This window comes from Erithacus rubecula (genome assembly GCF_903797595.1).
Source record: "Erithacus rubecula genome assembly, chromosome: 4".
Lineage (NCBI taxonomy): Eukaryota > Metazoa > Chordata > Aves > Passeriformes > Muscicapidae > Erithacus > Erithacus rubecula.
Window position 1 is genome coordinate 4,717,275 of NC_136686.1, and position 144,179 is coordinate 4,861,453.

Here is a 144,179-nt window from a genome sequence, read left to right on the forward strand (position 1 = left end):
AGATTTTACAGTGCACATAAGAGTTACAAATTTAATTTGTCTGGGAAATATAAAATCAGGCATTTCCTATTCTCAGAAACACAGCTTTTCAACCCTTACAGTTTTTGAATAGGCTTTCTATGGAATTCAGTAAAAATTGTTTAAATATTTTGTTTTCCCTGTTTATTTTGGCACAGTTGGCACTGAGCTCCTTCTCCCATGCTGCCTTCACCATCTGGAAGAGACTAAATGGCTTTGAGTTACCTTAAATCCCATCACCAAATCCTGTCATCTGGGTCTATAATTCCTGACCTTCTTTCTCATAAGAGAACTCAGTCCCATTTCTTGACCGAGCTTGGCTCCATTAAACTTAGATCTCTCTCAGGTATTTCCTTTTTTTTTTTTTTTTTTTTTTCTCTTCTGTGTATTTATACCACAGAGGCCTGAATCTATAAGACATCAATACATCTGCCTACATTTATTAGTATAAAATTAGACCATCAGTGATTTTATATTCTGAAGTTTTTTCACGTCAGAATAATTAGTTCAGAGAAGTGTTTAGTTCAGTGTAAAATAGGTTTTAATGAAATAGCAGCAAAATGACTAAGTATGGAAACTCAAATTGACTGTTGTCTTTCTAAAGAAATTTGAATTCCAGCATGCTGATGAAGACAGAGGTAAATGAAAAGCAGAGAATCAGATTGCATCCAGAATTGGATATCATCCAATATATTTTGGGTATATTATACATTCAGTCATCAGGAAATAAATATCCAACAGTAAAAGGGGTATTAATCAAGTTCAGTACTGATAGCTAATTTTCCCCCATGCTCAGCTTATACCATTTCTTTAGGTTTAGGTGGAGCTTGAGGGACTTTAGTCATATACACCTTTGTTACTGCTTGCTGTAAAATTCTCTCTCTTTGCTTTTAAAGACACAGTCCAAAAATATAGAGCACATGCCCAGTGAGAGGTGGTTGTACCTTTGGGATGAAGGTGTGGGTAATTTTAGAATTATATAATATACCGAGTTCATCTAAGGACAATGATTTCACCATCGAGTTCCCCTCCCTGCAAAGATTTCAACAGCGCCAGGCTGCAGTTTCTCCACACAGCTCCACCCTCCATTCCATCCCCCTTAGCAGGTGCTTACAGCTGCAGATCCTGTGCTTGGGGAATCACTGGGGAACAGATCTCTGAGCATGCAAGCTGCGTTCCATCCAGGGAGCAGCCACTGTATTTCACCCTTTAATTTCTGTACTGTTATCACCCCTGTTAGGATGTGAACAAGTCTCCTCAGTTTCTTCCAGTTCTACCCCCAGTCCGTGGGGTTCCCAGTCATCTTTCCACACCTATGGCACAATGATCTCTCTGGTCAGCACATAATAATTAATACTACTACTACTAATAATAATAGCTTTTTGATACAGGGTAGAAATAACAAGTAGTGAGGAAATGTTTTGACATGGGCATCCACAGAAAGTGGGGATGGCACTTGGTGTCCTTTGATCTTTTGTTTCTAATATGTTTTTGCTCTAATTGTTCTAGTGTTCTGTTCCTTTATATAATTTATCCTTCATCACTTCATAAGATATATTAGGGTATTTTGTTTTCCACTAAATTTAAAATATCAGGCATGTTGGTTCTTCTCATCACCCTGAATTTGTCAAATTGCCACCAATGTGATCTCTCTCTGCTTTGGATAAGGCTGGTACAGTGATGCTCTTATCTCCACCCTCCTCAGCCTCCATGGCTTGGCAGAGATGACAGATCAAATGGTCACATCCTGGAAATTTTCCTGAAACCACAGAACCAGTGATTGTCCAGACATTAAAAACTCGTCTAAGTGTGAGATTCTCAGCCTGAAAAAATACATTGACTTGTGTGCTATGTGAATTCAAATTCATTTGTATGGTATTCACTGTGTTATGTGCTCTTTTGAAAAGAAAATAACATTAAGACAGCATACAGATGAATTTGAAAGAAAAGAAACCAACCCTCCCCTGCTGACAAGCTAATTTTCAGTGCTTTAACAATTACAGAGTGAAGTAAAATTATTTTATTGCCTTCTTTCATCATTATGCCACAGTACTAATTAGGCTCCTGGTGTTCTAAAGTTTATAATGTTATTTCCTGCCACTGAGTTCTTATTTCTTTATTAAATTATTTCTTTAAGCACATGCTTTATGCTGCTAGTGAGGCCCTGGTAGCAGACTGTCATCTTACAATGACACCAGTGGGTAAGTTTTCATTCACTGCAAAGATAGAAATGATGGAACAATGGCTGTATAGAATAGAAACCGTAGAAAAATGATTAATATTTTTCAGAATGATCAGCATATGCTGCCACAGAGTGAATATGAAATCATCACATTTTAATATGGAAAACTGATGAAGTCTAGAGCATAAATAATAAAAGTTATGCAAACATATCTTTGCATGCATATGAGAGACTGGAGTATGGAAGGCACTACACATCCTAAAGGATTCTTGCTTTGCTGCAATCACTGCTTTGCACAGATTTCAGTAAGAGTGACCTTACATTTCAGACACTATTCCCAGGTGATTTCAGGAAGATCTAAAAAATTTCCATCAAGAAATGAGCACATCTCTGATAAAGATGGACCCACTGCCACAGCTCTGATAAACTCAGGGCTTAACATGGAACCAAGGGTCATTGCTGTCTGGTCTGGGAAGTGTTAGCTAAATTTGCCAGCATAGGCAAGCTTGATAATGACAACCACCTTCAAGGTCCTTCCCAACCACTGCTAGAAAGAGAGAGGCATGAAATATGACTCTGTTCTTGTTAAGAGTGTAGTAAAGTTATTGGCAGAGAGAATACACAATTGAAGGGTTAACCAAGGAGAAGCAGTCCCTCATGGGAGCCATGCCTGTGCTACCACAGGGAGTGCCTTAGGGCAATTTAGTCCAATGGCCAACTGCAATAAGACTTCAAAAACATTTTCATGTAATCCTTAGAGCAATGTTGGGCCCTTTCCCATGGCTTCTGGAGGCTTTTGGCAGCTGGGGATTTCTGCACAGAAGCCAGCCCTGTGGCACCCCTAGGACAGGAGCTGCCAAAGGTGATGGCACAGGGTTTGGCATTGCTGGCTATAATGCATCTGGGGATGTGCTGGGGACAAGTCCTTGGCCAGGGAGGAGAGGTGAGTTAGTGCAGCTCCTTTGCTCTATTTGAGCAAAGAGAGGCAAGGAACCAGGGCTGGAGGTTAACAGATGCTGAGCCCATAGCAAATTGCAGCATGAAAACTAAGGCTCTGCTACTAAAGAACATATTGATGCCTAAAGGAGGTCTCCAAAAACAGGATGCCTGTCAGCAGTGCAAAATGTACTGGTGTGGGTTCCAGCCATAATTCCAGCAATTGTCACAGGCTTGTTTGAAGACACTGTCAGACATCACTTCGGAGTCTCTATTTCCATGTTCATATTTTTCTTCTATTTACGGATTACAGGTGCAACTCCCAACAAAGCCATTGGAAATCACACAATATTTGGGAACAGAAACTTGGCCTGATCACTTGAAGCCAATGTAGCCTTTTCTCGAGGTCTTTCAGCTATAATCAGGAAGTTGTTTATGTTTTTAATAAGTTGATGGGTAAGACAATTTTATTTTTAAGGAAAAAACCTATTTTTTCCCCTTTTTTCCTCTCATTAATTACAAAATTTCTAGTATTTACTGCAGAAGTACATAAATGAGGCAGATCATAGCAATAATTTGTTTCAAGAGCTTTGTCACTGTCTTTCCTGTCCTATTACTCTACTTAAGTGTTCAAAATTTTCTGTGTGAAGACCACTGTTAGACAAACCATTGCAGTGATTCTGTCATACAGGCAAGTGTTTAAGGCAAATTTAGATCATCAATATAATTTCCCATTTTTCCTGAATTTAAAGATATTTTGTATCTTATTTTCTGTCCTGTTGCTAATTGTCTTAAAAGGAGCTTTGTAGGACAAAGGGATTTTTGTCACCAGTCATTTTTCTGGCACACTGCACTGCTAGTAATGTGATTGCTTAAATAAGAATTGCTGCAGCTTTAACATCATAATATATTCACTCATTTCTTTGCCTTTCATTCTAATAATGTAAGACATAATGAACTCTTGGTAGATATAGTAATATCCCATAAGTATTTCTACAGGATTTATGTTGTCATTTAATATTATTTCAAAGGACAAAACATAATTCTTGCCACTTTGCTCAACTACTCATTTGGTGATTTTTTTGTTCTCCCACTATCACTGAAAAGAAATGATCAAATTAACCATTTTAACAAGCATTTTCTAGTTTTGCCTACATACCGTTCATTTAAATGACTTGTGAAATCAATCAAATAATGGGGCCCAGTCTTCTTTCCCTGAATAATGACTTCAAGGAAGATCCACCTCCCTCTCTGGGAAAGAATGGATAGCTGGGAATGCTCAGGGGAATAAAAGGATTTAAAGCACTGCACATAAAAGGCTGAATAGAGGAGCCTTTGAAAATAAATGCAGGGCTTCAACAAAAGATGAGAAAGAAAAGGGTACAGAGGGAGGGCTGGGTGTAGATATGGACAGAGCACAGAGAGGAGATGCATAATACCCCAAAAGAATGAGCTATAGGTGCTGGGCTGGAGGCTGAGGAAAATGCATTTTGATGAGGGGCACAGGATGTGCAGGGGCTGTTGGGGCAATGAAGAGACCTCAAAAGGAAGCCAGTCTGGAAAATTAAACTAATTGTCTCCAAACAAAGTGTTGGCATTTCCACTAGTATGCAATGAGCTATTCTTCACAATCAAAAAATTATGGAGGTGAGAAAAAGAGATGAGGTCCATTTAATATTTTTTAAATTTTCTGTATCCCTTGTTTAGGATTAATTGAAATAAAAGGTGCCCAATTTTTCATCAATCCAGAGTGGTGAAAAGAATCACAGCATTGCCTCACAGTTACATAACTTCTGTCTGAATTTTTCTCATTTGTAGCAAAGTCTCTTTGGAGGATTCTCTCAGAGCAAGAATGAAGTAGGCTGTAGCATTTCTAGTGAGTGTTTACATACACTTCTCCAGAAAACAAGCAAACATGGAAATGATTAAAGAAGATGGTGAGTAATCATCTTAGATTAGCATCTTTAGAGTTCAAAAGACTTTTTTAAAAATTAAGCTATTTTCTCGGTTTTTGTTGTTTCAGTCAGTTGTTGGTGGGTTAAACATGCAATTAAAAAGGAATGTACACATAGTTAACATTTTTAATTGTGTCAGAGCTGACAACTTCGTGGAGGAATGCTAGATCATCATCACTGGCTGACAAAATTCCAATAATGTATATTCAGCCACCCCTAATTATTTAAGTAACAGTTGAGTAATGAGATTTACTCATGGATATTTGGCATTACTCTCCTCTGAGACTATTTATTGTACCAAATCAGTCATTGGTCTGAACAAGTATTGTAGTGTTTTTCTAGGAGTGTTTGAATGCTTTTGTGAAGATCATGTTTGAGCAGTTCAATAATGTTGGTCTGGAAGAGCATAAAAATGCCACTGTCCTTCCATAATTCTTTGTTGATACTCAAATGCTGTAGTGTTTTCTGAATATAGGATACAACTTTTACAATAAATGCAACAACTGGGACTATGCTAGACAGGATAACCAGAGGTGGGTACAGGACTTTTGGGTTCTGAAGAGCATCATCAAGGCCCTCTTCTTAAGTTGGTGCCATCCTTTCACCATCCTCACATGAGATTTCAGAACCCAGAGCCATGTCCAAATAAATGACTGCCATCCTTTAGGCTTGCAGCCTCTGACTATTGCTCCTTGGTCATTAATGCCTTTGAGGTGAGCAGGTACATCACAGGTCAAGTGGGTATGGATATAGTGCTGTGAGTGACATCTGAGAAGCTCTTCAAGACTTTGATCTCCAAGATTTCTGAGAGAGAAGCCTTGATAAGATTCTAATCTTATTCTTGATAAGAGTCTTATCTTATTCTTCTACTTCCAGCCTACTGCAGCTATGACTACATACAAAAGGCTTTGCTCAATATCTGAGTGCCACTGGGTTATCCTGCCCCTTGAAAAACTCTTCTTTCTATCGCAGGACATGTTTGTTGGAAGTGTAATTTTTTGGGGCTGCAGACTGCAATTACCTGAGTTTTTTGGCAGGTGTAAGGGGGGACTTCCAATGTGGTGGAGGAGACTGAGATGTAGGGAAAAGAAAACTAATACAGAAAAAGATGATAAAGATTTTTTTTTCCTTAATAGTTCTATAGAAAGGCATATGCTTAAAAAGAAATAATGTGATTACTGCTTATTTATGTTTTTGACTTTCTTTAAAATGGAGAAAGCTAAAAAGAAAATTTTGTTAACAGGACAACTTTGTAATAATACAAAGAATTGCATTCATACTTTGCTTTTCTGCTATGTTGTAAATATTTCAACCCCAAATAAGTTTGTGTAGTAGCTGACAAAGGTATTGACTTTGTAAGTATAAATCTTTGAGCAGTGTCATATGCTTCTTTTTTTTAAAGACCAAATGAGTTGAAAGATCTGCAGCCCTGAGGAAGGAAGGAAATAGTAACCATGTGTGAAACTTGATTTCTATATCTGCACCATAATGGTGAATTATTTGCATGTCCTTTTCTAAAGGTTAACTTTTGCTGATTTCCTGAAGAAACCCCAAAGAATAGTCTGAGCCCTCAACTTTGCAGTGTCTGAAGCTTGCCAGAACTGACCTTGATAGGCCATACCATCTTGAAAATAAGCCCTTTTTCAGCCTTCATGTGAGTAGTTTTCTTTCATGACTTGGGTTAGTTTAGTATGTGATGCAGCTTTCAGAAAAACCCAGAATGCAGCAGTGTCATCCTCTGTTGGTAATAATCATGAGGGCAATCTTAAACTCAGGGTTAGGCTTGCCTGTTGATGATTGCACCTGTTTGTTACTTCATTTGTGCAAAACAGAGATCTCAAAGATGAATTAACACATTTTTCTCCTCATGCAGAGCCACTATCTGTATTTGATTCTTCCCCTAGCCTATCTTATCAAAAAGCTCATAAAAATGGCACCTGCTAGGAGAGTTCACTGTTAACGAATATTCTTTGATGCAGTATTTCACTATGTCTTTGAGGGTGAATCTATAGCTGATCACACATTTTTTCCTAGTGAAGATAGGCTATAAAGTCATATCTGGCAAAAGGGATTTTCCTGTAGCTACTTCATTTTGTGGAAGACAGTTCTCTGCATATTTTTCTGAGAACCTGCAGCTGAGCAAGACTGACCACTAAACACAACCATATCAGGGATCTGGCTTGCAGAGAAACACCCTCACAATAAGAAACCCATAGAAGCTGTTGCAGCAGGATGAGATATGGTTTGCAGAAGCTCTGAGCCTCAGTTATGTTTATCCCACAAGCTGTCACCACTGCAGCCACACTGTGAAGAAGAACAATCCCTAAGATGGACTGAGAGAGAGAAGTTTACTGTAATTCCACTGCAACATCAAAACTTCAAAAAATACGTGTACAGATATTCCTGTGTCTCTGTCACTCTGCTACTTTATTGAAGTAAAGTTGTTCTGAACTAAGTTCAGCTTCTCTAAGCAGAAACATGGGATCCAAGAACAATTCTACCCAAGAAAGGGCTGGAGATGGAGGATTATTGAACTGCAGTTTGTGAGGTGGGGAGTGGCAGAAAGAAGCTCCTTTTTGGTACAGTTTGTCACTTCTCTTCCTCTGTGAGTTAATACCTTTCTCTGTTCATGCTTCACTGGTTCTCTCTCCCACTAGGCTCAAATTCTGCCACTCAAGCAGCCAAGGTGTATGAGGAATAAATCCTCAATGCACACAAGAGATGCTTAAGATGAGGAATCTCAGTCTGCAGGATGAACCAAGCAGGTGGATATCCTGGCTGAAGTGTGCCAAGGCTCAGAGGAGCACAGCAACATGCCAGATCCTCCCTGGATTTGGGCATATCAGCCTGGTGAGTGTCCACCCAAACTGCACTGCTGCTTTTGTGGTACACTAGCACTATTACAGTGCCTTTACTGTGGAACCAAAAACCAAACCAGTTTCCCAAGCTAATGCAGAACAAGGCTTTGAAGACAAATTATGATGTATTTATATAGTGCATTTCTTTTTACTAGCAAACATGAAAAAAAAAAGCACATTGATTCCAGATTACAGTGCTAGAGATGTATGAAGAACATCTGTCATTATGACAGAATCATAAATCATCATGCTGAAACCCTGACATGCCTTTTTTCAGTGGCAAAGTAATTTTTTTTTAAATGGGATATAATTAAGTTGCTTAAAGCCACACATTATCTATTTTAAACATATTATTTTTCTCATGTGAAAACTGTCAGGTGAAACACACTGGTTTGGTTTTGGTTTTAAATGAAGCTAATAAAACACCTGACCACTGTTCATCACAGCAATTCAGGGTGCTGCTAGGTCCCATGTGAAGAAATTTTAAGGGAAATAAACCTATGAGTAAGTGAAACCTTGCTGTAGGTGCAAACCATCCTGACATGGAAGATTGATAAGTAGTAAGAGGCCAGTTTATCTGCATCAGGAATTCTCCAGTGACTTGAATATCAAAAAGGAAATCCTACAAAGATTTGATCCTGAAACTTGTAGACAGGAGAAACATGCAAATACTCAAGTGTGTTTTATAAAGGTGATCCTGCTTGATGACAAAGTGGTGGCCAATTCTCAATCTCAAAGCAAATAAGTGAGATAGGTAATAAAACACTGGTATATACATCTAGGGATAAAACTAGAAAAAAATCAGTCCAAAAATGAGTTACAACTGCCCTGGAGCATAAAATGGAAGAAAGAGAGATTCTATAAATACTGAAAAGTTAAAGGAAGAGAAAGACAGAGGCACAAATAACAGATACCCAGAGATGAGGGAAATGTTTTATTAATTTTGCTTCTTCCTTCACATGGACATTAATGATAGGTATTTAACAATGCTATTTTTTTAACAGAATGACATATGCCAGAGTAGGGAAAAAAACAAGTTAAAGAATGTTTGAATGAGTCAGATGTATGCAAGTCTCCAGTGCTTGCTGAAATTCACTTAATACCTACTGTGCTTTTGACTTAGCTCTGAAAGTTCCTGAAGGAGTGAATAAGTCACCAGGGCCTACAGCAACTATGTAGCCTAAGAAGGAAATGCAGTCAGCATAATATTTGAAATTTTTGCTAATTAGCAGAATTCTGACATTAGAGTACATACATTTTGTAAATTATTTTAAGCCAAACATGCATTCGGTTTAAAGCTCTGCTTTTTCTTAATTCTTCCCATCATGGCACCTGAGTTTTAAAAAAGGAAAAGAAAAGTTTAGTAAGGTTTTTGTTTCTTAAATTTAGCAATAGCAGCAGGCTTAGATTTTGAGACTATAATAAGTTGGTGGCTGTTTGCAGAGTTATAACCATTCCTGCTTTAAAAAATGGGAAAGAAAAAACCCAGGGAATTACAGAGCACTCTGCCTAACGACAACACTGAGATAATGAGACAAATTATTGAGCAGTAAATTCATGCACAACATAAGAAGAAGGTGATAAGAAGCATCCAACATGAATTTGTCAAACTAACCTAATTTCCTTCTTGAATAAGGTAACTGGTCCAAAAGATAAGGAAAAGCAGTTCAAATGACTGTATGTAAGACCCAAGATGCATCTTGACCTGAGTGAGGCTTTTGACATCATCCTGCATCTCATAAATGAGCTGGGGAAAGCTGTTCCATTTGAAATCACTCCTAATTCAATCCACTGTCAAAAGTGCACCTCATACTTGGTGGTTGGTAGCTGCACAACTCCTAATGTATAACTCCTTTATTGAAATGTTCACTCCTCTGTTAATGTTTCAATAAAGATTTAGATGACAGAATTAGAAATAATTATGTATCTATAAGCTTGTGAGGTGATAAAAGGACAGAATTAAAATTCAAAAATATCCATGTAAAATCCAACATGAAAAATTGTAATGAAGGTGTTCACAGAGGGCTACATTTGGGAGGATGAAATCAAAAGCATAACCACAAAATGCCACTGCAGATATAGATGTAGTGATTAATGAGGGCCATGAATGAGCCAACAGTGTGATGCTGTTGAGGAAAAGTGATAAATGTAATTCTAGACTTTCTTGAATTGTCTGCTCAAGACAGTTTATGTAAGATGAAATAATTAGCATGCTTTTCTTGGCACTGGTGAGGCCTCAGCTAAAATACTGTTTTACTGAGGCACCATAATTTCAGAAAGGTGTAGATCAGCTGGATGCAATCCAAAGGTCAGCAAGGATGAAGACTGGAAAAGTGGAACCATAGAGCAAGGTTACAAGTTCTAGTTTTGTCTTAATCTTAAAAAAATTAAAAGGTTATATGGCATGCAACAGGTTTTAAGTAAATAAAAGGCTATTATAAAGAGGGTAGTTTTATGTTTTTCCATGTCCACTAATGACACAAAGAATGACAAAGAAACCTTTTCCAGCTACAATAAGTATGACAATAACACATTCTAACTAAAAGAAAATATTACTGCTGGAATATATTAGCCAAGAAGGTTGTATAATACTTGCCATTATTGATTCTAGATACAAATCAGAGGGACTGCCATCTGCACTTATCAAGACAGTTGTGGACTTTCCTTGAAGCCAGGAGATGGCCCAGGTGCATGTTTGTAGCAGGTGGGTGAGATCTCTGGAACTGTGACAGAGCATACAGATTATTTCAAGGTAATCCATAATGTATTTTCACATTATTTTAAGAAAGCATTTGAAAATTCCATGTGTGGTTCTGAGCTGTTATGGACTCAATTGCTGTTATGGATTATTGCACAGGTTGCTCTTTGGTAATTCTTTTTCCAACATCTTTCCTTTGATTTTGTTTTGTGGAATTTTTAGTTTGTTTCTATTTTACCTCAGGAAGGCTTGGTACAACTTTGATTAAAAATATTGAGGAATAACAAACTACATAACCCCTTGAGGTTCCATCCAAATCCATACTTCTATGATTCATGTGCAAGCTACCATATTTTTCTGAGCTGTTGAAGAGCTTTGCAAGCACAAGTTTAATAATTAAACTAGTTCTTTTCCTAGGGCAGTAATGACCTAATCATTTATGATAGTGCTCAAATGAGGAATTAAACAAACATCTCCAGAATAAACACAGATCAAATAATCTTTGCCAATGGAAAAGGACAAAATCTTCTTTTCATGCCAGTGGGTCTGCAAAACAACAGCACAGATATAGATGTCAGTAAAACTAGTGCAGACCTCTCAGCCTGTGAGAAATTCTGTTTTAGCAATTCTTTGCACTCAAAGATTTAGGATGGTTTTGTATTTTGGAAAATTAGAAGAATGGGAATGATAAAAAACAAGTAAATGCTGCAGTCATGATGTACCACATATCTATATATATGTGTGTGTATATATATATATATATATATATATATATATATATATATCTTAGCTAGGGGAGCACAGAACCCTCATATACACAAGAAAATGCCAACCAGAATTACTGTGCAAGTAAAATAACATTCTGCAATATGATATTTTTTGTGTTAGCTCAAAATAAATCTCTTTAAAATCGTACTCACAAAGGAAAACTGAGCAAAGCCATTTATTTTTCTATATAAAATTTTTTTTTGCTATTTAAAACTAAGGTTTTTTTCATAAAATATGCTCTTTGTTCGAAATTCAAACCCATATAAAACTTCTGACAAATTCTAGTCACTACTTAATATGGAAATAACTGGCTCAAAAATGTTTTCTAGGGAAATCTGTGCTCATCAGTGTGGACTGTAGTGTTGACCAAAATATGACTGCAAACTGGGAGCATTTTAAGTCACCATTGTTATTTTAATCTAGTAAAAGATGATCCTGCAAGGCAGGATCAAGGTTATGACTTTGCAGAAATTTATGAATATTTAGTTTTGGTGTTTATAGGCTATACATAGTGAATATCCACTGGTTCTTTTGTTCTTTTTAAACTACATATGACATTTATACACCAAAATAAGGATTTCATACTGCACAAGAACTTTCTCTCTTATAAGAAAACCACTGGAGCGTGTGAATTTTGCTGTGCAAATGGATAAATACTGACATAATACATCTGGCTTGCATCAGGTATGTCATTACACACCCCACCCTTGGATCAACAGCAGTAAAAAACTTGCAGAATTTCAAAGAAATTCTGGGACAAACATGTCAGGTGTCAAGGGCAGCCTTAATCCCAGAGCACAGGGAGGGGCAATTAGACAATGGGGGTTGGGGTAGATAACCTTTTAAAGGTCTCTTCCAAACTGAGCTCTTCTATGATTCTGTGACCCAAGAGAAGAGAACTGAGCTGAGCTTGCTCAGGGCAGCCCCAGCCAGGTGATTTCATTGCTGGCACCTGTAAACATGAAGGTGGACTCTGCTTTGCTGGCCAGGGGGTTGGTGCAGCCCCATCACACACACCAACACACTAAAGTGTCTTAAGCAGCTTAAATAGCTTTAAGCAGCTTTGAAGACTTAAATACTGTAAGCTTATAAAGCAGATTAAGCTGCTTAAACCACTCCAGGACTTCAGCAAGGGCCCCAGGATGCTGCTCCTTGCCTGGCAAGTGAAACAAAGCTGGTGCAGCTCCCTCACCGTGGGCTGGGAGGATGGAGCTGCAGGGCTGCCACAGATGCAGCCAGGAATCTGCTGATATTGCCATGCCAGTGATGTTGTATGAAATAATGCAGCATTTACTTTCTCCCCCTGGTTAACTCATTGTTACTTTCTTTTCTTTTAGCTACCTCACTTCCCCAGCCACTGCTGTGTCTTTTTTTTTTTTTTCTATTTTTGCCCATTTAACTCAGGCTCTTTCAGTATCTCTTTTCTGTCTAATTAATTCTTCCTAAAGAAATCACTGGGCTTCTCCTACTGCAGTGATAGACTTTTATGAAGAAAACACGGCTCAATTCAGCCTATTCAATCCACAGAGCCATGCTGGGGGTAACTGTTCATTTGTATCACAATGGTTTAACCTAAATCTAGACTTTTTTTTTTCTCAGAAGAAGGGCATGAGTTGATAGAAGCATTGTGGAAAAACCCAACCATCTAATCCCAGGAAGTACCAGTGGCAGTCATTAAGTTATCACCTACAGAATCAGGAAACCAGATGGGAGAGCATTGTTCAGAAGAAGGAATAAATTGCACCGAATCTGTGTCACAGTTTCTGGCATTTTGGGGGTTTCATAAAGGATATAGCAGGAGGAACTCTGGGGACAGCTGTCCAGAAAAAATGGTAAAATTATGTTCCTACACTGAATATCTTAGGGCTGAAACAGCTCTGTTTTCAGTTTTTACTCCATCTATCTGCATTTTGGGGTATGCTGTGCAAACCACAAGTCATGATGTTCTCACCAAAGGATGTAACACCCCCTCCCCCTTACACAGAAAACAGCAGCTGGGTGTAGGTTTGGTTTGGTTTAGTGGCAATTCACTTTGAGCTCCCATGCTAATAGCTAGGGCAGTGGTGATAATGTACTGGAGCACTTGAGTTGGATGTGATATCCCTGCTGCACAGGGTCCTCCCAGGCCTGCATCATCCCATTTTCCTTGTGTTTGAATTCCCTTTCCAGTTCCTTTACAAGGAACATTCTCCTCTTTTTCATATCCTTCACCTACTTCCTGGGGCTATATCCTAACTTCTCCCTCCATAGTCCTCAATTTAACTGGGCCCATATTTTTCACAGGTTTATGGAGTCCCATCACATGTGCCTTTGCATATATCACATGCTTCAATCACAGTTTAGTTAAGAAATGTAACTGTAAAGATTATCATACTAAACAATGTGTTTTTAAGACTTGAGAGTGTTAGCAGGAGGAAGGATAATGGTCAGCCCTACTTACTGATCTGTGTTTGCTGATTATCTATGTTATGCATTCTTAAATTACATCACCTATCACCATAGTGTGTATTGAATGCACACCATGTTGAATGTGACAAAACTACAAAAGCATCATTTAACACTTTCATTAAGGCTTGATTTATACCAAATGTTATTCTGTTCCAATATCCTGAAAGCATGTTTGTCTCCATTTTTATTGAAAAAATGATTTGTAGCATGATCTATCCTTTTCAAGTCATCAATGCATTTTACAATCTCTTATCCAACTATCAATAATTACTTCCTTCAAAATGTGTTCAAAACCCTAACATATGATGTCAATAGGATCACTAGCTTGGTGAGTGATTGAATTATTTTTTTCTTAAATATTGGTTTGATATGCTTCTATCAGGTGACACCACTGGTAGTTAACAGATATATCTGGAGTGGAGTGGAACTTTGGGAACGTGGTTTCCTTGGGTTCATGACTTGTGTCTACATCACCCTCCTAGTTGTCCCAGCTCCTTCTCCAGCTCCAGCCAGTTTTGTAGGAGAAAGGGCAGGTTGTCTGGACTAGCTGTGGGATTTGTGATCAGTGGATCAGTGTTAGCTCTTGGTGTCCATACAGCTCTCAGGCTGGAGATGGTGAGATGCCTTCAGCTCCAACAGTAATCTGGGTCTTGTTCTTCTCTAGAAGCTGCTCATTTGCAGCAACAATTAATGATGGGAATTGAGGAATGTAAGGTTAATTGAGAGCATGGGAGAGTCATCTTTTTAACCCTGAAAGTTATATGTAGTAATCTATTCACAATTCATGTATTTTCTCATATTCTATTATATCTGAAGAAACAAAAGTTTTATTCATATTGCAAGAGAGTTTGGGTAGTTTCACATCTGAAGGATTTTTTTGAACATTTGTAAACCAGAAAATAGAAACCAGGCATCAGGTCATGTATACAGACCATGGTTTGGCAGACATTTATACTTATGCCCAAATTTCAATTGGAACTTGATTTCCCTTGACATCCAAGAAACATCAGAGTGTGTTAGAATTAACTCTGCTGCTTTGAGGTGACTGCAGCACTGCATGCTTGTATGGCTTGATAAAAAACTGCATGTGCACCAGAAGTATTTTGTTGACTGTGTCAAGCCTGGTGAGGTCACATATCTGTGCTGATCCATTCACCAGTGGATAAGGAAAGTTTTCAGTGCTGCTGCTGGACTAAATCACCGAGTGCTGGCAGGCTGCCGGGGTCGTGTTGCTGGGCAGATCATCAGGTGCTGGCCAGTCACTCAGGGCTGCTCACACAGCAAAAATGTACAGGACAGCAGACTCACCCTTCCTTCCTTCCCCAAGGTCAGGACAACTGTCTCCTTGATGAGTCTGGAGGGTTACAGCTGACCATGCTACAAGACAGCATGGAGCTTCTATAAGCCAAATTTTTTTTAAGTCACTTTTTCTAATGGGTGACACAGAGAATTGCCTGAGTCTATTGTGTGGCTGTGAACACCAAATTCCTAGATTGCAAGATGAGCCCAATTCTTTGCTCTTCTGGAAGTCATCTTAAGAAGTAGATAGAGCTTAAGATTTTAGGAAGAAATCCTGAGTTTGCACTCTACCAATATTTATTTCATGCATTCCCACCTGCATTCTTCATTCTATAATTGGGCTGTGCTTCCATCTCCTCCCACATCCTGCCCTGACTCACATCCACGTGTGGAGGACAGGGGCAGTGACAGGTAAGCCAGCAGCTTGCAGGCTGAGTCACCCCAGGAAGGCAGACAAGTCATCTGGCAGCTAGGATGGAGAAGAAGGAAGTGTGCCAACCAAACAGGTGAGCTGAGCAATGCATGGCACCCCACGTGCCAAAACAGGGGTTGCACAATGTTGGCTATGACAGAGAAATGTGGAGAAGAGCACAAAAATGCATTTACAAAATGGCCTTCATAGAAGGAACAAAGAAATACCAAAACCCAGCCTATTTCTTTTCATGGACCATTTCAATAACAAAGATGAATATAGCAATCAAGAAATAGAGCAATGGTGTAGTATAACCCTCTCAGCATTTTTGTTCACTTTTATATGGGTTTCTTTTCCTCTGCATGGAGGCTCAAAAGCAGGATTACAAACACAATTTATGAGTGTGGAGCAATTATGCTATTTGTTGGATTGCACACACAATAAATGGGTTTGAGTAATGTGCTATTAGCCTAAGAATTAATACCCTCACCACTTCTGATGCAGGTAACCATAGGATTTCTGCTGGTCAGGCAGATGGTAATCCTATGGGGAAGTGCCAGACTTCATTGCTCCTCACAATGAGGTGATCCTCAGTTTTGCTGAGGTGCTATATTCTATTTTGATTTTTTTTTTCCCCCTCAGAGTTTTAGAGTTATTTCAGTTGTTAATTTTTCCATGAGACCTCAATTGACTGCTGCCAACTCAAAAATTTCACTTCTGTTCTTGTTTCAGCTTTTTTTTTTTTCAATATATCTTGCTTGGCTTAAGTGCTTGTATTGTCACTTACAGGTTAGCAACCTTTCTTTAGTCAAGCAGACTTGGGGTCACATGGCCTACCTAGGCCTTGTGTTAAAATAGTATGAGTGTGAAAGATCTATTAATATGGTGGGAGACAGACTTATCTGTACTTGTTGTTTGATGCATTTTTAAGCACCTTGCTGGCTTAAACACGTGGGTCTTGACAGATGGCAAAAAGTCTCAGAAATAGATACTGACACAAACACCCTGCAGGGTCAGATGTTCTATATAACTGGAGGTACCAGTGATGGTCTTTAAAATGCCAAGCAGAAAAGTCTGGGAAGGATGGGCAGAACAAATTGGGTAAGCTCAAAAAGGATGCTTCATAAAGGAAATTAAAACTCAGAAATAATAATTCTATAGTGCTGTGTGGTGATGGAAGGGACATGGACCATACTATGCAATTGAAGCCAGTTTATTACACTAATCACCAGTGTTTATAGTTCTCTAATGTCCAAAATTTTCCACCTGGACCCTTTTGCCTCTGTTCCCTTAGCAACACAATCTTTTAGGTTATCAAGTCCCTGTTCCATTCTCTTGCACCAGCACTGTCCTTGTTGCATCTTCTCTCATCAGTTAGAGTGACCAGACATGATGTCTTCATTTTTGTTCTTGCCTTGAGTTTATCTCTCCCACAGCCTCCACTGTACCAGGGCCAGCAGGTCTGCAGTGCTGCCCAGCTCAGCTTCTGCAGCTGTCTGTGCTGAGACAATGAAAAGTGTGGAATTGCAGGAGGGAACGTGAGAGCAAACAAATCAGTGAGAAATAACCTCCTTTGTAAAGATGCAAAGGAAAGATGAACAGAGATGTATCAAATACCTAGCACTTGAAATTGAAACTCATGCCCTGGTAGGAAACCACAGATCTTGTTTACCAAGTTGCAGAAATCCTGTGTGGGTAGTTTAAACAGGAAATGGGCTGATCAAAAGCAAAGATAGGGAAATATGTACAACAGAGATAATATGGATCAGCAGTGCATTTTAAAGAAGTCAGCAGCAGAAAGTTAGCCCTACTTTGACATGAGATTCTGTAACATGAGATGATGTGAATCTCTTTAAAAAGAAGTTGCCGTTGGTGCGGTGATGACATCAAAAAAGCAAATTGTAATCCAGTAGGTAGCAGCAAAAACACAATGAAAAACATTTTGGTTGCAGTAGAATTACTAAGAGACCATGATGTCACTGCATAAGTAAAATTTTAAAAGTTGTTGGATAAAACCTAGGAAAAAATTGCCAAATTTTTACAAGATGAAACATGGAGTTAAAATATTAAAATGTGAGACTGGGAAAGTTTTTCCCTGGCTTGTTTTACAGGGGAGGTTATTTGCAGTGGAATGCCATGCAAGATGACACAGAATTGGAGGAGAGCACCCTCGGGCCCAGAAAACCAGATATCCATGCAAAAGAGCACCCTGAAAGAACATGTGCACAATGACATGCTTTGCTCATCACCATCTTCATTGATTACTTTTTCAGGTTGCTTGACATGGGCCTCAGGAATGCCTTGTGGAACTTCAGCTCTTATTCCATCATCACAGCCTTGCAGAGAGGGGTGGATGGCTGCATCTGGGAGTCCATCTAAGTAAGAGACTGGTTCACTTTGAGCACTGGTGTGCAGCAAGGCTACACTTGCTTTCTATGTCATACACAGCTACTGTGCAGGCAGCAGGAGCAGCAGCATTCTGTGGGGTGGGTTGCACATATCTTGGAAGCATAAATTGTGTTAGTAGCACTGCTTTACTGAGCCATAGACCTGAAAAAACCTGTGAAGATACATAACCTAGAAAAAGAAGTAAGCCAGGCAGGATTCAAAATCAGTTATCAAAGCAAACATCCCTGAAAGCTTAATACCAAGCATCAAAGTCATGCTAGAAAACACAAATTCTGGGAAAGCAGAGCTTGCCAGTCCTGCCTATATTCCACTTGTGACTAATTAGGAAAGAACTGACAGTAAAAATAGGAGAGTCTTCCACCACTCATTTCAGCATATGGAAATTCAAGATATTCTGTTTCAGATGAAAAAAAAAATTAGAATTATTATTTACATGTAATTACAATGCTAAAATAGATCCTGGAAAACAGAGACATCAAAGGTGCTAGGAAAACTAGATGCATTGAAAATATAGAAAGTCCCTATGAAAAAGTTTGAATGTTGATCTCTGTCTCAGCATAGAGCTGAACTGCCCACCACAATCCTCTCCTTCCACCACAGTCAGCAGGGAGCATGAGATGCAATTTTTGTGAATTCTCTGAATGGCAGCCCCCAAGAATTCCTCCAGAGATGATCCAGTGTGTGTGAAGAAGACCCACCTGACAGGAGTGATGGTGATCAATCCCAGCCACGTGTGCTAGAGACAGCAAAGAATGATGGTAAGAAATGGAAGATGCTACCTTCCACAGTGGGAATAACATAAGGGCTGTAAACAAAATCCAATATATTCTCCATAATTGCTTTGTTTGCTCTGCAAAGCAAAACTTGCATTAGCTAGCTTGCCACTGGAGGTAATAGTTGTGAAACTTGCCAAAGGAGAGGAAAATAATGCTCTTGCTCCAGAGATGCAAAGAGATGCTGTCCAGTGAAAGCACTGTGCCAAGTACTTCAAAGAGCCAGGGAAAACCTCCTGCCCAGGAATCACTGTGTAATTGCTGCAGCCATGGTGGACTGGGGAGAGAGTCCATGTCAAGGAGAGTTGGCAGGTGTGGGACTCAGGTAGTCATGCCAGTGGAAATTACTTGATCCCTAATTAAAGGGGCTTTGCCTTTCCTGAATCTTCAAAGGAATCTAGAGTCTACTGGTGTCATTAGCAACGATGGTTTATTTTCATGACCTAGACTGAATGAAAGATCTTTAATCAAACTGTGTTGTATTACAGACAGTTCTGCTGTTAAACCATAAATATTTGGTGTGTAATCTGGTGTTGATCTGCAAGGTTAGTAATATCTATAAAATAAGTTGTCCTCTTTTTATTTGCACTATCTACCAAGCTGATTTTGCTTATGAAGTTTGAACTTAGATCTGAGTGTGCTTTTTGAGGTAATTCCTTGTTGAAATAATTGAATGGCTTCTGGATATATTCTTTCTGCTACAATTCTCAGTCATTTGCCTAGCCAAGTTTTAACAAAAAACCACTAAATCTGTGCTTCTTTAGAAAAGAAAATCTCTACAGTCTGTTCTCAGCTTTCTTCTACATTTCTCATAATATCAAGCCCACACACAGCCCAGATTCCTCAATGGTAGCTGGTGAAATTTTCCCACCTTCTAGCACTAAATATATCCCTATGTCCTGAGCAGCAGCCTGTGTCTGTGTTTTGAGCACAGACTGCTGTTATTTTAGATACCTGCCTCCAGAAAGGAGCATCAGTGTTTCTTACATGTCTTCATAATGAGAATTTTTTCATTACTTTCACAGAGGCTTAACCTCATTTCCAAAATTAACTTGTTCTTGTTCTCCAAGTTAAATAACTAAATACAGATGTATGTGTGTGTGAGTGTGTGTGTGCATAAAATGTTGGGAGTCTGTCCATCAAGATCCATATGTATTTATAGGTATGTAGTGGTTGAAGTAAAGAGCTTCAATCAGGAGGGACTCTTAAATATGTGCCTTCTTTTTAAGCACCTAGTAAAGAGAAGTTTCAAAGTGTTTACACACTTTTCTGAATAGGGGTGCATCGAAGAACAGGCTTATTTTCTGGAATCAAAACCTTGACTGAAATATCACTGCCTGGAACACCTGCTGCTTGCAAGGCTGACAGCAGCAAGGATAAAACCATAGCTCATCAGTAATATAAGGACACATTGCATGCAATCATACATGTTGTTTCCCAGGTGAGACCATGTGCTTTAGTAACCCAGCTTTATGCAGTGGGAGCATCAAGATGAAGGTCATGGGTCCCAGAACACAGCTGTGATGAAGCAAATCTACATTGTGACATTCAAATTTGTTATATAATTAGAGCATTCAATTATAGACTGAAAGACATACTTAGACTGTATTAGAATATTCTCTGATGTAAATGAGGTTGGGTTAATTCCCTAACAGGCCAGGCAGTGACAAGAGGTGGAGATAAGCTCCCAGCACTAACTGGGGACAAAATTAAGCAAGAGGCATTCTTGCCTGCCCTGCCCTGCCTCACCTCCTCCTGTGCCCTGGTCCTATGGCCATGAGGGCCCCAGCCACAGAGAACAATGGGCAATGCCCATCTTTTGTTGTAATCTGCTAAGAAATTATTTCTCCTTTGGGCTCCAGCTGCAGCTCTGCCCTTGTGTAGGATATTGGTTGGGTGGAGCAGCTGCAAGCACTGGCAGCAGCTAAGACCCTTCAACAGTTTCAGTAGTTTTCTTGGATTAATGCTGGATTAATTTAATGTCTGAAAACAATAAGTTTTGATAGGAGACCTTGTTTTTCTAGGCTGATCTGGCAGATTCAGCCATATCTTATGTAGGTGGGAACATTGAGGCTTGTTCAAAGAGAGAGGGAATGCAAGCCAAGACAGAAATATAGGCCCCTATTTTCCTCTGAAAAATATGATTAGGTTTCCATTTTCCTCTTAGGCAGAAATAAGCTATTCCTCTGAGTGAGCAAAGGGTCCTTTATATTTTGGAGATATTTGAGGAAATTACCATGGCATTATTGTTCCATAAGTCACTTCCAAAATATTCTAGATCTCAGGCAGGGGTGAAAAGAGTCTGTGACCAGACTGCATAGCCTAGAAACAACTGAGATTAAATGCAAGGGCAGCAGGCACAATGTCCAAAGCAGATAAATCAGAGTGACTGCATAGTTGCATTTTTGTTTTTCTACTGTACTAACAGAGAGGGTAAAAGCCTGTATAGGAAATACATGAAAAAACACACACTGGAAGAAATATTTATGTTGTATTAGCATATTCTCTGCTCTAAATTAGTCTGGGCTAATTACTTATCAGACCAAAGTGGGATAAGCAGGGGAGATAAGCTCTTAATATCACATTAGAAAAAATTAATTAAGCAGAATAAACATAATTTATTTGATTCTTCTCTTTTCTATTTCAATTGCTTTACTTATCAATCCCAGTAATGTTCTTTAACAAATTCTTTATTTATTTTTTTAAACAGAAAAAAAAAACCAAACAAGCTGGGAAGAGATGAATTTTATCCTGGTTCCTCGTTCTCCTCAGCAGATGAACAACTGCAGCATCAGCACAGATTTCTGCTCCTCGAGTTAATGGAGTGCCACTGCCAGTCACAGGATGTCATCCTCTGAGAAAAGCACTCCCAGAAGAGGATTGCTGATGGGTACTGGTGACAAACATGGACTGAGGATTTGCTTGTTGGCTGGAATGGCAAGTAATTGGATAGATGTATATTCCAGATGTAAGGTAATCCACTGTGTCTCCTGCAGCCTCATGCCATCCTTGTCCTTTTTCTTTCCCCACTTCATTCCAGACCTCATCTTCTCCTACAGGGAGTCACAGTGGATCCCAGCTCTTGATCTCCCAACCTGATGAGCTCTTTGCTCTCCAATATGACACTCTTTGCTTCCAACCTACTTGGCTGGACTGCTCTAACTCCCAGGTCCTTCTCATGATCCCATTTCTCATCTAGAATAGGTTTGGTATCCAGTATATCTGTCTGAGAAATTCTTCACTGTGCATTTGAACAACTCTGTCCTCTGTACTCTAGATTTGAACACAGGTGTTGTTGGGACCCAAGGAAGGCAGACTCTTGCTTTTCTTTTGTTGATAGACCTCTTACAGATCATGTCCATCTATAGCAAACAGGACCTTTTAGGAAAGTGTTCTGTTGAAAGCAAAGCCATCTTTATTTATCATGCACCATGATTTTTCATATACCTGTCACTGACACAAAAGCTGTCTTCTATCAGCATTTAAGTCCTTACACCAAACTTGCAAGATGTAGGTTTTGTCACAGAAGACATCAGTATTTTTACCACAGCATATTTTCCCCAAAAGCCTGTCAGACATGTCAGAGATGTCCGAGTTGTTTTACTCTGGTTCCCCTTGAGAATGTGTGTCAAGTAAAATGTCCTGAATGGTACAATATCACATTGTTTAGACGGGACAGCAATATTAATGCATTTAATCTTATAAAAAGCATTCTAATATCTTTAGTGACCACTCTACAGACTTTTATTCCTTAGAGAAGATAAGGAATGTCCTTGCAAACAAGAAAAATTAGATCCTGTTGTGCCAAGGCCTATGCTCTAAGTAGTTCAAGGTGACCAGTGTACAGCTCAGACTGTTACATAAAACAATTTGCAAAGATCAGTGAAAATTAAACATAAAATGACAGCTTCTTCAAGAAAACAAGACCCAGTGAAAAGCCTCAAGGACTGCACTGAAATAATGTCCAGTAAAGATTAAAAAAAAAGTGATACTTGACTCAGTGGTACTCTTGCAGAATAGCTGAGAGAAGATTCTGTCAGGTGCAAGAAATATGACAATGATTATGTGAGTGATTATGCTGACATTTATTGCTAATACAGTATGCAAATGTTGCCAATGCAGTGTATAATATTAGCAGGTCTGAAGGGCTATAAGATGGGCAGGTTCAGCTGGAAATGTGCAGGTTTGCAGAAAGCACAATTGCAAAGCACCCATAGAGCTGCTTTAGGATTTTGTCTCCACCTGTTACTCACCCACCTGTCCAAAGCTGAGTGTTCCATCCTTGTGCTGGTTGTTGCTGGGCTGGATCCACCTGGAAGCTGCCCTGCAGCTTCAGGTCAGTTTGCCCAGCTGGCCCAGTCTCCAGGAGCATTTTGTACCCTTCTGCAAGCCCATGTGTACCAAGATCAATCACAGCATCACCACTCCCCCACCTCTGGAATGCATTAATTATGCAAGCATCCAGACAGCTCCTCCTGCAATTCCCACTGGTGTTCTTATCTTAGGACAGATCACATTCAAGCACTGCATGGGAGAGGGGGTTGGTGTGTGTGCAGGACACACTCCAAGACCTGACTATTTTTTGTCACCATCACTGTGGCAAAATTGATATGGTAGAGTAAACCTTACTAATGAGCAAAATCATGAGTGGTGGGCTAGTCTGACTCCCTGGTGACTCAAATCTTGAGTTGCAAAGATGCTGAATTTGGCCCAAACTGCAGAAAGATAGGCAGGCAGCAGAAGCACAGCAGTCTGGTTTGTACTTTTTCTTTCCTTCCCAGTTCTTTCCTTTTCCACATATGCTTCCCTTCGAATTCTGTGAAAAATCTGCTTGAGATACTGAAGCTGTCCTTTGGAGAGCTGCTGTGATGCTGTTCATAAACATCCAAAAATCTGTGTTAGAGATAGCAGGGCATTGCTGCAATTTCCATGTTTCCCTGTGACCAACAGACAATATGCTGTCCTGAAGTTTTCTAGCAATGAATTTGCTGTTCAGTGCCAACAGCAGAGAGAAAGGCTGAGTTCCCTTCCCCTGCAGCTCTTGAGCTGGCTTTGTCCCTTTGCCATACAGCCCTGCCTCTCCAGGGAAGGACTGGGCTCTGTCAACAGCTCCAGTAGCATTTCCAGCCCATCTCAGTGAACTGAAAAACATTATTTTCTGAAACAGAAAACCTAATACTTTGTCTTTCTTACTATATCTAAACCTGTTAAACAATGGTGTCTCTCACAGACTTTAATCAGTGAATGAAAATTGGAATTTTAAAATTACAGCCCAACTTTTCTGCATTCTAAATATTTTTTTTATTCTTCTTTTCTCCTTATGTTTTTCTATCTTTAACAAAGGGTTTAAAAGGTTTTGTGTGATCCATATTGATTCAGGAATAAACAATATCAAACCCTATCCAAAACTTGTTTAGCAATACAGTTTTGTTAGTGACACAGGACCTTCAATTCATTTGACCCTCTGGGTCTGTTTGCTTTACTGAAATTTGACTCAGCAAAGTTAAATCCCTTTCTATCATTCTGCAAGACAACTCATTTTATGTTTGGATACAAACCAATTCACTGCCAAAGCTGCATAATCAACTCCTGCCCTAACATTCCAGTTAGTGCTCGTAGGGCTGAATGGAAAAATGAAATGGTGAGAGTTGTATAGAAATATAATTTCTATGGGATGCTCAGTGAATATCAGAACAATAGATGATGTATTAACTACTGTATTTGCTAGCACTCTTTTCCCTTGGTGTAGCTTATATATTTATGGAAGGGGGTAGCAGTCTACCATAATTTTATTGTGCAAAATTCTTGAGTGGAAATAATAAAGTAATTTTGGTTTTTTCCAAATTTATTTTTACTTGATACTTGGGAAACTGTTCTGTAATGACAAGCTCTGGAACAAAATTTAAAAAGTAAGGCATTTTCTGTATTTCCTAGATTTCTCCATATGACTGCAAATAAGAAAATTATGGAAATATCTATTCTCTTTTTATTTTAAATTGTTCAATCAACATGATTTTTTCTTCCCTCTTGCTATACCATCATGTGCAAGTTTTATTTTGTCTTTGGTTAATTTTTAATATTTATACCTACTTATTATCAAACAAAGCAGAGCAAACAGTTCTTAAAGGATGTGCTGAAGCAAATCATTATATGTTATATTTATTTTCATGTTCAGGCTGTGGAAAGCTAGCCAGGGATATCTTTTTCCACTTAAAATTTTTAAGTCCATTGGAAAATAATTAGAGGTTGGTCAGATAAGGATTTTCTTCTTTTTTTTTCTTCCCTCCTCCATTTTGTGTTAAACATTTGAATCCATGAAAAGCAGCCTATTACTGTAAGCCATAAAGCAGTTCTTTCCCTGTTTCAGAGAAATCTCCTTGAAATGTGTACAGCTTTTTGATCTCCAGGCTCCCAGTCTGGGCAAACAGATGGAGTGTTTCTACCTGGGCTATGATTTTCTTTTCCTCTTCTCCCCTTTCAGCTAAGCCATGTCCCTGTGCAAGCCAAGAAGGAAGGACTTTTAACCCTACACACACCATGGTGTGGCCGAGCAGGTCACAGAAAGTTCTCAGGACTCTTCAGTCCCAGTGGACAGCTCTCACGGACCCCAAAGCATGGCTGCACATCTGCCTCATTTCTCTGCACTGCCTGAATGCATTCCAGCCTCTGCCCAGCTGCTGATGGCCACAGGACCACAGCCTGAAGAGGGAAAGACTGAAATACTGCTTTCACCAAGGTGCATATGAGAGGTATTTGCTGGTTTGCTTCTGACTCACTCGATTTTCAGTGGCTTGCAGTATCACTAAAACAGTTCCTTTTTTCCACTACCTTGTTAAATGGAAGAGACCCTTCTCTTTTATTTGAAACATTGGTTTTCTTCAGTTCCTTATATTTCCCCTAAAAGTCCTTAGGCATTTTTCTTAATATAACTCTGTGCCTCAGCTACTGCACCTCACAGGTAAGTTTGTAAGAAGAGTGTGGTATATCTGATATGACTCCTGCATGACTCTGATCTGACACAGCCCTGTAATGGTACTGGGATGTGATTGCTACATAGCAATGAGCACTGAGCTAGCACAACACTGGGAGGAAATCTTAGAGGCTGCAAAGAATGCAGCAACATTGGGAAGAAGGCAGTGAAGTGTGGCAAAATGTGAGTAAAGGAATGGAGAGACTGGAATGGAATATTAACAGTAAATGCACTCAGGAAAAAAATATCAGAGGGTGAAGGCTCCTACTCTCTGTAGACAATGGAAATAGATACTGACAGTGATAATAGATAATTGTTATTTTCATCTGTAATACAAAATAATGTACATAAGAAAAATGAGGTAGGAAAATGAAAGGAACAGATTAACCAATGCACCTGAAATTGTGAAAGGTATTGGACTGGCATCATTCCAGTGGCAAGAGTGGGAATCATTAACTTGAGCTACTTAGCATTCCTATCAGGGCAAAACTGTAGAAAACTACAGAATGGAAAAAATTCTGTACTGGTTTCTTGGATAACTATAAATAATTTAAAGCAACTTCCATTTTATCCTTTAGAAATCAGTGGGCAACTGATTATGCTGTCATGTAGTTTTACTATAGCTACCACCTTTATCAGGAAATGGTGGGGGGCATTAGGATAATGTGCATTTCTTTGGCCACTCCTGTTTTGGTTGTTCATTTTTTTTTCCAGGGAGAAAGAGTTGTCATGTTCATTGCTTGATGCAGCTGCTATTCAGATCTGGTTTTACATTAATTCTTCCCAGTTTGTCACTCACCTGTGATTAATCAAGCAGAAACTAAGAAGTAAAATTATGTATTTTGTAAAGGTGAACTAAGGTTTCAGTAACTCTGAAACTGTGGGTAGGAACACTGTGACAGACTGTCAGGAATTCCAGTTTGGTCTAGTTCTAGCTACTCTGGTGAAAACCATATTTTCAGAGATTCTGAATTTTAAGCATCCTTGCTATGTTCTTCATAATGCAGTATAATCTCTGTAGGAGTAATAACTTGGGAAAATTTTGCTTTGGTCAATATCTGAAATGAAAATTATGTCATTAGCTGTGAGCTGTCTCCCAGGGCAAAAATACACCCAGTTATTTCTTGAGACCAGGAAAAAAAAATTGTAATATTCTCGTTATTTTAATCTTTTACTAGATGATGATAATGGCAAATTAGAAATTACTTCCAAGTTCCAACTTCATTTTAACATTTAGGATATCTGCCTGCTGCACATTTAAAATGATTTCCAATTACAACAGTATGTGAGATATCTCAGTGTTTGAGGTCCCTCACAACAGGCCCACGGGACAGGAAAATGCAATTTCTGTGCAAATGCAAACAGAGCTATAGACTTACTTTCCCCAGGGAAGTAAGTGATTGATACATGTGTATATATATATAAAATATAGATATGTATGTTTTATATATATGTGTGTGCATATCCATAAACTCAATCCAGTTGTGTTTAAATCCAGAATATGTCTCTGATGCATGAACCATAATCCTTGATCCCATATTCTGAAATGGCAAATGATACCCTCAAAAATATATTAAAATTCATTATACCTTAGGCATATTACTAAAATGTTCCTTTGGGGTATGACTTGTTTGAATAGAAGTACAAAAAATAAGTTAGGCAGTTATTTACTTACATATTGCCCACAGTTCTATAGATTTATGAAGAAAACAAATCTGGAGTGCTGCATTGCACAACTTCATAACACTGCAGTTAGATTTTCCCTTGTATTTACAGACTGGCTTATTTTAAAATCTATTCAAGCAATGGAAAAACATAAATATGCAGCTCCACAGATCTGGGGGTCAGGTTCCTATGACTGTAATATATCTCTTCCTTTGGCAAAGCTCTCCAATTTAGGGTAAAACTCTGCTTGCCTTTCTCACATTTGATTTAGGATGGAAATACACGAGTGAAGAAACAGGTTTTGTCAGAGTATTGTACACAGTGCTGACTGCTCCAAACAAAAATATGCACTAAGGTTGTCATAGAAGAGGGGCAGAATATGACAATGTTTGGGAGAAATATTTCTAAAAGGTCTATTGGCACATTCATGGTTCTATAGGAAATCTAACTAAAATATGCCTGATATATGGCTATTTATCCCTCCTAACCTGAAGGCTCATACTTGAAGCCACATTTTGACACTCTATTATTATTATTGTTAGCATTTTTAAATAAAATGAGTCAACAGATGTAAAAGCTGGCATCAGTCTTAACACGTTCAATATCTGATCAGGAATTAATTTCTGTACAGCTGGAAATTGCATGTGGAAAAGCAAAGGCAAAGTGAACCTTATCTCCCTCAGATATTACCCAAACCAAAAGATTTTTAAAAAGGAAATGCTCTTAGATGCCTAGATCCATAAAGGTCTTGAGGTAACCAAGAGCAAAATGTGTGGGGTTTAGATATTATCTATCCACAGTTCCTATATATATATAATCTATTCCCTTTAATTTTATTATAATACACTAAGAATTAATACCATAAATAGTTCCATTGTTATGTAATCCCCTAAGAATTAATACCAAAAATAGTGATGGCAGAATGAACAAATTGGAGAGAAGCTTGGGATATCTCATCCCTTATGTCTTGGGGCTGAAATGAGTCATACTGCCATGTCTCCTATGGCAAGGAAGACTTTCCCAGCTGAGGCCAGGTTAGCCTTGAAATTTCTGTGCAGCAGTCTTGAGACAGATGGATGCAGGGTTCAGAAGGTGTTATTCCAAGAACACAGTACTATGTCTATCCAACTGTGGCTTTTAACAGGACTGTGACTTGTTTATCCTCTATTTTGTTGTCCCACCCTCTATTCAGGGCTGTTGAGAGGAGTTGTGTAATTAAACAGATGAGTTGGTTTGGCTCCAGCTGGTCCTGGTGCCTGTTGTCCAATGTGGGTTTGGTTTAGTTGTGGGGACAACACTTGGGACACAATGAGAGAGAAACTCAAAATACTCAGAGGCTTTTGAAGAGCTGAACATTTTGTTTACTCGCTAGTTACCACTGCAAATAATAATTTTAGTGCTCAAGATAAGATTAGTTTTATCTTTCTGCTAGGAAATTTGTAGCATATTCCTTTGACTTAAACTGATAGACTCCAAATTTTCTAACAAGCTTTGCTTCTTTGAAAATCATCTAAAACCAGCAACATGTGAAAGCAAACCAGCCCTTCTTATTTTCCCCGTAGGTATAGTGAGAATTCTTATCTCCAAACAACCTTAAAGAAAGTTTCTGGTGCTACTTTTCTATTCTTGTTAGTTCAGCATAGGCAACAGTAAAGGCCTTGTTGACATTAGGCAAATGTGCAATGATGCAGCAAAATCAATTTAGTCACACTGATGCAAATCCCTCACATGGATGTAATGCCTGTGTGCAAAGTAGGGCATTTCTGAATATACACAATATTTAAAATTAACTCAGAGAGACCCTATTCCTCCCAACTGATTCCTTAGTGTGATTTATATAGGTGCCCCTGGTAGCCTTAATTGAAAGAAAGGAACTTTTTGGTCAAAAATAAGGGTTTGTTAGAGGTACTGCTGGGAAGGGATATTATGACCTTTAAATTGCAAGATGCAGTAGCTTAACAAAATTTAAAAATACCCTTTACCTTTAGACTGAGGATATTTGACCTTAAAATCACTAGAAAAAGAAATATGTGATTTCACAACCCCATTATATGGTTACTTTTTAGAGCAGAAGTGAAAATTAATGTATTTTTGGTCCTGGGCTGTTTTTAGTAATTTAATGTGATCTGCTGTCAACAAGAGGGAAAACAAACCTCTGATGCTCAATAAGACAAAGAGAACAAAATGTACCTTACTGTGGGTATTCAGTTAAACTTCTATGGGTAAGAAATGGCACAGCCTGTGAAGGTGTTATTGAAAAACAGGTGGGGTCAGCAAGGGAGGTGACAGTAGGAATACCAGTAATGAGGTAATAACCATCTTTCTGTGCAGTCTGAAGAGGTTTGGGGATTTGTTTTCTTTTTCTTTTAATACCTCAGCAAACTGTGAATTTGAAGTAAAAGTTTTAATAATTTTGTAAGTGTGTTCTAGCTGTTTTGGAGGAAAAAAATTCCAAATACTTCATGTGGCAGTATATAATTTATTTAACATAGTAATAAATAAAATAACAAAATCCAAATAAAACATAATTATGGAAAGCATAGTTTTCAGTCAAATACAGAATATATGGCAGTATTTTTTTAAGTATTTTAAATTTTGAAACTCTTTCCTAATCTGAATGGAAAGACATTTTGAAACCTGGAGTCCTTTTTGTAAGTGAATCTTTGATTCCCCTGGCAGACTCATGTTAGGGAAGTGAAAGATATGCAGGGCTTCTTTTCCATGTCCAAGTCCCTATAGCCTGACTGTTAAAGCAACATTTTCCTCCTCCACCCTTCCTCAAAAAGAAGACTAGGAAGTCTCTTTTCAGGAATGAAGTCAGGGCAGAATCTCATGCTGGTGGATTGCAGTCTCCCAGCAGAGTCAGGTGATTTGAGGAAACGCTGGTTTGTTCATATATTGCCAGGAGTTGGCACTGCTTCATTTTGTTCTAGCAGCCATGCCAGCCTGAGCAGGAAACCCTCATGAGAATAAGGAATCACAGAATATGCTGAGCTGGGAGGGACCCACAAGGATCATGGAGAGAGGGCAAGGGAAGTGCTTAGGCAGGCAAGGAGCAAAGCAATCAATTACTACTGAATTTCAAACCCACAGGCAATACAACTATACCCCCTGCTTCATAATTACTGAGATTCATCAACAGAAGCTGTGGCCCCCACTGGGCAATTCCCAAGTTCCTTGAAATGAGTCTAATACCCAATGAGGTTACTTATGCTGCTGCAGAAAGATATTTCTGGCCTTTTATGTGTCAGAAAAGAAACTGGATGTGACAGATTTGGAGCTGGCCTGTGATAATTTAGGAATATGGTCTGTTGGCCTGATTATTTGGTTGAATATCTGGGTTTAACTCATCAGAGATTAGCTTGCAGTTGCATTCTTAAATTATCAGGGCTGATCTGTGCTCATTACCCTAGGATGCCCCACTTCCATTGATGCTCACAGACAGGGAGCACAGGGACTTGAAAGGGGAAGACAATAAGTTTTGAACCACAGCATCTGTACATGGGCATCAATGTACTACTCACCCTTAGGAGAGATCTAGGGTTCCAAAGGTCCATTGGGAACTAGAGATGGGACCTGTAGGTGTCTGATAAAAAAAGTGGATAGAGCATTGTTAGGAGATACTAACTGGGAAATGTTTGTGTGTATCTCGGCTGTTTCTGTGTGTTTGTGGAATATTTGATGAAAGTGAACACTAAAAAATACCTTTGGAAGAAAAAGGGGTTATGAACACCACAGTCATTTCCATCAGTTTTTAATCTAATACTGGGTGTTCGGAACTGCCATGTTGTCTCTCACCTTAGGCTAGCTCTTTTTCCCTGAAATCTAATCCAACAGGATGAACCCAGGCTTAATTTACAAAAGCAGAGTGTCTTCTCTGACTATGAAACCAACAGCAAACTGTGCAGAGGTGATATTACTTTATAGTTTACAGTGGAACCATGTTGTGTGGAGAACTGGAAACATTAGATGGCAGCTGGCCCACTCCAGAGTGCTGGACCCAGTCTTATCTGGGGTGAGCTTCCAGCTAAAACTGATCAAGCAAATCTCTTCTCAATTGTCAAAGTGTCAGTTGCAATTTCCCAGGTGCTGGAGAAATATTTTACTTGGGTAAAGATCATGTATAATAGGACACAAAAAAGGTTTCCAATCTGGAAGAAAATTTTTATGTGTCTCTGTATATGTTAGGTATATACTTATGTGAAGTATAGAAAACGGGAAGTTGAAAACCCTAAGAAAATGAGCTGAACTGGGTTTTTCTCACTCTCTTCTTACTGAAAGAACTAGAGAGTAGTTTACTATAGCTTGATGGGTTCTTGATTGTGAGTTCCAAAAGGCAGATTTAAGCTATGTTCTAGATTAATTCCTAGTTCAGCTTTCAGAGCTTGGGAGGCACTATGCTCATTCATTGCTTGTTCCAGATGTCTTAGTATGTAAAGTTCTGGTATTTCACTGCTGCTGGAAAGGTTAATATATTACATTTCCCTAACCATGAATTCCTAATGTATTCTTCTTGCTTCCAGTGAACATATTTTATATTTTACAGATTTCAAAAACCAACCACTTATTAAGATGTCCATTTCTCAAAAGGACACAGACCAGTAAAGGCTGTATATTCTGGGACACATCCTCCCAGTGACTACTTTGTGTTGCTGTAATAGAGTCTGGCCAAAAAGCTGACAGATGTCATCTATATTTTGGATGACTACAGTGTCAAAAGCATTTTTTAATGACACAGATGGAGCACTGAGTCTCCTCCCAACTTCCTTCACTGTTGCCACATAAAGGTTAAACTGAGCTGGCACACTGCAAAGCCCCATGGCTTTATTTTGGTCTGTAAAAGAAAAAAACAACTTTGGAAAGAGACTGTTAGTGTCACATAGCTGTTTTAAGAGGAGGAAATGCACATGCTGACCTTTAGAGGTAATCTAGGAAGATTTGCATCTGTTGCATTTGCAAGGCCAAGTGACTGCTAGAAAATCTAGAAATACATGAAAGAGACAAACTGAAAGGAATAAAAGTACGAAATTAGAGCCAGCAAGTAAATTCTAAGTACAAGGAATCCCTAGTTATGAGATGTCCATTGAGGTTCTTCAGTGCAGCTGGCAGCCATTTCTTTCTTAACTTTCTGAATGATAACTTTTTGTGCAGTATATCACAGGAATGTAGATTACAAATGGCAAAGATCTAGACTGTAGCCACAAGGTGTATATCTGAACAGAAGGCAAAATGCTTCTGGATCTGCTTTAAATGAGATGTGCAGAAAAAGCAAAGGAGGTAGTAAAACAAATTATAAATAGGGGTAATGAGTAGCATAGCAGGGAAGAGAGAAGCAGCCTCAGCTTCTGGATGTTTCCTGTAAGTCATCTTGATTTCCACCTATCAGCTTGTCACTATCATCATTCTTACTATTTGACTCATTCCAGTGAAACGCTGAAGAGCCCAACAAGTCATCTTCCATCAGAAACTAGACCAAACCATCAGCGAGTTCAGCACATATTGCCCAGGGGCTGGCTTGTCTCCATGACCTTCTCCAGCAGCCCGAGCCAGCTGTGCCGTGTTCCCTGAAGATCAGGTGCGGTGGAGCTGTGGCCAAAAGCTCTGCACCCAGGTCAGTATAGATATGCCACTTCTTTCACTGATCGTTGTCACATTTTGTCTAAACAATGTGGTTACATATAAAAGCTTTTTCCCTCACTCTTTTGTCTACATGTACTGCACGGTTGGTTATGCCAGGGGTGGTTTTTTCTGTTCCTCCATGCCCTTTTTGTTCCTGTCCCAAGTACTCCTAATATGATGCTAACTACAGGCCCATTAACAGGAAGGCTCTACATTCAAATTCAAATTATGCAAGTTCAAGCTTTCATTTTAAATCAGATGCTGTTCAGATGCCATGCAACTACTCAGTTTGAGCGAGCTTCACAAACATCCCAAGCAAACAAACTTTGCAGGAAACATAATCCTATTATTTTACTAATCTTTGGGACATTGCCTCATGGGGATCATCATTTGCAACAAAGCCTCTACTCAATTCCTTCACAGGGTGATCTTTGTACCATTACACAGTATTGCTGCTTTCCTTTCTAGACATCTGTTGGAGAAATAATTCATACTAGTTACAGAAACTACCTAGTTTGATGATCTTATGATTTGCTACTACTCCTCACAAATGTATTATTTACTGAGTTTCTGATCATGTTTGCTCTCAATACTGATCAACCATTCTTCAGCTATTACCCATTCCTCAATAGACCCTATCTAATGGAGTTTTTGGTGATTTTCACTTTGCAGAACCTGTCCCATCCTCCTTAACTTGAATTCCAGATCTCATGCTCTCAGTCTGCCAGCTCCTGTCATGATGGATTGTTAGCACATCATCATAGGGCATTGGACAGCCAAATCTGTGGGGGGTGGAAAAAGGACTTCAGGGCTCTCTCCTACCACTTGGTGACTCTTATTGAAGGGACAGAGGCAGCTGGAGAGGGAGGCAGAAGCTGTACTTCAGGAGATTGCTTCTGGAGACATTTTTTCCTTATGTGTTGGCAGGACAGTGATTAAGAATGTGTGGTTTGTCCCCACTATTGATATTCTGAATCAGAGAATGACGTTTCCCTCTTAACAATTCCTCATTGTCAAGACAAATCCGTTCCTCCTCCCCAAAACAACCTGTAGTATTGTTCTCCTGCTACCATGATAAATTATGCATGTGAGACATGCTGAATCATGACAATGCTCCTATATACAGTTGTTCCTTGTGCTGAAGAAATTTGTCTTTTGTCATGTACTGCATTTTTATGGTCCTATTTATTATGGGACTGATGTTAGGGTCTTGATGAAATTGCAAGGAAGTGGGAAGTATCCTAGCTGCTCTGAGAATTTAAGCACAGACATCTGGAATATGCTGAGGAGTTTGGATCAGTTTATGGTTGATCAGCAGCCAATGTATAAGCAATGCTTTGCGTCTGCATGCACACTTCACAGAATCATAGAACAGTTTGGGTTGGAAGAAACCTTAACTGCTTCCACCCCACCCTAGCATGGTCAAGTCACCTTCTACTACATCAGGTTCCTCCAAGTCCTGTCCAGATAAATAACACAGAGAATAGAAATTTTCAGTTCCCCTGAAGATGCTAGATGGTCCTTAAAGACCAGCTAACAACACAAGATAAAAGAATGTGTAAGTGTGCACACAGGATGATAAATGTAGCTGGATCCAGTAGATAAAGGGATAATGAGGAATATATGGGCTTTTTGGGCAAAGTTATATAGAAACAAGCAACAGTGCATGCCTTAAGAGAAGTTCAAGGAAACTTGAACATTGGGGGCTCTAGGTGAGTACAACCACCAAAGGCCCCTTCAGACAACCCTCTAGGAACATTAAAGGACTTCCAGAAGGAGGCAGCTGCATGCAAATTAGTTTTGTGAAAAGTGATGTTTATGTATTAGCCAGAAGTGCACTGTAATCTTTATGTATTATTGTGATGGGATAAATACCTTATTGTACCTTCTGGACATACATCATATTAACAGAGCTGTCCTTCTGATGTGTCCAGTACTGTAATAGGGAACACCTGCTGTATGATACTCAAAACTGTGTTAGGAAGTTTGCTGTCTATTTCAGTATCAGTCCAACATTGCTTTGGACACTTCCAGGATCAGGGCATCCACAGTTCTCTGGGCACCTGTTCAATGTCTCACCAGCACCATACTTAATGGCCTTTGATTCAATAAGATGTTGTGTCTAAACAAGAGCTGTACTTTTCTGTTTTATATTTTTAATTGTACCAATTTTCTTCAGTCAGGTAACGTGGCTGCATGCGATGGTATTGCTGTGATGACAGGCCAAATCCTACAGACTACCACCTGCACATGGGGCAGAGAGAAGGGTGACCTCTTTTAGTGCCCTGTCCAAAAGACAAAGACTTTCACAGATGGAAGAGACCACAGAGAGTCATCTGGCCCGACCTCCCTTCTCAAGCGTGGTCGTTCTAGAGCACACAGCCGGTTCTTGAGCATCTCCAGCGAGGGAGATTCTACACCCTCACTGGGCAGCCTGTTCCAGTCCCCCCGACAGCAAACAAGTTTTTCGTCATATTCAAAAGGAGAAGTCCCCGCTCTGGACAGATGCGGGTACCCGCAGCCGAGAGAACGCGGTCGGCGGTGCGGGCCGGGCGGTTCCCGGGCGGTTCCCGGGGCAGCGCTGGCCGCACGTAGCGGGGCGGGGGCGCGGTCCGGCGGGGCGGGGCGCGGGGCGGTCCCCGGTCCCGGCGGGCGGGCCCGGCCGTTGGCGGCGCTGCTCGGCGGGGCGGCCGCTGCCGGGGCGGGCGCACAAACACCCGCGGGGCGGGGGCCGGGCGGCGGCGGCGGCGGCGCGGGCGGGAAGCGGCGGGGCCGCCCCGCCTCCCTTCGGCTCTCCGGCGGCGACCGGCGCAGGACAATGGAAGAGGCGGCAGCGGCGTTAGCAGCGGCGGCGGCGGGGGGGCCGTGCCCGGCGGACCGGCCGGGAGTAGCGGCGGCGGCGCTGAGCGGGGAGAACGAGGCCGAGAGCCGGCAGGGCCCGGCGGAGCGCGGCGGGGACGCGGCCCCGCTCAACCTGTTGGACACTTGCGGCGTGTGCGGGCAGCCCATCCAGAGCCGGCGGCCCAAGCTGCTGCCCTGCCTGCACTCGGTGTGCCAGCGCTGCCTGCCGCAGCCCGACCGGTACCTCATGCTGCCCCCCGTCCTGAGCTCCGCGGCCGCCGCCGCTCTCAAGGAGCCGCCGCCGGCGGCGCCTCCCTCCTCGCCCGTCTCTTCGCAAGCCTCACCGCTGCACTGCACGCCCAGTAAGTGTCCCTTGTGCCGTGCCCCCCTGCCCTGCCTGGGGGTGCTGCCCCCACCGCAGCCCCGCGGGTCGCGTTCGGGGCCCGGGGAGCTGTCGGGACCGGGCGCCTGGGCGGGGTGCGGGTGCCCGGCCGCGGAGCTGCCGGGGCACGGAGCTGTCGGGACGGGCGCTGCTCGCCAGCGCCGAGGCTGGCGGCGGCGTTGTGCTTTGGCTTGGTTTGTTTTAATGGTTATTTTTTAAATTTCCCACCTCCGAGGGAAGGCAGAACTGTTGTGGTTTCCCAGGACCTCTCTGTGCGGATGGAGCGGGGCGGTGAGAGGCGCTGCGGGCCGCGGGGCCGGGCAGCCCCTCACGGCAGAGCCGGCAGGAATTGGCCCCGGGCCGGCGGAAAGCCTGAACGCGGGCTGATAACGCGGCACAGGAACGTAGCGAGAGAGCGGCGTTTTTATTTGGAGTGATGTTGGCAGCGCGGAGTCCTGCAGGTGTCAGGGGAGCGGGGCGGGCGGTGATGGCAGCGCTTGTCCGGCCACGGGCAGCGATGGCTCTGCTCTTGCATTCGTGCGCCACTTATCCCTAATTACTGCACCCCAGGGAGAATGCCGCCAGGAAGTTTTGTTCAGTTCCTGTACTGACACAGTAGCCTGTGACAATGCATTCGAAAAGTACGATCGATGTGAAATAAACTAGTTCAGTTTAAAACTACTTTACTATTTTCCCCCCACGCCCCTAGCCTGTTTAGGCTAGGTCTAATGGCTCACTTAGTTTTGTTAAAGGCAGTTTCTTCTTATTTAAAAAAAAAAAAAAAAAAGTGCGAACAATGCGAACAAGCATCCTGAAGTGGAAGCTGGACAAGGTCTTGGGAAAACTTGTGTAGGAAAAAGGAAGTATGATGGAAATTGAGCTAGTCCATAGGTATTGTTGGAATGTGTAGCGATGGTTCAAGTGAAAAGTAGTAGCTCCAGGTTGACAATTCTTAAGTTCTTCTGAAAATTTCACCATCCTGCCGGAGTTCTGACCAAAGATTGCCACTTGAATATGTAATGTGTTTGCAGCAATTCGTAAAGGAAACATCCTATTCAGAGAAAGAAATATTTAGAACAGTTAGAGACTTGCTTCAGAATGTCTGAGAAGCTCCTAAATATGTTAACAGGATATGTATTCATCTTTGTGAATGCCTATGTTAATGTATACATTCAGTCTTTAATTTTAGCATTTAAAGTATGTCATAGTCAGACTTCTAATCAAAATTTATAGAGTGGGAAAATCTGTGAGACCCAAAGACTGTGTACATCAGTTTGATTCAGGACGTGTTATTGTTTATATGCCTATGAGTAGAAATAGGAAATTCTGCATGGTAGGAACAGAAAAACAGACACTGAAGTATACTTGGAGAAAGGAAAAAAAGATTAGATTCAAGCTCAGGAGTTTGTAAGGCAGTGTCAGAGCCAGCATCATCATTGTTTTCTGAGATTTGAGGTCATGAACAGCACAGGGCCGTTCCCAGATGTTCTATATAAATATAGCAGAAATAGGGATCTGTAGCTGAATGAGAAATGAGATGCATCGTAAGAATTAAAAGATTAGTGCTGTTCAAGCATCTGCTTGATAATGAATCACACCAACAGTAAACTTGTAGCTCTGTTCCCTCATTTGATTGTGAGTTTTTTCTCTATGAATGACTTTCACAGGACATAGTCTCCCTCATTCTAGAGATTCAGGCGTGTTGTATTTTTGGTGACAATTATTTTTACCCTGTTGGCTTTTCTCCCAAGCTACTTTCATGCTTCCATACTAGAGTTTGTTGTCCAGTGGGAAGAAGAAACTTACTCTCACTTTGAGGCATTTTTTATATCTTAACTTGTCATGTGTTTGCCCTGGTTACAATGACAGGGACTGTTTATTAGCTTGCTATGGCCAAACTTTGTGGATTGCCTACTTTCTGTTTTCCAGCTGGTACAAAAAAACTCCTGTGAATTTCAAGCTAGGATTGGGAAAAACCCACCTGTTACTGTTCAAAACTGATTATATAGAGGACATTTGTTACAGCTAGAGGAGTTGTTAAATTCTCACAAGATGGTAGGATGGACCAAAATGCTGCAAAACTGTCACCTCTTCTGGTAATACATTGTGCAAAATGCTTATGAGGAATGGCATGAAGAAATAAACTGAAGAGTATAGTCTTAGAAAGCTGGATAACAAATGACTCTCATGATGAAAATTACGAAATTACTGTGACTAAACTGAAGAATTAAGCATCAAGGAAGCTGTTTTCGCTGGAAGGAATGTCCTAAGTAAGGAACACAATAGAATTGCAAACCATGGAAATGTCCTGAGAGATAAGCAGACAGGCTGATTATGTGCCTGTGATGAGCCTCCAGTTTCACAAAAAGAAACCTGAAGAAAGACTCCATTCTACAATCTACCTTGAACAAAAGAGAGGGTGTGATTTGAAAAGTGCTCCACCAAACCAGCCCTGTGTGTTGTATGTTTTCTGAAATTAGCTGAGAAACAGGTAGCTGAAGAGGTTGAGTTTCGAGAATAATCTGAAGACACTTTTTGTGTTCATTAAACTGTTTCCAAGAAGAAACATTTGTTCACTTTACTAGAAAAAAGTGTGCCTTCAAATTCCAACGTGCAGACGAGTTTATTTGTTGGCTCTCTTTCTGTGAAGATTCTAACAACTAATTAAGGAGCTGTGAAAGACTTCAAGCTTGAAGTGAATTAAGAATTCTGGAGTTGCTCACTTGAATACAAGATTCAACATGGATAACAGCAGACAAGTGACAAGACATACAGAGGAGTTTAATGTGATAAATGTTAACTAGTATTTCCCTTGCAAAGGGAAGCTGGTGGAGAGGCCAGTTGGCATGGATATATTCTATACTGCCACATGCACTCAGTTTTGAAGTAGAATAACTTCTATAGAAAAAAAAACCTGGAGTTTCTGATTTTTCTACCATTCCTGAAGTTGGAGATGTAGAAGAAGCATCAGTGTATAATCGGACACCAGTGGTATTTGCACTGGAGAGATCACTGCTTTCTGAATGTCCAGTGGAAGCTTATTTACTATAGGTGATATTTTTGATGTTGCATTGCCAAAAAATGGGTTGTTAGCAGAAAATTATGATCTGCAGGGAGTGCTGCAAGAGCAGCTCTGTGAATGTGGCACTCACTTGTGAGCAAGTACCTACCTCTACTAACTACTTGGCTCAGTTCACGTGGGTTTTCTTGTTATTTCTCAAATGGCCATTCTTTACTGTCCAGTTGTGCGAGTTACCACTGGAGCACACACAAAAAAGGCTGTTATTAGGAGTCTGCCATTGCCCAAATTTTGTCTGGGCTGCACTTCAGTATGTGAGTAGTAGCCTGTGCTTAAAGGGTGGTATTTGCAATGTGCAGATCCTCACAGTACTCTTCTGGAATTTTCAAATGTGAAAGCTGCAAAGTTAGAGATGGGAATTCTATTCCTTCTCAAAACTTTAAAAAAGTTGCAAGTAGCCTTGCTTGTTCTTTGTCATAAATCTGTACATGAAATAGACTTGAAACTGGTGCAGGGAAATCTTTGTGAATGGAACTGCATAGCAAAGTTTTTTGCAAGTATCATCATGAAATCATGCTAGTGTCAATGCCAAAACAAAGGGAAACTTTTTTTTTTCTGTAACTTCTTTTTCTGTAGCTTTTTTTTTTTTTTTTTTTTTTTTCTGTAGGTCCTCTGTAGCAAACCTGCTAGCAAACAAATTTATATGAATCTGTTAGGAACATGTAATGTTTGGACAATCCCATGATGTGTTCTTGGGGAGTGTCTGGACTAACATTTCAGATACGTTCAGTATATGCTGTCAATTAAGGAATAAATACTTCAAAGTTGCTAAATAAGGATTCAGAGGTGTTCATGTTTCAGGTTGTTACTTCCCAGAAACATTTGCTTGGCAGTACAGTTTGAAGTTCTCTAATGAGGCAGTGAAGACCTTACCCTTGAAATCTCACATATGTGGATGGCATCTGCTTTTTTATTATGCCCCACAGTCAGTCCTTTTACAGATAGATTGAAATGCTTTCAGCTTCTCACCTGGTCTTTATATCTGGACTTTCTGATGTCATCACTTCATTTGACCTTGCAACTACAGCTTTTGACACGAGTTTAAATTTTGTTACCTGTCTGTTCTGTTACTTCCCTCCTTTAGTTGGATAATGATTGAGATCCTTATTAGCTAGTTTGAAGGATATAATAGTGTCATTTGATCTTTCTTATGGTGGAATTCAAGTTTTCTTCCACACCTTGATGGTCTGAGAAGACTTGAGATTCTTTTTCTGAATTTGCTGCTAACAAATAATTATTTCCATTTCATCCTTGATACTGACACTTGCTAAAAGTGAATTCTCTCCATCTTTGCTATTACAAAGAGCCCATGTTTTATTTGTATGGCTGTACACTCACACTTTCACAGATGTGTTTGCATCTATGCATTCTTTTCACAAGGATCATCTTGTTTCTGCTGTTGTGTCTCAGGAAGTGAATTGTTTAACCTCCAAAATAAAGGAGATTTGGGAGTGCTAATATTTGGAAATAGTGTATGTTATAGGAATATGTATAGGAAAGACATGTCTGGTTTTCATTCTGTTTTGGATTTGTGCTTCCTTTGAATTGAAAATTCCCAGAGCCCCAGAGATTGCTTATGTGAAATGCATTTGGAATTGTTACAGGTGAAATACAGTGTTATTGTTTCAATAGCTTGTAATGGACAAATCTCTTGGTTCAAAAAGTCACAAAGCTAGTTAAAGCTTAAAATATCAATATAAATATTAATGAGTAGAGATTGTTTTTTCCCATTATTTTTCTAGTTAATACTGTTATTTTAGATAAAAGTATACTCTCAAGATACATACAGTAAGATATGATACTTCTTGTACAAGCAATTTGAAGTAGGGATGTATTTGCCAAAAGTTACAGCTTTCTCTTCCACCAGGAATTCCATAAAAATCTGGAGGCATGCCTATGCAGCCTTTATTAAGGCAGGCAACTGCATGTTGTGGAAATAAGCTTGCATCATGCTTGCTCTGATATATGATTAATATAAGTATGTAATAGATATTTATTGTCTTATGTATGTAGAATAGTATTTTTAGGGTAGTTTGGATGCACTTGTGTTCTTGCTTCTTTTACCCATGGAAAGTGGGAGATTGAAAAGCTGAAACCATCAGGAACATCAGATGAATGCTGAAACAACTGCAGTTGCCAAGCTCATTCCAATTAGAAGCCTTAGAAAAATTAGGCTGTACAAGTTATGAAAATAGCTGCATAATTGTGTGAAACTTCTTTTCAGACAAAGATTTCTCTCCTCAGAGGCCACCCTAGCTCTGTTTCAATACAAAATCAGCTTATAATCTCTCTGGTAAGCAGTTAGTACTTTTATCAGTGGAAAGGAATTCTAGATCAAAGGAAAGCAAATATATACTAGAGTATTAAAAATTCTCATGTAACTGAAAGTGTATTGGGTTGTTTGAATGCTTATCGTAGAGATATTTCTTAAGAAAATGTCCTGTTGGAAGAGCAAGGGCAAATAGTGATGCATCTGTTCATGAAGAGGCAAGTGGAAGAATGTTTTTGTGGGCTAGCTTATTCCTAGGAAAAATGTTCTGAAGAACTACTCAGTTATGCATCAGGCTTTTAGCTTGGTCTGCTGAATTCCATGAGTACCACAAAGTGACCACATTCTCTCCACTTCACCAGTTTGTTAAACTTGAGATAGAAATTTTATTGAAGCTCCTGATTCTGAATGTAGTGTTGTTAAAAAAACTTGTCTTTTGTACATGACAAATCTTTGTGCCAATATTGTGTGTGTTTGCTGAGATACTGTAGGAGGAATTTCCATATTATTTAGTGGAATTTCCCAGTAACGGTAGACTTGTAAAGTTGGTATTTTGCCTGTTGTATCTAATCTAAAAACAAGTCAGGGGAAAACCAAAAGGAACTTTATGTGAATTCTAAATAGGACTGTATTTCAGTATGAGTAACTGACTAGATTAAAAAATCCACTATTTCTGAAGTTGGAAATTTAGACTTCTTTTAAAGGTTTTTGCAGTAAAATGAAGTACTTTCATACAGCAGTGTGGTGGTTTGACCTTGGTTGGATGGTTGATGCCCACCCAGGCTGTTGTGTCACTCTCCTTTACAACTGGAAAGAGGAGAGAAAATGCAGCAAAAGGCTTGTAGGTCAAGATAAGGATGGGGGAATCACTCAGCAATTACCATCATGGGCAGAACAGACTCAGTTTGGGGAAATTATTGAATTTATGACCAATCATATTCTGAGTAGGACGATAAGTAAAAGCAAACTTCAAAAAAACCTTTCCCCCTCCCCTTTTTATATTTTTTATGTGCTGTAACAGTTTTCAGATGCATTCTTCTTTCTTCTGCAAATTTAAAGATCACAGCAATAATGTTTTCATAGAAAAATTCCAGTGATGCTTTTAAAATTTACCTCTGCAATTAGGTAGCTATGGAGCTGTGTATGTTTAAAGTATGTACTTAAAGTTCAAATGTACTTTGAAGGTACCAGTGCAACAGTTGAACTGCCCAAATTATCTGCTTTTTTGCCTACTGGCCAGAGAGATGAATAAAACTGTAAATATTTACTGTCAAAGAAAGCATGAAATAGTTGTGTAAAGTAGGGAAGAAAATGACACTATTTTTAATAGGAAACAGTCTTGTAAAATCAGCTATGAAACCAAAGGTTGAGTCAAGGAATGTCCCTAATTACTTGATACCATTTCTCCAGTGATTCAAGCAAATGCTTATTTGAAGCTTTTATGTGGGAGAAAATTGCATATTACCTTACATACATTACTAACATGATAGAGGACTGATGTTCAACAAGGTTTCTAGTTATTTTTGAAGTTTATCAGCGGGCTGTGGGAAAAGGATGACAGTAAGCAAGGCTCAGCTCTTTGAACTGCACTCATGGGTTTTGAGGGCCCTTGTTTGTAACGTGGATTTGGGTCATGGACACATCCTCCTTTTAAAAAAAAAATCTGCAACTCTAGTGCTGAATCCTAAGTGTGGGAGTACATGGCCAGGGAAACGAAGCCGTTTGCCTTCTGAACGTGGAAAGATTTCTGCTACTGATTAATAACTAAGTTGCCACAGGCAGCTTTCTATTAAAATGGAGAGTTTCCCTTTCAACTGTAGTTCCTCAAGTGAATATAGTGCAATTTGAATAAAACAAGACTCTAGTGCAAACACCCTTTGAACTAAAATGATTGCCTAATTTGAAAAGTGACTGTATAATTTTCCCAATGAGCTAACACATCTGTCTGGACTGTAGCTTGTAAAAAAGAAACAGGACTATTTTAACATACATGTTGACTTGGAACCCTTCTGTGTTTTCTAGGATGTCTACATGAGGTCAGAAAGCATTTAATAAAACTTACTTGATGGGCTTCATTTGTTTCTAGGCACTTGCTTTAGAGTCTGAGCGTGGTCAAGGATGTCTGGAGCTGAAATTAGTTGAACTAATTCTGTAATCCAGCCCTCCCACAAGTTCATGTTGTACTCAGGTGGCTGCTGCTGAACCTGCTATGTCAGGGTACTTGTAACACTGATGCTCTTAGGGGAAGGAATTTTGGCAGCTGCACAGGGAATGAGTAGGTGAGGAAAAAAGAGGGAGAGAGCTGCAGCACTGCTGGGACTGGAGAATGAGATTTTAAACTTGGAGCAAGGTTCTAATTTTAAATGCAAGGTGCAGTGCTTTGACAAAACAGCCCAGCCACCACCAAGTCTGTTACTAGAAATAAGCAGTATGCAAAATTGTCCTGAACAGCAAAAGTGTGAATTGAAACACTTTTTTTTTTTTTTTTTTTTTTTTTAACCTGGACTTTGCTTTAAAATGAGTAAACTAGTTGCTGAAATAATGTAGGAATGTAAATTGCATTCCCTCCTCACCAGGTGGTTCAAGGAGAAGGGGTAGCAGCTTTGAATCTTCTTTGCCTTTGGAAAAACTTTGATGACTTGTAACTATTATTTCAACAGTTTCCAAGTAAAAGTTGGAATTCCTAGCATTGCCCAGAACACCATTTTAATCTGAGGATGGTAGAGCAGTGCAGCCTTGGAGAAATAAAGGATGTAACTTAGGCAAACGGAAGTCATGCAGAAGGCAAGTAGGATGCCAGCTCAGCTCTGCAAGGCTGACAAAGCAGAAGTTATGGAAAACAATGATGTTGTGCTTACTCAAAAGTGAGGGTCGAGGAGCAGCCACCTGAAAATTGGTAATTGAAGACCACTGAAAAAGACCCCCAAAGAATCCTGCAAGGACTCCAATAAGGGGTGTAATTATGTGTCTGGTTTGGAGGACAGGTGTCTGCCAATAAAGGCAGGAGCCTCTCTGAAATGGAGAACATAAACTCCCTCCCTCCAAATTAGTATAATATTCAAATTAAGGGGCTCTCAGGCAAAGATATGGGAATTAGAAATAACAGTTCTTTACTAGGAAAATTAAAATAGAAGTACAGTATTACAAAGAACAAACCCAAAAGACTGACAGTCAGAATACAACCTGGCACCCTGTCAGTCAGGGTGTTGGTAGCAGTCCCATTAAATGGTGGCTGCAGTCCCCCTGCAGTTACAGATGTTCAGTTGAAGCAATGCTCCTGTAGAAGGTGCAGTTTTCTTCTGAAGCTCCAGTGGTGATGTAGAAGGGCCTGGTGTTCCTCTGGAATCCAGTGGAAAATGCTGCCTTGGTGTTCCAAATCTCAGAGTTTATCTAGGCAGGAAATGCATCTCCCAATGGGATGATGGAATTTTATCAATCATACAGTGGGACTCAATGGGCCATTAACAGAAGATATCTTCCTGGTGGAAGAATGGGTTGGAGAAAAGATGAAGAACATTGCCCCACCTGGTTTTAACAGATGGTGATAGAATAGATACTTCACATCCTGTATTGCAACCTAAGACACTGTGTCAAATAAAGTAATACATATTCATGAAGTGAGGGGTGACCAGTGCACTGCAATAAAGAATGCCTGCTTTCTTATACTCAAAACTTGTTAGATAGTTTCTGTCTGTCTGATTTCAGTATCACAGCCCCAAAGTGATAAATTAGGGTAGCAGGCAACTCATCAGTTGGACTGAGATAATCTGTTCAGTGGACAAGCTTTGATGAATGAATGTGGAGCTGTACAATGGTGGGTAGTGTCCTGTAGCAGGACCTCAGTAATGGCTAAATGTCTGGGAGCTTTGAAACCCTGGGGGTATCATATGTCTGGATTATATTTCTCGTTTGTTCACAGATTCCTACCTTGTCTTGCTTAAACAGTGGCTTTTCATCACTCAATAGTTCTGTTCCTTAATTTGCTTTTGTGTTGGTTGGGGGCCTTTCATCACATGTTAGCAGCTATTGTTCTCACTTGTTTTAGCTTATGGACTGTTTGTTGAGCTTATTAGCTACAGGCTACTTGGCCTTCAGTAATTCAGTTTTATCTTCCCATTTCGAGTAGGGAGGTCTCTATCAAGTAGGGATCACTGAATTTAGAGTACCCAGATAGTTTAGCTGAATCAGTTGTGAACAGAACTTCAGCTCCTTTAGAAGTTCTAAACTGTTGTTTGAGAAATTCTAACCTTCTCTATGCAAGAAACTCAAGAGCTTATGTGTTAGATGTTGCCTAAGTATTGCCTCAGAACAGACAGAATTCTTTCCTTGGATAAACACAGGTGAAGTTCAAATAGTTAATCTGAGTGGGAGTCCAGAGATGCTAGCTGCTCTTTCTTCAAATATTGCACTTCCAAGTTGTTAAATAGAATGTTTATTTTGTGCTTTGTAGCAAAGGCAGAGTCCAGTCTTGTGAAAGAGCATTCAGATGTTCCTGGAATGGAACATGTGGGACGACTTGTGGTGTTTCCACGTCTAGCAGTGAATTTTAAACAAAAAACGAAAGAAAGCAGTCTTTATGTTTGTCATAACTCCTATCTGTGCCATAAGAATGACTTGCAAGTATTGCTTTTATCACTCAGTAAATATTTGATGCATAGACTTTTGGCACTGGCACCATCAGTAAAATTTTGTGCATCTTGCTGGATGGTGCAGGGAGACCATACTGTATTGCCTTTTGCTTTTCAGAAATGGCCTTACAGCTGGACTAGATACAAGTTAGAAGCAAAGTCATGATTTGTGGTAGCTCATGTGTCTTCTAGATTATTATCACAGCCTTTGACACTCAACAGGACCAAAGATCTCTCCTCAAAATAATGATTTTTAGAAGCTGTTTTGGCAAAAAGCAGATGACTTTGTTTATGGGTATCCCAAATGGATTCAGCTGACAGTCCTCTTTGCTGCATTCCATCCCTTGTGCAAGAGCTGAATGTAGTCTGGATTCTTTAAGAAACTGAATGCTAATCTTGCATCCTTTAAAAGTCCATTTAGCAACAGTATTATTGCTGCATTGTGTTCCAATCTGATTGTATGTATTGTGTGGGGTTTTTTTTCCTTTTCCCTGCTCCCAGTTCCATTGAGATGAGGTCAGATTTAAAATGGTTTCTTGGGCTGCCTTTTTTTTTGACTGGTCTAAATTATTGAGAATATAGTGTAGGTGTAAGCTGCAGTGTAGTGTAAGCTGCAGGATATCTGGCTTCCAACTTTTACCAGCATCTCTGTTGTTCTGGCTTAAAGTTGTGGCTGGTTGTTTTTACTTTTTTTTTGTCATTCTGCCAGGCACGTGGATTAAGAACCACAATGCTATGGGGGAACAACCCTTGTGATTACTCCTTAAAAATAAAGAAGGAATAGAAGTACTGTCCTAGTTCATTGCCAAGCTGGTATTGGATGCCAAGTGTAGTATTTCCAGAACTTCATTATCAATCCTTTGAGGCAGTATGGTGCAAGAAGGTGGAAAGAGATTGATTGAGTCTAAAGGTATATAAATGGCATTTATGAATAACAGTTTTAGTAGAAGATGAATTTTCTTAAGATTCATTCTTAGTGCTGAGAGTGTCATACTGGCAGAGCACCTTTGGAGTTCTTTAGTTCTGAGAAAATGGAGGAAACCATGGGCAGTGTAGATTTCTTCAGTGGATGTGGATGTTCATTCACATCAGCCAACAGGCCCTGGCTCATGGTTCAGCTCCCTGCTGCAGATTCCAGCAGCAGAAGGAGATGCTCCATGGGAACATAAGCACTATCACTGCTGGCTCTGTAACCTGCTGTTTTCTGCAAGCTGTAGGGCAGCTGTTAGAAATCCCTGTTGTTCTTATTTGATCAATTAGTGCATCTCTTCAACCCAGAAGGAATATGTTTTATTAGTTACATTCAGTAATTTTCATATTAATGCAATGTCAGAGGAGATGATAACATTGCTTCTTAATTAATGCTGGTTCTTGCAGGCTGCAGAGCCATGTGTGAATCTCACAATGCATATATTGCTCCAGCTTGGTAATCCTAAAGCTGTGTGGGAGCTGGAAACAGCTGGGCACCTTTTTGAACCCTTACAATGGTGCTGTGGCATACTGGGCACATCTAAGAGAAGAATATCAAGTGAGCTGGCTGTTTTTTGCTGACCATGTACATGAAAACTAACATGCAGTCTAACTTGCAGCATACTTGGAGTATATTCTATTAATGACTAATTTTAGATATTGGAGGAATTCTTGCAATTGAAATTGATGGCCAGTAATGGATAAGAGTCTTAATGTAGATACTGGGAAAAAGTGGATGTTTTAAAGGTCTGATTAATCTGACCAGGTGTAAACATCTGTTTTAACAAGGAGACCACTCATGACCTAACTATTACCCATATCTGCAATGACTCTGAAACATTTAGATGAATCCCACTGAAGGTATTAAAACTTGGCAACACTGCAAAGAATCTTTATCCATCTTTCAGGTGAAAAATTTTACTCTATGGACTCAGCATAATAAATCAGTATTAGTTTTGTTCTGCCATTAAGAGATACTTTTTCATAGATGCAAAAATCCTGCCTGTGACAAGCTTTATTGTTGAACAGCTTTTAAATACAACATGTAGTCAGAATAGAGTGGATTTGGGAGTCTTGGGTTATATTACTTAAATAAATTAAATGATTTGGAGCATTACTTTTTTTCCCATTAATAATATCTTGCAGAGCAGTCAGATTTATCTGATGTAAATGGCAGGAAATAGGTATCTTTACTGTTTTCTCTTACAAGAAATTTTCATCAAATACTTTTTTATGCTTTTCATTGTCTCTGTCCCTGTCAACAGCAAGGTTTAAAAAATAAATCTAGAAAATTTAAAGGTATTGCCAGGTTAAAGTATTTGTTATAAAATAGATTTTAAAATATTCAGAATTTATTGATAAATACATAAATTCCTCTTTGTTGCTGTTGGGGATCTAAGTGCTGGACAGTGTACCTGGATATAAATGTGCTATTACCATACTGTTGTTGAAGAATATATTGAAGACATTGATTAGAGACATTCATTAATTTCTATACCTTCTCACCAAACAAAATAACCTAAACAAAGGCAGAGCCTATTATTTTAAATCAACATATTATTTCTATATACTATTAAACAGCCATTCCTTGCACAAGTATTTTACAGATCAAGTTGATGGTGTTTTCCATTATATTTTGCATCACTGTAATCTGTATTTTGAAATAGTTTGAAGGAGACATAACAGAGGTCTTCATGACTTCTGAACTCTGTCCTTGAGGAGAAATGTCCTTGAGAATTTCAAAATACAGACAGATGTTGCAAAATACAGACAGATGCCCTGAACACTGCAGTTAACAAGTTGATGGCTCTGAACATTGACACTTCAGCATTTTAAACTTAGTTTTCATTTGAGACTAAAAGCTACAGTTTGTTAGGGTGCAAAGATTTGTGTGCCTCAGTTGTGTTCTCCAACAGAAATTTAAAATCACAATATCAGAAATACATGGCGTAGAATATTCAGATAAGTTGAAATTCAGCTGTCTGAACTTCTGCCATTTCTGAATTTTTGGGATGCTTGTAATATTTTAAGAAGGGCTGGTAGATGTGCTGCACAATCCACAGGAGCCCTATTTCCTTCTGGAATAGTAGCTGGAAGCCAGGCAGGATATTACCCTGAAATTAGCTATGTCTCTTTAGGCACCTGAATTGCTCCCCTGAGGCTGGTGGCTGGAAAAATGAGGGCCAAGAGGGTGGTTTGCTGAGTGTCTCAGGTAGTTTCCAGTTACTGAGTAGTGAATGCACTGAGAATGGGAGGAGATGCATTTGAGCACTTGGGTAACATGAGCTAGTCAAAGGCATTGAGTTGCATTATCATTCCTGTTTGGATTACATTTATACTGAAATACTCTTAATTAACCCTGTTACCTATTGTTCCCACTACTGTGTCTAATCTGGTTCCCTTAGTATGATCCAGATTCCTAGAAGTTATTTTTGAGGATTTTTTTGTCTTCACATCCGCTCAATGTTAGCTTGGGCTAAACAGAAGTGGGCTAAACACTCAAAATGTCACATGTTGGAGTGTAGTTTTCATCCTTTCAACAAAGAATTAAAAAGAACCAGCTCTTCAGTGCCTGAGAAGGTTCTTTGGGTTGTGACTGGGTCTAACTTGTCCAAATGATACTCTGCTAACCTGCTGGTTTTATAACTATGATTTCTGGGAATAGATGCATTGTACTGCAACTGCTGAACTCACAGCTGGTGGTAGATGAGAACTCAAAAAGATGAAGACCAGAGTATGAAATGTAGTGCTACAAAGAAATTATTATTAGCTGTGTTGTGCTCTAAGGCAGGGTCTAAGGCATCTTCATGCCAGAGATTCTTACAATTTTTTTTTATCCCAGTCATCTTTTTAAAAAATTAATTATAACATGTTAACATGCTGCTGTTTATGGAGAAAGGTATTAATTTCCTTGTTCCAAAAACACATGGATGCAATGCACTTGAGCATTGTTGTCAAGATCCTAGAGTAACTGCAAAATGCTATTTCAGCAGAATGTATACATCTAAACAGCATTAAACCCACTTTCAAAATGTTATTTCAAAATGAAATACTTGACTGATCAGAAAAACTGATGCAAGAGTATCACAGAATCTTAACAATCTTTGCATGTTATATGTCTGAATTCATTACACACCATTTGGAAATAATTGACAATTTCAGGACTGGAAAGAATGTATTTTAATTTTGATGAAATGCTCATCACAGTCAGCAGTGACAATTGGTTTGTTGGCAGCTTCTGCATCATCATTTAGACATGTTCATTGCAAGACAGTGAGACCTACTGTTCATCATCTTGTACTTACACATTGTCTATCCCACAAAATCAATGTTTCCTTTTGTTAGCACTATGACACTTCTTACAATTGTGTTGTTGAAGAAAATACATTGGACAGCTTTGGATGTGAATGTAAACTCTGCCATCAGAATTTCTTAAGGTATTCAGGAGTGGCTGGAGAGTCAGTGCTTGCAAAATTTGCAATTTTTGAAGTCTAATACATGCTATCTAAAATGTTTGAAGATTGGGCATGTATAGCAAGGACAATGAACCATTTCACAGAGCAGCTGAAATATTTTAATTCAGCTCTGCAGTGCTTTCCAAGAAAGTCAATGTACTGCAGCATAAAAACTGGCCTGTAACACTCTTCCAGAGGGGGGATTACAGCTAATAGTCTTTGTCTGCTTTTCATTTATTTGCATTTTAAAGGATTTAAAAGAATTTAAATTAACAATTAATTAATTATAATTTTAATAAACTTCTTGCTAGATCAGTGGTGGGTTGGAATGTTGATATCTTGGCAGTAGGTGCCAGTTTTCCCTCGAGATGTGCCTGCTTATTGGTTTAACCTATCTCCCCTCTACTAGCAGCAGCAGGCTGTCACAACTAGATGGGAGCAGCTTTTTCTGGAACAAACTGGTTTGAAGAAGTTGCCAATTTTGCAGCACCAGTAGTGGCTTAATGAGAAGCAAGAGGAAAGCAGTAATTATTTTAAAAATTGCTTCAGATGTTATTGCACATGATACTGCCTCTCAAATTAAGTTTTCTAAGTGTTTGTTCTTAACTGGGAAACATGACCTGTGTAAATATAACCAGTTTACTCTCAAACCCATGCATTTTAATGATGAGCCTTGCAAGTATTAATGGTATCTATAGAAAGAGCAAGAGGAGAAAAGAATGTGTAGCTCACAGTTGCAACACCCTAATTTTCTGTGTAATTATGTTAAAAATCTTATAGCTGGTGCTGCCTTCAATCTCTGGCATACCTTTTATTAGTTTTATTTAGAGTGTCCATGTTTTAGACATTGTAACTGCATGTTTAACTTGCTGTTAATGTTTTTTGCTCTGAAATCTGTATAGTTAGAATTTCAAGCAAAACATCTGTAAAACTGGGAAAGATTGCTGTACAAAACCCTAATTATTTATTCTGTAATGATTATGTCGTTGCAGGTAAAATTGCCAGTTGCTTCTGAGCACTCTATTTAATAAAGAGAGCTCTTTTCCAGAAAACTAGTGGGTTTTTTGACTGATTTAATCTGAAGAAAGGGAATTATTAAGTCCTCCTTTTTTTAGTAAAGCACTTTGCATCTACTAACAAAAATACCCTCTTGGATCTACAAATGATCATCCAGTGGCTTTATTAAATTGGCTCTGAAACCTGTTTGCAACAGTGAAGACGCAAATGAGTCAAAATTGAGGCAAACCAGAACAGTCTCCTCCTATTGTCTTGGGAGGCTTCAGTGGTCTCAAATGTACTCCCAGGAAATTGAGTTTGGAGTTGGAAATAATACTGGATAAGCTATAAATCCATTCCACTGATCAGCTTGAGATGCCCTTGTGAATGCAGCATGTAACTTGTGAAGAAGACTAAGAAAGGGCCATGGATTTTCCCACCTCAAATGCAGCCTAGCATTCCTTTAAAGAGATGCAGGAGCCTGTAGCCAGTTGGGGGAAACACTTTTCTTTCCTGGCACAACCCCATTGAGTCCATATTGCAATCCCTAATCCAGCTCACTGCAAGGCAGCACAAATCTTCCTGTTGCCACAGGATAGAAATGAAGGAGCAAGGAAGCATTGCTACTTCTGTTAGCATTGTGGTGTCCTGGCCTGGTTCAAGCAAAATCTGCATCTGAGATTCCACAACTACTTGGTTTTTGTAAGAATGCTGCTAGAAAGGGTGGAGGTCTTCTCTTTCATCCTACTCAAGAGCCACATGTGCTTTGATCCAGCTCCCTTTACAGGTGAAAAAACAATGCTCCTGATGCTAAGATCCAGCTATTGAGATGTGCCTCTGCCCAAATTAAGGTTCAAAAAAGATCATATGCTGAAGTCAATAATACAGATTTTATTTAACATAGAAAGTAAGGGAGAAAGGTAGAAAGAAATGGAAACTAGCAGAAAGAGATCAGGTAGAAGATAGTCACTACCTGTAGATCCAACATTCTTTTGATTTTTATTCATCCCTAGGCTTTTCAGTAGTGGGAATCTCCAGGTCTTTTCACTATTCATACATATTAGCAGAAAAATCAAATTACTGCTCATTGGCTTACACAGTTCTACTGCTCTATTGGTTCATTGATTCCTTTGCTTCTAATGCTAATTAGTCCATGTAGTCAGTCTCCCTCTTTGTTTGAGTTGGTGGTTGCAATCTCCCCCTGCAGAATGATATTTTACCAAGTCCAAGCTGATTTCAGCACAGTTGCTGAGCTGGCTTTCCTTGTAGCCCATAAATTCTGCAGCTGTGTCCATTATGGGCTGTACATTCTTCTCCCCCAGCTTGGTTCACCTCCCCCTAGATCTGAGATAGCACTCAGACAGTAGCACCCCTTTTATCTCACGTTCCTGCTGTGGTGCCTTATCTTACAGTCCAAGTTCCAGCTATCCAGGGAGGCATTTTCAGCCAGCTTCAGTGGCTGCTGGTGGTGGTGGCAGATTTCAGCTGTCCCAGAATTTGGGGTGATCTTTGTCCAATTGTGTGCATATGAGTTACTTCTGCACCCACATTTCCATAATGGGAGTTTTTGTCTGGATGCATTACCCAGAGTGAGCTAACACAATCTCACCTCTGCCATCCTGCCAATCCATTCTGTGCTTATCTCATGGCAAAGTCCTTCTGTGGCTGTGACAGTGTTTGAGACAGCAACTGTGTTCTTTAACTCCTTACACCTGGAACAGAGGAGCAGATCAAAATGTGGGATCTGCTCAAACACTATCCTCACAATTATCATCATGATGATTATGAAACTCCTCCCAGTTTAAGTCATATGTTCTCACCTTCCTGTGCTTGCTGCATTAAAAAGAGATAAGAATCTTACAGAATTACTTTGATGAATATAAACCCTGATACTTGAGATCTTTTGCTTAGTCACCACCCCAAGGCTGACTAAATCTGGGTTAAAACTAATTTGTTTAGCAGTCATCAATCCAAAATTATAACTAAAGCAAGTTTACCCCCTCTCACAGAAGAAACCCGACATAAGGCTAGACAGTATAAGGAATTCTAGAAGAGAAAATTAATGAAGATTTTGAGAGTTATAGGCACTTTTCCCTCATTTTACCCATTTTCCATCTGACACTAGAAATTCTAATTGATTTCTTGAACAGGCAATTGGAAATATTCTGTTGGTGAAAAGACACATAAAGCATTTGGTTTATGTTAGTATGTTTCCTAATTTCTTGCCTCCTCTTCCTTGTCTTCCATATTTTCAACTCAAGCTGACTTAAAGACCCTGGTTAATGCTGCTGATCTGGTTCAGTGGCTCCAGGTTTAATCTCCAGTAGTGGTGTTGTCTTCTTTCCATCCTTGTGCTGCTTCTCATGTTGTTTCACTGTAGTCAGTAGTGCTTTTGGTCAGTGAAGCAGAGCAGGGGCTGAAAGTGAAGCTTGGGAGGGCAGGAAAAATACATCCATACCTGAATTGTTTTGCCAGCTTCATTCTGTGTCTATACCCATCTCCCAAACACATGCAAAGACCAACTCAGACACCTGTGCTGACCTTGATAAAAGGAACAGAGCAGAATGTCCAAGTAAGGGAACAATGTGTTTCAAAGAACTAGATAAAAGAGTGTGTAAGTCAACACACAGGATGCTTCACGTAGCTGGAACCAGATGAACAGATAATGAGGAATACAGTGGGTTTTGTGGAAGTTATGTGACAAGAGGCAACAGTGCATGTCTTGAGAAATTCAAGGAAATTCAAGGAATTGAAGCTCACCTGTAACACTGGGGGCTTTGAGTGAATCTGATCTTCAGAGGACCCTGTAGGAACATAAAAGGACTCCTCCTAAGAGGTGGATGCATGCAAATCAGTTCTAGGAAAAGTGATGTGTATGTATTATCCAGGAAGTACACTGTAATTAATATTTATGGTCATGGAATAAATATCCTTTTGTAAAGTTTTGCAACACATCAGATTGGAGGAAATAGCCTCTATGTGTCCAGTGTGATGGAATAAAAAATACCTTATTTTTAATGCTTCAAATTGTCTTAGAAGTCTCCTCCCTAGATGGTTTTGGTGTCAACCCAGAGCACTGTGCTTTGTCAGGGTCAAGAATGAGCAGTGAGGGAACCGAGGGAGGGTGGTTTGTAATTGGTGCTGTTGAAGAACGTAAAAAATAGTCTTTTTTGGAAAGTGTGTAGCTTGAATATTAAGAAATGTATTCATTCTTGACTGTGGTAAATTGATTTGCTTAATTACAGGAGAAATTCAGTACTTGCAGCTCTGCTAGCTACTTGACTTACCAGAACTGAATTTCTCAATTATCCTTGCAGATGATGGTATAAAAAAATGTTACAAAAGTTGTAGCCAAAAAATGGAATTTGTATATCAAAGGAAGCTGCACAAATGTGTATTGAAATGCAGACTGGTAAAATGGCACTTAGAGTAAAATCAGGCTTAACATCATAGCTGTTTAGATGAAAGTGAAATGCCTTGATAACAAGTGAAAAACTGCTTGCTGGTTTTCCAGAATGAATTGCTTTAGTGAAACGGGTGGACTTTTATTGGGGCACTGATTTATACTGAATTGCCAGTTAAATCTTGAGCATCTGTTGGAAGAATCTTATGAAAAAGTTACCTAAATCTTGTATGAAGCACTTAGAGTAAGGAATTAAGTTCTTCTGCAGTAAGTGAAATATTTAATAGTTTCTGTACTTCTGCATTTTGTTGTAAAAATGAAATGGGAGCAGATTTAAGCCCACGCTGGTTTAGTTAAATATGCAAGTGGTGAGTTACACCCTAGTGTTGAATTCATTGGGTTAAACAAGTTAAACAGATCTTTTTAAAGGCCCTAGAAGGTCTCGAATCTGTGTCAGGGTAGACTTGCATGACTGTTTTACCATAGGCTTTTTGCATGTGATTTCCATGTACTAAGTGATTATTTCAGCCTAATTTAGTTTCAATTGCTTCCTTTTTTGATTGTAATGACTGTGGTAGTTTTCTTCAAGCAAGATGTCAGTGCCTAGCATTTCAGAGATTTTTCTAGGATGTTAAAACCAAGCCTCAGTGCTAATAAGACATTTTCTGCAGCTACAAAAGGTGTCTGCTCAAAAATGTTAATATAGATCTTTTCCATTTCAACCTAGTCTACTCACAGCTCAGCCCCAGGTTTTTTTCCATTCTGTTGAGAATGGAAATTGTTTAACCCTTTGTGTTACTGGTTCTTAGTTTACTTCAACCTGGAGCCTAAGAATGTTTCTGTCTTAGAATTGTACCCCATTGTGTCTTTTAGAGGAGAGGAGGGAGAGAGCCTTGCTTATTTATTCCTAAGTTTGTCTTGCTTTCCCTTACTTAATTTTGAAGGTAGCCATGATATGAATACAGGTCCATTCTTCCTCTCTACAACCTGCCTGATTAATTTTGAATGTAATGCATTTGTGTTCTCATATGACATGGATGAAGGTCAGTCACATCACCTTGCTGCCATGGATGTGTGTGTGGATGTGTGTACTCAGTGTCACTTATTAATATTCCACACTACTAAGTGTTTACTTTAATCCATTCTCTAACAAATCATCAATGGGAATACATTTCCTTTATAGTAAAATAATTATTTTTTATGAGATTAAGGCAAATTCCTTATGGCATTGAGACAAGACAGTGTTTGACCTTGGGTGATAGAACATATAAAGAACAGGTAAATGTTACTTAAGTGATAAATGAGAATTTGTTTTTTCTTGCTCACACCTTATTGGCAGGAGAGTATTAAAACATTCTTTCAAAAATATTTATCCTTGCAAGTTGTCTTTGAAATTGTTTTAATATATCTTAGTTTGTGCAAGCATAATCAGATATTTTTTTTTCCCCCCAGTCGGTGTTATCCGCTGTCCCATTTGTGGTCAGGAATGTGCAGAGAGACACATCATAGATAACTTTTTTGTGAAGGATACCACAGAGGTTCCCAGTAGCACAGTAGAGAAATCAAATCAGGTAAGTGCATTAACATGTAATCAAGTTAACACCTTTTGGATGTGTGTGCATACCCTTGGCTTCTTGCTGTGTGGCCTTTTTGTTCTTCATATGCAGACAGAGCTTTAGGTACTTAGACATCACAAGGGGTAGCTGCTTTAGAAAATCAGTTAAAATGTATGAAAATGCACATTAAAAAGGTGGTTATTTTTTCAATAAACTATTTTTAATTGTTGATAAAAACTTGCATCTTAGTAGCAAAAGATGAAAGTAAGGAATAGGCATTAGAATGGAAATTTCTGTACTTTGAACAGGGTATTTGAAGCAGAGACTTGAATAGCACTACAACAGGAGATCTAAGTGGACTTTATCACATTACTGACAAAACATGGGATTAAATAGCTGGAGTCCTGTTGCCAAGGAAGAGGCTCAAAATGCTAACTGGGGAGGATGGTATATTGTTGGGGTTTCTTGTTTGTTTTCCTCATGTAGACTGCTTTTTCTTTCTTCTGCAGTCAAGTAATAGCCATCTCATAAAAGTTGGTTTTCTGGAAGAATGATAATACTGGGTTGTGGATTTTTCTCATGATGTTTTTTGAGGAGGCAGGTACTAGCTAGTATGGAAGCTATACCAAATATAATAGTCACATCTGTGTAGGATCACAATTGAACAATCTCTGTTAGCAAAATATTGCATGTCTTCATTTTTAGCTAGCAAGGGAGTATCTCATGCATCTCTTTACTCATGAACTTTTTATTAAACTCCAGGAACTTCCTGTAAATAATTTAGCCTCTTTGAATGTTACTGCATTCTTCATAAGAACAGTACAGTAAGGTTGCTATATGGATGTGGCTTGCATTCCAACTCACGCCCTAATATTTGGATGATGGTTTCCTTTTATTTTGGAAATCCCTCTTTTTCACTTTCCCATTTTAGTGGGGGCTGTATTCATAGCTCTTGAGCTGTTTGCTTTAGGGGCAGCTTCTTAGAGCTCCTTTATTTTGGGTTCTGTTTGTTTCAAGGCTCAGCTGGAATCTGTGCTTGTGTGTGTGAACAGCCACATCTCAGGAGCAGATGTCAGGACCCAGTGAGGTTCATGATGCCAACTCACTGCCTATTGAAGGCATAAGTGGTGTCCTCATCTCTGAGGAAGAGAACTTCTGTCTTGCAAGCCATTAAACTGTTCAAATTTTAAGGAATTTTGAAACTAGATTTCTGAGAAATGGTAGATCTTACCTGAAACTGAAATAGAGTTGCTGGAAGTACAAGTTGTGTTCTTGCAATGTGGGACTGTTTGAACTTGGCTTTTTTTGGATTTAGCAATGGGAAATGTTGGTTTGTTTGTTTTGTTTGTGCCCTGGGAATTGCAAGAAACTGAGTTTTGCAGATGGTTGTGAGATTTACACAGTTTCTTTAAACTGTACCAGTAAGATTGACAAAATGAGTAGTCCCTGTTGAAAATTTGATCATAACTTTCATGGTGACTTTAAAATTAGGAAGAGAAGCAAGATAGCAAATAATGTTAAGCAGAAGCAGTCCTAAATCTAGGGGGGGTTTTGAGAGGGTGGGGCTCTCCCATAACCTCTGCTTTGTTATGTAAGAAGTCCTTGAAGCTGCTGCTTTGGGGAGTGGTGATAGAAATGGAATTTTTAGTTTTCCTTGGGAGAGGTAACTTTTCTTTTTAAAGTCTCTGATCATGCCCTCTTCCCTCTTAATACTTTTTTTACTTCCTGTGAAAGTTAAGTGGAGAATTCTATTCATAGAGTGGTGTGAGCAGATGTCTAGGAAGTTCTTGAAAGCATTTGTGTTTCCTTAAGATCCCTTCTAGATTTTTGTCTTAGTCTTCCATTCTGTATTTGTTCCTGCCTCTCCCTGACACAAACCAGCAGGTTTGCACTTTGGTCTGTTCTTCAGCTGAGGTCCTTGGCTGAACTCAGCACACTTTCTGTAGCACTTGAAGGCAGACCAGCAGACTTTGTGACCAGCAGAATAGGACATTCATGTGCTTTTTTGCTGTTTTTTTTCTAAAAAAATGGAGCCAGTTGTTTTGTTAGATGCCTCGAGTGAGTGTGTACCTTACCTCTTGGAAATGAATGATGTGCAGTTCTCTTCCTTTGAATAGATTTATTTTGGTGTGATAATGAAGCTTTTTTGTTCATTTCTTTGTACCTTGACATGAGAGAAAAAAGCTACACTGTTCTGTAAACTTCTCTGTTGTGGAACAGCAAAGTTAACTCAATAATAGTTGAACTGATTTAGTGTGCTGTCCAGGGGGGAATATTATTATGTTTAAGGATGACACAGCCTTCTAATAAGCCTGTCTTGTTTTGCCTTTGAAGGAGCAAAGAGAAAAGAAAGAAAATTTGCCATTAGCATAGGCAACAGATCAGAGAAATTAGAGAAGATACTGACACTTTGTAGGAAATAGTGCATTGCATCAGAGATCATCCAAATTCTATGCAAAACTGTGGCTATTGTATAGGATTTTTCTACTGAGATAGTTAATTTGTCTTCAATAGTTTTGCAGCTTTATTTGAGCAATTAAGAAATTAGAATTAGAAGCAAGGCATGGGTTTTGTGCAAATATTGTTGTGGCTTGGAAGCACTGGTGTATCCATGATTATCCTTATATGTGTGTTGTCAGGAAGGACTGCTTTATTTCAATCCAACACAGACTGCAGAAGACCTCTTGCAAATTAAATGTTTGCTTCAAAATGGTACTAATGCTAAAGCAATTTTTAGCATACTGAATTAAAACAGCAGGAGTGAATGGCATATTGTGGAGCCTGGCATTGTAGGAAGAGAAAAATAACTAGAACCATGGAAGTGCTATTCCTCTGTCTATAATCATGTTTATCCTACCTGAGCCTGATTTGGGCAGTTCAGTATTACTGGCATAGCTGTGCTTTCTAGCAATTGCTACTGAAAACTTCAAGAGCACAACAAGTGAGCATGAACAATGTATAGAACTCCCTAGTATGTGTTCCATGAGAGATTTCCTGGGTAGCATTAAAGGTTTTGTGCTGGCTATTAGCATAGGAAACTTTGCAAAAGAAAAGAAACTTAAAGCAAATACAGCTGAGATCTTCCTGAAAGTAATTGTTCTAAGTTGTGAGAGCTAGGACATAAATACTTTGAAAGTGCAGATGCTTTCTAATTTTTTCCCCATTGTGATTTATTGAAAGACTTGGCAAAATTATTGGCTTCCAAAGAGAAGTTTGAAAATAAAAATTAATTACACTTCATTCAAATGAGTGAGCAGAGAGGGGCTTCAGACTTAAGAGATGTAGCTGAAGCAAGTGCTAGATTTGGGTAAGACTAAAGGGTACATGACTGAGGGAAATTTGGGGGATTTAGCAGAAGTACATGGCCTATGCAAAGCCATGAAAATAAAAATGAGAAATGTGAGATTGATGCAAGAGAGAAGACCTTAGAGGTAACATGGGTGTTGGTGCAGCATACTGATCCTGCAGTGCATTTTAGTCTAGGTTCTAATTCTCACAGCTTCTGTGTCCAAAACAATGTATCTAAAAATATTTTTGATTATAAGAATAACTTTCTGTATCTTCACCAGTTACTGGCCTGAGAGTTTAAAATATTGTGTTGGAATGAAGAACAACTGAGTTTTATGTGAAATGATGGGAATGTAGTAAAAAAACAAGGTATCAGCTTAGATCTGATACTAGATCCAGATAATAGGAAAGCAAGTCTGACTGCCATAATGAGGTGATTAATGAGGAGAATTTGGAACAATAAGTTTCTTTAAGTTTGTGTGGTGCCAAAGGAACCAATGTGTGTTTTTCCAAAGAAGAGCTATTATGCTTAAACAGCTTATAAAAGCTGTACCTGTGACCAAAACATCTTTGAAAGCCAGTGGTTTATTGAGGTGGGTAACAGACCCAGGAGGAGTCACAATATGCTCTTGTATGCTTTGAAGAGATGTGATATTGATGGGATGGTGGGTAAGAGGGACATGTTGATCAGATGTTGTGCATTTTGAGCTGTCAGTAAATGGTTCATATTTAGAATTACATGTAGTCACTGTCTTTGGTGTGTGATTTTCTGTGTGTCTGATAGTTTTATAACAATTAGCATCAGTGAGGTTTGGATCCAGTGGGGGAAACCACTGCATCTAATTTACATTGGTGAATTTTGGAGTTCACTGAATATTAGTCTGGACTACTTTGCTCTCTTCCTTTGAAACCTTTGCTTGATTACTTAATCTCTTTAATACTCAAAGTGTATTTAATTGGAAGAGTGGTTACTTACTACAGTAGCTGAGAAGACAGGCCTGTGACCTCAAATGTTGCAAGTAAATGTATTTTTTCTGCCATAAAAGCTTGTGTATTTACTTAAAATAGCACTTACCTGCAACATGCTGAGTAATTTCTGCTTTCATTAAATTTGACTGAAGGCTGAATGAACAGTTCCTGGGGTTATAAATACTAGAACTCATAACTGAATTAAATGTAATTACTAGAAAAACTCAATGAAGAATAAATGTCTGTCTTACCAGAATAAAGGTTTATATGTTAACTAGGGAGATTTTTCTTTTGAAATCACTGAAACACTGCTTCTGTGGATCACAAAAATAAGAATGAAATGAGTTTTAGGTTTTGTAAGTGCATAACAAATATTTACAGAAATTATACTTCCATGTACTTTAGCTGTATGGCTTACTTTAATAACTAGGAATTCTAGCAAAATCCAAGCTATATCTGAAAATGCTATTTCAAATTACAAGTGGATAGGAGCAAATGTGATGCTACCTAGAAGGCACTGCTGTTTTGGCAGCTTGAGTCATGATATCAATGAAAAGCTTTACAAATCTGTCTCATGTCCACTTGGTGGATTTGAAGAGTATAAAGGTGGGATATGTATTTTTGACACTCCAAAGGAGGAGTTTGGATTCACTTGGCAGCACCTGATTATTGGTTATTGAATCACAATTTTCATCTCATTCCACATACAGCAGGTCAAAGCAGTTGGAAAAAAACCAACTAAGGCATATTGAAAAGGAAAATAGATGAAGCCCTTGGAATCTAGGGAGAATTAATAGCTTGAGAAATTCTTTGAACTTACCTAAATGCCCTGGCATGTTTTTCATCTGCCTGTTTTTGCTAAAGGTGATCTGGAAAGGCTGTTGTGGGATGTTTGGGTAGTTGGTTTTGCTTTTAATTTGGTTCCTGCCTATTTTTTTTTTTCTGTCTTTGTTTTGCTTGTTTAACTTAAGAGAATGCCTGAAAGACATTTTTGTTGTTTTTCACTGCTTATTTTGTTTCTTTTACACTAGATAGCCAAACATCCAGTATGTTATTCTCCATTCTGACTTTTAAAAGCATGTCTGGATATTTGGAGGCACATCACAATCACACTTCTCTGGCAACAAGACTGATGTGAAAACTTCCTTGTTGTTATAAATGACATTCTATTTGTCCAATTTATCAAACATCAAGATTAAATTTAGCAGCAATATTTTTTTAATAGCAGCAATTGTATGTAAATGAATACAATCAAAGTATATTGAATACATATATTTGAGTACATACAAACTTTGGCAGTGAAAATTTAGTATAATTGAGGTTTGTTTAAAGCATAAACAAAACTGACTGAGGGTACAGGAGGGGCTCACCCTTCCTCACATGCCAAACAAACAAGCCAAAAATCCCACTTATATACTATATATTAATGCATATTAATATAGAATTTTCTGGAAAGCTTCTCCTAGCTTCTATTCCTAAAATCTATGTCACTGTGTTATGTTGCACATGCTCCACTGGTATTTAGGGGTCTCTCATCCTTTCAGGAATCTTATTTCTGATGAAGGCTCTGGGTCTTTCTCGTGTTTGCTGTGTGACCTTGCAGGTGGCACAAGCTCACTAATCTTGGGGTTATGTAACTAAGCATATGTTCCCACAACAAACCTCATCCAAGTGTCCAATGCCTGGAATTATCCCAAATTGGCCCATATTTCCAGATGCTGTTTATCAACCCTACATCCTTCTATTACTCCCACCTAACGTCTGGAGGATTTCATCTGCTTTGTCTCACCATTTCCTTTCTTTTTTTGCTTTGTAACAGTTATTTTCTATTGATATAACTACAATTTTGCTAATATAGTTACAATTTAGTTAGCACAAATCACATTTATCACAATTTTCATCTCATTCCACATACAGCAGGTCAAAGCAGTTGGAAAAAACCCAACTAAGGCATATTGAAAAGGGAAAATAGATGAAGCCCTTGGAATCTAGGGAGAATTAATAACTTGAGAAATTCTTTGAACTTACCTAAATGCCCTGGCATGTTCATCTGTTGAAGGTGATCTGGAAAGGCTGTTATGGGAAGTTGGTTAGTTGGTTTTGCTTTTGGTTCCTGCCTATTTTTTTTGTGTCTTTGTTTTGCTTGTTTGACTTAAGAGAATGCCTGAAAGAGTTTTTGTTCTTTTTCTCTGCTTATTTTGTTTTTACTGGTTTTTGCTGGTTTCTTTTACACCAGAAAGCCAAACATCCAGTATGCTACTCTCCACTCTGACTTTAAAAAACAAGTCTAGATATTTGGGGGCACAGCACAATCACACCTCTCTGGCAACAAGACTGATGTGAAAACTTCCTTGTCCTGCCCATTCAGTTCACTCTCCAGTCAGCATTGCTGATGTAACTGAGCCTTGGGCTAAGATGGTGTAATCCTGGCTTGATTACACTCCTGCAGAGGATTCACTGGCACAAAAAGGAGGAGAGAGCTGGCTAGAGAGAAAGGAGGGAGAGGATTTTTCCCCCCAATAATTAAGAATACTTTTAAAATACTTTTAAACTGATGTGCTGTTGTTGCTATCAGTGTTACTTTCTTGCTAAATCTGAAACCACACCGCTATGCCAGATACTAAGGAAAACCCCCACTCTATCCCAGCTGAAATCAAGATAGAAAGAAAACATTTTCAGTTTCCTGATTACAGTTCACTTCCTTTTATTGCTTTAATTCCATTTTCTAGACGTTTTTATGATGTCCTGACCTTGGTGTTTTTTCCTAGTCTACTGGTCTGGATAGGAATAAGATTTTTTTTTTTATTAAGAGAAGGGGAAGAGAAAGAAAAACCAAGGAGAAGTTAAATTTTTGAGATTATTTTGAAAAAGAAAACTTTCAGGCCTCATTTTTCTAAAGAAACAGAAAAAGGGGGCACAAGCCCAATTTTTTCTCCTTTGCAGGTCACCTTTAATGAAAAGAAACTGCTTCAAACTCCAAGTGACAACAAGAGGGGTCAACAGCCCTTGTGTTGTAACTTCATTTCTCAGAAGATACTTGCTTTGAGAGGTAACATGATCCAGAAGAATAAGCACAGCATTGAGAATCTGGAACTCATGTTCAAATTCCAGTTCTGTCAATAACTTGCTATCTGGCCTAAGGCAAGTTTTGTGCTAATTTTCCTCTTTTTCCTGAAGGGGAAACTGGAGCATAGTTCTATGTATATATATATATTTATCTGCATAAGATAGAAATATTTCCTTCCTCTTTCACTTATCTATATTTACCTTGTGTGGGTGAGGAAGTCATTTGGTTGGGTTTTTTTAATCAAACCGAAAACAAAACTAAAACCTGAAATTTTCTCCTTGCTGCTCCTGTGAGCAGAAATCTGTCACTGTGATCTGTAGGATGTAGCAATCTTCAGGCACCTTGAGTCTTTGGTTTGCAGCAGTGCTAAACAGTGCCAGAAATAGTAGTTACCTAAAGAAGGATCTGCATAAGCATGTTCACTATTTTTTACTACCAAACCTCACTGAAGGCAGGACTGCAAAGGGATTGTAAAGAGAGGGTAGAAATGAAATGATATTATGAATGTGTGAAGTGGTGTTGTCCATCATTGAGAGTTTTCAGCTGGCTGTTCAGATTGTGGTACTGTAACAATTTTGTCTTGTGTATGTATTTACTCTGTGTAGAGTGATTTTGGTCTGCTGCCATGTTTGTTTGCCTTACTTTTCTTTTTTTTCCCTAGGTCTGTTTGGTATAGTCCAAAGAGCCCCAGAGGTTAACAGGCCACAGTTTGATAATTCTTATGCATTGGTTGCAAATCTATTCTGGGGTAGCTTTTTTGACAAACTTAAATAGAATACAGTCTTCAAGAGGTGATGCTAAGTCACCAAATGGATGACTGGAAGCTGATATTAAAGCTGTGTGAATTGAGAGAGGCTTCTAAAATCAGAGTAGTGTTAATTGTGTTCTGTCATTAGTAAATATTTCACAACAGCATTTTGTACACACTAAACATTGTTTGGCTTCTAAGTGTGCAGGGAATGGCAGAAAGTAGAAGTCTGACTTTTATCATGTCAGGCAAAGATTTTAGGGTAACACTGACAAAATGACCTGTTTCTTTGAAAAGTCACATTCAATTACTTCTATGCTGTTATTTATAATGTTTCTGTACCTCAGGCAGTTTTCTGTTCTCATTTCACTTTTTTCAGAAAACTATGGAACTGCACTGATGATGTATGAAAAATAACCTGTGTGTGTGTATTCCAAACTTACTTTAACAGCCACCTTTTCTTGCTCTTGTCAGGTCTGCACAAGCTGTGAAGACAATGCAGAAGCTCATGGGTTTTGTGTGGAATGTGTAGAGTGGTTGTGCAAGACCTGCATCAGAGCTCACCAGAGAGTTAAATTCACAAAGGATCATACTGTGAGGCAGAAAGAGGAAGTATCTCCAGGTAACATATTTATAATTTCACAAAAAATTTGTTTCTGCATTGAAAATTATATTAGACCAACACACTTTTAAAAAGAGTGATAACTTGAAAGCTGGTTTTCTGCCAGTTTTTTGTCTCAGGTAAGCTGAATAATGGTACTGGTTGTTTTAAACCACTGAATACACATAGATTTTATCTTTCACATAGATTGATGGCAAATTATTGTCTAGACTTTGGAGATCAGCTGCAGAAAATACTTCTTTAGTCATTTGGATCCAGAGGTCTAACAAATTAAACATGAGTTTTAACATGAGCTTTACTGTTGTATACAGCAGGAAAAGGAGCACTAATAGATTATATTTTTTTCAGCATTCTCATAAAAATCCAGCCAAAATTAATGTCTCAGCTAAGTTATTTTTTGACCTTGAAATGCTTTGCCTTAGAAATGTAAGGGAAGTATATTATGAATTGGGGCATTTTTCCTCAGTAGGATCTAGGGTAATTCAGGCTAGAAGGGATCTCAGGAGATGATCTAGTCCAGCCTCCTGCTTCAAGCATTCAGTTCTGAGTTCTGTTGTTCAGGCTTTATCTCTCTGGGCCTTGGAACCAACAGTGCTGAATGTGGTGTACAGTACAGCCTCTCTGAGAAATTTTAACTAATCTGTGGTAGAAAAGGTTGTATTTCTATTCATTCTGTACCTCTTTTGTTGCAGTTTTTCCCCACTGTGTCATTGTAGGAGAATAATGAAAACATGATAGGATGCTGACAAGCATTCTACTGGTTCTAATACATCCATTGGACTTGCATAGTTTTCTTGTAAATATATAAATTCCTTTTTTGTTTTTAGCAATTGTTACATACTCTTTTAAATATATGTATTAGAACAAATATTTTCATTCCACCTTATCTAGTATTATGAGGTAATCTATTGCTCAGAGGGTATCTTCCATCATGGTATTTTGAAGATGTACACTGTATTCTGTATCCCACTTTCACACATGGGTAATCAAAAGTGAGTACTCAGTGTACTTTCAAGAGAGGACAAAAGTGAGTAGAAGTGGCTGATGGATGTTGGGCAGAGCATGACTTGGTTCTAGGAATGGTCTCAGTGTACTCAGGCTCTTTGGGAGGCAGTTTGTTGATGAGTTGGAAAGAATTTTGACTGAAGGATTCAAATCTGAGACTTCTTCCAGATTTCTCAAAAATAAATAAATGAATGGGTATGAAAAAGAGACCTTATCAATCTGCAGAGAAGGATGTGTGAAGCCAGTTTTCATTACAGGCTGTATAATCCTTGTGAACTCAGGGTGCAGCCTGACTCCTAGGAAATCAGGCTTTGTCAGTTAAATTGTTTAAAGAAACAGATTGCATTTCTATTATCTAGTGGTGTTTCCTGCACCCTTTGATATTTGCACAGTAGAAACTGAAGTGAGACCTGTCACCCATTAAGAATGGGGTGCTGAAAGGAAGTTCAGCTCTCTTGGTTATTACATTCTGTGTGTTCTACACTTTGAATGTCCATGTCTTGATATCCTCAAAGTCCTTTCCACCAAGTCAGCTGAGAAAGAGCACAGAGCACAAATTAACTCAACCACCCCCTCATCTCCATTTAAGAAAGGAGCTTGCTGGTTGTGCAATGTCTTTTGCAGCCACAGCAGTACTGGCTACTCCTTTTGTAAATAGTTTTGTGGGGCCAGGAGAGATTATGTTAAAACAGGCTCTAAATATTTTCCATTAGAGAGGGAGCTGACTCCATGCTTGAGCAACAAGTGAAACATGGCAGTTGGAGCTTTTGGCTGTTACAGTCTCAGTGAGTGACCTGATACCTGATTTAGGGAGTGCAAATCTTGAACAGGTTCAGTAGGATGTACTAACACTGTCCTTTATTCTACAGAGGCAGTTGGTGTGACCAGTCAGCGCCCAGTGTTCTGCCCTTACCACAAAAAGGAGCAGCTGAAGTTGTATTGTGAAACCTGTGACAAGCTGACCTGCCGAGACTGTCAGCTGCTGGAGCACAAAGAGCACAGGTACCACAGCAGAGTGGATGCTTTATCCATCTCACTTACAGGAAGGTAGCCTGAAGTACATTGTAGTTCTGGCTGTATGGAACACAGCTAGGTGAAAAAAGAGCAAACTAAAATTTTCTGCTCAGACATGAAACTCAAAAAAAAACCAGAGATTGTATCCCAAAGAATGTGACTGATGAGTGTGTGTTGCATTTAGAATAAAACCTAATTCTTCCAGTTGTTCATCTGGTGACTTAAGCAGTAGACCTTTTTTGCAGTCAAGTTATTTGGTTAGAATTTGTTGCTATGCAGCTCTTCAGAGAGTCCTTAGAAAACACAAGGGCTGTGTTATGCAACTGTACACTTATGTGTAATTTCTCCATTTGTCCTTCAACAAGATTATATAACAAGATTACCAAACAGTTTCAGAATGGAGCAAATAGGGAGTTTTTTGCTGTGAAGAGCCCTTTCAAAGAAAGAGGTAACCTACAATTTGGCTGATATTGACTTTGACAACACTATAGCACTCAAATCTTTGTGTTGCTGTTCTTTTGGTTATCTCTTACTGGTGGCTGAAGCTGAAAAGCAGAATGATGTACAACTTCTGAGTGCAAGGCAAAAATCTTGCTGGTTAACTCATACAGTAGTGTTTTGTACAGATGCACTCTGGTTAAATATTAACAAACTTGCTCTACCTAATGCAACCACCAAAGGGCTTACTTGCCTGACCAGGTGAATGTCAGTAGGTGAAGAAGTGCTGGCTGCTCCTTGGAACAGGCTCAATACTGCTCTTGTAGAGTTGCAGTCTTCCTCTTTTATTCTCCTTTTCTTAGGATTTATATCCATTTTATAATGTGCCACCTCTGTTTTTTCCTCAGATTGTTAAAGATTTCGGTTCCTTGATTTAAAATGTTGCCAACTTCTACCAACTCAGCAATCTCTTTATTTCTGCATCCTAGTCTTTCATGAAGTAATAGTTTACCTGCATTTTCACATTCAAAAGTGATGACCACCTCAAAACATTAATATTTCTTTTGCTAAAATTAGGCTATGGTCACACAATATCCTTTTGTATTTATGAAAATTGTAAATTCTTCCCCCAGTATGACAGTAAATAGACTATAAAATTAAATATACTATAAATGAAATATATAAGCATTTGCTGAAATGCTTCCTCTATGACAGTTAAATTTTGGATTTAAGCAGCCCCTTTCTTCAAATAAAGAAGTGTTCTTTTGTAAGTCATGCTGCTTTTTAGCAAGCATATCACACTTTTTACATGTGTAAATCCTCATTGCTTTTTACTACAGGTACCAGTTTATAGAAGAAGCTTTTCAGAACCAGAAAGTTATCATTGAGACACTAATCACCAAATTGATGGAGAAGACTAAATACATAAAATATACAGGGAAACAGATCCAAGACAGGTTTGTATCAGATTGTGAGGGTAAAACTGGCAGAAGTCAACTTTGCTTATACTATAGTTTCTTGAAATGTTTAAATTACTGTATTTTGTACCTTTCTTCTTTTATTCTTCCAGAAAAAGGAATTCTTAAGTTCACTGTAGTGACTGTTGCCTGTTCAGTATGGTTGGTTGTGTTAGGTGATTCTTCTGCTCAGCCTGTGGCCTTAATAGGCAGCACCAAACAACTTAAGCAATAAAGACTGTAGGAGACAATCTTAAATGCTTCTCACCATCTGCAGATTATTTTACTTTGTGTAGATCCCTCTTAGAAAGTGAAAGGTTATGATACATGTTTTCATAATGTTTGTGACATGTATTTGAAGATTTATGCTTGGGGCTCTATTCACTGGGTACTGCAAACCTGGGAGAAAAATAAACGTGTAAAATGCAATCTGCAGCCATCCTTTGTGGCTGCTCCTTCAGCAGAGTTCAGGGGCAGCAGCACCCAGGGAGATTCAGCACAGTCAGGGATGCCAAGTGTGACTTGAACCCTTCCCTCATCTTTGCAGTTAAGGTTTCCCCAATATAACATTAAGCTTTGCTGTTATGGATTTGAGCACTGCTGTTGAAATGGCTAAATTAGTGCCATTCTACCTTAGATGGAAATGAGGCTTGAGCAGTTTGGTTAGCATGGACCATTCCAGAAAAGTGCAGGAACTCTGATAATGGACAGTTTTAATTACAATGAGCATTTAATTTTTATTAATGGCAGATGTCAGAGTTACAGCATGAGAGTTTGCCACCAGATAATTAATTCTATCAGAGGTCACTCTTACTTGCTCTGTTTCTCCCAGTAATTTTCCTGGCTATAACTATCTGATGATACATATATTAACTGTTGCATATGACCAAGTATTGTACTCTAAGCAACAGATTTTTTTTTTTATTACTGTTTAGAGGATGGGTTTATGAGCTAAAGAACATTATTTTCTATCCTATCTACTTTCAGAATCCTTGAAGTGAATCAGAATCAAAAGCAGGTGGAACAGGATATTAAAGTTGCCATATTTACACTGATGGTAGAAATAAATAAAAAGGGAAAAGCTCTGCTGCATCAGTTGGAGGTAATTTCATTTCTATCATAAGAAGAAAAATCTCAGTCTTAATATTTTTTTCTATGTATTCACATTAAAGTAAATTTCTAACATTAGTCCCCTGTGCATGTCCTCTCATGATTCCAAAGTGAAGCTACTTGAGCAAGTGGGGTTTTTGGTGGAGGAAAGTTTGGTTTTTGAGGGGTGGCCAGTTTCTTTCTCCATGCTTTTACAATTCATAATTTTACATACCATGCATGAAAAGTATTCTATCAGAACTTTTCATAAATTCAGTAATCCAGTTGCAAATCACAGGAGAGAATTGTCTAGAATGAATACCTGGAAAAAATTATCTCCAATTGTGTTTTAAAAAGTGTGTGTGTGTGTGTGTGTATGTAGAAAGGCACACACATACATATATAAAAATATATGTAAAAATCTGTCATTAGCACATAAAGTCCTGATATCTTGAGTAATTGTGTCAGTAAAAGTCAGAAAAAACTGACTTTTCTGTTTGTTAGCTGTATCAGTGGGCAGGAGTCCTTTTTAGAGGAGCTCAGTGAAACCATGTGATCATTGTGAATTACCAATATTAAAGTTAATGCCTTTTAACTGTAAATTGAACTTTTTGACTGGAACTGCTTTTCTATTTGCAGACTCTGGCAAAAGAGCATAGGATGAAACTTCTGCAGCAACAACAGGAAGTGGCAGGTCTCTCCAAACAGCTGGAACATGTCATGAATTTTTCCAAATGGGCAGTTTCCAGTGGGAGCAGCACAGCACTGTTGTACAGTAAACGCCTGGTAAGGTTAGAAGACAAGTCACATATACATTCACATGTCAGGACTACTGGGGTATTACAATTTTTAATTATTTTCTACTCATTGGAATATTTATATATGGTTTTTGTAGTTTTGTTATGTCTTTGTTCTGTCAGGTTCATCTCCCACTGAAGTCTTTCAAAATTGATAAAAATTAAATTAAATTAAGGCTTTTCTTTGTCCAACAATGACAAATTAAATATTTCATTGCTGTAGTGACTCTTAAGATCTGTTGCCTCACTAAGCTGACTGTTCATGAGAAACAGAAATCCTAGAAAATTTGAAAGAAAAAAAATCAAACCAAAACCTTACCTTGATTTTTCCAAGGGTTACTAAACTAGGTGCTTGATAGCAGAAATTTGAGGCAATGTTGAGGAAAAATGCTAGATGCTTTTTTTTTCCCCCCCAATTCCTGTAAACTGGTTCACAAAGTTTTTTTGTTTATTTTTTCACTGGTTAGTTGAGAACCTACCAGGATGGTTTGGGTTTGCTGTTGGTTTTTGGTGGTGGTGTTTTCTTTTTTTTAATATCCATTATTGATACTGCAAGCTATAGCAGAATATTACTTGTTTTTATCAACTTCAAGTAGTTAAATTCATTTGGTCTGCCTTATTTATAGTGCCTCAGCCAGTCATATTTTTTTTTTTAATTGGATGGAGAAAAAGGACATCAAACTGAGTCATGTTGTTTATAATTGCTTAGTGTTGCCACCAAGACTCTGCTACATGAGTAAAAAAACAAGTTGAGTTTCAGGCATCTTAATCATATAAACATTAGGCAGCTGAAAGAAAGGACCATCTAGCCCAGAAAGCCTCAGCAAATGAAAAATATTTTTCAAAAGATCAAATTAAGCTTTAGAAAGTTGGTGCTGCTCAGGAGTTGAGTAGATAATCTATCTGTGGGCATTTGGAAAAATCTATTTCCAAGGATTATTGCATAGAAGAGCATGAGGAATTTCTGCTCCAGCATATCCAGAGAGAGGAAGAGATATCCATCAGACCTAAAGGCAAACATTAGTGCTCATTGTACTCTCAGGCTGTACTTGATACTACTTGATTCTGGTAGTGTACACAAAAATCCTAAGGAAATCTCTATGCAAAACAGTAATAATTAAAATTTATTATAATTTTTCCATGGTAATTTAAAAACCTTGAGACACGTTAAATGTTTTTTGAATACAGTCTTAAACTGACCTGCCTAAAATTGAAAGAAAAAAGTTGTATACTGGAAGATCTTATAAAATTCCTCTCAAAAAAAAAAAAAAAAAAAAAATCCAAACTTGTATAATTTAAACAGTTAAGATTATTTCACCAAGTATATCTCTTTCCAGGAAATAATCTATCACTTAAGAAAAACAAGAGTTGAACTCCTCAAGGTTTTTTACCTGCTATATTTTGGTGTATCAGTTTCTGACATTTCTAGTGAAACAACTGCAAGACAACATTTTCTTTTTAGGAACTAAATAAATTTGTGAGCATTTGGTAGAATATTCTCTTGTGTAATCACAGCCCATTTCTTTGAAACCAAGATATTGGAAAAATCTGAAAATATCTGTGAATCTGAGTTTTCAAAGACAGTTTATAAAAATCTGTTCTTTGGCTGTCTGAAGAAAGCTTAAATTTAGTACAAAAGAAAATTCTCTGTGATCATACTTGTTGCCAAATGAATGGCATACTTTGAAAGAAAAATGAATGGGCTAAAATAGATTCATGGGGAAAAAACATCAATGGTTATGTAAATCTGAACTTCACTTGCAAGTAGTTAAAGTCATTGAATATAATGGCCAAGTTTTTAGAAGGGTATGTATTTCTACAGGGAAGAACTGCTATTTTTTGTTTAAGCAGTAGTTAACTTCTTTTAAAAACTACTTTAGGAATAAGGGAAAGATGTTAAAAATACCTCTTTATTTGTAGCTTGGACACATTTCTCTATCTTTAACCTCTGTTCTCCAGGGGCTTGTTCAGGGCGGTTTTTGTTGGTGGGTTTTTTTCATTGCTTGCTTTGTTTGGTGTGTGTGGGGGTGTTGTATCTATGTGTGTTTGGGTTTTTTGTGCTGTTCAGATACATGGCTCTGGCCCCAGAGAAAAAAAATACAAACCTTGTTTTTGTTCTTGTTGTAGATTACATATCGACTACGGTATCTCCTCCGAGCAAGGTGTGATCCTTCCCCAGTGACTAACAACACCATCCAGTTCCACTGTGATCCCAGCTTCTGGGCTCAGAACATTTTCAATCTAGGTAGGATAATTTTTATTAGCCCTTTGGTGTCCTGTAACTACTTTGCAAGCAGCTTTCTTTTTGTGATGATAGTCTCTATGGTACTCATTACTTCATTTACTCTGTTAAATGTATTTCCCTAACTGTGAAAAACATTGAAAGTGCACTGCATGGGGAAAAGTATTATTTATGAATTCTATGATAAAGTATTAACAAACTTATCTTGTTTGAATGATCTATGTGATGGTAATAATAGTAGCTTTGAGTTTTCTGGTCAATATTTCTGATAATTTCAACCACAATGATGAGCACCCTAAGAACTCAACAGCTTAGCAGGAGGACTTGAAGGTTTTGGGGATCTTTCTCTTTCCACTGTTATCTTGGTGGGCATTTTTGTTTTTCTGCCATGTGCAGAAAGTTTTGTGAGATATCTGTGAGACATTTTCTGTCTTTCATCAGAAATTGCTCTCTCAGTGTACAGAGGTGCAAATGTATGATTCTCTACAATGTCAGAGGAAGAAAGTCTTATGGCAGTTCTTTAAGGCAAACAAGCTCTTTTCCCCAGATGTAAGGACATTGGATGGTAGCAAGGAAATTCTCCAATTCCTTCTTTATAAATAATTTTCTTAGAGACAGGAATTGAAAATGAAACGTGTTTCCAGAAACCAGCTGTCAGGCTTTGTGGTGAGAATTCTGAACTGCTGCTCAGCTAAGATGTTTCTCATGAGCTGACTTTTTCCTGTGTTTGGTGGGCTCTTTTTCTTGTGTATGTTTATTTAATAAACTTCTGAAATGTGGTCCCAAGTTCCTTCAGAAATGTTTTGGGTTACAGTCAGACTGTGTGTCACTGACAGTGTGATGGCATTTCTGCTGACTGCCATACTTGAGTATTGATTTTATTTATTTTGGTTCAAATAGGTTCTTTGGTCATTGAAGATAAGGAAACTCCACCACATATGCCCAAGAGCCCTGTGATGGAACCAAACTTACAGGCAGCAGGCAGCTTACCTCCCAACCAGCTCTCCAAGTTCCCCACCCAGATCAGCTTGGCTCAGCTCCGCCTGCAGCACATGCAGCAGCAGGTCATGGCTCAGAGGCAGCAGGCTCAGCGCAGAGCAGGACCTGCAGCTCTGCCCAACTCCAGAGTGCCAGGAGCCATGCAGCAGCCTCCTGCTTCTCATCAGGTGAGTTGGGACTGTTCTCAGAGTCTCTTTTTTTCCATGGCACCGAAGGAGAAACTCAAGTAAAACAGGAAAAAAAGCAGAGAACTGAAATCTAGACATATAATTTCAGATATCTTCATCTTCAGCACGTGGCTGTGTAGATGGTTTAGAGGACATGGTCTTTACTGAGAAATAAATTGGCATTTTAAACTTGCCTTGCAAAAAGCATGGTGACACCCAGCCTATCTATATTCTTTAAAAAAATGAAATGTAGTTGTATCCAGCCATATACAGTGCTTAGCAACATTTTTGTGTTTTTGTCACGTGATCAAAAGTTATTATCATTAGGTTTTTTTGCTACATCTATTTTACAAAATACCCAAGATTCTCTCATGTGTCTTTCAACATTGGAAACACTCTTACTGGCTCCTGTTGTGTCTCTTCATATGTTAAAGTAATTCCAAACTGTCAAGTTTTACATGGAAACTAATGCTTTTGGTCATTCAGATAAATGGTGTCATACTATTTGATTGCATATAATTTATGAAAAGTTTCAGAAGTTTAAAAAAGACTGTTTAGTAAAAAATGTGTGGAATATAGAACAGATCTCAGCTAACTTGCAGAACTGTTTTTGTTGTTTTTGTGCAGGCACCTCCACGGTTGATTCATTTTCAGAATCATAATCCCAAGCCCAACGGTTCAGCTCTTCCCTCACAACAGATGAGATTTCCCCAAAATCAGAACCTACCAAGGCCAGCAGTAAAGCCCAACCCATTGCAAATGGCATTCTTGGCACAGCAAGCTATCAAACAGGTGGAGTCTCTTTCTCTTTTCACTCTCCCATTTAGAAATTCAATATTCATTTCTACTATACTACATTCATTTCTACTATACTACTAGAGTGCTTTTCAATTAAAACAGAGACTGTTATTTTTCTGTTTTTCTAGGACAAGACACCCATAGTTTTGTTACTGAAGTAATGTCAAATTGCTTTCATTTTGACAGTTCTAAGCAGCTGAAGCATTAGGGAGGTGATCTACTGTGTGTGCTGTGCAGGTGTTCTGTTCTCTTACTTGCTGTGGTTTCTGACCACTTATGCAAAGCTTAGCATGGCCATGATCTGCACACTGCAGTCAGTGAGCAGACAAATCAGAAAATCCCAGTTTAGTGACTTGATAGTGACTTAACAGGAACCAGGTAAAACCTTGACTAAAAAGCTAGAGCTGTCATGGTTTCCCAGAGTATAGCAAATCTGAACTCTTACAAGTGAAGGGAGAAAAGAGAGTCCACAATGGTGAGCCCTCTGCTGAGTGACACTGATCAATGCCCAGCTGAACTGGAGCAGAAGCAAACATGTCATGTGTGTTCTGGATGTTTAGGAAGGTTCATCTTTAATAAAAAGCAAATTATTACCACACGAATTTCTGGGTGCAGGTAAGCAGGAAAGAATCAAACAAATCTGTGGCCTGAAAAGGGATGTCATCCCAGTTATGTTTGCAATGCTTATGATGTCAGAGAACTAATTTCATCTAAATGGAAGGAAGCTTTAGAATATCTAAGAAAACTTTTGAGACTAAAAGTCAGTCACTTCTGTTCTGTGCCTCTGAAAAGAAGACCTGCCTGTTTACAAGCCTTTCTTTAAAGATACCTCATTATTCAGTAATGTCTTTCTGAAACTAGAGGCCAGTAAATAGAATGATTAATTAAAAAGGAATTGAACAGAGTCAGATTTTGCCTGCAGTTGCCAGGAAATTCTGTTAAAGTCATTGAAAACTGCATACATTTAAATGAGAAAGAAATGTGGTCTGACTTGGCTGTGCACTTCATATCATGGTATTAAATGTCCATGTGGCTGGAGATCCAGTCAGCATTTCAAATTCTTAATGACTGTGTCATGAAGGAAAGCACAATATCATAGACTTGAAGGCATCCAGGTGACACTGTAGCCATTTATTTGGTAAAGCACTGGAGCAGTTGTGTATTCAGCCTACTACCTGTAATGCTTTTATTTCATAAAAACTGTTACATTTCTTCCACAACACTGTCAATGCAGCATGAAATATTAATAGATACTTAACACTGAGGTATAGTTTTGAATTTAAAGATTTGCATTAATTTCTTTTATTCATAGTTTTCAACTACTTGTCATCTTCTCTTGTCTTGTGAGATTGGTTCTTGAAATGAAAGAACTTCAGAGTAAATCAGGATTTTATGTTTGAATGCAGCTTCCTGAACTAAGCTGCTGGTTTTCTCAGATACTGAATGTATTGTCACCTGTTGCAAAGAAAAAAAAAAAAGTGCTGAACTGTGGATTTTTGTCTCTTCTTTTTAGTGGCAGATCAGTAGTGGACAAACTTCAACCACCCCTTCAACTGCAAGCAGCACAACATCAACTCCATCCAGCCCCACAGTCACCAGTGCTGCTGGGTGTGATGGGAAGAATTATGGTCCCCCTGTGATAGATTTGAGTTCCCCAGTGGGTAGCTCCTTCAATCTGCCATCTCTCCCTGATGTAAGTGTAACACAGAGGCAATGTTTTATGGATTCTGTTTTGAAGTCTTAATGTTTGTGAGAAATAGAAACCTTTTAGACTGAAATTCTGTTTGTCAAAACAGGTCTAGGAAATAAACAATGCAGAGTTTCCTGCACGTTGCTGGAAATACTCAGAACTGTTCTAGGACACAGCTGTTAGGCAACTAAGAAAAACAGGAGTACAAGTTGTAATTGTAATTGGACTTGTTTATTTGTATGCTGCATGTTTTTCTGCAGCCCTCATAATGGTCTATACAAAAATGTGTTAGCTTAGCTTTTGTTTACCAGTGTCCACAGATAGCAGTGGTTTGCTGATGGCATTTCTGGTAGATATTTAACATTTTTAAAATCTATTTTTAACTTACTGAAAGAGCTGTCTTGGGTAAGTATTAATGGTCAGCACACTGGATATATTCACAGTATTGTGAACTCCTCTACTTGTGTGTGATGGAGTTTATGCTTTTAAGATAACATGGCACAAATCACTGTAAATATGCTGACCTTGCCAAAGCTGCTGCATCCACTTTGGATACATCTTATCAAACATTATCTTACATACTGGAAGAAAAGGAACATTTCAAAAAATCATTCCTCCTTATCAAACCAGAGCATGTAGCTTTTACAGAAAGTTAGAATGCTGCATTAGGAGCCCCTTGAACAAAGTTAAGTTGTCTGGCCTGAGCCATGGTGGAAAGAACAAGTGTTGGTTTGCTGTTTCCATTTTAAGTCAATATGCATGGCTCCTGTCCAGAGGGCATTGATGTCCTTTGAGTTTCTTCCAGTCCTGTTAAACACCAGTGGATTAAGGGGTAATTTGTGTGTAGGTATTATCTTTTTGAGTGTATTTAATGTGAGCATGTCCAAAGAAGGTGTGGAGATAAACTTAATTCAATGTGTGAAAGCTCCCTCTCTGATTTAAGCTTTCTGTGTAGCCTGTGGAGAAAAACTGGCACTTAGAGAATCATCTGCTCTTAAAATGAAGCACTGTCTGGATTTGGCTATTTAATTTTTCTTTTTAGGGAAAGCAAGATGTTATGTTTCAAAGTCACTTTTGGATGGGTAAACTTGGTGATACATTTTGGTCTTTGCTTTCAAAATTACAGCATGGCAGAGGCTTTTGGTTTGGTTTTTGTTGTTTTGGAGGGGTTTTTTTTTCCCAATACTTACTGCTTCCCTTTGCTTCCCCACCTTTTAGATTGACTGTTCAGGAAACATCACACTGGATAATGCTGTAAGGAAGGATGGCACTGCAGAACAGAATCAGCCCAAACCCCCTTCAAACAGGACTGTGCAGTCACCAAATTCCTCAGTACCATCACCAGGCCTCTCAGGTAATTGAATGTGATGCAATTTTCTATGTAAGTGGTGCAATTTAAAAATCTAATGTGGCAAGGTAAACAATGATATCAGAATTAATTCTGTTTTATCTTAAAGATGAGAGATAAGAAAATGAAGGCCAAGTTGTAGAAACCCTAGTAGGAGGTAGAGATAATATTTTAGCATTGGGATCAAAGGTTAAGCATCCAGATCTTAAAAACAAGGAGGGGGGAAAAAAAGGATAGATTTTAGCAAATTGGATAGAAATCCATAGCAAATTGACACACTCAGGTGTACACCAGATTAAAACCTAGCAGCTGGGTAGGAGACAAGTATTTGGGAAAGTGAGATAGGGTCTAACAGCAGACTAACAATGGTGCCTTGGGTGGGTAGTGCAGCATTGGCACAGGATGACCAGAGGTTACTGTGATGGTGGCTGAATGTGGTGGACCTGGAGGATGCAGGGAATTCCTGTCACCATGGGAAGGTTGTGTGAGTGGGAATTCCCAGGGAGCACTCACATGATGGTCCCAGATTGTGACAGGGTAGCAGAGACAGCAGCAGGGCACTCACAGGCAGCACTGACAGCCCACTCAGGATTCCCAGGGCTGCTCAGCAGTGAGCCTCACAAGGCTCTTGGCCCTCTGAGCCCCAGACCTTTGGTCTCTCCCATATCCTGACTTCTTCCTGCTCACCAGCTCAAAGTTTCCTAGCAGTTCTCCTGTGAGATCTGTTTGAATTTAGTAAGACAAAACAGTGTGCAGTGATCAGGTGGAGAGGTCAGCCAGGCAAAGGTCCTCACCCATCAGCCTGCTTCATGTAATGGGTCCTTTCTTACTCTTCTCTTTCCCTCTGTTATCTCATGCCTTTCATGAAAATATATTAAATATTTCTCACTGCAGGATAAATTTTCCCCAAAACATGTGTACTTCTCTGAGTCTTGTCTCAGACTTGGCACAGACCTGTGCTCTGTTCTAATTGATGCTTCTGTCCTAGGAGGAATCAGTGTGACAAACGTGCACCCTCCAATTCGTTCACCCAGTGCCTCCAGTGTTGGGAGCAGAGAGAGGTAAGGAAGGAGTGTGAGAGAAGGAAATGAAACTTCCACCTCCACAGAACATGCTTCAGTCTCTTCTCTCTTTAATGCATAAAGATGTTGATTTGTCTCACCTTCTCTATTAACAGGTCAGGCCTGATGGTTGTTACAGCACTCTTTGCATTCTAAAAGCAGTAATTTCATTTGTAAAGTATTAATAGAACATCTAAAGATGTATTGACTCTATAAATGATAGCCAGATTAGCATTATTAAAAGAATACCGTTTATAAATTAGGTTTTAAGTTCAGAAAAATCAGCTAAAGGAAAAAGCTGCATATTAAAAGCCCTTGTGGAACTATAAATGACTTCAGATTTAAGGAACCGATGTTACAAAGAGGGTTATTAAGAATTTTCTGCTGCAATACAGTTAAGTGAGCACTAGATATCTACTGAGAGTCTACACAAATATTTTTATCCCTCACTGATAGAATATTAATGAACAAATATATGTACACAGTGTTGTTTGAAGAGTGCAGATCCGTTAATGCCTTGCAATAAATTAGAGCATACATGAGACATTAATTTTTCATGCAGAGAAAAATCAGATTACATTCATCCTACTTGAGTTAGGAATGCAGGTGCTTTTTAATCTAGAATACCTTTTGCTCTATTCCATTTACATGGTAAATTCTGTGAAGTACTCTTATGAACAGTTTAAATGAACAATTTAAATGGTTGTTTGAAGAGTCTTTACTTGCATTTAAAATTGTGATTTGATATGCTGCTGCTTGAATTAATTTTGTTAGATTTAAATTCTTAATTTTTATTTTTAAAAATAAGCAGGTATTTTAAAGTTCAATTGTCCATTCTTATCCTTTTAGTAGTAAATGCCTGAAAAAAGACAGGTCTAGTTCTAAGAGTAGGGTCTAAGTTTTGGTGGAGCTGCAAGGCTCAATGAAAGTTTTTTAATGTAAATATGTGTTTTATCTGCCTTATTCAGTTGTGTGGTTTAGAATGTTCAGTGGAGGTGCTTTTTTGTGTATGATCTGAAAAAAAATGAGATTATTTGCAAATTTTGCACTAATGGATCAAACTCTCAAATTTTGGGGTTGCACCATTAAAATTGTCCCATTCGATAATGCTTTTTCAGTATCCATCAAAGGAAATAAGCTTGGATGTTGCATTCCATAAAGGGAACACCACTCAGGATTCAAAGAAACAAAGTAGATTAACATCCTGAGGTCTTGGAAAGCATCAGTGTACAAAAGGTGTCCAGTTCTGACTCCTAATTTCCTTCTTTTCCTGCCTCTTCATGTCATTCACAGTTCTGGCTCATCCAGCAGGCCACCAGGAGCTGACTCTACACACAAAGTCCCTGTTGTTATGTTGGAGCCCATCAAAATTAAACAGGAGACACCTGCAGCAAATGAGAACTTTGATTTCCCAATTGTTGTAGTGAAGGAAGAGATGGAGGAGGAGTCCCGGCCTCGCAATGTAACGTTTACAGCTCCACAGATCTCCTTGTTCTTTGGAGGGTGTTTTGTGTTTATGGGGACTAAAATTACTTGGGAACTGTTTCAGGGAAAAACTAAAAAGTTTAATAAAAGGAAGAGGTGAAATTCAAAATCAAACTAGTCCTACTGCCAATTAAATTGAATTGTGTGATCAGACTGCTTTTATCTGCTGAAAGCCAGGGAAATGCTGAAATAACTTGACAGAGATGAAATTTTCAGGTGTTTCCAGTCATAGTGCAGGAATATCCATAAATAAGCTACTAGTATTTTGGACCACCAGAGATTTTTTTTTATTGGTGGAACAGCAAATACTGTAAGTGTGTTATAGTATGTTAGTAATTTCTGCATGCATGTTGCAAGCTGTGTCTGCTGGATGTGAATCTGTTATTCAGGTCAGTTTACACATTGTTAGGGTCACATAAATTCACATAAATACTGTTATCTAACTTCCTTTGTTTCTTCCTGCAGTCCATACTTACTTCCTTGCTGCTGGATAACAGTCACAGTTCCACTTCTGATGAAGCTGTTTTAAGAACAGATGCACCAGACAGCACAGATGACCAGCCAGGGGTACTGCAAGAGAACACATTTCCTGGGAAAACAGGATGGATGGGAACCTGCCACACTGGTGAGGGCAGAAAAGAGGATGATCCCAATGAAGATTGGTGTGCTGTGTGTCAAAATGGAGGGAAGCTCCTTTGCTGTGAGAAGTGTCCCAAAGTATTCCATCTTTCCTGTCATGTCCCCACATTGATGAGCTTTCCAAGGTAATTACTGACTCTTTCAATTCTATCTACAATTGCACTAAAAGACATTAGACTTGTATTGTGAAACCCAGGAAGAGCAGTGTCTTCTGTTTAGTCCTGTTTGTATTTATTAGCAGTTTTACTAGTTGGAGGAGATCTGAATTTTCATCAGACTTCAGCTTAATTGTATATTTTCCCACAAAATCTAGCAAAACTCTTCACTTACTTGACAATTAAGCAAGATCACATCTAGGGCATCTATTATTAAAACTGGGACACAGAATTGCCAATCTGTCATAAAGAGTTTTAAGGGTGACTCAAAGTAGTTGTATTTCTTAATAATAATGATCTCTAAAAAATAATTGAGAGATATCTACAGGAAAAATCTGAATTAACACAGTATTAAATATATTACTTCAGTGCTAAACATGGCTACACTCCAAGCATGGGATGTGTAGTGACTGACATATTTAATAACATCTCAGTCAGTGTTGAAACAAGCATTAAGCTTTCTTGATGGGCTGTTACAAAACCATTGCTCAGTTTCTTGACTTTAAAAATAGAGTTTAAAATAGATTATTTTTATAAGCATTAACAACATTTGCCTCTGGAATTAGTGTCTTTAATTAAAATAAACGACATTTTGCAATGCCCCAGCTTGGCAATGTCATAAAATAAGCTTGTTTGTATTAAAGGATAAAAACATTGGTCATAACAAGCTCATTGGTTAATGCTTTTGTAAATAATAGGTTTTCTGAATAAATATCAGCATAGTTTACTGGTGTAAAACGTTTGGATAGCAACCTAGACAAGCATGTTGATCATCTCTGTGCTACTCTGAACAAGCATACTTCTGGAAGTATAGCTTTGTTTTAAATGTCACACAAAAATGTTTCTCTTACTTATTGAAGCTTCAAATTCCAGGTTTTGGAGTTTTTTTAGTTAATGCTATGCTACAGCTTTATGCCATAAGGAAAGCTCAGTAAGATTACAATAAGCATTTATAATAATAAATATTATTTCTGGCAACGACACAAAGTAATCTTGAAGCAGATAGACAACTATGCACTAGAAGACTTGGTTTCTATTAAAATTAAATATTCAATAACAAGTCTTTAATATGCTTCATTTTTACTTGATCATTCAGTGGAAACTGAGGTGATGATGTCTGAGGGCAAGGGAGCCAAGAGCCACTTTGATGGCAGGTGTTCAGATCTGTGAAGGCGTGCACATTATTACAGGTGCATTGTGTTCCTGGGCTCCAGAGCACACTTAGCTCAAGTTTCTTCCTGACTTCTGATGTATCAGGTTTTTGTTCTCATCTTTGTGGGGTTGCTTGCTTTCTTTTTCCCACCTGTAAGTCTGCCAAACAAACTTTAATCTCTTAGCATTACTTCCTTCAAACATGCAAAATAATTTTGTTATTATTGTGTCATGGTTGCTTTTTGTTCCTGTTTCAGGAGCATAGAGCAATTTCAGAGGTTCACAGGGTGTTTTGGGTTGGAAGGGAACTTTAAGGCCCTCTAATTTGAACCCCCCTGCAATGCTCAATCTTCAACTAGATCAGGTTGCTCAGAGCCCCATCCAACCTGGCCTTGAATGTTTCCAGGGATAGGGCATCCACCTCTCTGGGCAACCCCTGCTAATGTTTCACAGACCTCACTTTGAACTTTTTCCTTTTATCCAGTCTTATTCTACCCTCTTACAGTTTAAAACAATGTTTCCATGTCAATCTGTAAGGTCACAGCATAGTCTATCCTTCATTCCAACCTACCACATTCTTTTTGATTCTTGGATATCTTAATGAATCATTCTTCTGTCTTTAATTAGTTCCTTGTTTTCTTGTATTACAGGATCTTTAAGTCATGGCCTGTGTCAGTTGTTGTGTATCTGCCACATCATTTCTGTAAGGCTAGTCCAGACAGAGGTGACACTGTCATAAATCATTCTGTGAAATTTAGACAGTAAAAAGTAAAACTTCTTGAAACAAAAATATATTCACCAATGCATGCTAAAACTGGCAGATAGTGAAAATTTTTGGATCACTCTGAATAGAAAACAGTAAGACTTTCTTTTTAAATGTGTGAAGTCTTCTGCCTTACTACTGAAATTAAAAAAAAGGCTGCTGCAGAAACTATTTGCCACTGATGAAGACACTTTATAATAACATACCTCTGGTAAACAGATGTAGTTGATCCCATAAGTGGTTATTGCTGGATTCTGTCTGTTGTGTGATGATTCAGCCCTCTGGTGGTTATCTGCAAGCATGCAGGTTTCTGGGATTTATTTGTAGAGAATTACATTAAAAACAAACTTCATAGTTTTTTCAAAACTTTCAAGTTCATAAATTTGTTCAAAAATCAGTGCACATAGCTTGCAGAACTAACTCTCTTACAATCTTATGTTGCCTTTTAAATCTGCAATACTGTCTTATACAAACTGGTAAAATCACGAACATCTCAAAGTTTTACAAAGTTTTACAAAGAATCCTGTCTATGGTAATCTCTGTAATTAGTAAGGTACTGCAGATCAAGCTTGTAGAGGGTATGTAGCTGTCACCACACAATGCTAACACTTTTCCTTCTCTGCAGCCATGTGGCTCCTTCATTTTCTCTGCAGTCATGGTTGTACAGGGCTCTTCATAGTGCTATCCTTAAATCCTGTGAGCTCAAGTGAAAAACTCCAGTATTGACAAAGGTAGAGACCATCTGTCTGTCTTTCTGCTAGGACACCATTAATGACACCAGTGCCACTAAAAGGAAACAAAGTTGCAGCAAAGCATTTTTGCCAGCTGTTGCAGTCTTTTGTGCCACCAAGAAAACAAGAGAGATGCAGGGAAAACTCACCCCACAGAGGAGGGATTTGCCCAGAAATAGATGCAAAGCTTTCTGGCAAAGAGTGCTCCCTCACTGAGGTCACTGTGTTTCTCTGTCTTCTCTAGTGGAGAGTGGATTTGTACATTCTGTCGGGATTTGTCCAAGCCAGAAGTTGAATATGACTGTGATAAACCTGCTCACAGCTCTGAAAAAAGAAAATTGGAAGATACCACGGGTTTGGCACCCATAGACCGCAGGGTAAGGATAAAATTATTATTTAAAACTTTTAAGCTGAAGCAATTTTAAACTGCATTAGAAACTTTTGTCAGTGTTTCACCTGTTTTCAGTTGGCAACTTGTGTAAATAACATCGAAATTAATATTTTATGTGGGGTCTTAGTCTACATGTAGAACCATTTATGGAAGAGTAGTAGAGAGAAGACTCCCAGGCTCATGACACTGATTAAGTAGGGGATTATTATTGCTAATACAGTATGCAAATGTTGCCAATGCAGTGTATAATATTAGCAGGTCTGAAGGGCTATAAGATGGGCAGGTTCAGCTGGAAATGTGCAGGTTTGCAGAAAGCACAATTGCAAAGCACCCATAGAGCTGCTTTAGGATTTTATCTCCACCTGTTACTCACCCACCTGTCCAAAGCTGAGTGTTCCATCCTCGTGCTGGTTGTTGCTGGGCTGGATCCACCTGGAAGCTGCCCTGCAGCCTCAGGTCAGTTTGCCCAGCTGGCCCAGTCTCCAGGAGCATTTTGTACCCTTCTGCAGGCCCATGTGTACCAAGATCAATCACAGCATCACCACTCCCCCACCTCTGGAATGCATTAATTATGCAAGCATCCAGACAGCTCCTCCTGCAATTCCCACTGGTGTTCTTATCTTAGGACAGATCATATTGCCCATCAAGAACAGAGTGTGTGTGTAGGACAGACTCTGTCACACCATTATTTTCATGTGCTCTGTCTGTATTTTGCATTAAATGTAAGTTATAAGCCCTGTAAAGATTCTGATAAGCAATCAGCAGGCTTAAAATCACAGAAGTATTTTTAGAAGCACTTTCAAGGCTCAAGATCCACTTTAATAGATTTGCATCCACAAAGAAAAAAATACTGAGTTCTGTATTTTCTGTAGTTTGTGATTGTAGAATAAGCCATGTAGGATTGCTCAGTCACTGAAGTATCTATTTTTCTTGACACAGAAATGTGAAAGACTGCTGCTGTACCTCTACTGTCATGAAATGAGTCCTGCCTTTCAAGATCCAGTTCCTCCCACAGTATGTACCTCACTTTTTTCTATTTTATGTTAGCAGCTTATTTGCCATGTTTCTAATGGCATTCTAAAGTCCATTATCATAGGTCAAATTCCACAGACATTCAGTGCTTTAAACATGTTTAGTCTTATTCAAACTGTCTGAAGGGAGAAGTGAAAGCATTGGGGATTTGGCAGGGGATTTACAAGTAAAATTCCACAACAACAACTTTTACTTCATACTTCAAAAATAGTTAAAGAAAGTAAGTTCTAACACTGCTACCTCATATCCTGAGTTACATCATTGAGAAGGTAAATTGGGATATATTTAGGGGTTTTAAACATTACCTTATTTTGAGAATTGAGGTACTCCATAGTACTAATATGAAATGGAATTTCTTACTGACTTGAAATTTGTTAGTTAAAAACAGTAAACAGTACCTGGGTGCATCAGAAGTCCAAGGATGCAAAGAACTACCACCATGATCAGATGAAAAGATGTTTTTCAGGACAAGTCAGTGGGGAAGAGTTCATCACAAAGCAGCATGTTCTATGCAGCCTTTATTCAATTTGAATAAGAATTCTAAAGAATATTGCAGAGTTTAATAATAAGAAATGGCACAAGAGATTGATGACTCAGATTATGGTTATATATTACTAGATTCAGGTATTAAAAATATGAATCTAGTTAGGAAAAAATAGGAAAAAAATATATATTACCACTGGTTTTCATTCTTATTTACTTTCTTATTCTTTCTAAAGAACAAAAATCTTAAATCTACAGCCACAGTTTGGGTATGGAAACCATTGATATCTCTAAAATTTGCTACCATTTCAAAGGACTTACTTCATATGGGGGTCTTGAAAATGAAATAGATAGCTTATTTGACTACACCTGAAAATAATGTCCAAACAACTTTGGCTCTATTATATGTAGTTAGTGGTGTTTTATATATTTCTCTTTGATTTCAAAATGGGCATTGGAAAGATTATATTTTAGCCCACAAATTGTCATACATCACTGTTAGTCCAGAAACTGCCTGCACATATATTAAAAGTACAATTCTTCTATCCTTGAGTTATACTTCCAAGATGAGACTAGGCCTTGCCCACTCCCTCAAATCTAAAGGTTTTTAGAACAATAAATTATGAACACAATTGTATTTTGGACTTTTTTTTTTTCTCTACTTAGGTCCCTGACTACTACAAAATAATCAAAAAGCCTATGGACTTGTCAACCATCAAGAAAAGACTTGAAGTGACCAATTCATTCTACACAAAGCCAGAAGATTTTGTGGCCGATTTCAGACTGATTTTCCAGAACTGTGCTGAATTTAATGAGGTTAGAAAAGTAGATACTTTTTTCAGGTTTTGTTGGCTTAGTTGCTTTCAGGAAAACTGTAACAGGGGTAGAACTTAAAATAACTTACTGTATTGCACTTACTTTGATGATGAGACTGCAGTGAAAACATAGATCAGATTTGACAGTGCTGTGGTCCGAGACAACTCTGCAGTGCAGATCTTTCCATAGAAGGGAGGAGGATGGTAACAAACACAGCTGAATGGCAGGACAGCAGCTAAAAGAAAGGGACAATTTTTTATCATGCAGGTTTATGGTGGGCAGATGTAAAAATTGGTTTAGTCCTCCTTGCTTCAGATGCTAAATTCAGTGGGATTTTCATTCTGGGAGCTCTGTACTGACCCTTAAGATTTCAAGTTGCATGTTAAGTAATTGTTATTATCCCCTACTGCACATAAGGGAATGTGGTGAAATAGAGATGCAGATTGTGAGTGGACCATAAAATGAGAGAAAAGTACAGTGCTTCTCCCAGTGGCCTCTGTGGTATTCTCATCCAGTCACCCTTGACTGCAAGGAATTATTCCTACACTGGTGATATCTGCTTAAGGAAACTTAGAGCTGTGGATGACTTTAGGACTGCTCAGTCTTCCACATTATAGTCATTGTCTACCGAGTAATATTTTCACTGTTACTAAAAAGATCTGTAAGCCAGAGAAGTATATAACACCCTGAGGGCTTATCTGTGTGTTTCACAGCACAACACAAGTCTGTCCCCCTGCTCCCACCCCAGTCAAGATTTAAGAATTCTTAGAATCTTTATAGCTTGGAGAACCCAGGCAGTGTTACTTTTGTGTGTGGCTTCTGTGGTCACCTGTCAGAGCCAAAAATCACTGGCTGTTGGCTGGAAATCTGCCCTCACTGTGTTTTTGTGCTCTTTGGGGCCCTGGAATGTCCTCCATTGCCGTTCATGCTGCTGACTGATATTTTTTTGTAGTTTTTACCTGAAAGACCTAATGTGATCTAGTTAAAAAGTTATTTCATGATGCACTGATGTTGTTAATTCACCAACAGCCCGACTCAGAAGTGGCTGATGCTGGCATGAAACTGGAAGCCTACTTTGAAGATCTTCTAAGTAACCTTTATCCTGAGAGAAAGTTCCCTGTCCAGCCCAGCAGCCAGAGTGAAAAAGATAACCCAGAACTTACAGATGACTCGGATGATGACTTTGTACAGCCCCGGAAAAAACGCCTCAAAGGAGAAGACCGTCAGCTGCTTAAATGAGCCACATGTGTTATGACAAAGTTTTTTAAAAACTGAGAATATTTATCACTGGCATCACTGTTTTGACTTGTAGGTTTGTGAATATTTACTAGACTTTCTACCCCCTGCCTGAAACACAAATCTAATGGAGATCAAGGCATGTGAAGAGCTTCTCTGAAGTTTAAACCCTTCATCTTTCCTGGAGCAGCTTAGAAATTGCTATATTTGTGGGGTGACAGCTGTTTTAACTTTGCTTTGAAGAAGTTTGTATAGAATTTAACTTCAAAATACAACATGGGTTCAACATGTGGCTTTCCGAGTTTGAAGAAAGTGTGATCTCACCAGACTTTTAATTTTACCAAAGGCATGTGGCTGGCTATAATTTGATCTCTCTGTACTGTATTTAACATAAGCCATGAAAAAAGATGGTGTAATGTTATTGTCCTGCAATTACTGATTGTTATAACAGAAGTGTTACAACAGCAAAGTTATTGGAAATTTTAAAATGTAAGGGAGAGGGTATCCAAACTAACTTAGTTAAAAAAAAAAAAAAAAAAAAAAGGAAGAAGAGGGTTTGTGTGCAATTTTCTAATGCAGGAAGTAAAAGACAGAATATTTTGGTTTGTACCATTTTTCTCACCACCAGCAGGAAACAATGGTATTTCTGTACTATTTTGTTTTAACAGGTGTCTCAACTGTGATGTACCTCTGTTTAAGGAAGTTGGTGGGAAAGTCTTGAGTGGAAAAATGTTTGTTTGCAAAACCAGTCATTTTTGTGAATTTTTAAAGAGGAGAGCAAAAGCATCCTTTCTGTCTAATTTCTTGCTGTTTTCCCATGTTTCTAAATATGTCAGAATGCAAACAAGTATTCACTTAGGAATACACAAGTTTGAAGAGAACAGGTATTGCTCTTCAGCCCTTCATCTGTCTCTAACCACCAGAAAATGAGGATGAATTACCTTATGTTGTTCCATCTGCTTTCCAGGAGCTCTGACAACATTGGGATTCCTTCTGCCCTTGGAGCACACCTCCAATGGGACCCTCCTGGAGTGAAAGCTTTCCATCAGTTCTGTGGTTCCAGCTGGCTCCCTGAAAAACTCCAAACTTAATCCAAACAAAACTTTATCCAACTCTAACCTTTTATCTTACGGCATCCCTGAGGGCTGTTATTTGGTGTTTAATTTCTACATGAGGGAAGATTCCCTTGGTCTTAACACTGCTGATGGAGGATGTCTCCAGGCTGGAGGGGAAGGGATTTGGGTGGGTGGGACATACCTGGGGGTGTGCAGGAGCTCCAGGAGGTCAGCACCAGGAATTGCTGTCTGAGCCCCTGTGCAAACACACCCTGCTGACATTCCCAGGTACTGCCAGCTGCTCTTGGGGTCATTTTGGGGGGTCAGTGGGGTCTGTCTGGGCTGAAGCATCTCCAGGTGCCTGTTCAGGGCAGCCCCAGCCCAGGAGCTGTGGGCAGCCCTTTATCCACATCCATCCCAGCACTGCCCAGGAATCCCAGTGCCCATCCCTGGGATGTGTGCTTGGCACACTGTGCCAGGGGCAGGACACTGCAGCACAGCTCCTCCCCTGCCAATACCGAGGACAGGAGGGGCTGGTTCCCTTCCTGGGGCTCCCACCTCCTCCTGCCCCCATTCCCAGCCAGCTGGGACACCTGGGGAACACCAAGGAACATTCCTGGCAGGGAGGGGGAGTCACTGAGGGCTCTGTGCAGCTCTGGGCCAGAAAAGCAGCCCCAGCCTCAGCACCTGCTGTGATTTTGGGCTGTGAACACTCACCTGCAGGAAATGCCCCTCTGCAGGCTGGACCAGCCCTGACACTCTCCAGAACCTTGGCCATGGACCAAGTGAACCCTCTGGACTTGTCCTGCTCAGTTCTTCTGGACAGGAACATGAAATGAACATCTTTACAGCTGCTGAGTAAATTCTGGAAAAGGTGGGAAACCAGAGTTATGGGAACAGTTTTTGCTGTCATGCCAGGTACTGGTATACGAGACAGAAGCAGGAAAAAAGAAGGAGCTGCATTTGCACAGGAATTCCCTTGCTGGCAGCAGCCATTCCCATCCCAGACAGGACCTTCCTTGTGACCCTGAGATCAGCTCAGGTGCTTGGAGCAGGGAGCTAAGAAGGACAAAATTCTGAATTCAATCCCCACGTGGGCCAATCACTTACCACTGTCTGAGCTGATGATCCTTATGGCTCTTTCCAATTCAGAATATCCTGTACTCTAAAAATGAAAAGTAAACAGTTGTCACCAGCTTTTTATACCCACGGGTTTTTGGACTACGAGTCCCAGAGAAAGTGGGGGAGAGGAGGGAGAGGATCGAGTCCCCCCTGGCAGGTGCCGTTGGAGCGGCAGGAGCGGCTCCGAGCCCCGGGCCCGCACCGGGCACAGCCGGAGCAGGAGCGGCAGCGCCGGAGCGGCTCCTCCCGCCCACGACCGACCCAGACCCCACCCCGGCCCAAACCCCCCATCCCTCCCACCGAGAAAAAAGCTGCTCCGCCCGGGACCCCCAGCAGACACCGGCAGGACCCGGACCCGAATTCCCGGGCTCGGGTCCCGGTGCCAGCCCCACCTCAGCGCCTCGGGCTCCGCGCAGCGCTCCGAGCGCCGGTCCGGCCGCACCCGGGACGAGCATCCACCCAGCGAGCGGAGCTGCGCCGATCCGCCGCTATTTATGGGCGGGGCCCGCACAGGTGTGAGGGGCGGGGCCTCACGGGCGGGAGGGGCCGCACAGGTGCGCGGGGCCCCAGCGCGGCTGCGCGGGGCGGGGCCCAGAGGATTTAAGCCGCGGGAACGGGATTAGGAGTTATTTGTCAGTCGGCGCTCAGAGCGGGAGGCTGCGCCGGCCAGAGCTCCATTATTCTTTCACATTTCTTTTTTTTTTTTTTTTTTTGCCTTTCTTCTCTATTTCTTTTTTTCTACACCTCTTTTTCTACCCTCTCTTCCTACCCTCTCCCACCCCCAAATTCTCCCTTCCGTTCCCCCCGGCCCCCCTCCGGTGCCGGTGCCGTCGCTCTGGTCCCTCCCGTCCCAGCTGGGCCGAACCCTGGGCCCGGCGCTGGCACCGGCGCTCCGGTGCGGGTGCTCCGTGTGCGGGGTCCCGGGCCGGAGGAGCGGGGCGGGCTCGGCGCGGGCGGAGGAGCCGCTCCGGGACGGGCGCTGGGGCCGAGCCCGGCGCTGCCGCTGCCGCTCCGGGACCCCCCAGAGCCCGCCGGTCCCGCACGGGAATCGGAACATTTTGTCCAGCGTAGGGAGGTAATTGTCATGGAGAAACCCCAAAAATAAAGGATATGGGGTGGGGTGAGCGGTCGGGGCACGGGCAGTGTTCTGCTTTAAACTGAAAACCCATTGAGAAAAATAAATCTGTGGAACAACTCATTTCCAATCCTGGACGGGCTGCCGTGTGACCGGCTGTGATTCCATCTGCTCCCCTGGGATGCGCAGCCTGTGAGTCTCTAATAAAGTGGCAGGTGCTAAGCACGACAGAAAATAATGGGAAAACTCTCTGGATCAGGGAGTGTCCCAAAGAGCTGCAGTGCCCAGCAGAGCCCTTCCATAGTGTTCTGTGGATCTGCAGTGCCCGGCATTCCTGGCTGGAATTTGGAGGTGACAGCACAACCCCTCTGTGCTGTTCCTGTGTCTCTGGCACTGCTCCCCATCCCTGCCCAGGGTTTGGGGGTTCCAGCACAGCCCTCAGCACATCCCACTGCTCCCTCAAGTCCCCTTTAACCAGGATCCTTTTCTGGGCTGTACCCAGTGGCTGTAACCAATTTTGGGACATCTCCCCTCTCCCCTCCTCACTGAATTCCCGCTGCCAAAACCCAGCCTGAGGCTCAGCTCCCCATCCCCTCAGTGTCCCCAGGGAACTGCACTTGGATTTCCCAATCCAGCAGGGCAGCAGTGCTGCTCTCCTCACTGTGCATCGACTGCAGGAACTGCTTCAGAAAGAATTCAAAGACAGTCAGAGAATGAAGAGACAATAAGGAAGAGCTGCCAGCTCCACCAAGAGCTGCTCAAACCCCTTCTCAGTGATTTATTTAATTAATCAATGCAAATGAACCAAACAACATTGATACAATTTTATTATTTTTAATGGAGTTCTAGAGAAACATTGCAGATTATAAAAGAACATTTTAACCCCAAAACTCTTCTAGGACATACACAGGGCAGGGCTGCACTGCACCCCCAAAACTGAGAATTGGGAGAGAAAACAAATCCAGACTGACATTCCTGGGAGATTGGTGCAGCTTCTGCCAGCCAGAACAATCCTTGCTCTGACTGCACACCTGTGAATCCCAGGAATCCCAGGAACCTGGGATGTCACCAATATCCTCCTGGACCTTTTCATTAAAAACAGATTTCCAGAGAATTATTGAAATTAGATAAATTAGATGGAAATTAAAGCCACAGCTTCCTCTACCTGCTGCCCCAGGGAGCATCCCTGAGGTGCCACAGGAAAGGAGCCTCTCAAGGACACAGAGCATCCCTGGGGATGCAGGGGGGGAAAAGGAGTTCCAGCCTGATCCAGCAGCTGGGCCTGGCAGTTGCTGTTAAAGCTCTGGCAAAGACCATTTCTGCAAAATCAGGGGGAAAAGGGATGAACCTTGGAGCTCCTGGAGTTAGCCAGGAACTTTGCCAAAAGACTGAACAAAAACTCACATCCCTGGCAGAAACAAAAACAGGGGAAAAAATACAACCTGTGGTGATGAAAAGGGAAGGGAGTGATTGGAACCACTTGAAATGGATAAGAGAAAACAACCTCATGTGATCCCAGGGGATTTTAGGCTGGAGATTGGGAAGTCTCTTAGAGGAAAGGCTGTCCAGCCCTGGCACAGCTGCCCAGGGCAGTGGTGGAGCCCCATCCCTGGAGGGATTTAAAGCTGTGTGGACGTGGCACCTGGGCACATGGGACAGCCAGGAACAACTGGGCACCATGATCTCAGAGGGCTCCTCCAGCCTGCAGGATTCCCTGGTTCCAAGGACACCCTGTACAGGGCCAGCACAGACACACCTGTCCTGCTGCAAGTGCCATTGCACTGCCTCTCCTTCACTTGGCTGCCAAATATTCCCTGGTGACAGGGAACACGGGAGCAGTCCTTGCTGCAGGAGGAGCCAGCAGGGTCAGGTCAGATTCCCTTCAGGGAGAGTTGACAGGATGCAGCCAGTCCTGTCCCCAGAGTGAAAGGTCCCCTCTGTGCCCACGGATGTGGCTTTTCACTCACTGCTCCCATGGTCTGTGGGGAGCTAAAGGAGAAGGAAAGGAATGAACAGGGAATAAAATATCCATAAACAGCAGATATGGCCACATGCTCTCATTGAGCTCATACAGCAAATAATATCCCAAGTTACAGTGACTGGAGTCCCTTTCAGCTGGGAAAATCCAGAGGAAACATTCCTGGTGCTCATCTCTGACACAGCTGCTGACACTCTGGAGTGCCAGGACAAGGAGGAATGGATTCCCAGTGACACAGGGCAGGGATAGATGGGACATTGGGAAGAAATTCCTCCCAGTGAGGCTGCTGAGGCCCTGGCACAGGGTGCACAGAGAAGCTGTGGTTGTCCCTGGATCCCTGGAAGTGTCCAAGGCCAAGGGGCTTGGAGCAAGAGGGGATAGTGGAAGGTGTCCCTGCCCAAGGAACTGGATGAGCTTTGAGTCCCTTCCCACCCAAACCATTCCAGGATTCCATGATTCTACACAAGATGACAGGTGCTCAACTTTGGGCTGAGAAGCTGGGAAGTTTAGGGAGTCAACTAAATGATCAAATTAAGTCCAAGACACTGTATTTTAGGGAATGGCAACCTCTAGACAGTAAAAGACACTTGGAAAGTCAGGGGAGGTGCCCAAATTAGCAAAGAGCCCAAGGCTGTAATGCCTGAATATTGGGCTGCAATGAGGTGAACCACCCACCTGACCAGTGACTGCCAGGCTGGGACACAGCTGCTTCTTCCCAAGGTGGAATTCCCCAAATAATTCCATTATGGATCCTGTTTCTATTTCTCCTGGAGGGAAAATGACAATAATATTATTAATAGAAATTAAAAGGTCACATGTTACAAACAGGTATCTATGCATATATCTACCCCACACATAAAATATTACATGTATAGAGACTCAGTTAAACACTGAATTTGGCTGAAAGTTTCAAAACTAAGAGAGAAAACTTCTTGTCATCCTGAGATTTGTTCATGGCATGGACAAGAAGTCCAGGTGTGTTTCTGAAGATGCTGAAGAGCTGAAATTACTTGTTTTCATTTTTGGTTTACCAAAGGAATGGGGAGATGGTGATGCCTGGTTTTGTTTTTCTCTAAACACATCAGAGACTTAAATAAACCAGAAACATCCACAAATTGACAGCTCTGGCTCTTGTATCATGACTAAAAGGGTAAAAACTATTTCTGCAGCAATAAAAGCAATTATTAAAGAGCAGCCTGGAAGTCTTTCATCCAACTAAGACTTGTCTTGTGTGGTTCCATACAAAGATCAAACCCATTGGAAAACCCCACCCCAATAACTGAGCTTAGGCAGAATAAAGAAATAATAAAATGCTGACCTTGAAGCAGCTTGTCCAGCTCTTTGGAGCCAGTGGTGATCTAGATGAGCTCTGACCATTGCTGGTGGAATTCTGTGGCCGTGGTGAAGCCCATGGGAACAGTTTGGCAGCCTCAGTCTGAGGGAAAACCCAACTGAGCAGTGCCAGGAGAGCTCATGCCATTTGTTAGCCCCAGTGATTAATATTTCCTGCCTCATGGAGAGGTGCCTGTATTATTCCATGCACATTTCACAGTTGATACCTTTGCATAGAGCTGAAATTCTGCTCCAAGGAAAAGCTCCAACATCCCTTTTCTGTGTTTTATGGAAATATCCTTTTCTTCAGTTCAGTCCTGTCCTGCTGCATTTTTCCCATCACAAGTCATGTCACAACTCCAATCACCTTTACTGCCCTTTGGAGACCTTCCAAATTCACCACAACATTTTCAGCCAGCAGAGATAAACCTGTGGAATATCTTGGGTTAAAGTTCCAGAACATCCTGACTGGGATTTTGTCAGCTTTGGTTTCACTTTTCACTGATGCCTTTCATGTTCAGCAGCTCCTTCTCTGCTGCATTATCCATGGCCTCCTGTCTGAAATCCAGCTTCTTCCAGCCTCTTCCCATCAATGGAATTTGTCCCACATTGCTGGGAGGGAGGGAAGAAAAAGACACTTGTTAGAACTTTTGGATTGTTTTGGGATTTATTTGACAGAGCACAACTAAGAATGTAGCAAAGAAGTTTGCAGATTCACCATGCTATGAAGGAAAAAAGCAACCTAGGACAGTGGAAGGTGTCCCTGCCCATGGCAGATCCAGGCACAGCCACGGATCAGACACAGCCACAGCCACAGCCATGGATCCAGGCACACACATGGACCTGGGCACAGCCATGGATCCAGGCACAGCCATGGATCCAGGCACAGCAGCTGGGCAGGAGCTGCTCCAGGGGCACCTCTGGCAGAGCTCACAGAGCCCCCAGCACACAGAGGGAGTTTGCCTTTCCCTGAACCCCTCATTGTCAGCAGTTCTGGGCTCTACACCCATTTCTGCAGGACAGGCAGGTGGAACCTTCCCCAAGGGGATGCTCTCAGCGTGTCCTTCCCTGCCCCTTCTCCAGGCACAGGGAATGCTGACCCTCTGAGCAAGGCCCTGGAGCGAGGCCGAGGTCACTGAGCGCTTCAGAAAACCAAAGGGGCTTTGAACCCCTTGGTGAGACATGGAGGAGTTTCCATCTCAGGTTTCCAGCCCCCTCCCGGGCCCTGCAGAGCAGCATTTCCTTCCTTCCATCCTTCCAGAGCTGCATCACAGCCCCAGGAATGCCCGAGCAAACCCCACAGCTTTGGTTTGCTTGCTTGTTCCCAGCCCCAAGGGATTTCACTGAAACAAGGGCTCAAACACCCTCTCCTCAGCCCGGACTCCGTCCAGCGTCCCCACAGAGCTGCTGGAGCTCTCCCCACAGCCCCGCCTCCAGCTCCGGCCGCGCTCACCTCCTGCGAAAGAGGAGCCGCATCCTGCTGGCTGCTCCCGGCTCTGCTGGCCCCACAACCCGTTTTCGCACATCGGGAAACGCCACAAAAAGCGCGCTGAAAGCGCTGGGCCGGCGCCGCGTTCATTCAGCCGAATGGAAGCAGCACGGTTCTTCCGGGCCACCATCTTCCCCTGCCCAAGGCGCATGCGCATGATGACGCCACCCGGAAGTACAACCAGTGGCGCGCCGGGCCGCCATCTTTGGGGTGGCATCAAAGGACTGTCGCCCTTTGTCGCCATCTTGGGTGCTGGCACAAACCCCTTTCCGGCTGAGGCGCCATCCTTGGTGTGGTACAATTAAGGCTCCCCCTTCACAAAGGCGTCTGTCTTTTCAGCTGCCCGACCGGCCATCTGTAGTGTCCTGTCCCTTGAGTTATGCCTCTTCTGCCATCTTGGGAGTGGCGCCGGTGTCCGTGTCGCCCATCGGGGCTGTGAGGGCGGCAGTGCCGGGCTCGGTCACCAGGCAGCAGCAGCACCGCGCACTTCGAAAACTGCAGAGGAAACTTGGGATAGAGCCCTTCTTATTTCCTTCACCCCCATCATCTTTTCTTCTGCTTTCAGGCACTTGATTGTTTCATTCATGGATAAAAACGTTAGGTCATTCCTTTCAAGCCCTACAGATCTCTATTCAGAGTTTATTACATCCCTGTATATCATATTTCGAAATGAATCGATATATAGTCTCACCGATATATATAACAATTAAAATCCCGAGCAGATGGACAGCAGCTCGTTTCTTTAGCAAACTCAGCTCTACTGGAATAACAAAGGGGGTCAGGGAAAGCCTGGCCAAATCATCCCAAACTCAATCCCTGTGCTCTGAAGGGACAAAGAATTGATCCCCATGCAAGAATTAATGCATCACCTTCTCCTGGCTGTGTTCCTTGCCTGTCACACAGCGTTTTCATCGGTCATGAACAAATGCATTTCAAGCGTTCTTAACTATTACTGACCAAGTATTTTTGTTTTGAAAAACAACCAAGAAAATACCATGGGCAGGAGACAATTCTATTTGAACAGTCTCTGAATTTCCAGTATTTGAAAGGAAAAGTAATAGGATAAATGCAGGAATATATAGCCATTACCAATATAATCAATAAGTTTCCCAATATTGCTTTTGGCATTTTATGGGAAAAACCCATTCAGCTCAAGATTTCTCATCCTTATGTTCTTTCCCTAACAAACAGCAAAATAGCTCGATTTGGGTCACTCTCCTTTAATTTCCAGCTGTGTCCACAATCGTGCCTGGGGGCAGCAGAGTCACTTGGGGCTTTGCTGGGCTCAGTTCTTTCACTCAGCAGAATCAGCAGCCTGTCCTGCCCTTCCCAGCAGTGACTCTCCCCTGCACCTCCAGCAGAGACACAGGGATCCACCCAGTGCCGTGCTGGGAAGGATGAGACCACGGAGAAGGATGGCAGTGTCACCCCTTGAGGTGAAAAATAAGAAAAACAACGTGAGGAAATGACAAAAAGTCATTTGACTTAGGCTCCTGCAGGTGGCATTTCATGGTTCTGCAGCGTGTATTTCCACTGAGTTCAAAAATAATTCCCTCATAGGACTGTTAACTTTTCCATTAAGCCTCTTTTGTTATTAAGATTTAGGGATTTACTACATCCAGTTTTAGTTCCTGTAACCTTCCCAGTTACTCCTCTACTAAAAAAAAAAAAAAAAAAAAAAAAAAAAAAAAAAAAAAAAAAAAAAAAAAAAAAAGTGTAATAAATAAAGAGAGACCAACTAAACTATAACTTTTTCCTTGCTTTTCAGTATTTCCCAACATCAAGCACCTCTCACTGGAGAAGAACAGCTTGTTTCTACACATCCAAATTCCTTCAAGCTTTAGTATCATCTGTTTCCTGGCATTATAACAAGTGTTTTCCACAGCACAATGAATAAAATGTTCTAATTTTCAGAAGACACAATTGCACAAGAACAGACAGCAAAGCTCATGTCCATTAAGGACAATGCACCTTCCCCTTCTCTACAACCTTTTCCTTCAATTTTCTCTTCCAGCCCCCTAGTTCTGTCTAAAATAATGTATCTAATCAATAATACAGATAATACATCAAGTTCAAAAAAGGCACTGAAATCACCAGTTCTCATTTTACAATCTTCTTACAGATAACAGAAGTTTCCTAAGAACTCTCCTGGAACAGGGAAAGAGGAGAAGCCACACAGACTTTCAATGCAATGCTCTAAAACCAGCAAGAGATTTAGTCTTGTATATTACATGTTAAAAATCACATACATAATTATAAAGCACTTTAGAGTTAAAAAATTATTTCAAAACTCAACCCTGAAAGTTTAGCTGCAACTGCTATAAAATATCTGCTATCTATCTATCATCTATCTATCTGTCTATCATCATGATTTTCTGTAATCTTCTTACAGGCATTTTAAATCTACTTTGCTTCACAGGTGCTTTTCTGCCAAAGGCCTTCCCATCTTTTTTGATCCTAAATAAAGTTTTGGAAAGCTGAGTTTCATGAGAGCTGGTTCATATTTTGATTTCAGGGTTAATTTAGCAAACTCAAGGTTTTGGTGATTTCATGATCAAAACAACAAGAAATCTGTGAAAAAGAAACTTAACTAAAGCTGACTAAAAGAAGTCCCTGCTGATGGCAAATTGAAACAACTCATTAAAAAGGATGTAGGATTTATTCAATACCCACAAACCCATCTTGCCAAGATCAGAGTGCTCTGCCCACCAAGGACCCAGCAACCAGCAGGGACAATTCTCCCACTCTCCAGCAGAGACCTCCTCCCTCCACACCCAGGGAACTGCAGCACTCAGGGAACACCAGCTTAGACCCGGGCTGGGAACAAGAGAGGGACAAGGAGTATGACCTGGGAGAAGGCACTTCCCACAGCACTCTTGGAATTTTCTTCCCTGTCCCTTCCAGCTTTGGAAGGTTTCTGTGGGAGCCTGACTTATTTGTGCAGTTCAGAAGCTGCACATCCCTATAGCATTCCCTTGGGAACATGAAGCTGCCTTGTGTATTTCATTTCTTTATCCCAAATATTCTCCCCAATTATCCATCATCTAGAAAGAAAAGGAGGGAAAAGGAGGAGGAGGACCAATTAATTCTGACATAAGGAATGTTGATTGTCCCAATACACTTCCAGGTAAAAAACATTTATGCCACTCTAACAAATCCATTTTATATTGACATAATTATTAAATATTAATCATTTAAATATTGTATTAATAATCTTAGGGACACAACACTTGGAATTCTCAAAAATGGCTCAGCTTTGCTACTTGAAGGACTTTCACACACAGGAAACTAAGTGGTCCCAGACATAAACACCACATTTGATAAAAATCTGATATAAATTTGATATTGTTTGGCTACTAAGCTTTTCTAAAAACTGTATAGTCAAGGCAGGAAATCTTTGCTGAAGCTTTTCCATGTCACATCTGGATTTACCCCAGGGAAAACCCCACTCCGAGGACCTGGCTTTAAAAAGCTTGCTTAAAAAGATTTGGTGTTACAGACACAGAATTCCTTTGGGATTTGGCATTTCCTGCACCTCCAAACACATTAAAAGAATGAAGTGCAGAGTCCTGAGGCTCAATCATTCCCATTCTGAGGCTCAGTTGTTCCCATTCTCCTCCACTTTTCTCAGCTCCATGTGGGTTTGGACCTCCTCTGAAAGTCTAGAAAAGAATTTGGGAATTCCCTTCAGCTGGTTTGATTTCCAGCTTTTCATCTGAGGTGGTCCAAAAGGCAAAAAAAAAAACAAACAAAAAAAAACCAAACCCAAGAACAGCACAAAATCCCAGCCCCTCCCCAGATGCAGCTCCTCACACCAAACCTTGGGGGAATCCATGGTGGTTCCAACACTGTTCCAATCCCACCCTGAGCTGAGCTTCCAAGGTGCTGTGCCTAATCCACATCCAAGACTGGATAGCCCAAAGCCTGCAGGAAAAGAGGAGGCAAAGTGAAGGGGAGAGAGTTAAAAAAAGAAGGTTTGTGTTTTTCCTCTGTGCACAACAGGGCTGAAGGGCAGGATTAAGAGGTTTTATGGAGAAGCAGTACCAAAGCTTCTTAATTCTCAGCAATTAGTGCTGCTGGGGTTGAATACAAGAGGAGAAATCCACTGGGATCAAAGAGGAGTGGCTGACAGAATGGGTTATGACACAGACCTACAGAGCTGGAGCCTTCTTTCTTCTCCAGGGCGCTCCCAGAAATTCTCCAAGTCCAGACATAGTCCCAGTCTCCCCACTGGGGAGGACAGACTTGGATATCCCAGGTTACTGGTTAGGCTAAACCAGTAAAGTCATGCAAAGGGTTTCTCCCAAGGAAATGACATATTCTCTGAAACTAGGATAACCTATCCCATGCTTTCCTCAGGAAGAGTCACAGTTGGACATGGTCTCCCATAAAGGATTCCATATAGGCTCACCTTTTTCTTAGAGCTTGGCTGAATTCCTCAGCAATGCCAGGGAATGTGGCCATTTGAGGGTTTGGCAGATTTGGCTCATTTGCTTTTTTAGGTTTTGTTTCCTTCTCTCAGCTTTCCCACTGGATTGTGGTCTATGGTCTAAGGAATATGTCAATCCAATTTAATTCCTGTTCTTTTGGACCATTTTTTCATGATTCCTGTACAAAACAAGTCCCCCTATTAGGATGTTTTTCCCTACCATTCCCAGCAGTTTTATCTGCCAGTCTATTCCCTACATTACTTGGGCTCTTCCCAGATTTCTGAGCCTCACAAGGCAGGAGATAGACTTGCCTTGGGAACTAAACACTCCTGAGTAATAGTCTGATAACATCTCCATGTTTCACAGCTTATCATTGTGCTGTGCTTCAGACAATTCCAAGGCTCACTGCTCCCATTTGGGAACAGTCCCCAGTCTGGATCTTCTCATGGAGTTTCCCTGCTGGGATCCTGCTCAGAAATCCATGGGGTACAAGTTTAGAAATTAATTCTTCTCAGCTCTGCCCAGTTCTAATTCCAAAGGATTTGATGTCTGCCTTACCTGGTTGGAGTCTGGTTCCAGCTCTGCTCCTTTTCCCAGGAATTCCACCATCAGAATGACAGTGTTTTCCACCTTCTCCAGTTTTCCCTTTCTTGGGTTTGGCTGCTGGAAGAATGTCAAAACCAGGGCTTTACTATCATTAATTACATCCCCAGATTTGTTTATTTCCAACAAGGCACTGGGCATCCAAGGAATACAGAAACAGATGTGCTAACCACTGGTTACCCCTCTGGAATGTCAGAGGTTGGGAAAATGAGCAGTTGGGGATTTTCTTGGTGGTATTTTACCTAAGATCCCCTTCCCACATCTTCCTCTGCATGCACCAAAAATCCACCTGTTCATTCCCCAGCTGATTCCTCTCTCTTTTCCTTTATCCAACATAATTTTAACAGGTGAATATTCCCCTCTGGAATAGCACCTTTCATTCCAAATACAATAGCAAGTGAATCCTTTCTTTTGACCTTCATTGTTAGGATTTCACCAAGAGCTGGTGGATGCAAAATGATCCTCTCCTGCTCCCTGCTGGATTCCTGGATTACTGCTCCTTGATAGAGTCTATCAAGCTTTATCAGCAGTAACCATCACTTATGATGGAGTAACATTAGTCCTAAACAGGAAAAAAGTCCAAAGGAGCCAAAGGGCAAAGAGGATAAGGCCACTACTTGAAGCCAAGTGAGAGTTAGAAGAGGTTTCTTTCCTTTTATCCTGACAGACTCTTGTCATTGCAATGTCACACAGAGAGACTAATGAAAGATCAGATGGCCCTGACCCATGTTGTGCTGTTCTTGGAAAGCCTGGTCATAAATCTCTTGGAATGGGGACAAATAAAGATAAAAATAGTCCATCGGCAAATGTTACTTGTGTCAATATGAAAGAGACTGAGTATGAAGAGACTCCACCTTCTAAAAAGACATTTTTCTAAAGCAATAAATCAGTCTGCCAATAGAAATGAGCTTTTCTACAAGAGAAGGGTAGGACAACAAGAGAAGGAAAGATGCCATCACAAATATGTTTTGGCCAAGACGAATTGTGCAAATAATTTTATCAAAGAGATATTAATTTATGCAAATAATGAGGTATCACTCACAGTGGTCTCATGGAAGACCATGAGCTCAAGAAAGACTCAGTTATAGTTTGTATTGTACTGAAAACTCATCACTAGGGCTGAGGTTTCAGACTCTGTAGACTCCTTTATGGAAAACTTACATGACATAGCAGACAAGCTCTTGAGAAATTCAGATTTTGTTTCTTCAGCAAAGCAAACTGTTCCCCCCAGGCAATTGTAAGGCTGCAGAAATTGTACAAGCAATGATGCATCATTTTCATTCTACCTTGACAGAGCAAAAACCTGAAGGAGATAACACCTAACAGATGTCTCTGTGAAAACAGGTTCAAGAACTGATGCAAAGGCTGAGAGTTGAGGTCTGCAGCAGCAAGGACTGAAATGTCACCAAAAGAACAAAAATGAACTGTGTACATGCAGTGATAACTACATTATTAATCAAAGGTTTGAACACCAAAAGCAATGCATCCAGTGCTCAAAATCACAGCAAGAAGGGAACTGAAAAAAGATCACCAAAGAACTTACCCTGAAGTTCAGTAGTTTGAGATGTAGTCATATTGTTACCAGATTAGTGGGCTTAACTGTGCTTGCATTATTGCCCATAGATTGTCAATTTAGCTAATCTAGCAGAAGAATACCAGCAAGGAAGTAACAGAAAGTGGGAATGCTGGCAAAGCAGGTCCCACTGCCTTTGAGTTCCTTTAGCAGGGGTCCCATGATAGCACTTTCCAAACATTGTCCAAAAAGATGTCAATATCCACCAAAAAAAAAGCTGAAGGACCAAATTCTTGCAGATGAGAACCTGAAAATTAGAAGTCCAAAAATAACATGTCCAGTGCTGCATTAAGGCCAATATGAAAGCTAATAAAGATAGAAAAGATTTTTTTCTTTGCAATATAGAATGTCTGGAAATCCAGTTGCTGATGAAACAAACCAAAACACTGGCAAAATCCCATGAGGGGACATATTGGGTTATCTGAGTAATCCTGTGAAGAATCATAGAATATCCTGAGTTGGAAGGGACCTGAGTCCAACACCTGGCCCTGCTCAGACACTCCAACAACCCCACCCTGTGCCTGAGAGCATTGTGCAAACACTCCTGGAGCTCTGACAGCCTTGGGGCTGTGACCATTTCACTGGGAAGCCTGTTCCAGTGCCCTTTTCCTAATATCCACCCTAACTAACAGGAATAAAGATGTACAGAAAAATACATCCTTTTGGCTCAGCACAAAGGTGGTAGAAATTATTTTATATTATTTTATATTTGGTGTATCCTAAAAAATTCACTGGATCTAATTTTAAAGGTAACAAATATATTTACTTTTAACATGTATTGAATTAATTAAGATGTTTACATTCAGATGTGTTTCTGAAACATTCTAACAGCAGTGCCATGTAACAAAGGAATATTTACATTACAAATATTATGAGTTTTTCCTAAACATTTTTACCCATGTTGCTGATTTCCTGTGGGTTCCAAGTACCCAACTCATAGACTCATAGAATCACAAAGATTTCTCCTTGAACAGTAAATTTAGTTCAAGAAAGTAACCAGAAATACTGAAAAAATTAATTTAGAAGACATTATAGAGGTCTACAGGGTGTGATTTTTTGAATGAAGAAATACACGTACAGGCTATAAGATTTCATATGAATAGACATGTGCAAGAGATCTTTAAATATTAAATATTAAAGCAAGAAGGACATTCATTTAGAAATGTACTAGAAAGCATAACTAAAATAACAGAGGTAAAGTAAATACCAGTTAGTAATTGTTCCCCTTCATCAAGATTTATATCTGTGTACTTTGTAGCTGCTCCTGGGCAGTCATCTGTGTTGTTTTATGAACACTTGCACAGCCAGGAGATAAACATTAAGGTTACAAAGGAGGCCAGTGAATTAAGAACTCTCACCTTTCTGTTCCTTACAGCCTATTGAATGTGTATTTGCCCCAGTTTGAGCATGTTTCCACAAGCATTCAATCTGGAATGACTCTCCACCCTCAAAGGGAATAATCTTTTCCAAAAACCCAACCTAACCCTGCTCTCTGTCAGTTTAAATCCATTCCCCCTTGTCCTGTCACTCCAGGCCCTTGTCAAGAGTCTCTCTCCATCTTTCCTGTGGGTTCCCTGTGGGCCACAGTGAGGTCACCCCAAAGCCTCTTCCTGTCCAGGCTGAACAATCCCAATTATCCCAGCCTTCCCTCCCAGCAGAGCTGCTCCATCCCTCTGATCATATTGATGAGGCCCTGGCACAGGGTGCCCAGAGCAGCTGTGGCTGCCCCATCCCTGGCAGTGTCCAAGGCCAATCTGGATGGGGCTCTGAGCAACCTGGGATAGTGGAAGGTGTCCCTGCCCATGGCACAAGATGATTTTTAAGGTCCCTTCCAACCCAGGCCATTCTATGATCCTGTGACTCTGTTGAGTTGAGCAAACAAACTGAGCTCTGCACCCTGAAGGGCTCCAGGACACATCTCAGACTGCAGTGGAGGGACAGGAGTCTTGAGAAGCTTGGGCTGTATCCTCCTAGATGGCAGATTTTTGCAGCAGGAAGCTGGCATGGCTTGCAGTCATGCTCTATTTGACACCACTGATGGTCCTCAGAGAGGATCATGCACAATGAATCCAGTAAATGATTTAAATGATAAACAGCTTTTCTGTGCCTTATCTAGTGAAGCCCAAACATCAAACCCTGAATAGTTAACATCAAATCCTTGCAATAAGAGTTTGTAAGATACAGGACTAGCAATAAAACATATCAGATAATGAATTCCTCTCAGGAACCAGAAAAGTTTCATAAAGAAAACCACTCTGCACAGCTGGAAGACCACACAGATCACCCTAATTTGCCACAGTATAGCAAGTGACTTCATGTCAGTTCATGATGCAGTTAAAACAGGGCTTCTAATTAAAGCTGTCTTTAGATGGAGAAAGAGTATCAAGAGCAGGGAGAAGGGGAAGGATTGCTTTACTCCATGTCTCAACAGAAGGAGGAGACAGACTTCTCAGATTGTAGGTCAGTTCCTTAGGAAACATTACCTTCTGTTTCCTGCCACATGGACTTACAGGTAAGAGCTGTCAGGAGTCCACAGGAACATCCAGCTGGACTGGTTAGGAAAGAACACAACAACCACAAGGTGAGTATTGGAGGCAGAGGGAACCAAGCCTATTTTAATATCTGGGCATTGAACTGCACCAAAGTACTCACATTCACTGTGGGAGTCCAGGGATCTCCCACAGAGCAAACACAAATTTCCCCTTCACTGCCATCAGCTGCTTGGACTTGTGCCTATGGCAGGAGCTGCAGAGTGTGCACTGACAGAGTGGAAAACTGAGTTAAAGAAAACATTGACACCAAAATTATTGCTCCTGGACTCTTTGGAAACAAGTCTCTGAAATTAGACTGTTGTTTCTCCCTGTAACTGGGTAAAAAAGTGCTGCCACCCATATAGCAGGTGGGGTGTAGGATTTCTGTCATCTCTGTCTAGCCAGACAGAGGTTTTAAGAGATTTTAAGGTTCCTTGCAAGGGCTTTGGAATTGATTGTTCTTACTGGGTAGTGAAGGAATTTTCCTCAATGGCTTTGGATTTCCTTGTGAATAGATAAGTAGGGAACACAGTAGCCAAGGCAGGTAAAAGAGACTATGTCTAATAATTTGCAAGAGTTATTGCAGTATCTGTGTATGTGGTGGATTGTTTTGCCAGTTCTTCATGATGCTTTCTGTGATGTATCACTTGAATTCTTTTCAACTTACTCGCCTGGTGTTTTCTTCCAAATTCTCTCAAAATTGTTGAGTATCCAGTATTGGTACAATTCTGTGTCCCTAGAAGCAAGAGGAACATTAATCTTTACTAATGGCTTACTACATGTAAATTGGGGAGGGGTGGAAGGGTACCTGCTTCCTTGCTCTTTTGGAAACAGTGTCCAGCCTGATTATCAGCAGGCCCTGTCTCCAGGCTCAGCTGATGGTCTCCAGCTGAAGCTTCAGAGACTCACATTTTCAATCAAGGTATAAATCAGCTGCTAGACTCTTACCATGAGTGCTGGGGGATTTATTTGTGTGCCTCAGGTTGCAGCAGCAGCAAACCTGAATTTGGAAGTCCCAGCTGAGCTCCAGCTGTTATAGTGGTGCTTAAAAGGCATCTATCTGATTCACTGTCCTCAATCAGCCCGAAGATTCCTTTGTAAAATAAATGATTTCCAGGTTTTGCTTTCCCACTGAGGATATTATTTAGGATTGTATTTCTCCAAGTATGTTAGCATGCATTTTCCAGGCTGAATCCTGTTTTATTTTCGGCCCACATTTCAAATGCCTGTGTGTTATTTCTCTGTCATCTTTCATTTGAAGTTCTTCTCTCATATGTATATTTTCTTAAACTTTAGTTTGTATATAAATGGATTTAAAACATTACTGCACACCTTCCCAAGTTTAGCATGTTCTTGGCTAACCCTACTGTTTGTAGGCACAGGATCCAAGAAGATAAATTTGCAGGGGACCTGAAGAGGTCTCCTGGTCTATTCCCCTGCTCCACCATATCATCAGCACTACCTAAATTGTTCCTAGCAAGTATTAGCCTGGCCTTTGATTAGAATTCTCCAAAATTGAGAATTCCATTATTTCTCTAGACAATTTATTCTGAAAAAGTGTTGCAGTGTTTAGTTTAGCTTTCTCCTGAAAGGTTTAAAATGACTGAAGAATCACTTTGATCCTTTGTCTAAAGCAGTTTTCATTCCAGTGTCTTCCTTCAGGCTGAACCTAAAGTCTGTGTTTCTGACTAATTGTCAGTGAGAGTGGAAACCAGGAATATTTCCCATTCCTTTACAGTCTCATTATTACTTTTCATTATTGTTGTTCTGTTTTCCCAGTTTAACTTTCTGTCCATAACAGAAAAGTTCTCAAGGAAACACTCTGACTTGCCATTTAAAATCTTTCACAGCACATCAACTGCAATAACTAATAGTCACACAAAGACATCTTGGGAAACATTTTACACAAAACTCACAGCGAGAGCAGATTCTAAGAAATCTCAGTTATGTTTGGCAGTGTAGTAGTTATAGGTCAATTCTTGGATTTTTATTTTAAAGCAGCAGTTCAGTGCTGCAAATGGGAGTCAGCCTGACCAGCACAGTGACTCCAGCCTGCAGCTCCCTGGATCTTTTGGGAAACAGAATGGGGTTTACATCTCACTGCTCTTCCAGACCCCTTGGTGGGAGCAGGTGTGGACTGATAAATTCATTATTATTGCCTTCATGCCTTTTCCTCCCTGGTCTTCTGACCCCAAACCACTGTGAAGAATGAAAAATATTTTGTGTCTGCAGCCATGGTCACTAAACATGTTACTGCAACCATCTTTTTGCTTAATATGACCCTCTGAATAGTCATTGGTTGGTAGCAACTTCTGGTAACTATGGGCCTCAATTGGATCTCATCCAGTCCCTTGCAGACCAATTCAACACTCAGAGAGACAGAAAAATCTTTCCATTGACTTGAAAATGCATTAGCTTGGGCTTCTCCATGGACTTCACCTTCTATCACAGTTCAGAGCCCCTGTTACTTGCACCCTTCTAGAGACTATCACTTAGCTACAAGTAAAGACTTTCTCTCAAAATGCCTGAAAATTGCATTTTAATTTTATTTTAAACCTTAAATATTTCACACTGGTGTGTTGCTGAAGACAGCCAGGCCTCAGCCAGCCAGAAGGTTTTAGCAGGATTACATTAGCACAGGTCAAAGATGACCCCTGGAGGAATAATAAATGTTGGCAGTGGTGTGCTGGGGATATGGTTGTGCTGGGTCCTTATGGAGATTCCACCACCTTAAACCAATTGTTTTACAGGTTCAGATTCCTGAATGTTTTTTAGGAGTGTCAGAGGTCCTCTGTGTAAGGCATGGGACAGAGGGATAAGCAGGAATAACAAAACCAAGGCTCTTTACATACTTTGGGTTCAAACTGCAGAGTAGACAATCTAAGCTCTTGTTACAATTAGTCTTGTGGATAGAAAACCACTGAGCCTGGCCTGCTTAATGCAGCTTCTCACCTCACAATGCAGGTTTAACACCAGCTATTCCTCCACTTGTTACAGCAGCTGGGAAAACCTGGGATTAGCACAGTTCTAGAAGGAATTGTTTCAGAGCTGTGTTTCTCTTTGAGAATAAGGGATGAAATTACCTTAACTGCTTTCACCTTGCCCTTGCCACATTTGCCACTTTTGCCAGCTCAGCTTCTGCAAATGTACTTCCAAGAGCTCATATGTGTCATAAGTAAGGAGGTCCGTGCAAAAAAAGTACTCCCAGAAGATTAATCCAGAGAGATTTTTCCCTTTCCCCTTCCTTTTTCCTCGATACTCTCCCCACTATATCCCAACATTGATACAATCACTCCAACAGTCACCAGCTTAAAAAAACACTGTATTTTCAGTCACTTGAACAAGTGTTTGTATAATTTTTTTCCCAGCCTTGTGGTAAGAAATCTGAATTTCTAATCACTAACTTTGTCAAAATCATATTAACATCCAAGAAAGCAAAACAAAGGCAAACCCCAAACCCAGGACACAAGCTCACCCGAATAGCAAACAGAAAGCATAAAATTAAAAAAGAATCTGTGTGGACAGCCTCATCTCCACAGAAAATCCTGAGCTTGGAGACATTTTTGACAAGCCAAGTGCTGGAGTTCCATGATTTATAGATGCTGCTGTCAGTAGATTTATTTTGTGGGTCTCTTCCGAGATTATCTCCAGTTCCGTGATTTTGTATCCCGATGCAGGGCGCGATTTGTACTTTGATTGTCTGCATGCTGGAGATGTTCATTGAGCTTTCAGAGGGATATTCCATAGCTGCAAGCCTTTTAAATCACATACAATGTGTTTCTTATTTCCCTATGGCATTCTGCTTGCATCTGCTTGGTCTGTGGGACGGCCAGGCCAGCCGCATTTCAGTGGCCCGTTTGTCTCCCGGGGATGGAGCACGTGGCCGATAATACAGGGACATGCAAGCATTCATGGTGCTTTTCTTTCAAAAGCACGTGCCCAGTGTCTAATACAGTCAATACTTTTAGGGACAAAAACAAGACAGGATTGTCCCCTGTGCCCAAGAAGGCAGCAAAAGACTGGAGCGTTTGCACTTGTGGAAACTTTGCATTTAGGGTTCACAGAAAACAAGCTAGAAATTGATCCTACTAAGGAAAGGATGAGGGTTCTTAAAGAATGTTGATTATGTCTGTGAGTTTATTTGCTAGCAAAAACCCTGAATATGTCTCAGGCTATGGGATCACTGCATTGCTGCTTTACAATAAAGTTGTTTAGTAAAGGCTGCAGCAGACATGTAGGGTGAGGCCTGAGAAATGCTGGAAGAATATCTGAGGGAGAAATCCTCCTGCCCCTCCTTTTTTTAACTTTTCTGCACTCACTGCAAAAGAGAAAGGAGAAAAGCCTAGGACATGGGCTGGGATTCCTTAAATTCCTCAAACACCATGCAGCTGCCTAAGTGCCCTTGCCTCTCCCAAGTGTTTTCCCACAGGTCACTAAGCATCTGAACATCTGCTGCTGGATAGATGCACTTCCCTCCTCTCCCTGGCCAGGCTGAGTGCACTGAACCCTGGTTAAGCTCTGTTCGTCTCTGCAGGAGCTCTCCCTGTGGTTCAGCTGCAGAGTTGAGTCTAATCCATGTTTTCAGAGCACACTTCCTACTAGGTGAGACTCCCCACAGAGGAGGAGTTTCTTTGCTTGCCTCCTGCTGGGCACTTGGATAAAGTAGTTAACATCCAGAGTAGTTAAAATCTCTCTTCAGCCCAAGCACGTGTGTTCCAAAGCAGGTGGTGAATACTCAGGACAACAATTTCAGATAAAAAGACTTTCTGGGTGCCTTCCTCAGTCAAGGACTCTGATTTCCATTGAATACTTTGGGAATATTAGAAAGCTGAGAAGTCTATCATGGAAAGCATCCCTACTGGAGTGGTAGTCCTGCTGGAAGAACTCCACAGAGTTATTGGGATAGCTGTTCTCCCTGCCTTCCCTTTTCTGCAGTTCCCAGTTTTATGTAAAAGGGATGTTGGGTGTATATTCTGCTGTTTCCAAAATGAAGATATTTAGGGAGACAGAGACTCAGCTGCATTAAACCATAGTACTTCATAAAAATTGGGAGTGTCAGTTCATATTCACTCAGGAGCTACCATGGGTTTTAGCCTTTTTACTGCTTATTCAAAGATCAAAAAATCTCCATATCATGCTTTTTTAACAGAGAAAACTGCAGTATTTTAGTAACTCAGAACCTTAACAAGACATAACTGTGCCCATTTTGTTTCCCCACTTAAAATTTTGCACGGCCTGACGGAGCAGGAGGCGCCATCAAATGGGCTCAGTATCCCCTTTCACAAATAAAGCGTGTACAAAGTGTGTCAGCATTTCAACTGAGGCCCTTCTCCTGAAGGCCTTTAATTAGTGCAGAACGCAGACTTCAGTTCTTTTGCCAGGGTAGATGAAAATGATTTTGGAAGACAGCCCAGACAGAGGAATTTGTCATAGGTTATAACTGTTCCAACTCTAAGAACCAAGTGTACAGCTTATGCAAATCACTTTGCTAAACACAGATTCTGTGTTAATTTTTTTAAGGCTTTTTCTTTGACTAGCAACAAGAGCTCACTTGCCAGATCTTGTCTGAAATCAAAAGAAGTGATTCCTTCTCTACACCCAGAAAAAAAAAAAAAAAAAGTTTCTAGTCTAAAACATGCCGAGAAAGAGCTGGCATGTAAGAATAAGGCGAATGTTCATAGGAAGTAGGAATGGAAAAGTGGGATGACATCACCACTCCATCTGCCCAGAGCCCTCAGATTCCTCAGAACAATGTGCTCCACAGTCCATTGGGGATGAGGCTTCATGCAGCACTGAGCAGTGTCTCAGACTGAACTGAAGAAATGGGCCTACAAATGGAATGTCAGACTGTTTTCCTAAAAACTGGCAGGTGTTGCCACCATTGCCCCCAAGAGCCCTGTTCAGAGTGCAGCGTGCAGGTAGGTCTGGCACCTGCTTCAAATTATTAATGCCAAATTACATCAGCAGTTATCAAGTGTTTTTGGTGCTTTAGAATCTGCCAAACCAACATTTGAAAAACTAACAAAATCAACAAGAAAGCAAAGCTTGACTGGGAATCACCCAAGTTTTCCAAATGTGGGAGCATGCTTATACCAGAGATGAAATTCAGCTTCAAAACAGGACTTCATGTACCTTATTACAACTCCTTTTAGGAGTTCCTGAAAATATCCCAAAATGGCAATTCTCTGCAGAGACTGGCCATCACCAGTGTTCAGTTCAGTACAGGGCATCAGAGAGACTTGCAGCATTGTAAATAGAGCAGAAAGTTTCTGCTCATCTGGTTTAGATGACACAGGCAATCAGAAGCCAGTGACTTTGTCATTCCAGAGTGATGTTAATTTGATTAATTTTGTTGTGATGTTTCCACTGTACTGCCTTTAAAAACTGCTTTTGAACCCTAAAGTTGGGTAATTTCATTTTGGATCCATAGAAAGAAAGGAATCACCCTCTCCTTGGTGAAGATGGAGATTCAAATGGGAAGTTGTCCTCAAAATGTAACAGGTTTATATATATTTAAGGCTTACTGTGTGAATCATCTATCATAAGGATTTAAATGTCTCTTAGTTTATGATAAGACATGAAATACAGAGTAGAGATAGCTAGTAAAATTTTAAAATTACTAAGATATGTATATGCTATGATAGTTAAAGCTTTGACAATTCCATGTCATTATACATACATAGAATATATAAATATACAAAATGTATGTAATACACAAATGTGTTATAAATACTATATATGCATATTCTTGTATGCATTTTAATAACTATGTAAAATTACGAGAGATATGACACAAACATAAATGGTACTTCATACATTCTAGTTTTACATTCCCAACAATCTTGTGAGTCTAATTCCAATAGTAATTCCCAGATTTATTGACAGCAATGATTTCCAGTTACAAGGTTTTAAGACTGAAAATGTTATAAAAACATCTTTGCCAATTTGAGTCCCTGTTCTTATGGTTCTCACTTATTAAAGTCTTGCTCTAAGATCTACAGAAAAAGAGTTTGGCTATATTGTCACAGACTGATCCCTGTTTCCTGAATCTTACACTAATTAAGGAAGTGCTTCAATCTTTCTTTGAGGCTGTTTTTCATCTCAGTCTTCTCCATTTAAACTCAGTGGCCTGTTTCACAAATAAAATCTGTTTCTACAGGACCTGGACAATAGGACTTGAGTCCATAGAATCATAGAATCACAGAATCATAGAACCATAGAAACATAGTATCATGGAACCATAGGGGTTTGGGGGTTGAAAGGGTCCCTAAGGTCATTTAGTCCAATCCTCTGCAGTAAACAGGGACATTTTCAACAGACCAGGTTGCTCAGATCCTCTTCTACCTGCCCTTAAATATTTCCAGGGATGGGCATCTATCACCTCTCTGGAAAACTTGTTTTAGTGTTTCACTACCCTCACCATAAAAAATTGTCTTCCTTATATCTAGTCTGAATTTGCCTTCTTTCACTTTAAAACCTTGTCCTATCACCTTCATTAATCTGCTTAGTCTCAGCACCAAACGGCACAGAAGACTTTTTAGTTGCCTCCCCAAACCCAGGCAGGACCCAGGACTGCAGGGAATTGCTGAGGTCTGGTGGATGAAGCTAAATATAATAGTGGAAGGTGTCCCTGCCCATAGCAGGGGATGGAATTAGATGATCTTTAAGATCCCTTCCAACCCAGCCCATTCTGTGATTCTGTGATTCTGTGATTCTATGATTCTGTCTTTAGTGGTTGCAGTGACAAAAGTCCCAGCAGATGGTGCCAGCACTTCCCTCAATGAAAGAAATTAAACAAAATTCCAAAACAAGGCACTGAGTGTTCATCAAAGAGAAAGTGGATAAAGGCTTTAGGCTTTGTGATCTGTCTGGTTCAGCGGAAGCCATGCAGTGATGACATTGGTGCATATAATGGCAGGGTAAAACAAGAAGGATACATTCTTTTAAAAAATTTAAGTTATTTCAGAAATATATTTGGGTTTGGGCTGTTTTTAAAACAGCTTCTTTTTTTTTTTTTTTTTTTTTTAATCCACAGAATTTTGCTCAGGAAAATGCTGAGTTCAGTGAAAGGAGATGACAGACCTGGCTTTGAAGCAGAGACATTGCTACTCACAGTAGGATTGTCACCACAAGCAGTATTCCATAAACACATCAAGGCTTAGGCAGAAAAAAAAAAATCACTGCTTGAGGTTGAACCTTAGACTTAACTATGGCAAAAAAGAAAGTGGGTTTAAAGTTGATACTTTTACACTAGAAGCTGGTTAGCTTTTAAAGCTCTATTAGGTAACAGTGCTTAACTATCGCAGGGGTTTATTTGTTTGTTTTTTGTCAAGTCCAATACCAGCAAAACTTCAGAGGTACCATTTTTATACTCTTGTAAAGGCAGTGGGAGGATAAGAACTTGATTCACATTTAACCACAACTCTGCAATGGGGCTTTAGAGGAATGTTGTATTACTTTCTCTGCTTCCCGTGGTGTTTTCTACCAGAAGAGTTAAGTATTTCCTTTTTTTCCTGCTCCATCCTTCTCAGATCAGCAGAGATCTAAAACAGAACCTCCAGTTACATCAGTGAGACTACAGTTTGTCTCAAAGTCCTCTTAGAGTGCCATGTGAACTTGCCCCATCCCTTACTGCACATAAACCATTTCAGCTGATTGAACTTACAGGCATGTCAGGCAAAGAAAACATAGGTACTGACTGCTGCTGGAGACTAAAAAAACCCCCAAAGTACACCAGTTGTGCCTTTTGCAAAGGAAACGTGTTGATCAGAGAATAAGCTGCATTCCCAGTAGGATCTTTGAAACTGACACAAAGCATTTCTAGGAATTATGCACGTTTCTTTCGATGGCAATTCAATGCATTTCTCTCTCTCTCTCCCCCACCTGCCCAAATCTTTAGCTTCAGTTCGCCAGAGTGGCTGAGAACAGCGGCTGACACCCTTCCCCAGACATATAAATGTAAGGAAAACCCCGAGGCCTGATTGTATCTGTCATTTGTACCAACAGTTGTGGGCTGCAAAGGCTGAAAACAATCGTCCCCCCTCCTGTGCCAGGCCGGCGCAGTTATTGTTGTTGCCACTGTTTTGTCCTGCGGCGGTGACCCCGGGATCCCCGGCACGGAGCGTGGAGAGACATGGAGCAAAACCCAGGGCAAGCTGGGAACCACTTCCCAAGGGGTTCAGTAGATAAACAAGAGGGGGATGATATTTGTTGCTTCCATTTTGCAGAGAAGCAAAAGCTGGGTCAGTGACACCAAAGGAAGCCAGAAAATCTCTGCCTTGCAGGTCCCAGCCGGCTCCTTTGGTCAAAGGTATTGCTGGCTTCTCCCAAAACATCTCCTGCCTCTCCAGTGGATGGCTGCTGCTCCCAGTTAGCAGCTCCCAAGGCCTCAGGTCTGGTGGTTAAAGAGTGCAAAGTCAGAAAATCATAGAATCATAGAATAGTAGAATCCCAGAATCACAGAATTGTTTGGTTTGAAAGGGATCTGAAAGATCATCTAATTCCATTCCCTGCCATGGGCAGGGACACCTGCCCCTATCCCAGGTTGCTCAGAGCCCCATCCAGCCTGGCCTTGGACACTGCCAGGGATGGGGCAACCACAGCTTCTCTAGGAAATCTTTGCCAGGGTCTCACCATCCTCACAGAGAACAATTTCTTCTTTATATATAATCTAAACCTACTCGTGTCAGTGTGAAGCCCCTGTCCCCTTGTCCTGTTACTCCAGGCCCTTGTTAAGAGTCTCTCTCCATCTTTCCTGTGATTCCCTTCAGGCACTGCAAGGCCACAGTGAGGTCACCCCAAAGCCTTCTCCTCTCCAGGCTGAAGCATCCCAATTCCCTCAGCCTCTCCTCCCAGCAGAGCTGCTCCATCCCTCTGATCAGCTTGGTCTCCCTTCACTGGACTTGCTCCAGAATCCATGCCTTGTTCTCCTTGCCTTGTTCATGACTGCAGCACTCCATGGCTGGGGTGGGAGCATTTCTGCCCTGCCCCATGACCACTCACATCTGTACCTCCATCTCTACTCTGGTCTCATTTTTCCACATATAAATTATACCTTCCACTTTATCTCATTTTCTTTTCTGTTATTTTCAACTTTCTGCCTTGTGTGTATCTGATTAGTCTCTTGTATTTTCTGTTTCGGATCTATGTGCAGTTTAATTCCTCGTATGACTATTTGGTTCCTATAAAAAGTGAATTTTACTATTGGGACTGATCCAAATTTGGAAGGGAAATGTCATCACTTTTTTTTCTCCCCCATCAAAATTTGAGGTTTCACATTCAGCTCTCTGAGTGGGTGAGGGTTTTGCTATTTTCGGAAACATTTCAGTCAAAATCTCCTATTCTGTTGTCAAACAAAATCTGAAATTGTGCTGAAAGTTTTCATTGAAGCTCTGAGTTCCAGCCAACTCTGTCCTATTGCTGCAGCTCTGCAATAATGTCACTTTGTGGCTATGTCCTAATAAACAGCTGCCAGTATGGGGGGAAAACAGCACATTCTCATTAAAAGGATTGCTTACCCTGCAGAGTCCATCTCACACAATATTAAGACACCTAAAAGAAGTCAGAAAGATGTCCCAACTTCAAGAGACCCAAATTTTGAAGGGGATTTCAAGTTTGTCAACAGAGAGAACAAGGCTTTTTACAAGCAGAGTTTATTTTGCTTCCTGTAATGGCCAGCTTTGCACATTTAGCACAGGAAAACACTGATATGTCAGCTCAAAAGATGAAGCAGGACTTCTAAAAGGTACCAACAGCAAAAGCAGCATTAGTTCAGAGTGGTTTCATAGCTCATACCATGGGTTAAACCTGTATTTTCTACTGTATTCCTACCCTTGCTTCATGACATGCTGGCTGAGATGTCCGGAATATGGTTGGGAAGACATCTCCCAGGACATGACAGGATCACTTGGGGGAGTACCATTGTTTGTTCAGGAGGGTTTTCTTATCTTCTGCTGCACCTCCCTCAACTGTGTTGCAGCTTCCATGGCTCAGAAATGCACATCCCATGTGGCAGCATACAGGATGCTGTTCCTGGTAGATACCAACACACAGGCACTGCACAGTGGATCATTTCAAGAAGTGTGTTCCCATGCACCTTATTTCCAAGCAGTCCAGAGGAAGTGAGGACCTTGGTTATATCTGGTGTAATACCAGGTTAATACCAGATATTAAGGGAAGGAGTGACAGGCATGTAAAGGCTGATGCTCTCACTGCTTTTCCTTGTGGGAAAAAATATGTGTGTGATACTGCTTACCTACATAATGCTGAGGAGATCTGACCATAGCAGCAATGAAAGACCCAGCTCAGCACTTAAGCACACACTGAATTTCATGGAAGTCCTTAATTGTTTTCTGCTGGCTGGATTATTTTTTCAGACCTGTGGATCGCTCTGCCAAATGGAGAGACTCAAACCACACCACTGAGGTGTCCAGAGCAGAGACAAGAAGAGCACAGTCCCACTATTCCTGTATAAAGAGGAATGGCTGGAAGGGACACAAACCCAGTGGCTGTCATTGTCATGCGAGGCTCTCTCTGGGCACAGCAACATCCCAGCTCTGCATTCTGCACACGGCTCTCGGGGCAGCTGCTCACAACAATGGGGCCTCTATTCCTTCTGGCCCAGGCAGGGAAACAGAAGCATGGTGAAAACATAAGCTACTCAGACAAGATTAAATGCAACCCATGTAGTGATGAATCCCATGAGAAGAATTTAGGTTTCCATTCTCGGGTCTGTGCCCTGCTGCCTCGAGTAGATGCCTCTCCAGGACTCTGGAGTTCACCTCCACCTCTACCTCCATTTGTGTTTTCATTGTCCCCAGGACAGACATGGGAATGCTGGAGTCCTGTTTGAGCTCAGCTAGCAGAAATTCCATAGTAAATCTGTAAACAGATTTGCAACTGAATGCAAAGACAACATTTTCACCATTACTATCACAAAAGAAGTCTCCAGGACACACCCCAGTACACATCCCAGAGCTCTGCCAGTCTAACTATGCTTTCTTCTACGTGAGAAGACAAAGGTATTTTCACAAATAATCAGAGGGGCATGAGTAAAAATTTCCACTAAGGTAGAAATTTTCAGAGTATTTAATATTTCAGCTTTTGTGCAGAAACAATTAACAAGCAAAAACATATATGCCTGATCCTGGAAAATTCTGTCCCAAATCAGCACAGCACTGATAACTGAACGGGTTGCAGTGCATAGTCGGTGTTGTAACAGTTGGAAGAACAGTCTTTTCCCTTGATAATGCCTGAGTGTCAGGTTCAGGGAGCCGGTGTAGATTTGGTGGCCATGCCTTCTCCCCTGACTGAGATTAGCCACCATCTGGTAGTGCTTCAGAGAAGAACCTTTCCCCATTGTCACTTCCTTTGTCTGATGGTCTGTAACATCTGACCTCTGCTTCACAGGTCGTGGCCTTCACCTCCCTCCTTTCCACCAGGAGTAACGACAGCAGGGTTAAGTTTATATGATACCTCTGGTAAGTGCTACTTCTGAGCACTGGGCTTTGGCAGCCCTGCTCCTTTCTTTGATGCTAAAGTTTCTATTTTGACCTCTGTGCAACATTAAATCAGTCTGCCCTATCTGCCACCAATCTGGCTTCTTGGTTGCAGGGCTCTGCACTCCTGTTTCTCTCTTCTGGCTCATGGTCTGTGGAGAGCTTGGAAGGTGTGTGCCAGTTGTCCTTGCAAAGGTAAACATTTTTTTCTTAACCCATAATCAGAGCCTTAAATTCTCTCTCTCATTCAATTATATAGCTATTATTCTTGTTCCATGATGGAGCAAAGGTCCACCAGCTATCAAAGCAAGAGACAATATTGCCCCAAAGTTCTTCCTATCTGATGTCAAACAGGAGACATTTTACATTTTTCTTTATTAAAGGACTGAATTCCATGGCAAGACTCCCATGAGCTGCTGCGAGAGCATGATTCCATGTTAAGCAATTTCCTTAAATTCAAGGCAGAATGTTCTGTCAAGACAAGTATGGAACCCTAAATTCCTCAGTGTTGAATCCTGTGCCACTCCACAAGAAGAACACTGAGGGCTTCAGTGATGAAAGGACACCATGGTGTTCCAGTGTCATTCTTACCACTGTGGAGTGTCTCCCCATTCTCATTCCCTAGACTGAGAGATTCAGGCTGACAAGGAAGTGAAATTAGATTCCATATAAATGACAAACTTGACAACCTTGGAAATGAACATTTAGCCACACACAAGAGGTTTAGATGTGGAAACAGAAATACAAATGTTCTTTGCCAATAGAAATGAACCTGCTGATTCCTGGGCTTGGGATGAAAGCTCTCTCTGTACAGTAGCAGTTTTACTTTCCCCAAACATTCAGACACAATTTTGAAGAATTTGGGCAAATGCTGGTGCTCTGCTCTCCTGGAAATGAGTTCAGGTCATATACCTGGTTACTTTTAGGTCTCCTAACTGCCATGAGAGTGCCAAGAAGAGATGCTGAATGCATGAGTAGGTTGGTGATGTACATAGTAGTATCCTGTGTGAGTCCCACAGCCAGTCCCTGCTACTGCTTGGGACCACAAACCAAAACCACCTTTAGTTCACAAGCTCTGCAAGCACCTGGATTCACAAGCATGACTAGCAGCAAGGATGTGATTGCATGGGGGCAGCTGAACAATCTGAAACCCTTGCTCTGGGAAGAGGCAAGGGAGGATAGGTGAGACCAGCCATCCCCAGGTGACCCTGGGAACAAGGCACAGACTCAGCCAGACTTGCCTCAGTCCATGATGGATCCTCAGGCATCCCTTCTGTACCTCTGTGTCTGACTGTGCCCAGAGCACTCTTCCCTGGCTCTCCAAGGTGTGGTTTGCTATGATGTTTTCAGGCACACACAGATTTTGGTGTGCAGTTCCTGGCTGGGAAAGGCTGGAAACTCCTGAGGTACAATTCACTTCAAAGATGCTTTTCAGACATAGGGCCAGACAGTGCCATCACAGTGATCAGGGGCTGCTTTGGGTGCAATTTCATTTGTAGGTGCTTTTCAGAAAGGGATTGTCACCACTACTGTTTACCCAGAAAGGCCTGGAGTGACAGGACAAGGGGGAACGGCTTTAAACTGACCATGAGTAGGTTTAGGCTGGATATTAGGAAGACATTCTTCCTGTGAGGGTGAGGGGATCCTGGCAAACGTTGTCCAGAGCAGCTGTGGTGCCCCATCCCTGGCAGTGTCCAAGGTCAGGTTGGATGGGGCTGTGAGCTACCTGGGATAGTGGAGGGTGTCCCCACCCACGGCAAGGGGGTTGGAACTGGGTATCTAAGCTCCCTGCCCACCCAGGTCATCCCTCGATCCCAAGATTTTCCAAGCTGTTCCATCAGTCCCGGCGCAGCTGCTCGCGCTGCCGGCAGGGGCCGCTCGGGGGCCGCGCTGCAGCAGCGGATCCCGTCCCTCGCATCCCAAAGCGCCGCTCTCGCAAAAGGTAGACGAACACAAAGTAGCCCGTGGCTGAAGCTTTTTAAAAGGCAAGTTTTCTATGTTCTCTTTTCCGTCGAGTTTTGCTCCTTCTCTTCTTTCACTTGCCTGTTGAAGTTTGAGCTGCTGGGATGGATTCTCCTCTGCAACCACCCTCCATTCAGCAGAAAATGCTGGCATAAAATATTTTGCCTTTCCTGGAGGGCTCCTCTCTGGACTAGGAGAACCTCAGCTGAGAGTGAAGACCGTGTTTTATGGCTACTTTAGTCTGATGTCTCAGAGTAATGGCCAACACAGACATGAAGAATTGCTGAAATTGTGTATAGGTAACACAAGACATGCAAAGATTTGCTTGTCATCATTCCTAGGGGATTCCCACTTAAGAATAATTATGCACATTGTACTCAAGATGTTTTGTTTGTTTGTTTTGTTGTTTGTTTTGGGTTTTTCCCCCAGACTGGATAATGAGACAATTTCTTTGCACATCCAAAGAAGGCACATGATGTGATTCTTGGACTCAATAGTCCTGATGAGTCCCTTCCTACTCAGCGTATTCTGTGATTCTAAGAACCCTGGAAAACCTAGAGAAAGATATTTTAGGGCATCTCACTTTGGATTTGGCATTGATTGTAACACTCAGAATTTAACCACACAGCTAATAAAAGAATGTGCAGTAATTAATTTCTAATGATCATTTCCTGGGTGTGGCAAGTGGTTTTGTCGCTTTAAATTCTTATGCAAATAAAACCAGGCTAATCTTCTTAAATAGGTGGCTGTAGCTGTGTCAGCCTATTCCGAGCTGGCAGGAGTGCTGCATAATACTTGGAATTCTCTAAATTGTTCATGTCAGTGGGATATCAACTATCAGCATAATAACAATGATAATAGGCATGTGTTTGCTTGCAAAGGAGTTATTGCATAATTAAGGGCCTCGTTAAGGGTTTTCAGTACCTCAGAAGAATGCCCCTAACTTTCTGGTTGTTTTCATCCTATTAATACCAACATCACACAAGCCACTCCCCAGGCAACTTGTTGTTTGAATCACTGCTTAGTTGGGAAATTCAGATGCAGCAACATATCTGAAATTGATTAACAGTGCAGTTATGGCCAAAGTGCTTTCATTAAAAGGGAGGAGTGCCTGCTTGTGAGACTGCCATCTCTCCGAAGTGATGCTCTCACATTCTGGCTTTCTCGGATTGTGCAACGATACTCCTGATCTGATTCAGTCATCCCACATAAGTGGTATGGGAACAGTAATTCTTAAATGTTAACCTTCTAGTATTTTCAATTCCACTAAAAGAAATGAACAGTACTAACACTGCCCCACCCCAGCAACACAGGAAACCAAATGACAGTGCTATGCCACCCAGGCAAGGTCACCCCCATCCCCAGCTTCAGGGCATCACAATCATAAGCATCCTCCAGGCTGACAAGGGAGCCTCCATATCCCAGTCCTCATCACAAGATGCTCCATCATCCAAAACAATCTGAAAACCTGCTGCACCACAGGGAAAGAACCAAGAGAGAGTTTCAGCAAGCCCAGATTTCCAAATTGCACACTCACAGGGATTCTGTAAGGTGGAGATGCCCAGACCACAGGGCAATCTGAAGGATGCTGAGAGCCCTGAGGATGCCTTGTGCTGGAGTCTCTGCACAGGGGTCCAAAGTGGCTGCAGTCACTCTCTGAGACAGGCCTGAGACCTGCAGGTTTGGAGCTACAATTCCACCTGTGGACTTAAAGCCTGGGTCATTAGCATTTCTTAAGATGACAGAAGATAATCTAGGAAGCCAACCACAACCCACACTTCGAAGCAATGAAAACAAAAACAACACAATGTCCCTGCCAATGTGACCTAGGGCAAAATTCCTTCCTGACCCTAGATCTGGTGATTGGTTTAACCCAAGTATGTGAACCACACCTGCCCACAGGTACTTGAGAAATTTTCCAATACCACTACAAGCATAAGCATGCTTGTCCAGCCTCCTTTTTTTTTTTCAGCCAGGGCAGTGCCGGTACTTCAAAAGTGAAATTAAGCTTTACAGTGTGGGTGATAAATCATAGGAGTTTTGAAGACTGTTTCTTCCTAGTCCTCAGGCAGCCAGCAGAGCATGAAGTCTGTGACTGGCACTAGATAAATACAGCACAGAAAATGTTCCCTTCAAACTCCTTTTGCTCATTCACATTACATCCTTGAGAATGCCAATACATCCAACCCAGCATCAACTTCAGCTTTGTAGGAAAAAGCAACTCCAATGGCACAAAATCCTTAGGAGTCTTTAGCACAAATATTTTTGGTAAAAAAAATATTCAACCACACAAATACTTCTGGTAAAAAATACCAGCCTACCTGTGCTTTTACCCCTCCTGCTGTGGAATGGAAGGCAGCTCCCTTTTCCTCTCTGAAATTAGAATGGGTCTATGGATTTTAGCATACAACAGTGCAAAGCAGACAAGGCAATCACAGCACTTTGTGAAAACTAGAAAGTCTGTGTTCTGCATTTTAACCCTGTCAAACTGTATTAAAAAGAAAACTGGCTGCACCTTTGTTTTTAAACTCCTGACAGCCTAAGATAAGGTCAGGGTTGGAAGTAAGAGCAAGGTTGGGGAAAGAATTATGGTTAAGGATAAACACACCCAGGACTTCACAAGTGAGGCAAAATGAACATGTGCAGTTCTTCATTAGTTATCCTGAATCCTGGTAATCCTGAATATGCAAAAGAGATCAGGTGGCCAGCAAACAGAAATTGGATCATATTATTTATGAAGCCATAATTTTCACACGTCTTACAAACCTGGTTATGTGTTATATCAACAGGCAGAAAAATCATAACCTGATCAGTGCAAAGTGGGCTGGGGAGCAGCTTCACCCTGACTGTTACAAGGAAGATGTGAGGTGTTTGGACTCAGTTCCATCCTGGGTATGGATTTGCTGCAGGGACTCCATCAAGTCCCTCATTCAGGCTTCTGCTTCCCCTTCACCTTTGGTTTGATGTTATTTACTCTGAAAGCCTGGGAACAGGCACTTTTTTTCAACACGTGTTTTCTTCAGTGCCTAGCATGACAGAGGCTAATTTCACAAAATTTTCCATCCTACAGAAAAGAGACAAAAGCTGCACTAAAAGAATGTTGTTTACACTGTGATTATCTGTAACACTCTGGTCTAGCAGTTAAAAAAAAAAAAAAAAAAAAAAAAAAAAAAGTGGTCAAACTCATCTGCCTGGCAAGAAAGAGGACAAGCTCTGCCTCATCTAGGAAAACATTAACTCCCCTGCCCTCCCTTTATCCCCATTTCCATGGCTTGGACAATCAGCATGTGTCATTTCCTCACGTTTAGACACATGGCTGTGCCAGTTCAGCAAGCCTGATTTTGTGCCTGCTTCTCTTGGATATATTTAGAAGTAAAACCCTACAAGAACTGTTTCAGAATCCTCCTACTCATCAACCTCACCAGAGAAGAGTTTTTCACCCAGAATACCTAGGACTGCAACATGAATCCCTAGGGCTTTGTCTTCAGGCCTGTGCCCAGTGTCAGCAGAAATCCTGGGAGCTCAGGAATAGTTTCTTCATGCACAGTCAGTGGGCCTGGGATGGAAAATAAAGGCCAGGTGCCTCTATAAGAAGCTAACACCAGATATTCTCAAATGAGCATGGATCTGAAGTGACATTGCACGGGGGGGCCTCAAGTGTTCATGTCTAGTGGTATTGTGGAATTTTCCTGACAATCACAGGGAAAGAGCAAAAGGATTTTAAAAGCAATTTCAGCAGCAAAATCTATCTGGAGTTTCTTAGGAGACAACAGGTTTTTTCCCATGTCAAAATTTGCCTTAGGTACATTTCAAACGTGCACCATAGCAGAGGAAAGCACAGATAGGGGTCATCCTTGCTCCATCCTGTAGCCTCAGCAACAACACCAGCAGAAGACTAGAGCAACCCAACAAGGTCAACAGACTTGGAGCTGACTCTGTTGAAAGCAGTGGAGTTATTTCCATGTAAGTGAGAGGAGAACCAGGCAGTGTTTTGTCCTGTAGAGCTGAGGCACCACCACCACCACTGCTGTCTCCTGCCTTTTCTGCAGGACCTCGGGTGACACTGCAGTGGCAACAGCTGAATCCAAATACTTAGATTTGACAGCAGAACGAAACATGTCTGAAAGAAGGCTCCAGCAGCTCAGTCTTTCAGGCACTGCAGGAGTAGCCAGCCATCGAGGCAGTGCCTTAACATACCAAGATGTTTCTGAGATAATGCCTTCTGAGAAAGAGATCAAATCAGACTCTGTTTTGCATGGCTGTGTTTTGCCCCACTGCCTCCAGAATTGTGCAGCTCTTTCTTCTTTGTTTTTGCTCCAGATTGTACCAAGAGTGTCTCGCATCAGGTGCTTCTCAGAAACCCTTTCAATAGGAGCAGGATAATTGAGGCATCAAATTGCATCCCGTGGGAGTTCCAGGATTAGGCCATAGAGTTGGTCATATTATATGTTTGAATGGACAAAGAGCATTTTATATTTTGTCTGTTCACTTAGCTGTGAAATGGTGAATTTTGGCTTTAAATACCTATCATTTGCCTTAATCTTGTTCCCCTAGACTGGCACACCCCAAGTGTTTTTGCTAGGATGGGATATTATAGTCATCATCTCCTGATGCAACAAATCAAATCACAGAATGGTTTGGATTGGAAGGGATCTCAAAAATCATCTCTTTCCAACCTCCTGCTGTGGAGAGAGACATCTTCCATTATCCCAGGTTGCTCAGAGCCCCAGCTTGCATGGGAGCAAGAACATGAGGGACACAACATCAAGGATTCAGTATCTGGCCTTTTCAAATTCTAGGCCTGAATACTCAGTGGGTTGGCTCTGGACTTCACTGTTTCTTTTGCACACAGTTCAAAGCAGGAAAACCACGATCCCTTTGGACCACTAAAGGACTGCCCTGGAGAATTTCTCTTTTCCTCTTGTGCAGCAAGTTAAGCTTCTGCCTTTTACCCTGCCAGACCAGAGGCTGTTGAATAGTTATGGTAATTTTTGTGGCTAGTGAAGAATTCAAGTGGAAGAATTCTTGTGCTGTTGCTATTATTTATTATTTGCTGAGTGTTGGCAATATGCTTCCATGCCAAAAAAGAGACTTTAGGTAGGGAAACATTTTTATCTGCATATGCACATGAATATGCCCTCACTTCTGCCCCTTGATCCTTCTGGAGTTGGGAGCCACAGCCTGAAAGCTCTGGGGCAGCTCCCTTTAAACTCAAACTGGAATCCAGTATGAGCATGAAAAATACAAGCTGCACATTAGCCTCTATTGTTTATTTTGATATTGAGGAACATTTATCTTAGCCTTTCCCTAAACATCCTCAGCAGTCTTCCGCTGAAGTGGGAAGAGCAGCACAAGGAATACCGCAAATACCAAGGTAATGTTATCTGTTTTTTCTACAGCAAACTTGGCGGATTTTGAAAGGATACCCACTGTGGCAAATTCAAGGCTTCAATAAAACCTTTTGATAATGAAAATAAGGAATGTCAGATATCAATAATGAGGCCAAATTCTGTGTTTTGTGGTGGCCTTTTCAGGCTGGGGCAGAAAAGGATCCATTCAGATTTGCAGCAATGGAGTGTGAGAGAAAAGCTCAGGGATGTGCCCTCCCCAAAAGCATCTGGAACAAGGGACTCACCAGGGAGATTCTAAGATGTGCTGGGAACACACAGCTCCTGCTGGTAAAACAGCATGGAAGGCTGGGTCAAACTGACTAGGGAGGCATCAATAAGTGTTCAAGGCTAGGCTGGATGGGGCTCTGAGCAATCTGGAATAGTGGAAGGTATCCCTGCCTATGGCAGGGAGTTGGAATGAGATGATCTTTTAGGCCCCTTCCAAAACAAACCATTCTAAGATTTATGAGTAATATTTTCTTCTTGCATCTCTTTGCATCTCAACCAACCCAGTAAGTTCCAACTGAACCATACCTGGACATTGGGCTGTATGGAGAATCTGACCATTGAACTTGTAATTAAATATTTCAGAGAACTTTTAACTTGGTTCATTATGCCATTTACTGTCATGATGGGGCTGCTTGTGAACACTTGCTCCCTCCTCTTTGGGCAAACAGATACATATGCACTACGTTATCAAAACAGAGACAATTTAGGCCAGAAGACTGAGGAAAATACAATGATGATGATGATGAGACATATTTGCCTGCTGAGTAGCATCAATGTTTAAAGAAGATGCTGTATTAGAAGCACCAAGGACTTTGACATTTAAAACCCTAGATCCCACACGTGGATGGTCATGCCATATGCCCTAGCAAATTTTTCTCTCCCTGAATGTGCAATATAGACAGCTCTGAAGAAGAAACCTCTATTTTTCTCTGTTCCCTTTTGTAGGAGGACTTTGTATCCACGCTGAAAGTAGACTCTGTTTGTGTTGGCCCGAGATAAAGCAGTCTCTTTGCATCCATCGGTGTTTGTTTTCACCTCTGCCTATGCACGAGTACCACGGCGAATGTTTCTAAACAGCGGATTAATCAGAAAGCACGAGGTGCAGCTGCAGCCAGACTGTGGTTTCTTCTCTCTCTGAGGCAGAGAGCATTTGTAACCACTTTCCTGTCTTCACAGAGCTGCTGATGATCGCATCTTCTTGGAATTTGCTGCTTGTGCAGGCGCACAGCGGCAGCAGAACCGCGGCGGCCGCCGGGGGCTCGCTGCCTGTCCCTGCTCTGGGGCTCGCCGGGGTCACTCCGGTTCTGCTTCCAGGGGAGGGGAGCCCCGAGGGGGGTGTGATCCGCCTCCAACTAAACTCACGGGGTGGGAGGAAATGGAAGTGAAGAGGGATTAACTCCACTGGAGGAGATGAAACCCCACAAGGTGCTGAAACCCGCAGCGGCAGCTGATGGGCGACAGGGCGGGTGTGGGACATTTGGTCCTTACCTCTCCACATCAAAGCTCCTGACAAAAAAAACCAAAAAACAGCATTCTGTGAAAAGGGGAGGGCAATTCACCAGTGTGAGAGTGCCTCTTCTAGGGAGACCCGGCACTTCTAACAAAAGGCAGCTGATCAGGGCAGCAGGGACTGAATATAGCTTGGGGAAGGTGCCTTGGTGTTGAACTTCTGATGAAATCTTTGTGTGGTTTCAGAGGTTCACGGCCCCCGACCTTTCTCTGTGCAGGGGTTGATCGTGGGCTCAGACAGAAGCAGCAGCAGCAGAGCACTCGTGCAAAGTTTGTCTCTTGCCATCAGCACACTGGGTAGGATCTCAGCTGGGATGAGTCCTTAGCCCCATTGGTGGGAGAGCTTTCCCATTTCTCCAGGTGAAGGTTTATCTCACCTGCTGTGGTATCCATTCAGTAAAGCCACACAGCCAGTATGTGGAAAAGAATACTCTGAGAAGTTTCCCCTTTTTGATTAAATCTCTCTATCTGTAATCTATCTGTCTCACTAATCTTGCTTGCTAGAATGTATCTCTCAATCACTCTGTTTAAAGCTGGAGCTGGTCATCCTTTTTTTTTTTTTTTTTTTTTTAGAAAAAAAAATTCCTTTTATTCCTTCTATTCAATTACAACCAGTCAGGAACATGTGTGCTTGCACTAGTACTGCTCCCTGTGGAGCTGGAGGGTGCAGACTGTTGATACTCTGAGCAGAAATGAGGAGGTGGGACCCTGTGGACCACCTTTTGCAGCTCCTTCTGTGTGACCTCCTCATGGGCTCTGCCATGACTTGTGCAACCCACGGCCTCTGAAGAGCAGCAGCTTGAGGGAGGGAAGTGACTCCTCAGTTTTGCCCAGGCCTGCTCAGACTTTAAAGTGTTTTGCTTGTTTGCAGCCTCTTTAAGCACATGCAGCAGGGTGGGTGCCATCAGCTGTTTTGGCCTGATGGTTCCAGGGAGGGAGTGCTGGAAATGATGTGGATCTCCCCATCTCTCTGGCTGATGGCATCCCCTCCCCTGTGCCAACATCCTTGCTTGAAAAGCTGTGGGGGGGGTCAGATCTGGGATTTGATCCATTGACAGATAAACCCAGGATAGTAAATTATTTGTCTTCAGCCAGGCTAGCTCCCCCATTCCCCTGACCCTATTACAGCTCCAGATCCCACAGAGCTATAGCATAGTGGGCACAAGCAGCCAGAGCAAAGGAAAGAAGGAAAGTGCCATCACTTTTAATGGCTTCCCAGCTGTAAGGCATTTTTATCTCGGCTGAGAAAACCACATCCTTGCTATTGCCTTCATTCTGAATATCCTGAGTCCTGAATCCTACTCCCACTTTCCATGCAGTCCCATCTGTCCTCTCCTATCCAGCTGTGCTAGACACATCACTCTCCCCCAGGTCTGGATCTTCTACCTCCTCACCTCAGACCTTCTGATGAACAGTTCTCAGCCTTCCCCAGTGAATTGCTCCCTGATGGTTGATTATCACCATGGCTGACACAATTAATTGAAGCTGCACTGGCCAAGTCTTCTACCAAAACCATCCTCATGCTTTCAGAACAAAAGAATACTTGATCCTACTGCACTAAGCAGGAGGACAGTGTAATCAATTAATGCCGAGAAATAAAACAGGAAGGTAAGATTTAAAAAACTGACCCAAACCCCAGGATATTGGGCTGAACACAGACCTGCTGCAAAAACAGTTTTGTTTCCATCAAAATTCGGGGATGACATATATTGCTGAGAAGGGCAATGGGGAAATCAAAATGTAGCAGTTGGGAACTCCCTCCTGGAGAAAAAGGGGAGGCAGAACTAGGGGAAAAATTATTCTCATGCTTCAAGAATTTTTTTCTGGATTCCTTGGGGTGTGTCAGGCTCACAGCATGCCAACAGCTGGAAAGTGCACACTCTGAGTGCTCTCCTTTGCCATAACCTCCCATTGCTATTTGGACAAATAAAGGACCTTCACTTTATCTGATTTACTCTGTAGTGCTATTGGAATATCCCTCTTGAATTGTAAAGTCACTGCCCAGAGGGCTCTCAGCCTGGGAACAAAGGGTGTTGTCCACTAGATCAAAACACTGGAGTTTCTTTTACAAGAGTACCTTTAGGTCTTGGGAACAGGAATGACTGAAGGAGGCATTCACTCCTCTTCCTCTTTCTATTCCATTTCAGCCTTAATTCAGAATGATGGCAATGCAACTTGACTTAGGGGAAGAGCCCAAGTCTGGATACTCACAGAAAATCCTCAAATTGCCTGCCTGCTGGCACTGGAAAACTTGAGATTTTTATTAGTACACATGATCTCTAGCACAAGCAGCAAAAACAAATTTTAAAAACCCACAACCAAAACCACATTTAGTTCAAGAACTAAACAGATAAATAAAGGGCAGATTAAATGTAAAAGATGTGCCAGGTCGAAATACCAGACAGATCTATGTCCTTTGCACATCAAAGACTGCAATACTCTGAAAGACAACAGCTACTCCAGTTCTATTTAGCCTTGGTAGTGAGGAGAGGAATTCAGGTGTGATTCATGCAGGTGAGTTGAACCACAAACCAAAAGCTGTTCCACATTTGGAATAAAGTGATTAGTAAAGACCCAAGTGCTGAAGGAGGGGCACACATACTCCACAGGGTTTTCAGAGGTGGGTGCTGGTTCTTTCTGAAGTCCACGATCACTTGGAGCAGTGACAAGGGGCTGGAAGTGCTGAACAGCTTCCTGACTGCATTCTTGAATCCTCCTAAAAAGACTTGTCTCCTCAGGTTTGCTCTAATCTATAGCCAGAGCACAGGAGGTATAGCTAAAGGATGCTAATGGATGCTCAGGACAGATAAAGGGAGGAATTCCAGTTCAGGAATTTATAAACAGAGAGCTGAGAAACAGTTAAGCATAAAGCAGAATCAGACTGAGCTCCTCCACAGCGGCCTGTGTGTCAGCAGGAGGCTCTCAGGGTCACCACTCTCATGAGGGGGTGCTTGTGTTTGTTCCTGTGTCTGTCCTTCCATGCACACCCTCCAGTTTAAGGAAGAGAGAGACCTTATGCTAACACAGGCTCATTTCCACCCGACCATGGCACTCCAGCCAATCCCAGCACCAACACTGTGAGAGGGACCAGAGAAGTGGCCAGGCTGTGGTGTGCCAAAGTGACACTGCTGGGGTGTGTAATGGGCTGTACATGTGTTGTCTGCTTTGTGTGTTTGTGTCAGTGGGCATGAGACATGCCTCAGCCTTCAGGGTTTTGAATGACTTTTTTCTGCTCTGGCCAGCATGGGAAGGCTGCCTCCCACTGCTCACCACAGCCTCTCCCCCTCCTTTGCTGCTGCAAACCTTTCAAGCTGCATCCATCGAACCCATGCGAATATTAAAGCTGTTAAATTGATGGGCTGAGTAAATAGGATTAGCTCCGTGTGCCCAAGGGGGGAGGCCTCTGCTTGCACAGACTGATAGGGAGACAGGGGGGAAGGCTGAGGAGGAGAGGCTTGCTTTCAAGCCCACAAGAATATGCTATCTGGGAGGTACACGGATAGCTTCCAATCTGCCCCTGATTGGATTAGACATGCTCCTAAATGTGAAGTGCCTATACAAGCCTGGGGCTTAGCTGGTGCCGGGGTGCTGTGCTGCCACCCCAGCGGCTCTGGGGACGCCTGGCTGTCAGGGGCAGCCAGCCCCCGCTGCTGCGCCCTGCCTCGCACCGTCCCAGGCGTCGGATCTTTAACCCGCTCCCGTGAAAGCTGAGATCCTTTGCCTCCATCTGTTCACATGGGATGGCTTTACAATTCCCCTCTAACCTACCAAAGGGAAGCGTGAAGTGATCTCTCGCTGCCTGGTGGAAGGAAATCTCTCCCTCCCGCCATCTCCCCCTCCTCTTTTTTCTCTTCCAGATGAAGAGTTTGAATGTCTTCATGGTCTGTTTAAAATATAAAGTGAGTTCTTGACACATTTTTTGAAGCTGTGCTTGTCTGGGCATTGATTATTGTCACTAACAGCGATGTGAGCCAAATGCTTTCCTTTTTCCCCAGGCTTTGGTAACATTTCCAAGAACTTCAGCTGCTTTTTTGCAAAATTACTTTCAGAACCAAAATACTAATAAAGAAGTTTACACCTAGCCTGTTGTGTAGGATAGCAAGGAATGGCAGTGGCTTAGTTAGACCTTTCTTAAGTTTAAAGAAGAATAGCTCCAAATATTTTTAATTGGAACACAAAAAAAACTGAGCAAAAATACTGTAGTTGCTGAACAGAGGAAAACTGTACAACTGTGATAACTGGGGTTTATTCCATGGGTATTATCCTTTACTTATTTTCTAGTCACAGGGAAAATATTGGTGAGGAAAATCTTTGTTTCACACCTATTTTGACAGTAGTTAGGCAGCACTCTGATGTCCATGCACTCACTCTAAATTAAACACTGTCCTTTTTTTTTGAAACAGATGCTTGCCCTGATATTCTATGGAGGTAAAAGTTAGACATCTCTATTTTCTTTTTTTCCTTATTTTTATTTATTCTGGCTGGAGATAACAGTAACTCACCTGTGAGGTCTAAGCTGCAACAATAATTTAGATTAACAGAAAAAACTGAGAAAAATACGGGAAGTACCATGAGCTCTGTAGCCTGATGAAAAAATTATTCCTGTTTTAGCCAGGGAGATAAAAAGGAGCAAGGAATTCAGGTCCTGGCACTGGTACTGACATCTAACCTGCTGCTCTTGTTACTTATCCTGGTAAAGGCAGGTAAAAGTGTGAGGCAGGAATAGAGCAGTGGGAACATCCAGAATGAAACTGCAGCATTTATCTCTGCAGGAAAGGTCTAGGCCTCCTTATCATCATCCAAAAGCTGGCTGAGAAATGCATCTAGACTTCAGGGGACATTTGTGTGAGAATAATACCAGCTGTGAATACAGCTGTGATACACCACAGAGATAATCTTAGTAAATGATGTCATAAGTAGAATGCAAGAACGTCCATCAGTGTTAGACACCCTGATTTCCACTGCCCAGCCCATATGAGCACCTGAGAACATGAATTATCTCCCCATTAATTTAGGAGTTGTGATGACAACATGTTTGGTTGTGTTGTTTTCCCGTTAGGCTTGGGGATATCTTGAGTGGGCCTGATTGCATTACCTTGTGTTGAAAATGGAATTGCTGTGTCCAGTGCCCCTGAACACTCAGAAATCCAAATTTCTTCCTAGCAGGTAGTGGTATCCTTCACCTTCCACTGTAATAACTGGATAATAACATACAATCTTCACAGGAGATGAAATTCCCCTTCTTTCCCATCTTTGTATCAGGTTTAATTTTAACTTGTAAGTTAATACATGTGAATGCAGCAAATTTATGCTTTCTCTACAAATGTGTGCTCCCTAGCACCCTTCCCCATCCCCCTCACCCCTAGCATCAGTCTGGGCCAGATCTCTGTGTGGATGTGGCCATTCCTCTGTGGTCATCCATCCTTCCTTATCTGTGTCACTCCCCTCAGTCCCTCCCCCTGCAACAAACACATCACTCTGCAGCAGGCAGAGGTGCATGTCTGCACAACGGGATGTTTGCTTACCCAAATTCCTCTGTGTGTTCCTGACTCCATCTAACTCGAAGGCTCCCTGCTGAAACCACTGAATGCTCTGCTAGTTCCAAATCAACCTTCTGACTCCACCCAGCTGCTCCTGTTTTAGCAGTATTCCCATTTCTTTGCTTGAATAGCACCAAAAGGACCTTGAAGTTCCCCTGAGTTGACTCCAGTTTTTCTTCCTTTTCTGGCCTCATTAAAGCTGTTCTTGATTTTATCACTTCTTCCTGCACTCCTGCACTTGAATGTTGTGTAATTATATCAGATAACCTATTCAAACAAAGGAAGGGGAAATTAGAGATGGAAAGGCTTCTTTAGATTGAGGAGACAAGCCCCACTCCCTTGGAAGAGGGCAGGATAGGACCATATACTCCTCACTCACCCAAGTGACATGGGGTTCATGTCTCCCTTGAGATCCAGCTGCACTTTCAGACCTCACTGCAAGGAAGAATTTCCTGACCCTTTCATTAACAGTTCCACTGCTTAATTCCTTGGCCCACACCTAGTTTTGCCCTTCACCACCCAAAATAGTTTCTAAAAGGTTCATTTTTCATGTTTTGTAGTTAAGTGACACCAAGTAAAGTTAAATGACTGCTGTAGACCCACAGTACTTAAGACAGATAGGGATCTCTTAATTCCCAAAACTCACTAAGCACCGTGTTAATTAAACATCTTAATTAGCCTTTCTGCCCCCATGCCTTTAGTGTGGCTAAGGTCACTGATTTGCTGGGTTGGGTTTCGGGTTACCTGCCATGAATTTGGGGAGGTTTAGGATTTAAGCAGCCTTGTCTGCTCTTTACTCCGCCACACTGAGGTGACATTAGGACATGGCACTTCTCTCCACCAGTTGGCTGCAAGGTCCAGCACAGCCTGGCTGAGTCCCCCCTTTGTCGAGTCACCCTTGGCTAGCTGTGTGGATGCCTGCCAGGGCCACCTGAAATGCTTCTGCTCTCCTGGCCAGGCACTGCTGCCTCCTGTGCCTCAGCCTTCACATTCCACACTGCTGCAAGCACGTGAACAATGCATGGCATCCCTCGGGCTGTTCCCACCCAGCCTCCCTGCTTTTACTGGAAATGAAGGCCTTTCTAGGAGGAAGGAATCCCTTGAGATCTGAGTAGAGGTTCCCTTGGCTGGCTGCTGTTAAGAATAAAAGATCTGAGAGCTATTTCCATTCCTGGTTGCGCAACACAAAGCAAGTCACTTAACCTTTCCATGCCTTATTTTCCCTCTGCATGAACTGACACATAGTATCCCACATTTTTGGGGGGGGATGATGTGGTTTAATACCAGGCAGGCCTTCAGATGCCTCTGAAGGCTGCAACTGATCTTTATATAAACTGGCTGTCTCCCAATGGGCTATGAAAGACCCTCAGGAGGGATGGAGACCTCTGCTGTGAGGAAAGGTTGAGAGGAGATCGGGATTGCCAGCTGAAAGGATGAGATTGTTCAGCCTGGAGAGGAGAAGGCTTTGGAGTGACTTTATTGTGCCCTGCAGTACCAGAAGAGAGCCTACAGGAAAGATGGAGACAGACTATTTACAAGGGTCTGGAGTGACAGGACAAGGGGCAATGGCTTCATTCAAAGTAGGTTTAGTTTAGATATAAAAAAGAAATGGTTCCCTGTGAGGGTGGTGAGGCCCTGGCACAGGTTGCCCAGAGCAGCTGTGGCTGCCCCATCCCTGGAAATGTCCAAGGCAAGGTTGGATGGGGTCCTGAGCAACCTGGCATAGTGGAAGGTGTCCCTGCCTCTGGCAGGGGTGGGAACTGGACAATCTTTAAGGTCCCTTCCAACTCAAACCATTCTATTAATCTATGATTCTGTGTCTATTTTACCCTTTTTCACCCTGGAGTCTCTCAGCATTGAATGCTTTCCAGATTCCACCCTCCTGCTGAGTAGTTTGATATCTGAGTATTTTCTCCCAGATGTTTGAGAATCTTTTTTTTTTTTTTTGAACAGTATTTTCAGTTCCCTCTGTACTGTCTGTCCATCCCCACCACTGTGCAGTTGTATAATATACCAACATTTTGATCTTCTAACCCATATCAGCTAGCAATTCCTTGCAGAAGTTTCAGCATCTCAATCTGCCTCTCTATTTCCATTCTGTACCATAAGAGCCTTGCAGTAATATTTAAACCCCCCCACACCTTTTCACAGAAGCAGATAAAACCAATTTTAAAGCAGCCCAACTCTGACCTTTGTCAGACTCCTGTACACTTTCAGAAGTATCCCTTACACAGCAACTTTCAGTTCCCTCTACACATTTGACTCGCCATCTAGGCTGAATTTAGTTTTCACTTTTCATTCCAAGGCTCTGCATCTCCTGCATCTTTGTTCATTAATTAAGTGAACAGGCTTGGACAGATATATCTAAGAGGCTGAGGCTTTGAAAATTGTGCTTCGATTATGAGTTTTGCATGATTTTAAAGCTCACAGGTGAGGCTTTCTTTGGGATTTGTCAGAGGAGAAATAGGCCCACACAGAGTTTTCAATAGCTAGTCAAAATGCAGAAGGGTGGTTTTATGGGTGCATATTTTCCCTGCAAGAGGCAGTGAGACAGAGAGCTTACAGAATCACAGAATCATTTAGGCTGGAAAAGATCTCCCAAGATCATTGAGTACAACCTGTGACCAATCACTGCTCTGTCAACCAGATCAGAGCTCTGAGCCTTGAACACCTCCAGGGGTGGTGACTCCACCACCTCCCTGGCAGCCTGTTCCAATGCTTGACACCTCTTTCAGCAAAGGAATTTTTCCTGATATCCAGCTTGAACCTCCTCTGGCACAACTTGAGGCCATTCCCTCTCATCTTGTCTCTTGTTCCATGGGAGCAGAGCCCAATGCCCCTCAGCTGTCCCTTCCTGTCAGGGAGTTGTGCAGAGCCAGAAGGTTCCTCCCGAGCCCCCTCAGCTCCCTCAGCTGCTCCTCATATGACTGACTCTCCAGACCCTTCCCCAGCTCAATTCCCTTCTCTGGACACCCTTCAGCCCCTCAATATCCTTGTCAAGAGGGGCCCAGAACAGGAGTCAAGATTTTAAATGTGGCCTTACCAGTGTCTACAGCAGGGGGACAGTCACTGTCCTGGTCCTGCTGGCCACAGCACTGGTGACCCAGGCCAGCTGCCACTCACCTCTTGGCCACTTGTGCACAGCTGGCTCATGTTCAGCTGCTGTTGCTGAGAACCCCTAGGGCACTTTGATGTGAGACAGACTTCTGGGATGGCTAGCCATGGGATGGGTAAGCTCGCAGTGCAACTGGCTGAGGCTGTGGCAGGGAGCAGGGAGCAGGGAGCAGGGAGCAGGGAGCAGGGCGCAGGGAGCAGGGAGCAGGGAGCAGGGCGCAGGGAGCAGGGAGCAGGGAGCAGGGAGCAGGGAGCAGGGCTCAGGGCACAGGGAGCAGGGAGCAGGGAGCAGGGAGCAGGGAGCAGGGAGCAGGGAGCAGGGCTCAGGGAGCAGGGAGCAGGGAGCAGGGCGCAGGGAGCAGGGAGCAGGGTGCAGGGAGCAGGGAGCAGGGTGCAGGGCTCAGGGAGCAGGGCTCAGGGCGCAGGGCAAAGGGAGCAGGGTGCAGGGAGCAGGGCTCAGGGCTCAGGGAGCAGGGAGTAGGGCTCAGGGCACAGGGAGCAGGGAGCAGGACTCAGGGCACAGGGAGCAGGGAGCAGGGAGCAGGGAGCAGGGCGCAGGGAGAGGGAGCTAGGAAGCAGGGCGCAGGGCGCAGGGAGCAGGACTCAGGGGCGGGTAGCAGGGCAGCGGGAGCAGGGAGCAGGCTCAGGGCACAGGGAGCAGGGTAAGCAGGCGCAGGGGAGCAGGGAGCAGGGGCAGGGCATGGCGAGGGAGCAGGGCACATGGAGCATGGAGCAGGGAGCAGGGAGCAGGGCTCAGGTCGCAGGGCACAGGGAGCAGGGAGCAGGGAGCAGGGCACAGGGAGCCAGGAGCAGGGACAGCAGGAGCAGGGAGCATGCTCATGTCGCAGGCACAGGGAAGCAGGAGCAGGGAGCAGGCACAGGGAGAGGACATGGCAACAGGGAGGCAGGAGCAGGGATCAGTGAGCAGGGAGCAGGGCACAGGGAGCAGGGAGCAGGGCACAGGTACAGGAGCAGGGATCAGGGGCGCAGGCACAGGAGGCAGGGACATGTATCAGGCCGCAGGGGGGAAAAAGCAGGGAGCAGGGAGCAGGGCTCAGGGCGCGGGCGGTGCAGGGAGCAGGCTCAGGTCGCAGGGAGCAGGGAGCAGGGAGCAGGAGCAGGGAGCAGGGCGCAGGAGCAGGGCTCAGTACTACGCAGGGAGCAGGGAGCAGGGTCAGGGCGCAGGGAGCAGTATATGTCACGCTCCTGCCGTTGGCGCGGTGCTGCGGATGGCCGCCCGGCGGGGCCGTACCCAGCAGAGGGCAGCGGTGCCCGTGCTACCGCAGCCGCCCGACCCGCGCCTAACCCCCCCAAAAACCGCCCTGCATTGCCTCTAGGCTGGCAAGCAGCTCACACGTGTAAACCGGCTCTCCTTCCCTTTGCAGCCCTAATCTCGACCACCCAAGCATCGACATCTGCCAGCGCTTGCTGACCAGCCAAGCTGGGGTCATGGCTGTTCAATCACAACATGGAATGGCCTGGTTTGGAAGGGACCTTAATGATCATCTCATTCCAACCCCCTGCCATGGGCAGGGACACCTTCCACTAGACCAAGTTGCTCAGACCCCCATCCAACCTGGCTTTAATCCTCCTGTTACTTGAACAGCCATGTGTAAAAAAAATCCATCTCTCTGGGATGGAGAAAGATACAGTAGAAGTAACTTCTAAATGCCATCCCCCCTTCTGGGAAAATTGGTTTTCTCAGGGAAAAAAATAAAACTGTGACCTAGTGGTTAATTTACATGCAGAGGAGTCAGGAGTCAATTTTTGTGTGGTTTGAACTGGTTCGTTTATATCTAATTAAAACAGTAAGGGGAGGAAGGCTCATTTTATGCTCAGTTAATCAAAAGACTTCAGCAGCTACTTCTTTTCCTCTGGGGATATTGATAACTGCTGGATTCAACCCTATGGAATTAGGTTGGTTAAACTATTCCTCTCCAAAATCCGTGAAGCTTAAATCCACTTGAAGTCTTATCCCAGCCCTGAAATAAATCTGATCCCAGCTCTCAAACCCATCTCTGTTTTGATACATTATAGATGACTGGTCCTGTGCCTTCCAACCTGGGTTGGAAGGAACTTTAAAGCTCATCCAGTTCCAATCCACTGCCATGGGCAGGGACACTTCCCACTATTCCAGTTGCTCAGAGCCCCATCCAGCCTGGCCTTGGACACTGCCAGGGATGGGTCAGCCACAGCTGCTCTGGGCACCCTGTACCAGGGCCTCACCATCATCACAGGGAAGAATTTCTTCCTAATATCCAATTTAAACCTACTCTCTATCAATCCAAAACAGACATATCCATATGTATCAATATTGGGATATTCAGAACCTTGCTAGAGAAGACTCTGGTTTTTTTTTTTTTAAGACAGAAATTAGCTTGGCTCTAAATGGGGCTTTGGGCTTCACAGATGTCCGTGGACCTCAATTATTCTGCCTCTTTCAGAATTTATGGCTCAGATCCTGCTTTTCATGTATACACTGAATACTCCATATAGGAAGGAGGTGGTAAGAAGGCCCTTCCAGCCATTCCCACCCTTTCTGCCCAGTCCCCTCAAACTCACAGTGTAGCCAAGTAAGCACTGAAATCCACTTCCCTGCTGAACAGCTCTGCATTTTGTGATCCTATTCCAGGACAGGGAACTCAAGGTGCTCCTTCATGAAACACTGACATGTTGCTGTTCTTATTCCCCTGGAGCTGGACTCGATGATCCTTATAAGTCCCTTCCAATTCAGGATATTCTATGTTTCTGTGATTCTAGTTGGATGGGAACCATATGTCATGTTGTAAATAAGGATCTTTCAGTGTTTCTACAAAGCTTCAAGGATCTGCCAGACAGGTCAGCAGTAATTTCCTATTGACAGAAGCAAAAGAAATCAAGATCTTAGGGTCTTATCACAACAACCTGTAATTTCTTATAAACTATAACATAGAACAATAATTCCTTAATTACTGTTAAAATTTGTCTTCAGAAATATAAAAGGAAAAAAGACTTTAGAAGTGCCCAATTTATATGTTTCTTCTAATGATAACATCTGGACTTATAAAGGGTATTTTCCTTCCCTATAAAACTGACCTCACTTATAAGGACAATCACATGCAAAGCAGCAGAAGTGATCAGTAGACCAAAGTAAACTGATTAACTGAACTGATGGAAAACGGGCTCTAAATTCCACTATATTTTCTTAAAAGCTGCTTCTCTCAGGCATATGTGAACAGCTTAGCAGAAATAGTTATAGAATCACAGGACCTCATTCTGCTTTCCCATCAGAGCAATTCTGAAGTAATTCCACTGAAGTGAGCAGAGTTACACTGATGTGAGATCACAGTCAGTCAGAAATGGAAAATTCCTAATAGCTTATCCAGTTCATAACCCTAGGGCTAGCATACAGTTATTCCTTGCACTAAAACCACATTTAATTCTTCCAAATATGAATCGTGGAAAATGGTGCTTGGGAGGTGTTTTAGTCACTTAGTGGAGTTTCTTTAATTCCTCATCCAATTTCTCTTTTTGGGAAAATCCTTGTGTTTGACAGAAAGCCAAAATCTCAGATATATTGCCCAATAAATGAAATCTTGAATAAAATGGATATGCCACATTATAAGAGTAATTCTGGGTGCCTCATGTGCCCATCTTCCACCTTGTACTGGTTGTGGATTCTCATTAGGCTGGTGACACATGGAGGTTTTAGAGAACTTACTGTAAAGACAGAGCAACAGGGTAATGCCAGACACATTGGGGTGTCACCTCCAGGGCTCTCCAGCAGAATTCCTTGTGTGTAGCATTGGGTTAACACATGCCACAACATCTATCCATTTGTCAGAGGCATTTCTGCTTTCCAGTGAAATGTCTAAGCATTCTGTAGCAAGCAGATCTTCCTCAGTGAATCCAGTATTATGTGGGATCTGCTCTGTCTGAAACAGCTTTTCCTGCCAAAGAACAATTTCAATAGAAAAATTTTAATCAGACCTCATGGTAGAGACATTTCAAACAAAAAAGTTTTTTTTTTTTTTTTTTTTTTTTTTTAATCCTAGCAATACCTAATTATACCTATTTGGTTGTTTTCAGGCACAAGGGCATTGCTGATGTGTCTGACACAGGAGCCCTGAAATTGGGCAATGTCCCTTTACTCTCTCCTTGATTGCTTAACAGGGGCACCCCACAGTTGATGTGCACTGCTTCCTGAATGTAAAGGGGTCCATACCAGCTGCTCTGGGAAAAGCTTAGATGCTTTAAAAGTTTCAAAAATAAGTTTTTATGAATGAACCATTTGTTTTCCACCTTTAAAAGCTGGGGTCTAAAATCAATCTGCTTGTGCAAGTCCTTGCTGAAGGTGTGAGATAAATGTGACAGTAAATCACACAAGCCACTAAGCAGTCTGATACCATTTCCCTGTGAATGAAAAGCACTAAGAAATCTCACAGCTGCTGCTCCTGCCCTTCAGCAACTTTTAATTTTTATTGATTGACACAACACCTACGCGCCACATCATCCACAAGAGGCATCAGGTCTGTTTCAGGAAAAGCAAATTATTTGGTATTGTCAACAGCTGGCAGAGGCCACCAGGAACTGCTTCTCCATTCATTTGTTTTTCTCAGACACCTATAAAGAGCTGTCATCACACATCAAACGAAGCAAGAATCGGACAGCATGTGTGTCTCAATGCTGGCACACAGCCTCCATCACTGTACTGAGGCATGGCAGCCATGGCAAGGGAGCAAGGCAGGGACAAAGGGAGTCCTGGGGCAGTTGGGGCACCTCAATGTAAGAAAAATATAAAGTTATTAGAGAGGATCCAAGAGAGGGCTATGAAGATGCTAAAGGGTCTGGAGGTGAGGCCACACAAGAAGCAGCTGAAGACACTTGGTTGGGGTCGATATCAGGAAAAGGTTCTTCACCAGAGTGTGGTGGGGCACTGAACAGGCACAAGGGAATGGTCACAGCCCCAAGGCTGCCACAGCTCCAGGAGTGTTTGGATAATGCTCTCAGGGATGCACAGGGTGAGATTGCTGGGGTATCGGTGCATGGCCAGGAGTTGGACTGAATGACCCCTGGAAGTCCCTTCCAGTTATGGATATTCTGGGATTCCAAAGTGAGCTCAAGTACAAACTTTGCAGAGTTGATTGCTTTCAAAAATCACTTCTGCTGTGAATGGAATAGCAAGAACATGGTGAAGAGTTTGGACCTTCTGAGACCAGAAGAAGCCATCAGTGCTGAAGGCTGTTGCCTCAGTGACACTAATACTTGCACTTCCCTGTGAAGTGATGGTGTAAAAGGACTTTGCATTATTAAATCAACAGCTTGTATTATTTGCCCTGAGATAAACGAGGCTGTGAGATGTGTGATGCTTTCTTTATCTATGCAGATTCCTGATTAACAGTTGTGGAAGTACTGTGCATTTGTGAGCAGGATGACCAGGATATAGCCCTTGATATGCATACAAGAGGCATATGGAAAAAAAGTTTTGCAATGTGCGTGCAAGCCACTTTGGCCAATGTTAAAGACAAAAGGCCACATGAAATACTGCATATCCTTACTGATGCATTGTGCTGCAGCAGTGAAGAATAAAGTGTTTCACTGGGGTAACAGAGGGAGCTGGAGGTGAGTGAAATACATTTTCCACACTGGAATGTGGTTAAGACAGGGGGTAAAAGATACTGCTGCTGAGGAAGGACCACAGATGTTCCTTAAGAGATGGGTGGTTAGGAGTTTGGTTTCTCAGTTGTGTCCCAAACTCAGCTCAGTCCCCCTTAGCACCCCTTGACTCAGCCCTGACTCAGAGGGAAGAATTCTGCCCCCTGAGTCACCAGCCCAGCCTCCTCCAGCTCTGCCTCCTTCACCTGGTGATCCACTCAAGCCCAAACCTGTGCAGCAGATGGGAGCTGACAGGGCTGAGTCCCAAGCAGGATGGGTGGCACAGAAGAAAACCTTGGCAGTGACAGCATGCCCAGATGACCCACAGCAGCACAGTGTTAGGGGGTCTGCTGTGGCATTTATGGGATGGACACTGTGCTCACCTCGAGGAGAGCTCACTCTGGATGTTCACTCTCCTCTCTGGGACCTCCACAAACATGGCCTGGGTGCTTAGGAGAGATTGCTGAGCCCAAGCTCAAGTCCTGCAAGGGCAGGACTGAACAGCCTGAGGAATGTTACTGTCTCCCACCCACCTCCTCTGGAAATGTCTGAGCTTCCCAGAAAAATGAGAAAAAGCACAAAGCCCACGCTGTGCTTGATCTGGACTGTGCTTAGCCTGTCTCTTCCTTGAAACTATACTGAACTCATTTTGGGGTGGTGAGAAGGGAGCTTGTACTAGAAATAGAAGGTCTATAATTAACATATGGTCCTAACACAAAATAGAATCACAGAGGCCCCTCAAAGTTAGTAAACTTTTAAGTGCATTCCAAGTTTTATCAGATTTCTCTCATCTGTAGAAACAGAACTTCCTAGATCTGTTGTACTTGCAAGCCCAGCAGACTGGACCCAAATACATACTTTAGTTTAATGATTAAAAAAATCCTCCACTGACACACATCATGCACATGTAAGTAATTTGAAGTTTTCAAGTACTAACCCTTCCCACCCTGAAGCAGGGGCAAATTCCTCCTCTCTTCTCACAGGCCTGCTACCATTATGCCAGCTTTCATTCTGAAACCCACACTCATGTGAAAAACACCCAGGTTAGTGAATCTGAAACTCAGCCTCCAACCATTCAGCACCCAAATGAAAATGATGTGTGTCTGTTAACCCATTCTTGTTTTCTCCTCTCAGGGGCAGGCTGCTTATTCTCCCAGCAGCCCAGCTCATCCTGCCATTTATGAAGTTTTCTGCAGTTACAATGACCTGCACACTTGAACCTGTATAACCTGTATCTTTCCCTGCCTCCAAGGAGGAAGGTGTCTGAAATTCAATAAGGGCAAATGCAGGATTCTGCACTGAGGAGGAATAGCTCCACAACTATTTTTTCTGTATTTCCCACTATATGGCCATGAACAGTGACCTCAGATGCTGCAAGTGGAGCTTTCTTACCTAGCTCCCCTCAGGTCCAATGCTGCTGCTGCCTGCTGATCTCCACACAAAAAAGTTTGTAGGACAAGTTTCAGGTGATGGAAGATGAAGAATAAAATAGGATTGAAGTCTGCAGGATAGATTGAAAGAAACATCAGATCTATTGAAGAATTAATCAGTATTTCTGCCTTTAGTTTTCCCCACATATAAAAATTAACAGAATAATATTTACTTCTTGAGCTCTTGTAGTATTGTGATTAAAAATTGCTTACTCTTTTTAAAGCCCTATGGAGTATGTGCTATTCAGATATGCATGTGGGAAAGATTGCCAACATACATTAATATCCAGAAAGAAGACAAAGAAATGAAAGCACAGGTATTAAAGGTGTCAGAAGGAATTAAAGATGAAAGCAGGAAGGAACAAAGATTATTAGAGATATTTAACTGCTAGACAAAAAAGGGAGGGGATGAATATGATATGGAAAAGATTAAGGAAAGATAACTTATCATAAAGATAAGTGGACAGAAAAAGAACAGTAACAAATAAGGACAAAGAGAAAACCTGTGAGGGAAGAACTGATGAAGATGAAAGCACTGGTTTCCCTTAGAAGGACTGGTTACCATGTAAGTACCACCCAGTGAGCTGCACATGACAAGGAGAGGCAGAAAACAGAAAAAAATGAAAGAAGCAGGAAAGCAGATTAACAGGGGAAAAAATGCAAGCTGAGCCTAACATCTTATTGATTTTTTAAAATTATTTTGCCAGCAGCTGTGGTTTTCTTTGGGGAACCAATATTTTTTGTTAAAAAGATATTCCAACAAAAATCCTCAGTGTTGGTTAAAAAGAAGAACCTAAAACCTAAGCTTGGTAATCTAAAACCTTTCTGCATTATACTTAAAACTTACATGTTTCTAGATTTTTTTTATGAAAACCTGATGTTTCTGTGGGAAAATCATCACTTCCCAGACACATCTATTTTTAGGCCCATGTTCTCAATTAGCCTGCTACTCATTTGCAGCACCACAGCAACAGGGTGTGTCAAAGGGTTACAAAGGAGTCTGCCTGGAATGAAAAACCCACCCCAGTGACTTTATGGTAGCTGCCAGCCAGCCTTTCTTTTTCTCTCTGCATCTCAGAAGAGAAGTATGAGGTGTCAGATATTCTGGTGAGGATTTCTCATGGCACAGATCATGATGTGAAAGAAAGTGAACTCGAAAAGCACAATGTAAAAGAATTATAGCATTATGGAATGGGCTGGGTTGGAAGGGATGTTAAAAGATTATCCAGTTCCAGCCCCCTGCCATGGGCAGGGACACCATCCACTATCTCAGGTTGCTCCAAGCTCCATCCAGCCCAGCCTTGGACACTTCTAGGGATGGAGCAGCCAAAACTTCTCTGGGAAACTTGTGCCAGGGCCTCACCATCCTCACAGGGACCAATTTCTTCCTAATATCCAATCAAAACCTCCTCTCTGTCAATGTCAAGCCATTCCCCCCTGTCCTGTCACTCCAGGCCCTTATCAAGAGTCTCTCTCCATCTTTCCTGTGGGCTCCCTGCAGGCACTGGAAAGCCACAAGTGGGTCACCCTGTGACTGAACAATCCAGTTCTCTCAGCCTTTCCTCCCAGCAGAGATGCTCCATTCCTTTAATCACCTTGGTGTCCCTGCTCTGGAATCATTCCTTAACAAAGCTGAATTCTGAATTGCACTTTGGATACATGATTGATCCAGCATCATCTGTAAGTAATCCTTCTGCTTCTGCCTTTACATGTCTGAATCATCAGCTAATCTTGCTCTGGGAGAGAACCTGTAGTGGCTCTGTCAGAACAGACAACTGCAGTGCTGAACTGGAATAAGTCACCTGAGCAGAAATTTGTCCTAGTGGCACAGTTCCCATTTACAAGCTTTGTGCTTGAGGGGATGAGAAAAGCTGTCCAGATGATCCTGGGAAAGTTTGTACACACAGCAACTCAGCCAGCAAAGTGCTGGGCGTAGCAGGCTGCCCACGAGTGGGTGTTCAGCCTTGGAGCAGGTTGGATCCTGGATCCATGGATCTGCTCCAGCACCTGCCTCACCTTGGTGACCAGAGCAAAGCAACCCTCTGAGGGGCAGGAGGGCACCATGCAAGAAATGAGCCACCAAAGGGCTCTGGAATATTTTGATGGACAAGTGTATCTCCTACTGTGTGGCTGAGTG

The 144,179-nt window shown here is 41.4% G+C and overlaps 2 protein-coding genes and 3 long non-coding RNA genes across 8 annotated transcripts in view; 2 read left to right on the forward strand and 3 right to left on the reverse strand.

The window, feature by feature from the left end:
* The first annotated feature begins 35,665 nt into the window (after window positions 1-35,665).
* Window positions 35,666-88,555, forward strand: TRIM24 (tripartite motif containing 24). The gene is made up of 19 exons (XM_079304203.1): window positions 35,666-36,213; window positions 56,485-56,603; window positions 65,135-65,282; window positions 67,157-67,289; window positions 68,579-68,695; window positions 69,683-69,797; window positions 70,424-70,570; window positions 72,709-72,826; window positions 73,724-73,989; window positions 74,617-74,781; window positions 76,301-76,480; window positions 77,696-77,831; window positions 78,814-78,886; window positions 80,180-80,348; window positions 80,837-81,135; window positions 84,056-84,188; window positions 85,142-85,216; window positions 86,384-86,533; window positions 87,563-88,555. The coding sequence occupies exons 1-19, from the start codon at window positions 35,829-35,831 to the stop codon at window positions 87,770-87,772; spliced, it is 3,138 nt and encodes a 1,045-aa protein (XP_079160329.1). The 5' UTR covers window positions 35,666-35,828; the 3' UTR covers window positions 87,773-88,555.
* LOC306801320 lies at window positions 85,321-90,616 on the reverse strand. 3 transcript variants are annotated; one of them, XR_013774050.1, is made up of 4 exons: window positions 90,339-90,616; window positions 88,711-89,989; window positions 86,636-86,768; window positions 85,321-85,774 (listed from the first exon to the last, which is right to left on the reverse strand). It is a non-coding gene; the product is annotated as an uncharacterized lncRNA (long non-coding RNA). The 3 variants fall into 3 exon arrangements; XR_013774051.1 differs by lacking the exon at window positions 85,321-85,774 and having other exon boundaries at window positions 86,542-86,768; window positions 88,711-89,639; window positions 89,935-89,989; XR_013774052.1 differs by lacking the exon at window positions 85,321-85,774 and having other exon boundaries at window positions 86,542-86,768; window positions 88,711-89,642; window positions 89,935-89,989.
* A 2,570-nt stretch (window positions 90,617-93,186) lies between these two features.
* On the reverse strand, window positions 93,187-95,949 carry LOC306801319. Its single transcript, XR_013774049.1, has 3 exons — window positions 95,785-95,949; window positions 94,318-94,943; window positions 93,187-93,766 (listed from the first exon to the last, which is right to left on the reverse strand). It is a non-coding gene; the product is annotated as an uncharacterized lncRNA (long non-coding RNA).
* Window positions 95,950-136,186: 40,237 nt separating this feature from the next.
* RAD51AP1 (RAD51 associated protein 1) overlaps window positions 136,187-144,179 on the forward strand; it is a 193,932-nt gene continuing 185,939 nt past the window's right edge. Inside the window, exon 1 of the mRNA XM_079304269.1 lies at window positions 136,187-136,190. The gene's annotated coding sequence lies outside the window, so the exon portion shown is untranslated. The remainder of the gene's footprint in view (window positions 136,191-144,179) is intronic.
* The window catches only part of LOC306801322, a 26,169-nt gene continuing 20,145 nt past the window's right edge, over window positions 138,156-144,179 (reverse strand). For both annotated transcript variants that reach the window (XR_013774055.1, XR_013774056.1), the window contains exons 2-3: window positions 142,005-142,113; window positions 138,156-138,907 (exon numbers count right to left, since the gene is read on the reverse strand). This is a non-coding gene — a long non-coding RNA (uncharacterized lncRNA). The remainder of the gene's footprint in view (window positions 138,908-142,004; window positions 142,114-144,179) is intronic.

Bases quoted from the DNA above. Each gene is read 5' to 3' on its own strand.
- TRIM24 (XM_079304203.1), top strand. From the start codon at position 35,829: ATGGAAGAGGCGGCAGCGGCGTTAGCAGCGGCGGCGGCGGGGGGGCCG. The intron at 69,798-70,423 runs GTAATTTCATTT...TTCTATTTGCAG, and splicing joins CTCTGCTGCATCAGTTGGAG to ACTCTGGCAAAAGAGCATAG. The intron at 78,887-80,179 runs GTAAGGAAGGAG...TGTCATTCACAG, and splicing joins AGTGTTGGGAGCAGAGAGAG to TTCTGGCTCATCCAGCAGGC.